This window comes from Polyodon spathula, chromosome 3, assembly GCF_017654505.1.
Source record: "Polyodon spathula isolate WHYD16114869_AA chromosome 3, ASM1765450v1, whole genome shotgun sequence".
Taxonomy (NCBI): Eukaryota; Metazoa; Chordata; class Actinopteri; order Acipenseriformes; family Polyodontidae; genus Polyodon; species Polyodon spathula.
In genome coordinates, this window is record NC_054536.1 from 37,463,044 (window position 1) to 37,586,969 (window position 123,926).

General features: G+C 37.6%; 2 protein-coding genes across 3 annotated transcripts; one reads left to right on the forward strand and one right to left on the reverse strand.

Annotated features, from left to right (window-relative positions):
• Window positions 1-26,480: 26,480 nt before the first annotated feature.
• Window positions 26,481-42,455, forward strand: txndc5 (thioredoxin domain containing 5). The gene is made up of 10 exons (XM_041245193.1): window positions 26,481-26,809; window positions 30,671-30,820; window positions 32,354-32,459; window positions 33,528-33,624; window positions 35,585-35,700; window positions 36,939-37,025; window positions 37,533-37,688; window positions 38,380-38,462; window positions 39,300-39,429; window positions 40,628-42,455. Exons 1-10 carry the CDS (start codon window positions 26,622-26,624, stop codon window positions 40,748-40,750), a joined length of 1,236 nt encoding a protein of 411 aa, XP_041101127.1. The 5' UTR covers window positions 26,481-26,621; the 3' UTR covers window positions 40,751-42,455.
• Window positions 42,456-42,544: 89 nt separating this feature from the next.
• On the reverse strand, window positions 42,545-119,454 carry bmp6 (bone morphogenetic protein 6). Of its 2 annotated transcripts, XM_041245191.1 has the most exons (7): window positions 118,514-119,454; window positions 66,117-66,309; window positions 59,627-59,775; window positions 58,241-58,438; window positions 47,313-47,389; window positions 44,787-44,897; window positions 42,545-44,162 (listed from the first exon to the last, which is right to left on the reverse strand). In XM_041245191.1, the coding sequence occupies exons 1-7, from the start codon at window positions 118,917-118,919 to the stop codon at window positions 44,013-44,015; spliced, it is 1,284 nt and encodes a 427-aa protein (XP_041101125.1). In that variant the 5' UTR covers window positions 118,920-119,454; the 3' UTR covers window positions 42,545-44,012. The 2 variants fall into 2 exon arrangements, with proteins under 2 accessions (XP_041101125.1, XP_041101126.1); XM_041245192.1 differs by lacking the exon at window positions 47,313-47,389.
• Window positions 119,455-123,926: the final 4,472 nt, after the last annotated feature.

Consider the following 123,926-nt stretch of genomic DNA (forward strand, 5'->3'; position numbering starts at 1 on the left):
CAGACAGAGAGGGACCTGCAGATGACAGTTCATAGAGCTGCGTTACCAACCAGCAAGAGGCTCCCACAGCCAGCCATCGCTACCAGAGAAGCAGTGGACCACGAGACTGGAACCTATCACGGAGTTCGCCCCAACTGCTATGGAAGATCAACATGGAATGTTTCAACATCTGCTGCTAATTGCACCTGCTGCAGTGAGCACACCATTGGCTCCAACAGAGAGAGAGAGAACACTGCAAGACAGAGAGTAAGAAAATGAAATGCCACTGTCTGCTGCAGTGAGCATACCACTGGTGCCGAACAGAGAGTGAGGCACCACAACCTGCAACCCCCGGACAGCTTATCCTGCCCCACGGACCAGCACCGAATCTGCTCCGGTTCAACGGCACCTCTTAACTGGAAGCCTTCTTGGCCCACTTTGAGCTGTTCGCCACTGGAATATGCCTGGACAGAATGTAAGAAAGCTGCCTGCTTATCCCAATCCCTAGAGGAGTTAGCCTCGACTACTTTGCCCCTGTGCCGGGGCCCCACTAGATCCCTCATCCGTGCCAAGGAACCACACAACGGCCCCCGATGGGGCCTCTTCTGTGTCTGGCTGCCGCTGCTTCGCTCTCAATTATCTACCTGCATGCCTCCACTGTAACCTACCAAAGCACCCCTGCCACACTGCCATCTCCACCAACCCAGCCTGGGACCTGATCGGCAGTAGAAACAGTCTGGCTAAATAGCTGTGGTTTTGCTCAGAGCAGTGGGCCCAGCTGCTGGCCAAGTTCCAGGACATCTTCACTGCACGAAGAACCCGGTCTCATGCACTTAGTCCAGCACACCATAGACACCGGTGAAGCACTCCCCAACAGAAAGCAGCCGTGACGACTGCCCCTCACCCAGCAGGAAGTAGCGGATAGGATCCTTCTTGAGATAAAGAAAGTGAACATCGCTGAGCCCTCGGACAGCTCCTGGGCCTCTGCCATGGTGCTCGTACCCAAGTAGAATGGAGAGTGGTGCTTTTGCATTGATTATTGCCGCCTCAACGATGCCACGAAGAAGGATTACAATCCCCTGCCACGTATAGATGAGTCACTGGACCTGGTGGCTGGCTTGGCTGGTTCAGCTCCTTGGATCTCTGCAGTGGCTACTGGCAGGTCGAATTATCCCCTGAAGCCCGCGCCAAGACGCCCTTCTCTAAGGACGAGGACTGTGGCCGTTCAAACTCCTCCCATTTGGACTGTGCAATGTGCCAGCTACTTTTGAGAGGCTGATGGAATGTGTGCTGATGGGCAACCGCCCCGGCGGTGTCTCGTCTGCTTGGACGGCCTGTTGGATCATGCCGACACCTTTGATGAAGCCCTGACCAACCTGCGGGAGGAGCCACCGGACTCAAGCTGCATCCGGACAAGTGCAGACTGATGCAGAGGGAAGTTGCATTCTTGGGGCACCATGTGGGGAAGTACGGAATCAGAATGGATCTTGAAAAGATTGAGGCAGTCCAGAGATGGTGGATCCCGACCAACCAATGGCAGCTGTGGGGCTTCATAGGACTCACCTCCTACTACAGGCATTTTATCCAGCATCATCGCTCCCCTTCATCAGCTGCTTCATAAACACCATCCGTTCCTGTGGACTGAACACTGTAAGGATGCCTTTGGCTCACTGAATGAAGAGCTGGCCCGAGCACCCACCCTGATGCTACCTGCACCGGAGCTACCCTTCATCCAGCGAACAGGGGCTAGGAGCCGTGTTGTCCTAGCAAATGGCCATAGTGGAGAGGGTCATTGCGCACTTCAGCCGCACCTTCAGGAAACCTGTGCGCAGGCACTGTGTCACTCACTACTTGCTGATGTAGTTGCCCTGAAACAGTTCTGGCTGTACTTGTGTAGGAGATGCTTCATGCTGTGGATGGAGCACAACTCCCTTGTGTAGGAGGCACTTCATGCTGTGGATGGAGCACAACTCCCTTGTGTAGGAGGCGCTTCATGCTGTGGATGGAGCACAAATCCCTCCAGCTTCAAGGAATCCGAAGACCGCCTCACCCGCTGGCTGCAGGAGTCCGACTTCCAACACAGAGCTGGCGCCTGCCACTGGAATGTGGGTGCTCTGCACCACTGCCCTTGCCTGCTGGAAGAATGCAGCCACTGTAAGAGGAAGGAGCAACATGAACGGGAGGCCAAAAGGAGGAGGCACTCGGAAGAAGAAGCAGTGAAGAATCAGAATGAGACAGAAGCCTGAGACCGGAGCGAGAGGTGTAGGGAGATTTCCACTGTATCCTGCTGCAAAAGCCCAACAGAACAGAACCTGGAACTTTTGGCTGCCATCTTGTGTTGCACAGGGACCGACTTGCTCCCTACAAGGGTAAAAACACATTTGATGAGCTACAGTCTGCTGGCCATCGTATGGTTATGTAAGATCAACAGAACTATTCCCAGTGGGAAAACTGCCAACAACAAAAATAATGTTGCAAGCCTTAGAGATCAACAAGCTGATCTCCGTTTGAAAGGAACTATTTGTTATTGCGAGCCTATGCAATACAATGCGTACGGTAAAGTACCGTGTACATTGGAACTGCGGATCCGGAGAGCTGCTGTATTCATCGACACAGATTGACGTCTGTATATGGAAATCGCTAAGTATTCAACATGTCTAATATTAAATACTTTATGACTCGAGAAAGTAACTGAAGCAAATGCTATCAAGTTAAGTGGAAACTGTTCTAGGAGTAGAATATAACTTCCTGTTTAGAGTGTGTAAGAAATGTATTATGTTTGTTTGAAATGTGCAACTCAAAAGGAGTTGCTTCATAAATGCAGAGAATTTCATCATTGCCCCATTTGAGTTAATTTGAATATATAATCAACTGAGGTTGATAACATGTTATTAGTTTGGTACATCACATCTAAACTAAATTAACACGGTAAAACAATTTGCTAAATTAGGTACTGGAATGTTGGATTCCTTGCTGAATGGGAAGTTAAATTAATTCTCGTGCATATTGACATGATCGATTACAACAAGAAACTGGTATTGAAAATATGAATGCAAAGTAGACAATTTGTGTGATAAGACATATTCAATATTAGTATATTAAACATGTATGCTAATGATGTTATGGTATCGTTCAACTATGGAATCAATGAACTGCATATTACTGTTCACACATATCTCTAACCAATAGCCTTTCCTTTCTGTAATATTAGATTAGTTGTGCACCCCTTTTTTCCCTTAAATAAATGATTGTTTTATATTTCTGACACGTTATGTGGATGTCAATTGTTGTCAAGGGAATCTGAGCTCTACATTGTATCACCGAACTATTATAGTATGTCTCAGTTATTAACATTTGGACGTTCTTAAACAGGGCGACTAGAGACTATTTTATATATATATAAATAAATTGTTTACCAAAGTCACTACAGGGTCTACTTAAATCTACGTATTTTGCAAGGGTAAGTTGCAGAATAAAATTAAGATTTCGCGGACCTGTTTAAACATTAAATAAACCTAAGTAGACAGTATTTGAGAACTATAAAGTCTAAAAATAGTGGTACTGGCTTCCTTACTAAAACAGAGTGCTGTCATCTGTTAAAGGCAAGCATGCAGCATCCCCCCTGCAGCTGACTTGCCCATACACTGAAACTGCACGTCTGCATCCACTGAATTGGTATGACGTGTAAGGCAAAGCTTTGCCAAGTTACACAGATGTGGAAATAGATTAGAAACAGCCCCTAAACTTGGTTACCCAAGGGCATATGGCATGCTTTAATAAAGGCAACGTATGCAGCACGTTCGTTGCCATGTTATTTGTCACATCCAATAATTAATTTTATTAGTACTGAGTCAAAACAAAGAAAACTTGCCTATTCAGGTCTAAAATTCCAACTGCGAAAATATAAGCAGCAGGTTGAAGGGAGGTGGCTGTGCTATTTAAACTTGCAAACAGGAATACTTTTTGGGCTGACTTTCCAGTTTGGTTTCTGAAAGCTGTTTATTTTATGTTCTGTTCAACAGCCTCTGTAGTAACCTTTTGTTTAATGTGTGATTCTGAAGCAAAATAGCGATCAATCGTATTTTCTCCAGACACATTAAGATATGCAAAACAATTTACCTCAATCTGCATGTACAGTTTCTTTGGGAAATATCTTGAAACTATCATTAGCTGAAATATACTTTGCTTTTTTTGTCGTCCATTTATACTATTTCACATACAATGCTGAGAACTAGACTGAAAACAATGTAGCACCAATTTGTCCCACCCCTGCTGTAAAGTAAATGTTATTTGTGGACGTTTTCTGTTTGTTTGTTTTTTGCTGATCACCAAACTCCTGCAGTTGGGTTGAGACCGCGTCATCAGATCTGGCTGCCCCTTCGCTTCAGGACTCAGGTCAGTACTTCCCAAGCTGGAAAGTGTTTGAGAGGGGGGCAGCAATGGAGGACCCATGTGAAATGGACTGTATTATCGACTTGGAAAGGGGATGGGACTTTGCTGTTCACAATTGTGCATAATGTGTATTTATTGTGCTCTGTGCCATGCGAGTGAGTGTGTGTGTGTTGTTTCACTGGCTTGGGCCAGTTCTGTCTTTCTCTCTCTCCCGCCAGGCTGCTTATTGTGTGTGATGATTTTGAGTGTGAGATTGTGAGAGAGTCACATACATTAGATGCATGGATGGCCAATGGTGCTGTGTACTACGAATAGGCCAATGGGTGAAGAGTGGGCGGAGTTGTGCGTTATAAAGGACCAGTGACTGAGTTGAGAGCGAGGAGACTGAAAGAGCAATCCAATAGAAAACATGTCTGCTACTATATATATCTATATATCTATATATAGTAACAAAGCTTGTTACTCTCACACATTTGTTGCCCCTGGAAGTTTTTAATGCGCTGACACAATATTTTTAAGAAACACAAAAACAGAAAACGGAAATAAACAAAAACAAAATAAACCCCTAGCTCCTTCAGAGTACTACCTAAACATAAACAGAAACCTAAACTGAACAACAGGACAGCTAAGCTGTTTACCTGCAACACCACAATACGCAACACACAAAAAGGCTCTTACAAACTAACTTTCTTTTCACTTGAGTAAACCTTCAAGTGGGCTTTTCTCACACAGCAGCCCTGAACATACTAGCTGCTCTCTTTAAATACCCTGCACCTGTCTCTAATTTACAATACACACCAGGTGCAGGGGATAACTAATAATTAAACAATTAACACATACATTCTCACATGTTTTTTAGGCAGGAAAATTTAACCCCTTCCCTGCCGTATTACAATATATATATATACACCACCCACTTGATATATCGTGGGTGCCGGGGTCCAATACAAATCCTCTGTATAACGAGGGCTGCGATATAGCGAGAGACTCATAGAAAAGCAAATAGGCTAACAAATACTGTACAACCACTCCCTTGTTTTATCTTGGGCATCAGGCTCCAATATAAATCCTCTATGCAACACACTTTTTCTCATTTTTCTCACTTTGTTTTAATTCATACTGCAGAAGGTAATTGCTTCTCATACACTTAACTCTCCCATTAATTTCATGAATTGGCCTCTTGTTTCTCAAATGCTCAAAACCGCTGCATTGAAAGAATCCATTCACAACACAGAAGGCTTGTTGCTAGGGAGCGGACATCACTGCCCTGTGACTTTTGCTAGTGCATTACTTAAAAAAAAAATGCTTCAGCAAGTACATATTTAATTTGTTTTGTGTTATTGTGCAATGTGTATGATAACAGTACAATATTAATGCTTTGTTTTTAATTGTTCTGTATATTTTAGTTTGTGATGTGCAGTACAAAATAAAGCAAACAGTAATTCTAAGTGAAATTGTCTATGATTAGCTCAGCTAAGGTATGTGCAGTTAGACTGTAAAAATGGGGAGCCAACTCCAGCACCGCGACATAGCCGAATCCGCAGTATGGCAAGGGGCAATATAACGAAGGGTTGGTATATAGGCAGTGGGCAAAGAAATTAAAACACCTGGGTCATGTATAAAAATGCTGGACAGACCTGGTTGCCTATAATTTTGGCTAGCATGGCTGCAAGAGGAGACCTCGGTGACTTTTAAACAGGGGTGATTGTTGGGGCGCGCTTGGCAGGAGCTTCAGTGACTAAGATAGCTCAACTTGTTGATGTTTCACGAGCAACGGTGTCTAAGGTGATGTCGACATGGAACTCCAAGGGAAAGATATCATCAAAGGGCAACAGTGAGCGGAAGCGCATACTCCTGGATCGTGATATCAGTGCATTAATTTGAAGTGCATGGCAAAACAGGTGAGCAATTGCAGATAATTCACTGCAAATTTCAACCTGGGGTGCGAGCAGCCAGTTTCATCAAAAACGGTCCGCAGAGAACTCCACAGAGTGGGATACCATAGTCGGGTTGCAGTGCACAAACCGCTCATCACACCTGGCAATGTACATTTGCAAGTCCAGTGGTGCAAAGAGCACAGGCAATGGACTACCGAGCAGTGGAGAAATGTGATATGGTCAGATGAATCTTCCTTCACCATGTTCTTGAAAATCGACGAGTGCACGTGTGGTGCCAACCTAAAGACCTCTACAGCCCTGAGTGCTTGGTTCCAACAGTGAAGGGTTCTGGTGGTTCTGTAATGTTGTGGGGCGCATTTTCTTGGCATGGGTTGGGTGCACTCATTCCCTTAGAAGACAAGGTCAATACTAATCGCTACTTAATGGTACTGAGTGATCATCTTCACCCCATGTTGCAGCATTTTTCTCCTGCCTTGGGGTGGGGGGGGGGAGGGTGTCTTCCAGGATGACAATGCCCCCATCCACAGAGCACATGTGGTCACCCAATGGTTTGATGAGCATGACACTGATGTTATCCATATATCATGGCCTTCTCAGTCACCAGATCTGAACCCAATCTAGCATTTATGGGATATTATGGAACGACGTCTGAGACAGCGTTTTCCTCCTCCATCAACCAGGCATGAGTTGATTGACTTTCTCTTGGAAGAAGGGTGCTGCATCCCTCCTGCAGAATTCCAGAGGCTGGTAGACTCTATGCGACCGCGCATACAGGCCATACTGGCTGCACGTGGCCCAACACCCTATTCAGTGACTTTACATTGGTGTTTCTATTTTTTTTTGTGTGTGTGTGTGTGTGTGTGTATATATATATATATATATATATATATATATATATATATATATATATATATACAGTGGCTTGCGAAAGTATTGACCCCCCCTTGGCATTTTTCCTATTTTGTTGCCTTACAACCTGGAATTAAAATTGATTTTTATTTGGATTTCATGTAATGGACATACACAAAATAGTCCAAATTGGTGAAGTGAAATGAAAAAAATAACTTGTTTCAAAAAATTCTAAAAAATAAATAACGGAAAAGTGGTGCGTGCATATGTATTCACCCCCTTTGCTATTAAGCCTCTAAATAAGATCTGGTGCAACCAATTACCTTCAGAAGTCACATAATTAGTTAAATAAAGTCCACCTGTGTGCAATCTAAGTGTCACATGATCTCAGTATATATACACCTGTTCTGAAAGGCCCCAGAGTCTGCAACACCACTAAGCAAGGGGCACCACCAAGCAAGCGGCACCATGAAGACCAAGGAGCTCTCCAAACAGGTCAGGGACAAAGTTGTGGAGAAGTACAGATCAGGGTTGGGTTATAAAAAAATATCCGAAACTTTGAACATCCCACGGAGCACCATTAAAGCCATTATTAAAAAATGGAAAGAATATGGCACCACAACAAACCTGGCAAGAGAGGGCCGTCCACCAAAACTCACGGACCAGGCAAGGAGGGCATTAATCAGAGAGGCAACAAAGAGACCAAAGATAACCCTAAAGGAGCTGCAAAGCTCCACAGCGCAGATTGGAGTATCTGTCCATAGGACCACTTTAAGCCGTACACTCCACAGAGCTGGGCTTTACGGAAGAGTGGCCAGAAAAAAGCCATTGCTTAAAGAAAAAAATAAGCAAACACGTTTGGTGTTCGCCAAAAGGCATGTGGGAGACTCCCCAAACATATGGAAGAAGGTACTCTGGTCAGATGAGACTAAAACTGAGCTTTTTGGCCATCAAGGAAAACGCTATGTCTGGCACAAACCCAACACCTCTCATCACCTCGAGAACACCATCCCCACAGTGAAGCATGTTGGTGACAGCATCATGCTTTGGGGATTGTTTTTATCGGCAGGGACTGGGAAACTGGTCAGAATTGAAGGAATGATAGATGGCGCTAAATACAGGGAAATTCTTGAGGGAAACCTGTTTCAGTCTTCCAGAGATTTGAGACTGGGACGGAGGTTCACCTTCCAGCAGGACAATGACCCTAAGCATACTGCTAAAGCAACACTCGACTGGTTTAAGGGGAAACATTTAAATGTCTTGGAATGGCCTAGTCAAAGCCTAGACCTCAATCCAATTGAGAATCTGTGGTATGACTTAAAGATTGCTGTACACCAATGGAATCCATCCAACTTGAAGGAGCTGGAGCAGTTTTGCCTTGAAGAATGGGCAAAAATCCTAGTGGCTAGATGTGCCAAGCTTATAGATACATACCCCAAGAGACTTGCAGCTGTAATTGCTGCAAAAGGTGGCTCTACAAAGTATTGACTTTGGGGGGGTGAATACTTATGCACGCTCAAGTTTTCTGTTTTTTTGTCTTATTTCTTGTTTGTTTCACAATAAAAAATATTTTGCATCTTCAAAGTGGTAGGCATGTTGTGTAAATCAAATGATAAACCCCCAAAAACAATTTTAATTCCAGGTTGTAAGGCAACAAAATAGGAAAAATGCCAAGGGGGGGTCAATACTTTTGCAAAAATTGCTGAAATAAATAATTGTAGTCATCTATTTCTTGTAACTTTTTTCCTCATCCACAAAAGCAAAACTTTTAGTACAAAAACATTTTCCTATAATTATTTGTTTTCGGGAAATGTCCAGAAATTAAAAATTTCCACTGGGGTCTGTAAACTTTTGACTACAACTGTATATGTGGCTTGCATATAGAAAACTTTTTGTGAGCGAGTGAGCCGAGACAAAGGTAGTGCACCGATTCTGTGACGCTAAATTAGGGCTGTTCAATAAGCTCTCTTTTTGTAGTGCTCTCACCCTTGGTTCTTATAATCTTCTGAGATGGTGTGCTGAATCTAGTGTTTGTTTAAACAATCTTTTTATAATATATAGACTGGGGCTTTGGGAGCCAGGTGTCACGTGAGAGTAAATACGGGGAATATACGTCCTGCCCGTGTGTTTAAATGATTAAGGATTTCACTCTATATTTTCTTTTGTTCTGTTTGTGTTTTTAGTACTACTATATTATTACAAATAATTAAGTATTTAGTTTTTTAATTGCTTTTTGTTTTAGATTAGGGTGGGACATGCATTGTGGTTAAGATATATGGTAAAATAGTTGTTTATGAAACTTAAGACGACAAATAAACTTTGGTCAAAAAACCTTATTTTGGTTACAAATTTAAATATAAGGCTATTAATTTAACTTAATACTGTAGATTAGAATTTAACAAGAATTAAAAGTTGTGGAACTGGGTTTTATTTTATAATTAAATAGAATTTAATCATAACTTGGCAGACTAATAATATAGAAAGAAAATCCTGGTACTGTTGACTGAATAAATTAATAATAAATAAATGCATTTAAGCAATTAACAGGAACAATACAGTACTTTTGTGGACACAAAAAAATGAAAAGACACAGATTTTGCAACAGTCAAATAAAATAATTATTTCATGGGCAATGTACAATGTTACTATAAATACGATAAAAGGTACATTAATAATTATTTCTTAGACGGTATCTTAAGGATTTGAATTCACAAAAGTATAAAATAAAATGCTTCTCCACATTGCTTTATTTATCTGGAAAACATTAAAATTAAACATTCATATTTATTTAATATTTACTAAATGTGTTTGAATCAGTTAAACCTGTTTGAATTTCATGTTCTATGTTCTAAAAAATTTCAGTTCAGATTGTTCTCCTACAGTAATTGTAGAATTTAAGTTAATTTATTTTTTACTGTTCTATTTACCACCATTATGATTATGTTGAGTTACACAATATATTTGTTTATCCACAACGTCCAACACTCACAGCTAGGATTCTGGACCGTGACTAACACTGATCTTATGTTATATTTTAGATAGGGTATTCCTAAGCTAGTGCTAATCAGTGTCTGTGAAAACCAAATATTATCACAGCACCTTTGGTAAAACTATAAGAAACTTAAAGAAAGTAAAACTAAGTTTTAACTGTGACCATCTGCTACATTGCTAATTTTACAAATAATTTTCTAAACCACCTCTGAATGTTGTCAGTAGTACATTATTGGTGGTGTTTAATCTTCAACAAAGTACTTTGGTGGTATGCATGCATAAACACAAGGAAACTGTGGTAAATCTACACATTTTCCTTTGAACTCTGAAACATCAGCAGCTTTTTTTTTTCTTCCCTGCAGTTCTCTTTTTAAACTGGTAATGTGCTCCATTTTTAAATATGCATTTTGGTTAGCTCCAACTAATGCATTATGTGTTTTGTCGTACACTTTGACTAATGCATGACATTTTAAGTTTCCTGCCTCTTCCAGTTGTATATAAAAGTAAACATTTGCAATGCTGTCCTCCTGTAACATAATATTGTAGCTGTGTAGCACATACATTCTGCATATCTGTTTGCTTTTTAAGTTGCAGCTGTGTATGATTAATATATCAGAATTAGAACTTATCAATGAACCATCACTTTCAAGTGTTTTGGGATTTTCTGAAGCTTGGTTCTCTTTGATCTTTGATTTTCCTTTCCGAAAAATTTGTCATGGAACAATTAGTTAGTACTTAAACAAAACACGCTTATGTGATTACACAGATGCATAGGCCCAAGTAGCTAATTGTCACACTGGCAGTAACAAAAATCTTTTTTCAGCTTTGAAGTGTTTCACTTGGAGGTCTATGGCATACAGTATGCTATATAGTGTATGTTTTCTGTTGCTTTTCAAATGCAAATATTTTTACCTGACATGTCCAGTTTGGCCACTATGGTGTCCCAGTTGTCTTGCTTCTTTAGCGTTTACTTATAATCTGGACGGGACATATCATACAGTTGACGGCATTTTTGCACCTCGAAAATTAGTCTTTCATTCGCCATCTTTCACTGTACGTAGTGCAGATAACGTCACACAACAACACTGCAGTTGATTAGTCGAGATAAAGATTTGCCGCGCGGTATTTAAAAAAAAAAATCGGTCTGGTTTCTATCCCGTGCGGTTTTCTGCCATGTCGTTTTTCCATTCCGCACTCAGTGTAATTGCACCCATTTAAAACAATAGATTATATTTTTTTTGGCCGCACGGTTTACTGCTTTCCGCTACCGCGCCCATTGTAATCAGGCCTTAAGAAAACCAAAACGGCTCATTTCCGAAGAGTCTGAAAATGGACTCGTTAATATTTTGTTAAATTATTTTGGCACGTTTAGTATTGTATCACACCAACCTTATTAAACTTTAATCATAACATTTAGTGTAATTATTTGAAATATTAATATATAATATATATATATATATATATATTATATATATATATATATATATATATGCTACGAGGGAGGACACAACTGCTTTTTCATTCAACAAACGCGGTCGTTGTGCTGCAAAAGAACAAATACAAAATCTATCAGTGGCGATATATTTTAAAGAAAAGTTTAAAAAAATAAGTAGGTGCTAGAGTTACATTTGATTACCAAGCTGTAACATATGGGATATATGGTGTTCCCTTACTTTCACAAGATGCATTTTGTTAATTTAGCAGACTAACACAGCACCTGCAGCTATATTAATCTGAAAGAATTGTATCTATAAAAGTATACTTTCAGTTCACCAGATTTTGAACTACCACTTGGTGAAATGTGTGTTTATCATACTTATAAGAGATATCATAAACATGTAAGTATAGATTAGCAAACAATATTTGTAACACTTAAGACAATAACAAAGTAAATAACAAAGTGTAACCCAAAATTCTCTATTTTTCGATAGCAATACTGCTCTTTCACACTTTTGGCAGCACAATGGTAAAATTAAATACTAATGAAAAATTAAAAAGTGGTTTAAAGACTGAATTGTAATTTTTTTACCTTTGATTTCACCATAATACTCTGACGCAAAAGAAACGGGTGCCACTCTCGTTCATTCATTCAAATTAAAATCTGTATCTTTATTCTGATCTAGTTTTTTTTTAAATCTGTTTCAGATATATAAAACAGAGTTTTCAACCATTAAGATTGAGTTGATGTCATTTTTTCAGACCTGCCAGCTGTTATAAAAGACATGAGAGAGGTACTCAAAAGACAGACTGCACCTGCGTTCACCTGAAGAGCATTTACAGAATGTTGACTCTGAACAAGAGTCAGAGGTCAGTATTCTTAAATTATTTCAAATTATACCATCTTTTGGTATTTTTACCTTTCCCAATTTTGTATATCCCCCACTATTGCGCTGCCTTACAAGGTTTTCCCTGGACTGCCTGCAAGGTGTCCAGAAACAACACAATCCCTCTGTTCCTGCAGTCTCTCAGCAGTTGATCTTCATGTTGAACAGTCTAATTTAGTTATTGGTGAGAGGCACCCTCCTGCTCTGGCAATACTGGCCAATGTATTGTAGCCACACAATACTAGAGGCAGACATTTACTATTATTGCCACAGAGACCCCAGAAGTTAATATTTTTAGTCTAGAATTATACATTTAGATTGTAAAGAGTACCCACATTTGTTTAAAATTCTAGAAAGTTGTTAATTACTCAAGAAGTGGTTGCTTTCAACTGTGATAATTGGAAAAGTGAATGGTATATAATTTCATGTATATTACTTTTTCAGATTGTGATTTTTGGAAACTCTGGTGTGAAAGTTTCTGCACACTGCTGGGTGACTGCAAAGGACCAAAAGACAGCTAGTGCCATGGTTGGCCAACCTTTTGGTTGACCTCTTTACAACAGAGGTGCTCATTCAATCAAACCTTACTGGAGGAAAGAAAAAAACCAATCAAGGAGCAAAATGCCAAAAGCCCCTGGATAAGACAAATATTGATGCTCTAATTGGTAATGCTAGATACATTTTTTGAATCCATAAACATTTTTAATTTGCATTTTTTGATTAAGAAAGTATTTGTATTTTCCCCTGTCCCAATTCAGATATGTCAAAAAAGAGCACTGTTTTACGGATTTCCCATTGACTACTTGAGTAGGGCTGGAACTTTCTTTTCCTGCAGTTTACAAGTAGCCTGTCTGACCTCTTATAGAGATGACTGCTGTCCAGAAAAACAGTTCAGTGTTTGGCAGATGGGGTAACTGCATTGTGTGGTGGTCCTTTACTGAACAAAATGAACATACCAGCCCCAGTGATGCTAGGTAATTTGCTCACTATCTGAGTCTAAGATTTGGTTTCATAGATTTTTTTATAATGGTTATTATTAAACTTTGCTGTTTCTCAACGGTAAGACAAAATTTGGGGGTGTCTCATGTCTAACAATACATAAGAGAAACCCTGATGGACATTAATTACTACTTCTCATGCCTCTAAATTTGCAGGGTTTTTTCTGTAGTAGTTTAAGATAAACCCTTTAGACTAGTTTTAATTAATCAAGGAACTTTTTTAGCAAATGAGAAGGGTTGTGTAGTGATGCTTTACCTGTCGAGAGGCTATGCTCAATATTTTTTTTTCATTGATAAACATATTTCTTTCCAGGTACAATTTTGAGCTGCCATCCAACAGCAAGTCAGTGAAATATGAAAGACTGTAAACATTGGCATCTGTGAACTCCAGCATCACATAAAAATGAAGCCTAAGGATGAATAATAGCACATAATAGCAGTTCACTTTCTGGTGATTAATACTGTCTTGCTGCAAGTTTTGTTTTCCTCATTTGTTCCTTTGTTATGTTTTGTGTGTTTGTTTGAATAAATGCTTTTTGGTAATGCTTTTGTGCTGTACTTTTGTCAAGTAACAATGCATACACTTTTTAAAGCTATAGTTTCCCATAACTTATTATAGTTTGACTGCTACTAAATCTATTGTTCTGTGAATATCACTTTTTTTTTTTACTGTTAAACTTGAGTGGGTCCATATATTGTTTGTATCAGTATTACTATTTTATAATAATGAACCTTATATATCATAAAAGTAAATTGTGCACTGCTTCACTGTTACATTATAATAATATGTTCACATTTTACTATGCATGTCATGTGGTAGTAATATATTGAAATACAGATGTATCATATTTTATAATATAGTGGTTTATTTGTCAACCACACGTGTGTGTGTGTGTGTGTGTGTGTGTGTGTGTGTGTGTGTGTGTGTGTGTACCATGCCGTGAAAAAGTATTTGCCCCCTGTCTGATTTTCTGCATTTTTGCATCAAATTTGGTCAGATCTTTTTGTGGGTTATAGTAATATATAGAGGGAGTCTGAGAGAAAAAAATACACCAAAGTTTGGCGCTTCTTTCATTTGTTTGGTGTGCAAGGTAATCAAACATGCAATCTTCACGTGTGAAAAAGTTATTGCCCCCCCTAGTTAACTCAACACAATTAAAGGGATAATTAGGGTCAGCTGTTTGAATACTTTGGTTAACAATCAGGCCTGATTTGGGCCAGCCCTGACCAATATAAAGTGAAGTTGTCAGTACACAGGTTCTAGAGGCACATCATGCCACGATCAAAAGAAATTCCTGAAAACCTCCAGAAAAAATTGTTGATGCCTACCTGTCTGGAAAGGGTTACAAAGCCATTTCTAAGGATGTGGGGCTACACCAAACCATTGTCCAAATGGAGAAAGTTTGGAACAGTAGTGAATCTTCCCAGGAGTGGCTGTCCTGCCAAAATCTCTCCAAGAGCAAGGCGTAAAATCGTTCAGGAAGTCACAAAGAACCCTAGAACAACATCCAGGGATCTGCAGGCCTCTCTCGTCTTGGCTAAGGTCAGTGTTCATGACTCCACCATCAGAAACACACTGGGCAAAAATGGGATTCATGGCAGAGTAGCAAGGCGGATATCACTGCTCACTAAGAAGAACATGAATGCATGTCTCAAGTTTGCCAAAAAGCACCTGGATGATCCTCAAGAGTTCTGGAACAATGTTCTATGGACAGATGAGTCAAAAATGGATATGTTTGGCGAAAACCAAACACTGCATTCCACAGTAAGAACCTCATACCAACGGTCAAGCATGGTGGTGGTAGTGTCATGATTTGGGGATGCTTTGCTGCATCAGGACCTGGACGACTTGCCATCATTGAAGGAACCATGAATTCTGCTCTGTATCAAAGAATTCTATAGGAGAATTTCAGGCCATTCGTCCGTGAACCGAAGCTGAAGTGCAGCTGGGTCATGCAGCAAGACAATGATCCGAAACACACAAGCAAGTCTACATCAAAATGGTTGAAGAACAAGAAATTTAAAGTTTTGGAATGGCCTAGTCAAAGTCCAGACCTAAACCCCATTGAGATGTTGTGGCAGGACCTGAAATGAGCAGTTTATGCTCAAAAACCCATAAATGTCACTGAGCTGAAGCAGTTCTGCATGAAGGTGTGGGCCAAAATTCCTCCACGGTGCTGTGAGAGACTGATCAATAACTACAGGAAGCATTTGGTTGCAGTTATTGTTGATAAATGTGGCGTAACCAGTTATTGAGTCTAAGGGGGCAATTACTTTTTCACATGGGGCATTGGGTGTTGCATAACTTTCTTTAATAAATACATGAAATATGCATCAACATTTTGTGTTATGTGTTATCACTCAGAGCCCTGTTTATCTAATATTAGATTTTGGTTGAAGATCTGATAACATTCAGTGTCGAAAATATGCAAAAATGCAGAAAAGCAGACAGGGGGCAAATACTTTTTCATATATATATGGCTGTGCTTCATAATATTTGTTTAACCATTCATTCCCCTTACAAATAAATAAGTAAATAAATGTACATATCTACTAACAATAAATTAGCAATTAATTCAGCAGTATTGGTTTTTCTTTTTATAAAATAAACAATTTTATAAGCACAATAACCCACACCAGTGTGTGCAGTAAGACATCTTACTGCACTTCTGGATGGCTGAAGGCACCCAGCCTAGGGCCTCATACCTCACAATGGACCAGGACCTACAGTAAGTACTGTCTTACTATACACACCTTGCTGTGGGTTACAGTTTACATAACAAATACTAGTATTATTTCCGTGTACAAAAGTCAAGAAATCCCTTACAAAAAAAACGTTATTAAAAATAATTGTGGTTTAAGCTTGGAGCCACAAAAGTCAGGAAATTCCTTACAAAAAATTACAATTAAATTAACTTCAGTGGTGGAGCTTAAAGTCACCACAAGTAATGAAATGCCATACTACCCATAACTCAGATTACTGTTGGCATAGATACTGAGATGTAGTAGTAGGGTAGCATTCAATAATAAGGGGAGGTAAGAAAATGAACCTCAGCAACAACACATTTTGCTGTGCAAACCTTTTTAAAATCGTTAGCAACACAATGACAAGTTCAACTAACTGATAATGACCGGGTATCCCTATCAAGGATGTAAATAACTGGTAACACTTTATATTAAGGTGCTGCTTATTAATGTTATATAAATATATCATAGATGCTTAATAATAGTGTTAATACAGCTTTATATATGGTTTATAACCATTCAATACTACTGGCTATGTGTTCCAGTGATTAACGAAATGGGCTTGTAAACAGGAGGTCCCTGGTTCAAATCCCAGCTCAGCCACTGACTCATTGTGTGACCCAGAACAAATCATTCCCTCTGACCCTGAAGCAAGTCACTAGTAGGGCCTGCAGTCCTTGCGAGGCCTATTAGTAAGTACGTCTTATCGAGTTACACAGCCTGTGACTCCATCTAGTTGACAAGACAATGTCCATACTCAGAGAACCAGACGGAACCTAAATTGCTAACGGGACTTGCAACCAATACTTGTGGTCGAGTCGGTGACGTGAGTAACACAGTCATGGGACTAGTGTATGGGAATCATTAGGATTACATCGCTGAGCGTAGAAATGTCAGTCACAAGATACGAAACAAACATTACCGACGGTGATAGGTTTTCCTCTCCCATGATTATTGGACTTTAAAAGGCTTTAGTATCCCATGAAAATACCTCACCTAGGTGGCTGATTTTACTACAAACTGTCCATCGCGGGCTAACACAATCGTACAGTTTTACCTAAAACCGTTCCTTCTATCTATGATGTTTTGCATTGGTTTAATAAAGTCAGAATACTGAATCAACGGACCCTTAGACTTTAATAGTTATTAGCAGCGAGATAATGTGTATCACCCATAATTATGCCAATATAACGATGTTGTAGTAATGCAGGATATGACTATTGCCAGCTAGATCATTATCGTGACATGAGCATAAATTTTTCATCCAGATCTTTTCTGTGTGCTCTGAAGAAAGGAAAGAGAAAAAAAAAAAAAAAAAAAAAAAAAAAAAAAAAAAAAAAAAAAAAAAAAAAAAACTGTTGTGGTTGGGTTCGTTGTAAGAATGGGGGAGTAATGATATGAGCAAATGCTATTTGAAAAGCTTAAAGTTAATTTGGTGGATATTGATAAAACTTATATGTTTAAAAAAAGAGACACATAGACTTATCTCGATATAGACAGGATGTCCCTAGCATTAGCAGATGATATAGATTCTAATGCTATATCGCATGTATAAATTAGATATAGTTGAATATTAATCATTATGATAAGTTTATATATTATTATACGATATTTATCACTATAAAAAGATTCAGGGAGTGTGGAGAAGATGCGACATGGAAGACCACAGGGTATCTATCCTCGTGTAAAAAAATATAGATCCAACCACACCTAGTAGATATAAACCTGGTTTTTACTTGGCCGTATATAATCTAACTATATATAAACACAAATAAGGTGAACGATAGTACTAGTTCTTCCAAAAGAACAGAAAACGAGAAGGAGCACATTTTTTATATCTATTTATATCTATTTTCAAAAACATCTAATTATATATGTGTGTTTGTGTTTTTCCATTGAGTTAGCAGAGAAGGTACTTGGCATCTTTAGCTGTCCCATTAGCTTGCTACAGCTTGTAAGCTATATGACGTAATCCTTGCTAGGGTGGGAAGAGGGTGTCTGTGTGTAGCAGGCATGTGAAATATTTTCCTTCAGGCTGAAGAATTGCCAGTTTGGACCATCATTTTGGGACTGAGAAGAGACTAAGGCCCTGTCCCCAATAAGTCTACACTACACAGAGTTTAATACCGTACTCGAGAACCAGGCTCGAGACCACCTCAAGGTAGTCTCGAGCCCGGTTCTAAATTAGATCACATCAGGTAGTGCGGTTCGTCAGGAGTGTAGATGCTGTAAAAACGAACTACATTTTTTGTGTGTCCTCCAATATCCCAAAATGCTTTCTGATGTGTTTTGGCGTGTGGACATTACAAATACAGTACTCAGAACAGGCGCCTGAAGGAGTTGAGAACGACTATCAATACTGCTGTACCATATATAATTTATGAGGTCAAGGCACATTGATATCGGGGGCGATCAAATCAGTTAAGAACTTCAGCGTTCAAAACTAATCACACACATTATGATAAAATTGTTTTTAAGAAACAAAGCCATAACATTCACACACTGTGTCTTCCGTGGGCACGGGCTTCATATTTGCTGGGTTGTAAACATAAAATACAATGCATGGTGGGATAATGTTATATTAAGTCCCACAGTCCATTGTGCAGCTAGGAACTATAACCAAACTATTTTAATAGTGTCTACGCGTTAAGCCCGACTAAACATGAAACAGTACTTTAGTGTAGACACTTTGAGCTGGATTAATTAAACGTTTTTGAGTACGGTTCTCAAGATTGGTTATGTAGTGTGGACAGGGCCTAATTTATGAGACATTTTGAAATAACAGGCACTCAACACTCATGCTGTTGCTGATTTTTGTTATGTTGGCAGGGTCTTTAGCATTTCCCTCAGAGATGTGTGTTTGGAAGGTTGGTGGCACATGAAATTGTTGTGAAGCAGAAGGAATTACCTAAAACAAGCTGTATGTGACTGGTGGTTTAAAATATGTCAGTTTGTGCTTGCTTGTAGAATTGAGGGCAGGCTAATGACAATACTAAGAGGTTTGGGTTAGGTTGGGGGAATTGCCAAGGAGATTGCCATGGATGAGATAGACTGGATGAGATAGACTGGTTAGGTCCACTTGTTGTCATCTCATTGATTGATTCAGTTCTAGCAATGACTGTGACCAAAGGATTTTTGCTTACTTTTAAACACAATCAAAAAGAAAGTTCTGTGCTTTCTAACTAAATAAGAAGGGGTTCCCTAATGGCTAAAAACCACTGCAATTTGCAGATTTTGACTAGGGACAGGGAACATTGCATTTACTTTTGCACCCCCGCTGGGTTAGGGAGGAAAGTTGGCTGGGGTTATATTGTCTCATTAATCTTTGGCGACTACTGGTCAATAACTGGTGCTCAATGAGACCTGGAGGTCCAGGGTTCAGTATCTTGGTAATGTCCATCAATACCCTTTGCTGTGGGACTGGTAGAAGGATTACATGGGTGATGCAACATTTCAATTAGGTATTTCAACTTTGCTTGAAAAACGGGTAAAACTGTGAAAAAAAAATCAAATTGTAAGTAAAAAAAAGCCAGACGGAAGCATAAAGGAAAAGGAAATAAAAATAGAAAAAGGAAGGAGACAGGTTTTTTTAGAATCATTTTCTGTTAATATTTTTTATATATTTTTGAGTTCAACGGTGTAATATTTATTTGGCAATATATATATATATATATATATATATATATATATATATATATATATATATATATATATTCGCCTCCAGATCAAAAACTGTGTTTTATATTTTAGGAAATTGATATTATTCTCCAGCTAAAAAAAATACAGTTGTATTCTTAAAATACAATAACAAATATCTTCCCATGTCATTCTGGGGCTCCATTGCCTTTTTTCCCCTAAAGAATACAGATTGCATGTTTAAAAAATATAAATAACAGGAGGGTTCATTAGTGGAGCAGACAGTCTCAATATGTTGGCTTGTAAATCATTTTTTACTGGGCCAATATGCCGAGTTTTATTTTCAGTGACTTTTTAAATTTTTCTATAGCTAAATTCGAAGCATTTTTTTCAAGATAAGACTCCTCTATAAGCTCTCCTATTGTAAAGGCCAGCTTTAAAGGATTACCTCTTACTAGGAAAGCTGTTAATCAGTTGGCCATCAGGACATAATCACTGGCAGTAGACATTGGAATGATGTGCCCAAAATCCCCAAACAAAATAGCTTTTATAATACACAACTTTACAACCAAATTAATGTGAAGTGAACTTTCCAGTACCCAATAAACTTCATCTTGACATTCCAAAGAACGCTGTCCAATCAGGATGCTATGTCCAAGCTTTGGTCCTGCCTCCTGGCTTCCTTGTGTGCGGTCACTGGTAAAAGAGGAATCTTTGATGGCAATACTTATTTTAGATCTTTATATTTCCAAATAGTTAGCAAAGTTTCAATGCTAATGAAACTTTGTTGAAACAGTGTTAACGTTATAAGCTATAGATCAGTGTGCCCTTAGTATAGGAACTCACAATTATTTTTTATTTTTTTAAAATCAGCCCACATTTAAATTTGTGTTTTTTTATGTTTAATTTGGTTCAGGGCGTCTGCAAAGAAAGAAAGAAATAATAATAATAATAATAATATAATAATAATAATAATAATAATAATAATAATAATAATAATAATGCAGTCTCAGATAGAACCAGATTTTGAAATGAATGCTGGTAAAAATCTTGAATTTGAATGATAAAACATTAACTTCTTCCCTCATTGGTTTAATTTCAAAGGATAATAATAACAAAAATATGTATTTATTTATTTCTAATTTTTATCAAGTAGAAAGTTTAGTTTAAGTCTCACGGCATCTGTGTTCAGTATTGCAAAACTATACACATAATCCAGTCTAACTACTGTAGTGCTATATTTTTTCAAATATAAAGGGACCAAATGACAGACGTCTTAATGGTGAGCTCATCTTTATGTTAAGTTGGTGTACAGGAAACACCCTCTCATACAGGTATTTTGTAGTTAAAAGCAGCAGAAATCGTACTTAATACTGGTAATACACTCATTTTCTTTGTCTTGTTCCATTAGCACCTGCCCTATATTATGTTTCTTTTATACATTCTGGTCATATTATCTCCTCTAATAGCCCTTTTGCTTCTCCTTTTACGGTTAATCTATCCACCATGTCTCCCCACTTCAATGACTTATCTCCAGGTTGCCCGGAGTGAAAATTCGGTTGCCTGAAAAAAAACAAACAAAAAAAAAAACATTTCTATTTTGTTAAAATGTATTATTGATCATCCAGACCAACAAACAATGAACATTTTGTTGTGATATACAGCATCATTTTCAGCCACAGATATACATCAGTTCAGACTTTCATATAGTCTGGATGAGCCCTTTCCTCTGCTTTCCACCATCTGTTCCACTTAACCTGGAATTTGCAATTGCCGTTTCTCCTTATATGAAATTGTCACATCCCCTTTACCGGCAGCCTGTGCCACAGCAGAGACTGATGATGTCGAGGGGACACAGTCCTCTTGTTGATCGCCGCTTTCCTTCGTTCTTTGGAAGGGGTCAATCCAAATTGAAAAAGCCTCTTCTGACTAATTTTTTTCACATATTCAGTTATATTGGGGCGAACCGGACAGTTTATACAGATAACGGTGAGAATGTTGCATTTCCATCAACGTCATGCACGTCTAATCGAATCAGATTATCAGATCGTCCACTGGGGAGCAAGAGAGGAGCAGTAGAAGTCAGTTTAAGTTCTGTTTGTATATTTTGACAGGTTCTGATCCGATAATTAACAAAATTGTGGTTGTCTGGCTCGGGCAACTAATTCTCTTTGGTTCCATTTTCAAGTTGCCCGAGGCTGAATTTTGGTTGCCCCAGGCAACCGGGCAACTGTTAGTGTTGAGCCCTGTCTACAGTCTCATCTTTTTTAGATGTAACCCATTTTAGTTGGCAAAATGCTCTGCTTTTCTTTTAGAAAAATGCCTTAGGTATTTTTTTGTCCCATCATATGGTGTGTTAACAGCCAATTATGGCATTTCTTTCATGGTAATCAGTAACACCCTATTGGTTTTGTTTTACTTTTACAGCTATACTGCCTGTTTTGTATGGACATACCACACAATAACTTACATCAACTTATTTTTAAATATCGCATTTCAAACAATTACACAATGCGTTTGGGGACACTGATGAAAAAAAGAAGAACATTGGGAGATAGTTTGAAATGTGATGTTTAAATTAGAAGTCATGGTAGTAATGTCATGATTTAACTGTCTCCGCAGATTCTGGTACAGGAACAATACTTAGTAAAAATGTGAAAATGTTACGCAAGATACAAAATACAGTGACTTCAGTCCTAGTAAGAGCAAAATGTTGTTCTTGAAATATCTGCAGAACATCTCTTGAAGGGCCAAACACACTTGCAGTTACCCACATTCGCAGCTTCTTCAGTGCTACAAAACGTTTATTGCAAAACCATTCTTAACTAAATCATTCAGCTTCATTGTATTCAACACAAACTTACAAAGCAGTTTTCAAATTATGATAGATTACAAGTAGGGTGACCCCCACCCCGCCGCCCATCCACCTTTCGAATGTATGGTCATGAAATTGGGGGTCAGTGTCCCTAACACTGCTGAACAGAGCAAACAGTAATCATAGTTTATACAGGCTTATTCACTTCTTTAGATGCACTACCGTTTATATCAGTTAAATAGATCCCACTGTGTTGTCACATTCTCAGAAACTGCTTGTGTTACAGTGCTCCCCCTAAACCAGCTTTAATTCAGCATAGTCATGACTAACACTTGCTCCATAATGCCATTCCACTAGGTCTTTCATTCTTTTTATAGATAAATAGCAGTCTTGTAGATGTCTTATAGTCTGTGGACTGAGACCACACCAAAACAATAACTCCCCTTGCATATATAATGTATCTCTATAGACTGTCAGTAGCTGGTCCTCTATTCTCGTTCCTACAACACTCACTCTCACAGCCACTACCCAGCTCTCATTTTGGCTAACCCATGTTTGTATTCCTATACTTGTGGGGACTTCTCATTGACTCTCACTATATTTTTATTTACTATTTCTAACTCCAGTCAGGCAAAACTCTACACAGGGTAAAAGTTGACAACAAACTAAATATTTTGGCACTTTTAGTTTTTTTTTAAAGGCATATTTAGTTCTTAAAAAAGTGTTTTAAAATTTTGTCCCCACATTGATAGTAACACCTGCCCACACACACATACTCACACACCCTCCCTTCTCCCTTCACTAACCCTCACCTAGCTACTTCCTCTCACCCCTTATTTTAGTCTGTGATCTTTAGTTGTTGTGCATTTTTATTTGCAAGTGAACTGTGACATTAGGGGCTTATCGAGCACTATATTCTGCAATTTTGAATACTGACTTTGGATACTGTTTTAATTGTGAAATCTTTTTTTTGTTTAGTTTTTTTTTATTTTTACCCTTGCTAAATTGCATTACCTTTTACGTTGTATGCAGTTCTGTGCATGGGTAACATTTTGATTTCATTTTGCTGTTGGGTTGTTAATGGGGAATTTTACATACTGCTACAATACGTACCAGAGTTTGTACTGTATTACAGTCCACGTGTCGTCTCTTTTGGCAAGTGATATTTTCGTAATCACATCATTCTGATTTAAATTACTTCTTCTATTGAACATATAGTACTGTACCAACAAAACCAATACAGTACATCTGAATTTAAAACACAATCCTTTCAGATATGTATTTTTGATATTGTATCTTTTTAGTGTGTCCTGAAAAATGGACAAGGGTTGGAACAGGCCAAAATGAAATAATCAGATGTGTCACACACGTTTAATCGTCACTGAAGTCAACATTCTATAGGGTCGAATATGTGAGTGTTGAATGTAGCAATTTTACTGCACAGTTTGTCTGCCTACCATCCCTCCTCCCTTAAAACGTCCACTAACAACTACATCTAACAGAATACAATGGCTGCAGTTAGTAGGAAACTGTACACAAGAAAAAACGACCCAACAAACATTATCCAATCTCTGGCTAGTGCTGTTGTCTTTGCAGCCAATCAGAGTAAAAATAAGAAAAATTCAAAGCTGCACAGGTTGAAGTGTAAACACCCCAGTCCAGCTACAAATCTAACTGGAACCATCATCAGAGGCAACCGTTAAAAAAAGATGCCTTTAATATTAACTAACTGTTTTATAACTTACTAATGCATTTCCTTATTTTATTTATCTGTATGGCTTTATATTAACATTTTAATATGTCTGAGTTTAGGAATTTAATGTTAAAATATAAGTAATTAATTTGCAGAGTCAGTATGATACCTCCAAAAAAGCGATAATGATCCTTGTAGAACACATGCGTGGTTGTACAGTAGTTCAAAGTAACATTGCAGTTAAAATGGAAGGCTCTTTTTTAATGCCTACTTGTGGCAGAAATGCAATGAATCTTGGTTGTAAATCTCCCTCCTGACTTATGAGGGCACTAAGCGAGGACAGAGTTCTTTGGACGGGCTGGCCTTACAGTTCTTTCCCCGGGTCGGGAAGTCGGTCAGTCTGGAAGAAGGCGAGACTCTGTCGCAAAAATGTATTCACCCTGCCCTGATGGGAATCAATGCTGCAGATTGTAATGGCAGCTGCATTCTTTTACCAAGGGGTCATATTAAAGATTGTACTGTATTTTTTAGAGATTGCACAACTTCAAGGTAATGTTGCATTTTACCCCCTGAAAATACTGTAGCGATCCGTGTAATTGTTTGTGTACTGTATTCTTACTGTTTTTACTGTGGTTGTGTACTGTAATTCCTGCTGCATTGTGTTCCCTTCCCGCTCTGTATTTCCCTCTGTTTGCTTGTATAACCCTGTCTCTGTGTCTATGTGTAAATGTAACCTGCGCCTGTGGCAAGTCCGTCTGAAACGTAACTGAAATAAATAAATAAATAACCTTAGTCTGTGTATACCCCCCTCGCTTTTCTGGCAATGGTTAGGCAATGACGTATATGCCTTCGTTGCCAAGTTCGTTACTTAGCAAGCACAGAAAATGCAAATAAAATACACGGAAATATCCAAGGAAACAGACAGAAAAAAAAAACAGTAGTCTTAAACAAGATATAGTGCAAACCTTTTCTAAGCAATTTTTTACAATACTTTTTCCAGGCCTGGAAATCGTTGTTTTTAAATGCCATGTATTTTCCATGATTTCCATGACCATACGAACCTGACATTATTATTAACCCCTCTCCCCCACAGGGGTTATAGCCTGCTCAGAACCCCCCGCCCCCCTCGGTGTGCCAAACGGCCTGTAGAGCAATATGCGCTGCTATATGACTCTGCCCTCGAAATGTGCAGATTAGAAGACGTCAGATACAGTGAGAAAAGGGGACCCACAAAGGGGGTTGTACAGGAGAGTGTTACTGGTACAAACTTGGAAAAAATATAACCTTAGATATTATAGTTTGTTTTTTTTGTGTTTAACTTTACTTTTTTTAATGATTTATCAATTTTTTTCTTTATCTCAATGTGGGATGTGAACTGGATGAGGGGCACTGTCCCTATGCCCTTCCCCCCCTTGGCGCCTGCCACGGTCATGTAACTTTGGCTCCCTGCTACAGCGCTATAAAGGGGGAACACTGTTTTTTAGGCAGCATACCATAGGCTATATTAAAGATTATGAGATTCTAACAGTTAAATAACATGACATAGTTTCTCAAAGTATTGTGGACATATACTGCAACCCTGCTTTTTACACATTTCTCATTTTGCACTGTAAATACAGATTGTATCAAAATAATTTGTCACATTACATTTTACATATGGTCGGCATATGAGTCATTTGTGTTGTTATATAAGACTACTGTATTTACAATTTTAAGCAACATTTTGTTTACAATATAATATTGGCACAGATGTTTTGTTCCCTCAGGATATTCTAGCACACAAATGGGTCCTAAATGCTCATGTAATTCTTACCATTCTGTAAAAACGGATAATTTATTTTACTATAAAATTTGGTACATGTCTATGAAGAACATTCTCGTATTGAGTCATATTCCACGTCTAAAATTGTGTAAAGGTAGACGTTTCGGTTTCTGTTTGATAAGATCATCTGTTATAATGACATTGCGCACTGCAGTTCTGCATTGTTCAGAACCAGCCAAAAACGACCGCACTGATGATAGACCTGCTGAATCCTTTGTTTTGTTGAATAATTTGGTTATAACAGGTAACGTCTGCAATCATACCGTTGCTGAACCTGCTCTCCTTTGCCTTGCAGTACTGGTGGCTGCCAGCAAGATCAGCTTTACGACAGCGGTAAAGAGCACAGTACTTTAAAACCAGACAGGCACAAACACAAGCCAATAGTACTGAATGAGAGCGACCGAGGCTTATATTGAGAAGCAGCATCAGTAGGCAGAAATAAGTTACACTTGATTCCAGTATCTCTTTCTGGTAGGAACATGGCCTTACAAACAAAGCACAACTCAGTTCTGCTGCTTAGCCTCATGTGTTCTGTTCTGTTGTTCAGCCGGGTGTTCTGCGAAAACGAAGCCGAAGAAGATGAGCACTCGAAACATTTGTACACGGCTGAGATGTTCACAAATGCCATTGAGACCAGCCCGCACTTCGTCATGTTCTTCGCTCCTTGGTAATGCTTTTAAAGTGTTAATCCATATGGTAGCCTTTTGATTTTGGATTTCATAGTTGTCTGTGCATTACAGCATAGCGAATAAGATGCATAGTATTGCCTATAGGCCTTAATTTGACTAGTTTATGTGTTCCATTGTGTTATTATCCCTTGGGCATTTCATGTTTTGTCAGACTATCATGTCACACCTTATATAATGTTAGTTAGATAATGTAATAGTTAAGGTTCAGGACTTAGTTTGATTAGCATTTATGTCGATCTGTGGAATGGGACATCAACTGGTGTGTAGTTCTAACTCGGTCTGACTGAGCCCAGTCAGTGTTTGCAGGCAATATCTTTTTTTGGGTGCGAGGGTCAAAATCATTAATAACCGGGGGGTTACATTTAAAGGGAATTTTTAAATATAGCTTAAAACCGTGCAGTTTATTTATTATGTATGTATAAGAAATGCAACACCAAATTAAAATAACGCTTGTGTAGCATAACTTCTCAGTGTATGTGGTTTGAGGCCCCGTGGTTGCGCTGCCGCTTACGTGGCAAGCGCATTGACGCAGTACGACTGAATAACATATTTTAATTTTTTTTTTTACGTTAATATTGCATACAATATTAGTTATTGAAAGCAATTTAACGTATTTTTGTGGACTTTGTTACATTCTGGAAGCGCAATTACACACCAGAGAACTAGTAAATGTTTAAACTGTCTCAACTCATGCTGAAATTTATGTCCAAGGATATCTGTAATATATATGCCAGAGTTGCCAGTTGCATTGCTTGCGTGTCAGAAAGATATTGCATTAGGTTATGTTTTGGCAATTAATAGTTTCGTTTCACGTTTAGAAAAAAAGCAGTGCGACTGCCGTCGTTGGTATTACATTGACGTGACAACGTTAAAGTTTAACCCTTTCTAGGCTGGGTTTAGACTGCTACTCTGGAATTCTGAGCCGGTTTTTTTTTTTTTTTTAATTCTGAAAGGAAATGCACTACTTGTTTTTAGAGTAATAATCCATTAGCATTTTTTAAATTACATTACCATAAAACCATATATCGTTTAAAAGCTTAAAACATGAGGTATATTATTTTCAAACTACTTTCAGAATTCAGAACATGGTAAAAAAAAGGGTACAGAGAAAAAAGGTTCAAAACGTGTTTTTTTTGTTTTCTTTTTTTAAGTTTCCCCAATAGCAATATATCCCCCTACACCAGCAGTTTTGTTAATGCGAGGGTTCTGAGTGATTGGCATTTGCCCTTTAAGATTACAGATGCAATTTGAATGTACTGTATTAAAATTATTTAATTATTCTAAATGTTTTAGGAGTAATTAACACATTTTAAATACTAATAAATAAGCGGTTATCGTACACTATATTAATCTCAAGTTAAAACAAATCTAAATGTATCCAGTGGCAAATAACAAGACATGACAGTAAAGTTTAGCAAAAGTCTTGTTGTGTTGATTTTGCGTTTCAATGCCAGGGCTACAAATAGACGGGGAAAATACATCTTTACACAAGTCATTTCAACATTCACACTGGCATCCTTGTCATCGAGGAATCCCTAATACAGTCCAGCTACTGTATATAGCCAGGGATCCCTGCTAATAATATCAAACATAATGTTTTTTTTTTTTTTTCTGTAGCTCAGCATGAGCATGTTTAGCAATCTGTCTGTCCTCCCACTTCATGCTTAATCATGAAACAGGAACTGAAGCTCCTGCATCATTTTATTAATCAATACCATTGAAAAAGTACATGGATGAAATCTGAAGTCAATATGTTTTGCTCCATGCTACAATGAAAATATAGTATAGTATAGTCAAATTTTATACAAAAAACATTCTTTATTGTGTGCACACTTTTGAACCATAAACCATGTGCTGTTGATACAGTTGTTTGTTTACCTCCCATAAAGTTACAGTACTTTCTGAACACAAGCTGCATTCCTTGTTGTCAGCGTGTGTTAAACAGATCACCTGTCACAGTCGGCTCTCCTTCTGCCACGCAAAACAAAAACATAATGAAATACGAAACCAATGTTTAAATACGCTATGTTATTGCTTGTTGACTTCATTAACAGTATTACTGATCCCTCTTTTATTGTGCAGAGAATTTCAAATATAACATGGTTGTAAACTGAGCATCCACCTGGTAGGTCTGATTGCAACTAGACCGCTGAAGTGAAGTTCAAGTACAATGCAACTTTACGTGTACACAGTAACTTTGTCTTTGTAATATCTGTATTTTCCAAATTAAAGTATAAAATACAAAGAACCAAGCAATCTGCTACAAGAGTAAAGGTGGGGGAGCAATGTATTGCTAGGGCTAATAAGTGGAAAGAGCAGAGCTGCATACAGAAAGTCAGTTGAATTATGCGCATATCTAAGTAATTTGAAAGTCATATCTCTTCCACTTTAGAAGAACATGCACTTAAAATTGGACAATTTTTTTAATTGTAAGGCTGCCAGCAACATAGAAATAATAAAGCAGTGGTACTTATTTTGCGTGAATTCTACAGAGGACCTACCTGCTATCTGTACAGAAGCATTCATAGAGCTACTCCCATTCTAAATATCATTTTTAGATCCTCAAAATGAAATGTTTCAAGGATGACTCCCCCTCCCCATTATAAAAGGGGGTGTATCTCAGCAAATCTTCATCATTGAGCTTAATATTTTGCCAGGTTTCATACTTGACCTGTATCTTCCTCTCACAAAATACATCACCCACTCGATATATCGCGGTTGTCGGGGTCAATGCAAATCCACTATATATTGAGGGCCACAATATAGTGAGAGACCCATAGAAAAACAAATAGACTAATGACATATACTGTACAACCACTCCCTCATTTTCCGGGGGTGTCAGGGTCCAGTATAAGTCTTTTACGCAACCCGTTTTTTCTAATTTTTCATATAAAAACAGCACACCATTTTATTCATACTGCTCAGGGTAGTTGCTTCTCATCAACTTCCGTTTCCAATTTCATGAGTCTTCCTCCTTTCTCAAATGCCCAAACCCGCTGCATTGAAAGAATCCATTCCCAATATAGGGGACTGGTTGCTAGGGAGCTGACATCACTGCCCTGTGATTTTTTGCTAGTGCGTTGCTGCTGCCACAAGTGAACACCAAGCTGGTTAAAATAAAAACAGCTATTTAATAGTAGCTATTTAATGTGCTTTGTGTTTATTGTGCAATGTGTATGAGAACAGTTAGTATTAATGATTAGTTTTTATTTGTTTTGTATAGTTTTGTTTGTGGTGTGCAGTACGAAATAAAACAAACAGTAATTCTAAGTGAAATTGTCTATGTATAGTGCAGCTAAGGCATGTGCAGTTGCATTGTAAAAATGGGGAGCCAACTCCAGCACCGCAACATAGCCGAATCTGCAGTATAGCGAGGGGTGGGTGTACAAGCAAAATCAAAATCTTGAGGTCGGAAGCTCTGGTTGAGTTGACACAGAATTACGCTATAATATTTAATACATTTAAAAATTACAGAAGGAAATTTATGCTTCCTCTGGCAAGTGTGTACATTGCTGCCTTGTTGTATGTCACATTGTAACTTGTGGACTAGAGCAGAAGTGTGTAATTGAAGTTGAAGGTCCAGAGGCCTCCTGGTGTGTTCTAGCCACAGTATACCCAAAATTTCTTAATTGAGCCAATTAAAGCTTTTCAGGTTTTAATTAGCTGTAAGTTACCCATTTCAGTTGCCTACCAGTACAGTAAGAAAAATACCCCCTGTCAGTTGGAGAACTGCAATACAAGTTGTGTGAAATGGCTCATGCCCATGAACCACATACCAGGAAAGTGAATCAATAGTTGACTGTCTGTACCAAAATGATCTAATGTTGTTTAATTTTCAGGTGTGGTCACTGTAAGAGGCTACAGGGAACATGGAATGAGATGGGGGACAAATACAATAATATGGAAAACCCCCCAGCCTATGTAGTCAAGGTGGACTGCACTCAACAAACCTCACTCTGCTCTGAGCAGGGAGTCCGTGGATACCCCACGTAAGTACAATCAGATCAAGACAGTGACCAAAACAGACTTGTTAAAGATCTTTTAACAGGTTTCCATTTTTTGGGGTTTTTTTTTTTTTAGTTTTATGGTTGTTGTTGGTTTTTAAACTTAAGGAACAGGTGATATTAAATATGTACATATTTAATATGTATTGTCATATGGGGCTATATGCAGGTGCCCTATCTGTCTCCCTGTCCATCCGCATGTCACGTTCAGAGAACCTCTTGCTCAGCTAAAGTTATTTAAGGCTGTAAATTTGTAAAATTACCGCAATGGAAGGCGATGGATTTAGCACTTGTTGGGAGCAGATGTGTCTAATGTTTGATTTGCATCTCTTTGTCGAGAATGTAGAAATCTGTATAAATAACTGTCTGATGTTGTAATGTATTGTAGATTTTGATATTGATCTGATGCAGCCGTCTGAAATGTCTTTGTGTCAGATAGAATGATGTCACATTAAGATTAGCTATACTGTTTAATTATTGTAGTTTAAATATTATACAAACACGTTTTAAAGAACTGGTGCTCGGTAACTTGTAAGTTTGTTGTAATAAGAGGAGGAAAGCAGGACACATCGTTTAAAAAATTGGTTTTGCTTTGCATATGTAGTTGTAAAGCTTTGCATCCTTATCTAAAGTATGGTTCGATCAGGACTAAAAATCAGAGTAGGTCAAAAGCAGAGGGCGTCTAGTAACTTGCCAGATGAGGATTAGTTTTCATCAAGGAAAGCTGGAAAATTCCAAATTAAATGTGCTGTTGTGGCCAGAGAAGGGGGCTTTTGTGCAAAATTTGAAAACAATAAACCAGATGTAAATTAACTTGTGCAAGATGGAGGACGAAAAAAGCATAACAACAGAACACCTTTTTCATTTCGTTGTACCTTCTTTTCCAAAGGCTAGAATAACCATTTTGCCCCTTGAGTGATCTGTATTTCCATTCTTCAAATGCATCGTTCAAAGGATCAATTTAAGTCACCAATTATTTTTTGTATTTTCCCACATGGTAGCATTTTACTGAACTGTAGAATCTCAGGACAGATCTTACCAATTTTAGTATAAATAATATGGTTTATTGTAAAGGCAGGTATTGCTTTGCAGCGAATACCCCGGAAATGCTTATATGAATTCTAACATAACACTGACATGGTCAATTCGCACGACAGTTTGAAATTTTACAGAAGTTATCGACAGTTTTTTAAAGAAAGTTATTCTGAAAATTCTTAATTTTTTTTTATATATATCATATATATATATATATATATATATATATATATATATATATATATATATATATATATATATATATATATAGAGAGAGAGAGAGAGAGAGAGAAAATGGGGAAAAAAAATCGGAGGACCTCTGAGAATGACCTGGGATAAAAAGAAAGATGGGTTTGCACAGGACAAAATTTCAGTGATGTCGGTAAAACATTTTTTTAGTCCTGTCCAAATAGGGCTTAAGTCCATGCTTCCTGGTATGATTCATGTTCTGTAAAATGTGACATAATCTTGTTTTGTATGCAGGCTGAAGCTGTTCAAACCTGACCAGGAAGCCGTAAAGTACCAGGGTGCTCGTGACTTGCAGACACTCGAAAACTGGATGCTGAAGACTCTGGATGAGGAGCCTGCTGTAAGTCTGCAGCAGGGGTGGCCAAAGTTGGCTCCTGGTCTTTGTTCCAGCCCTGTTCTAAATTGTTTAATTGAACCAATTAAACCTGCATCCAGACACTAAAGTAGTTAATTATATAATTTTACCTTTTAGACCTGTATTGGAATGGCCTTTTCAGTCCTTATCCTAATAGCAGGGGCTTAATGATGTGCATAATTAGGTGATCCAGACAACTGTATTTCTTTCATCTTTCTCTTGGGAGAAAAAGGAATGAAAATTAGAAACTGACTGGCTCTTCATGCACCATTTGAGGAATGTTTTTGTTCCTTTATTTTCCAATGTCAAGCTTTTGCTATGAGTCACCCCTCCTGACGCTACCTTGGATGCAATTAAAGCAAAATAAGGCAACAAATATCCATTATGATATGTCTTTCCTGACAGAACACCTGTGTAATTTATACAGTAAAAATATATATTTTTAAATTGCCTTACCTATCTCAGCAGTGCTGAGACATCAACACACTGAAGTAGAATATGTTGTGTGGAGTAAAATAAAGGTAGTGCTCTTTACTTAGTTTCTTTGATTACATGATGTAAAGTAAAATATCCAAATTATGTACATATTTTTACATTGTCTCAATCATAAAATTCTAGGTGATGCTAAACTTTTGGCCATAGCTGTAGCTTCCCATGAACATCCATTGTAAATTGTATACCCTCTTTAGCCATTTTCTTCTACGACTTTTAAAAATCTGTCACTGTCCTCAAGGGATGGATATCTGTTAATTGCTTTGATTTTTAGGGTTTACTGTAAGATTCATACTTGAGCTTGAAGTTTGTTCAGTTAATAAGATGTTGACGGACTGCCATGAAATGCAAGTCTAAGTAAAGCATGATTGTCACACAAGATTTGTCTTTTGTAGCTAAAAAGCATACTGCTGATCTTGTCTTATTAAAACACCAACTGTTATTATTATTAATGATGATAGTCTGCCAGCATTTTAGAAATAACAGGGTTCCTCATGACTGTTTTTCACTGTCCGCCTCCCTGACGTCGATCGCGGGCTGTTCTGTCTTTGTCACCTACAGCAGCCAGAGTCTGAACTTGAGCCACCCAAAGCCCCTGAACCAAAGCAGGGCATGTATGATCTCACAGCTTCTAACTTCAAGGCACATGTTGATCAAGGTACATTACTAAGGGCTTTATGAATGTGGACGATAGCTTTAAAGAAAATGCATTGTGCCCAGGGTCAGAGATGTTGCTGACAATGGGCTAGAGGCTCTGGGCTCTATCTCAAGTTCAGCTGTTCTTGAATTGATTACTATAATTATGCATTGTTATTGATAATGTTTTTGTATTGCATGTTTGTTTTATATACTGTTTTATATACAGTATAGTAGCAGAGACGTGTGGCCTAGGTGTGTGCGCCTTTTATTTTACAGCAAGACGTTCCACTATGTAACACGTTAAAGTAAAAAAAAAAAAAAAACATATCCCAGTTGTAAAGAATGTTGTGTAGGCCTTACTTTACCCCAGTGAATTAACTACAAAACAAAGGATGACAAATAGCAGTGCAAGTTAAACCTTGTTTTGTTTATTCCCGAAATAGTACATAAAGTTAAAACCACATTCTATATAAAAATCACTTCACAACAGTTCCAGCAAGTTGGGCACTGTTTAAGCGAGGCATTTCAGAATGACGTGCTTGCCTTTTTTTCTGTCCTATACGATTTTAAAAATGCTTTTTTGTACACTCATTGTATAGAGAAGATTGTGGTTATGGAGGACTGTATTTATGGAACGTTCATTTTGGAGTGCTTATGTGGAAGGGTATGTTTTAAAAAAAAAAAAGGAAGAAAAAGCTAAATTAATTCTGTTAATCAATAAAAATGATAGCTCATTGTCCTGTAACATTGAAGTATATAAGCAATAAGACTCTTCACATCGACTTCGTCTCGGGCCCCATGCCCTCTGTGTCTGGTCTTATTGCTATCTATCTCTCTCTCTCTCTCTCTCTCTCTCTCTCTCTCTCTCTCTCTCTCTCTCTCTCTCTCTCTCTCTCTCTCTCTATCTCTATATATATATATATATATATATATATATATATATATATATATATATATATATATATATATATATATATATATATATATATATATATATATAAAAAATGCATAATATTATTGGGAGATTTATATTAAAATATTTTAAATAAATACTTGCTATCGTAGTTGTCAAGGCTCAGCTGTTACCATAGACACAGTCTGAAGGGAAACCGAAGTTCTGACTACCACTTGCGCAGATGTATAATTGAGAATGAGTTGTTTGGGAATTCAAATTGTGATGGAAGAGCAGAGACGTTTATTTCTAAAATGCCTAAACAGTGCATAACAATTAGACACAGCTGCAAAGAGGGGATGTGTGCAGCTGACAGTGACAAAATAATGATGTGCAGATTTTGCAACTGTCAGCTGGAACTGGAGTTGAAAGATACCGTCATTAAGCATTAGCTCTTTACTCCTTTTGGCGGAAAATGTGGCTTGCTTATGTGCTTATATTCTGTATTAGTATGTTGATTTGTTTTATTTCAAGTGGTGCAAACTTTGCACTGGAGCAAATTATGTTTGGTTTTTAATTTGAGTAAATGAATCTGCTTTGCTTAGTGTTTAAATAGTGAGAAACACCAAGCTTGTTTTGTGTACTGGAGACCTGCTTCGGTGCAATGGGATTGAAATACAATTCCTATCTGTTTTTTTTTTTTATAATGGGTAAACTGCTATATGTGCAATTATGACAGCCCCACAATAGTAGAGCAGTGTAAATATGTATTTTTTTAAATTGGTCTTATTGTATTTGTATAGTGGGCATGGGCAGCATTTAATGTAAATAGGCAGTTAATTAAAGAGTGGGGGACTATATATATATATATATATATATATATATATATATATATATATATATATATATATATATATATATAACATATCAGTTTTTTTTTTTCCCATTACAACTGATATTAAATAGAAAAATTGACACAGTTTAAACTTTAATGATCCAGAACAACTCATGTCCATGGAAAATCAGTCAAAGGTGGACTTGTATAAATCTTTGCTTTGAACATATATATATATTTTCTTCTCCCCAGGATATCACTTAATTAAATTCTTTGCTCCTTGGTGTGGACACTGCAAAGCCCTTGCCCCAACCTGGGAGCAGCTGGCTTCTGTCTTTGAGCACTCTGAAACAGTCAAAATAGGCAAGGTAGGTCACAAATATTCATAGAACACGGTTTACATTTTGCTTTTCCAGTAAATACATTGGACTAGTAAAATAATGCTGTTTGTCTTAAAAAAACAGAAAACAAAAACAAAACAGTATCAAACTATTCTGAAGGTTCTTCAGTGGGCTAATAAGCTTAAAACGAAACAAAAAAAAAATGTAAATTTTGATGTAAAGCTCTTGTTGTATTCCTGAACCCTTACTGCAATAGGATACCTGAACACAACCGGCAATATATTATATAATATATTATTCATTTCCCCTCCTTAGGTTTTGGTGATTAAATGGTTGATAGACATTTGTATAGTGCATCCCAGGGTAACTGTTAAAAGCACCTCCAGATTAACTGCAAGCTTAAATAGAAGTTGCAGGTCAAGTGTATGAATTAAAAGGTTGTTGCAAAACTAATTTGTGATGGTCATACTCATTAATATGAATCACAACAGAGAGCTACCCAGAGTTTTTGGCATGGCTTTAAACTATGGTAAGGCATACACACTTGACCAGACAAGAGAATGCAAACTATTAAAAACATTTGCCTCGCAAAAATGCATTCTTTAAATGTAGCTGTCCTTAAAAATTGTTTAACCCTTTTGAAGTCCATTTATTCAGCGCCTGTCAAGCGCGTCAGGTCCAATTTATTTTCATACATGCTGTTTATTTTACATGCACTGTTTAAATATTATATATAGTGTTTTTTTCACAGTAAAACAGGTTTAAAAGGCACTGCATATCAACAGGACACCCAGTACTGCATCTCCACCCCCACCCCTTGTTCGCTGTATTTATCACATACCTCTTCATAGTCATGCATACTGATAAATCATCTCCTGATCACTCGTTTTATCACCAAACTAATCAGTAATGCAATCCAAGTCATTATTTTATTACTATAACATCTCAAAAAGCTCTGCAAATGTCTGTGATATTCTTTGAGCGCTGGATACGAAAGCAACTATCTTTGTTTATGTCCGTGTTATCTCTGTGGTGCAGGAGCTGTGTGTTGCTGACGTCCCCGTCCCCCCCCCTTTTTTTCCGGCTCCTATCGGTCTCGCTTGGCCATTGAAAGCTTTTCTGTCCCTTTTCCAGAGAAAAAACACCTAGACCCGTGCTGACGTCTTTTTGATGTCGGACCGGAAAGGGTTAAGCTGGTACTCCAATCTCTAGTTTTAATTACATTATGTAGGTGTGTTGTGTGTTTTTTTTTTTTTTTTTTTTAGGTTGACTGTACTCAACATTATGAGATTTGCTCTCAGAATCAAGTGCGTGGATATCCCACTCTCATATGGTTTAAGAATGGAGAAAAGGTAGTGTACATAGATTACTAGAATTGTATACATTTTAGATCTAACCCTAATGGACCTTTGCAAGAAAGCGTCAAGACTTTAACTCTGCATGCTATGATCTGCTAGTTGTGGACCTCATCAGTCACTTTTTATGTGTTAGTAATCTAAGGTTTTACTTATTTGTGACAAGCTTTTCAGGACACCCAAGGGTCACTTCAGCAGCGCACTCAGATATAAATATAATTAATTATGCTGATTTGCATTCACCCAGCTATTGCCATAAAAGTGACACCCAATTGAGTCTTTGGCTCAAATTGATCTAGCAGTATAGCAATTTGAATGTGAGTGGGTCTGTTGAAAACCAAGAACAGCAAGTTTGAGTCGTCTGTATTAAATACTTCATTTTTGCAGCAGAGTAATCAAAACTGCACATAGCTTATCACTTGTTTACATTACAAACACTGACAGCTTTTGTTGCTCCTTCTGTAGTACAGAACTTATTCTGACACTTGCATTTTTCTTCCACAGGTTGATCAGTACAGAGGGAAGAGGGACCTGGATTCCCTGAAGGAGTTTGTGGACTCCCAGCTAAAGGTTGCCTCTGAGGCTGCTGAGGACACTTTAGACAATGAGGTACAACAGCCTGCTGAAGAAGCTGCAAAGGAGGAGCACGAGGAGCAGGAGGTAAACATTGGAGAGCATAAAACAATAGATGGCCAGTTCATTCTAAAGTATATAAATATTTAGGACAAATGTACAGAATAACCAGTTATTTTCAGTAGCTTTCATTAATATAAAAATTAATTATATGAACCAGTGGAAAGTGAGGTGCAGTATACTGAAATTATGGGTTATAGCTGTTGGTGGACATCAATGACACACAAGAATTGTGGAAGGCTTTTTTGACCTCCAAGTTAAACTCCAGTCCACTCCTTTTGTTTGTGAATAGGATAGAACAGTTACTATATATTGCAGACACACACACACACACACACACTTTTTGTTCAGTTATGTAGTTGGGTACAATTTGGTTCTTGCTGCGTTTTGATGTAAATCCTTGAAACAGAAATAGACCATAACGACCATGTCTCCTTTCTCAGAGTAATGGTAGAATCGATGATCCCAGCTAAGGGAAGTATGAACTTTGTTAATTTGATTCGCAAGAAAAGCTTTCAAACCAAAGTAGTTGATGCTTGCAGCCTTGCACACACTATGATGTCTAGTTGATTCTTGGAATCGAATAAAATATGCTGAGGGAGATTTGAGTTGGCACAGAACAGATTTTATTGTTGACAGCTTAAAGCTTTTCAAATTGAATAGTTTAAATTTTTGAACGTCTATTTTAACCCGACAATATGTTTTCTTGTCTCCTCAGTCCACTGTCCTTACCTTGGGTGAAAGTAACTTTGATGAGACGGTTGCCAAAGGGCTTTCTTTTATCAAGTTTTATGCCCCATGGTAAGGAAACAACTTTCCGTAAAGAAGTACAGTTTGATCTTTTATTGTTTTACTCATTTCAGTATGCATACAGTGATCTCCCATTTTACAATTCTGTATTTCACAAATTTAGTACACTAACAAATATTGTTCATCCGGATGCTTGCTTTCAATTTTTGATAGTGTAATAAGGAGGATCACTGTATTTCTGTTTGGATGTGAGTTGAAAATGGTTTCATTAGATTGATTTGCAATGCAAGTGTGCAGAGGGCTGTAAGTGTATGTGTCTAATATATATATATATATATATATATATATATATATATATATATATATATACATACATACATACATACATACATACATACATACATACATACATACACAAACAACTAAAAGCTTTTGATTCCTAATGGCAATAACCCAAACAGCTATGTAAAGGTAGATGCTTTAAAAATGCTTCTTCTCTAGAACAGGTGTTACTGTACATCATGGTTGTTTTGCTATAAACAGCTTTTTATGTGTCTTATTTTGTGTTTTATTGAAAATAGTCTTCTCATAGTTGTCAGTTGCCTAATGCTGTGTATGGTTATCGTGTTTGGGCCCTTTGTTTTTTAAGTTTATTCATGTCAAATTAAGGGACTGATATTTTGCTTTAAGATTCATAGCAGGCTAGACAAACAGGAAGAATTCATTTGGTTGTCTACTATTTCGATCGACCAAAACATTTCCTAAGTAGCTAATTATGCTTCTTGTCTGCTTGAGGACACAAGGGCAATAATTACATATGGCTTGGATCTTGTTGCGTGCAGCAAAGGAATATAAACTAATGTTTTTTTGTTTGTTTGTTTTTTAAAGGTGCGGTCACTGTAAAAATCTTGCTCCTATTTGGGAAGATCTCTCTAAGAAGGAGTTCCCTGGCCTGACAGATGTGAAGATTGCCAAAGTAGACTGTACTGTCGAGCGGACACTCTGCAATCGCTTCTCTGTAAGGTTCTTTCAGTTTTGGAATAAGAATGTTGCTCTTGGCCCAACCATAAATAATGTATATTTATAATTCCTCTTATGTGTTCTGGTAGTTTTTTGATTAATTGTCTCCCTGGGCATTTAACTTTGTAACCATAATTGTAAATTGGGATACAAAATATTGTCATCCAGTCTGCTTTGCCATCATGATGTAATGATTTAATTGTTTTAGCCTAATCAGTACAGCAACAACTGCGACCTAAAATGGGCGCCAGTGCAACTAGAAAAACATTTTTGCAACAGTGTTTGGAGTAACACCAAAAATACTGCCTCTCCCTTTTAAAAACCTGTCAATATGTACGAATGCGCTATGACGTCGGTCTGTAAGCGGGGAAAAAAAAACCCAGCATATCACGTGTTTTAAACTGAAGTGCAAGAGGGACGATAAAAATCAGATTGACACAGACGCAGCACTATATATATATATATATATATATATATATATATATATATATATATATATATATATATATATATATATATATATTTTTTTTTTTAATATCTGTTAATGTGATACTTACCAATTCTAAATTTAATTTACCAGTTGCCTCGTAAATCCTACGGTGTTTTTTGTTCTTTTTTTTTTTTTTTTTTTTGGCAGAAATGATTAACTGCTACCAGAATTTGTTGTTTTTTCCCCCAGAGAAATCTGTATAGGTTAAATGGCCATGATGTAGTATAATTATACATTTTTAACATTTAGTTTGAGTTTTAAACAAATTACTGTTCTGTGGTCAACCCCAAGTCTGAGCTGACGTGTCTAGTGCTTTGGCTCCTGGGGCTTTTAACCGTCGAAACAGTTCAATCAAAATGTATTTATATGGTTGGTGTCCCCAAGTTTGGCAGTTTATCTCTTATTTATTGGGAACTACTAAACTTTTTATTACATGAATTCTGTATTCGGCTATCTCTTTATTCCTTGTCACACATTTTTCTGTGGTCTTATTTTCTTTGCTTTGTCTTTTATTAGTTTACAAGAGCTAACTGTTCATAGAGTGAAGCCCCACAACTAGTTCTAATGCACAGAACTAACTTGCAATTTAGTCGAACTTTTGTGAATAGTGCTGTATTTGTTTTTGTGCTTGTTATATAAAATGTGTCGGTCATGGAACAAAATACAACCTAGATGAAACCTCACAAACACGTGTTTTTCTTTGTAGGTCAGAGGCTACCCAACTCTACTGATGTTCCGGGCTGGTCAACAAGGTGATGAACATAATGGAGGCAGAGATCTTGAAAGTTTGCATAGCTTTGTGATGCGCCAGGCCAGAGATGAACTGTAACACACAGTTGCCCCTTCTAGCTTTCTTTTACTATTATTTGCTTTCAGACCTTGATTCTGTTACTGTTTTGTTACATTGCTGATAATGTGTAGGGGAGATGTGCTTATCTGGACCGATCTTACAGTCATTTAAGTGGGTGAGAGAGGGGACTAATTAACGAGTAAAAGTTGTGAAGTTTGTGTGTTTTTTTTTTTTTTTTTTTTTTTTTTTTTTTTGTTTGATTTGTTTTTATTAAGCATTCATCAGCAGGTCCACAACTGCCAATTCTTCTCATGCACCAGTGTTTGTGTGTGTGTGTGTGTGTGTGTCTCATATATATATATATATATATATATATATATATATATATATATATATATATATATATATATATATATATAGGGAATACTACATTTCTGCGCAAACCACTTTACCAGCAGGTTCAATGAACCAATGTAGTTTTATTTACTGGGTTATTTTATTGTCATTCAGTTTGCTTGACTGAGGCTTAAAAGTGAAGGCAGATAGCACAGGACAGTGAAGTAGGGTTTCCTGCATATGAGAATTTTGGGTTGTCTTTCCAGGACTGTTGATTGATTTGCTACATTGTAATGGCAATGTCTTTCTTACTGTAACTAGTAAACCATCAAAATGGAGATTCTGAACTCAGTATATGCTAATAAGTTTTGACACACAATGCTGTATTTCATTTCTCTGGTATGGTTAGAACAGACTTCTGGCCTAGAAAAGTTAGTTGTTGATTTGATGATCTGGTTTAATGTATGTAGCTTCCAATTATTTTGCATCTGGTGAGGCTTGGCTGTAAAGTAGTACCTGTTTAGAAAATGTGCTGTTCATGAATGTATTTTCACTGTTGTTGGCCATCTGTGCTTGGAAAAACTGACTGTTTTAAAAGCTGAAGAGTGCTTATTGTGACAAGGGGTTTGGTGTGTGTAAACTTGAATTACTTTTTAAACTGTCACTATTTTACTGCCAGAACTATGAGAGTTGACACATGTCTATAGTATCAGCTTTCTTAGAATGACCTTAACAAAGGGGTAGGTAATATGTGCATGTAATTTGATGCTTAGAAAAGAAATAGTGACAGGTGTTTGATTAATAAAGATAGTCTCCATAAAAGTATCCTTCTCGTACAGGCCTTACTCCTTCAACGTTGGTAAATAAAACAAAACACAATTCTCTATCAATTATCTAACATTCCATTGTGTCCACGTATTTTGCTCAGTGTTCCTATTGCAGTATATTGCTATGTGAATTCTTTCCCTATATGCCAAGGATTATCCCATGCATTTATTTCTTGTCTTTTTTTTTTTTTTTTCCCTACCCTTGTCTGAGTTTGGTACATGTGGTACTAAAGTCAAAAGCTCTGAAGGCCACTTGTTAACGGGAGGTGCAAAATGCTTTCTGTTCTTTGCCATTGACCAACACAACTGTAAATCTGTCTGGCTTAAATGTCTTTATAAAAATACAGTGCTTCATACAAACGTCTCGTTTTGTGTGTGGCAGCATTTTTTAAAGTTAAATGTATGCCCGTTCAACCAAGGAAACAAATGACTGGACAGGAAAACCACTTAATGTCAGTAAAATCTTTATGGATAACACAAGTTCTAAAAGACGTACACAAGTCTCCAGTGAAGGACAGCTGATTTGTACATTGCCCAAGAACATTCTTTTGTACAAAAATAAAATGAATTGTAAAATTGTTTACATGACTTTCTGACAATTTCATAATAAATTTTTTTCAAAAAAAGTGTTGTCTTGTTTGAGGACTGGTGTTTCATGTGGCTGTATAAATGTGTCAGTGAAATAAATAAGTAGAACATGTACAACTATTTACATATAAATGAATTGAAATGTAAACATCACTTCACTGAGATTTCTGTTTCATCATGGTCTGTATCGGTGGTACTCCACTCTGGCCCTAGAGATCCAATCCAGTCCAGGTTTTTACGCCAATCAGGTTAATTGAAGCTGCAAAGAGGCAATTAACTAATTTAGGAACTTGTTGGAATAAAGCCCAGGACTGGAATAGATCTTCAGGCCAGAGTTGAGTACCACTGGCTTATATAGTCTGTGAAACAATACACAAATTACATTGAAATTGTCACTGGATTGTTGGCTGTTGCCCGAAGTTCTCAATGAACAATTGCATTCAGACCCAATGATGTCATTGTTGCTTGTGATGCACTTATAGAGTAATCACAAAGTGGTAAAAAAATGTATTCAAAGTTAAAAATATATATATGATTATGGTAAATGTATAGGAGTAGAATACTGTTAAAGTAATCAATATGTGGTGTACCTCATATATAATGTATAACTATAATGTTCAAGAGATTTTGGACTATATTAGTTTCTGAAAACAATATATGGTATTTGCTAATATAAACCCACTGCTTTTAAGACAGCACTGTTGTGCATAACTAAAATCTTGTCTAAAAGCAAAGTGAATGTGGATGTTTAAAAGCTTCAAATAAGTAAGTCGGGAGGTTCATTTAAGGGCTCCTACACACACACCTTAGTTGCGCCTAAGAATGGTGCAAGCTTAGCATAGTATTACGTTCTTTGTGAATATGGCCTGTAAATGAGAAGATATAAAATAGATTCCTGCTGACTAAGTGACAGTGGTTTAGTGTGTGTTTGTATCTCAGTAAATACTTTTTTTAAAAATGCTTTTATTCTTGTACTGGAATATTTGTACCAAACCCAGAGACCCTCTTTTAAAATAACAGCCAGTTGTAGAACAGTACGTGCATGTTAGAAGCCATTCTTTGCAAGAGGTGAAAATTCCAAAATGTTAGCCGAGTAGAATATCAATAGTATTTTTCTTATTGTCTGAGGATGAATATAACAAGTAAATTATAATAAATCCAAACATTAGACAGCTTGGCTGAAAACATTAAAATTACAACTTTGGCAAAAAGTAACATAGTAATATTTATTTCACCACTTAGTTGTAAATTTAGGTGATAACCATTGTTGCAGTTGATGATCATTCTATCTGGACCATTCCAGTACTGTAACTTATTTGGAATTATGCAGTCTTTTAGAATATCAGGATCTGTATGTGGGCTTTCATTTTTCTGTCAAGAAGAAATATATGAAAAACTGTCAGTCATCCCAGTTAGTGGCCCATACTACCCCTGTATAATTAAAGGGTAACGTAGATAAAGCATGTTTTCCCCAAAGCAGCGCTGCAGTAGGTTACATTGGTTAAACAACATTTGGTACAATTCCAATGAGCTCCTAACTGGCTTCTTTGTCAATGACACCCACAAGCTCTGACTACCATGTTCTTGTATTTCTTCAGAATCACATTTGAATTATCGTCAAAATAGAGGACAGAAATGGCATTTAGTTTGGTGGGTGCGCAGCAAGGCTTTGGGACATTCTCTGGATTCATGAGGTGGACCTGTTTTGGAGGCAAAATGAAGCAGAAAGTTACAGATCACAATATGTAGTATTTTATACACCTGTAAACATTCACTGTATAAGCTGTGTACACAATCTTCAGTTAACAATTTCTTTAAGCCTCAAAAACTTCCTAACCTTACACCAAAGAATGTTTAATAAAATATTTTTAGGTCTACAAGTTAAAATATAAAGTTTTTCAAATGGTTACAAACATTCGTCTTTACGAATGAGGGTCTGTTTTATACAGTGGATGCTATATTCCAACTTCATGCAATGGGGTCCTTTTTGCATCCCCATTAAGTAAGTGTTGCTCTCCACCTTCCTGAAAATGGCTCTCATTTAAGTACATTTGAGAGGATTAATACTGTAAACTGACAGGCGGCACAGCAAGCACTTACTTTAGGGATGATGCTCTGACAACTGATAATTGCACATCTGGATTCATACTGTATTTAATTAAAGTTACGTTTCTGAAGTTTGAAAGCAAATGGTGCAACGTTAATTGGCAATATATTTTATCGACTCAAATACTGAATCAGTGTTAAAAAAAATCCGTCCTTGGTGCCCCCAGAATTAACTCTTTGACAAACTGGAAACTGCTGCTATTTTCTATTGTGCTTACCAGTGTCTGCACAATTGCATGGTTTGTGGCATTCATATGTGCATTGAGGGGAAATGAGCATTCTCCAGCACAGTAGTTTGCTGCATATCCTTCTGGTGCAATGATCCAATCCTGTAACACAGAGGAAATTAGAATCTTATATATATATATATTAGTGTCGGTATTATATATATTATATATATATGGTTATACCAATATCAAAGTTATAACTACTATTAAAGTTTCATAACGCTATAGCACCTGTAAATTTTGTTTAAAAGCATCTCGTACTCATATCAAATGTCTCGCTGAGACATACTTTTTATTGCTAACACTGCTAAAATACAAACACTGTATAATCAAGTTTATTTTATATTAATATACAATAAACCCTATACATACCAATCATTGTCAGTCTTGTAGGCAAATCAACGCCACACACTAAAGTATTATTTAATCAGTTTAATCCATTGATTGGCGTTTAGGTACAAAACGCTATTTGCATGCTGCCCGTAAAGTGTTAAAGTGTAAAGTGGTGAAATCTGGGCCCATTCTGTCTTGCGTATTTCCTTCAGCTCAGACAGATTGGACACACAATGCTTGGCTATGGCTTTTTTCAGATCAGTCCAAAGCATTTCTATTGGATCTGGTGATTGTGAAGGCCAGTCCAGAACTTCTTATCTTTGTTTCTTTCAGGAATTCCAGAAATGACTTAACCGCGTGCTTTGGATCCTATACATGCATACAACTCTTCTGTGTTCAGATGTCTTTGTACAGTTCTTTCGTGCACTTATACCTGCTGCTTCTAAATCTTTCTTTAAGTCTTTGGTAATCTTGGATTGCATTTCTCGAACATGTTCCACACCCCAAAGTACCGTGGTCGTGGAGGAATGCGGATTGCGTAAGGATGGCTATTTACAGAACGCACGTGTGTGCTATTTACTTTTTCACGGTACTGACACCTGATTGGCTGAGCTGTGAATGCTATACTGTACCCTGGATGCCACTTTGAATTTGACTATGAAAGTGTGTTTTGAGACGACAACTGCAGTGGATTAATTTTTTTTAAATTGTAAGTTAATTGCTGCTTCCGCTATCAGCCTGCATTCAACTAAACCTGTTAATCTGTTAAACATTCAGGTTGTTCTGGAGATCAATAGGAACCTTTGTGACATTTCTTTATCAAAACTGCACCATGTGGAAGAGAAAGGCAGAGCGATTTCACTCTTCGCATAAATACCAGTCCACAAATATCAGTCTGGGCACTATGTGTGTAAAGTTATTTGTCTTATTAAAGAGGCCACCTTTTGTTTTGGCTAAAACAGTTTGTTCACCTGTTGTCTCCCTGTCTAAAATCTAAAGAATCAGCCTGGGCAGGAGTGCTTGGGTAACCTTAACAAACCAGCCATGAACACAACAAAGCCAACAAACTTTTACATGCAAAAAGATGCATTTACTGTACTTGTCAGTTATGGAATTCTATGAAAACCAAATCCTTTTCAGGTCTAAACCAGCAGAACATAATATGTTCATGCTAATAAAGCATGCTTACCATATTTGGTCAATAAAGTACATATTTTAATTAGTATTTTGACCATAACCCGTTTTTTGCAAAGATGATTCTGTGCTTCAGCCATACTTTCAATAAATACTGTGCATACTTTAAATTTAACTTATGAGGTATGCATTAACTACAACCTTATATTTTAACTGTAATTTTACTTTGAGCTACTATACAAAAACTTTACAATAAGACACCTATCTTATTGAATCAAACTGGGTCAACAACACAGTGGTTCAGTACAGTAGAGTCAAATGAGAAAAACCCTTTTACTGTCAATGTGTTAGAAGCAATGGCTGCACATATACTTGGAACCTCCTTCTAATCTGACTGACTCTTTCAATTGTTTTCACAGACCCCAATAAACACAAATCCTGGATTACCTGTACCTAAATTAGGTTGTCCAAGATTAGTGCTTACCAGTCCTTTGAGTTTATAGAACCTCAAAGCTTAGAGTAAATGAAGCAAATCAAATGAAAGTAAATTGTTTGCAATCCTTTAAAAAAACAAATGTGGTTTTACAATAAACTGCATATTGCCTTAGGGGTGGAATACGCTGTAGTGGCTGAGCCTATAGTAGACACATGCTTCATTCTAATCATTGCAACTACTCTTTCTGGTTCTCCTGTGAGAATTCAAATAAGAAACAATATACTGTCAAATTACAGTAAAAATGTGTATTCAAATGAGCCCATAATTGGGTGGAACTAAAAAGGAACTTGAATGCCTTGAAAATGTTATTCTGTAGTTTCAGTATGTTAACTCCTCAATTTGAGCACTTTAAAGAAATGTGAAATTATATAGCAGTCAATATCTACAGACACCTGTTCAAATAATCAGTAAAAAGGCAATCACTATTGTTACACAAGTTCTACAAACACCACTTTTCAACATGTTTTGAAAGACTGTTTAAAGTTATATTTTTTCTTAGTGTGTCTTTAATGACATTAAGTCCAAACCCAAACTCAGTGCAATCATATCCTTACCTGCCACCCAAGTTCTCGGAAACTGACATACAACTCATGCTTTTTACAAGCTGTCTTCTGCTCACTGCTATTGTAATCTGTCAGAAAAAAAAAAAAAAAACAGACATTGTGCCACTTCAATATAAATTGACAACATATTTTCACAGGTTCTTTCCCACTTTAAAAACACAAATATGTTGAATGTATAAAACAAACTAGTCAATATCAATCAGTACTGATATCCTGTAAAGCATTATGACTTGAATGCAAGATTAGCATCCATCAATGGATTTAGGTTATCTCTTAGAAATCTCTTAATCTGCATGCCTTACTTTCAGGTAGCCTGTTACACTTGTATTTCACCTGGAGAGTCAAATTCCTGTCATCAAACAATCAGCTGGTTTGCCTAATGACTGACAAGATTTGAGCCCTAAGACATTGCTGAACTAAATGACCTAGGAAGTGCATATGTGACCACCTGAAAGTACACAAAATGAGAGCTTAATTTAACCTAGTATGGTACCAGATAATACGTTTTAAAATAAAAAAAATGCATGTTTGCTATAATAGGATTCTTTCAAAACTACAACCGGATTTCCATTAGCTATAACCCCTTTCAATCATGATCATTATCTAAAATACTAAAATGATGTTTTCTGTCCGTCCGTCTGTTTCACGCTCCTTAACTCACAAACTAAGTATTTTTATTATGATATTGTCACACGGGCAGATTAAGGTATATCCAAGGATTGTGGGAAACCTCTGACATTTGACCTTCTGCTCAAGGTCACAGAATAGCAAGCCAATTCTCTGTTTCTGATTTACTCACGATAGTAATAATGATGATCTGATTTGGTTAAAGAGAGTTAGGTACGATCTTGGTTCCTGTTTTGTTTGAAGTAAATCTATAAATCTCAAGTAGGTCAATATAGCCTTGGTCTTCACCTTTCTTAAAAGTACCATTGACCAAGAACCAAAACCACTGATCCAATAATAACCTGCTACGAATTCACATATTGGATATGTGTTCACTGTGAAAACACTTAGTATTTATAGCTGATGTAGCTGATGAGAGGGTGTCGATTTGATATGTTTACCAAATCATAACCACTTTGTGAATATGGTTACTGTTGGTTTGTGTGATAAACCATTGTAATTACTGTTTGCAACCACCAGAGGCCCTCATATAATATGGTAGCCTACTTAATAAAATGAAACAAAGACTAAAGAACTGCAAGAAAACGCAATGGCCACCTTGAAGAGTTTTGTTGTAAGTAAATTAATTATTTTCTGATAGAACTTTTCTGTACATCATTTGCAATATTTGGGACTTATATGCAAAAGCCATTATTTAAATATTTGTTTTTCATTGTTTATGTATTTGTCTACCTAATATGACTAATAATTCAAGGGGGGTGCTAACATTTTGAGACCTGTAGTCTTTATTATTATAACACACGGTGAACAACAATTTTCCTATAAATCAATAAAAAACAATCAATAAAACCTCTGCTTTTCAATAGCACGCTTCACACCAAAGGTTACACGACAAGCGACGTCGCCACAAATTCCAATGAGAGCAATGAAAAAAAATAGAAACTGGTCCTATTTTTGCAAATTCGACAAATACACAAATGAGCAATCAAAGAACAGCTTCATGTCATGTGGTTTGAAATCAAGCCCTGTTTCACTTTGTGATGGGGTGCCCACCCCATGTGTGTATTTTATTTTTTATGAAGGTATTCATTTCTTCTTCTTCTTCTACTAATATAAATATACTGAGTTTATGTGCAGCTGGACGAAGGCCGTCCAACATGATTATTTATTATTTAAGATGACAGCGAAAAGCTGTGCGTTTGTGTTTTGTTTATTTATTTAAAAAGCTTGTGCAGAAGGTGACCAGTGACCAGAGATGGTCACCTGTATAAAAACCTGCAGCTTTCTGCTCTCCAGGAGAAGAGTGTCAGAGGCGAGACGCGAGTCTACATTAATAGGGAAACAATTGCTATATCTAAAATATACTTGTTTAGAATTGTTAGTGTTTGTTTCACTTTGGCCAGTGTGCCCTTTTATACAGGTGAACATCTCCTAATTAGCAACAATTAATCAATGAATTAACTCGGGAGATGGTCACCTTCTGCACAAGGTTTTTAAATAAATAAACAAAACTCAAAAGCACTGCTTTTTGCCGCCATCTTAAATAATAAATAATCTTGTCAGGCGGCTTTCATCCGTCCGCACATAAACACAATATATTTATATACTACTACGACTACTAAAAATAATAATAATAATAATAATAATATAATAATAATAATAATATAGCTTCTTATTATGGTAACTTTTCTCAGTTATGGTGTAATAATAACAATTTTTTAAAGTTAACTACAGTAAAATACATTTGAACGACGAAAAAAGATATTTAATAATTAGAAAATAACAGTAGAATGCATCTAAATTAAACGTGTTACATGGCTAGATTAAATGTTCTATAAAAACAGCATCTAGCGTGACATGTTAAGTATTACTATAATTTACATTATACATTTCATTTAACTATATAACTGTCACATCCAATATTGTGAACACGATAACTGCATTGATTTTGAACCAATATTCACCAAACTTTTATTTTATTATTCAATCCTAGCCATATATGTTTTGGATTGCATTTGACTATAACTTTTCACGTACTGTGTTCTTATTACACAATTATGAGGACCCTCTGTATGTGCCAGCACTTGTTTTTTATATACGTGAATGGCTGCAGATACCAGAGTACATGATTCTAGTTATGACTTTTTGCAGAGTGTTATTATTATATGTGCTTCATAACAATGGAATCATACTTGTAGGGCATATTTAACAAAGCACTACAAGCAAAAGGGTAGGAAATACACAGCAAGTGGTATATCATCATGATTTTGTAGTTCAAATTCATTAATATCATGTGATCTGATTTATATAATTTTTAAATATTAGTTAATCCTTCAATAACATATCTGGTATTATATCAATAAACAACAGTATAGTTGTCCAAAGTATAAAGTATATTCAATCATACCTGCATGCAGTCTTAAAAGTAATACAATATAAAAGTTGAGTTCTCAGTCCTAACACATGCAGTTCAGAATAATCTCAATAATCTAAGATCAAAGAGCACATTAAGTTTGCATTTTGAAAATACTTAGTTATCTGAGGCATTTTTATTTTTGGAACAATATACCCCAAAGGGTCAGTCTTTGGGTTGTCTGAGCAAATCAGACAATTATCCCACACTGGATCAAATGTTATAATGTTCACATATCTGGTTGGCAATGCTCTTTGTGTTATTGGTTTAATATGATAATCATGAGCCAAAATAAAAAAAGAAAAAAGGCGGGAAAGGTTTTTTTTTGCCATTCTTTTTTTTTTTTTTTTAATGGTTCATGATGTAGAATGGAAATCTCAACGTCATTACAGAGATCACAGTGGTTATACTACCTTCACAAATCCACAGCTTAGACCTCAGCTAAAAATACAAACCAATGGAAAGCTATCGGTTTACATGATTTACTAGCGTTAGAGCTGTGGTTTAGAGGCATTTCTGAGTAATTTGTTTCGCTCTGCTCCTCACAGCAGTCAGTATGAAAGCTGTGACACACGACAGACTGGTGTTCTGGCATTCTGGGACACGAGGGACAGGGTCAGGGCTGGCGTGCTAAATACAAAGACATATTGGTTTCAGGTGTTTCCTTGTTCCCTTTCGCTTTTTCCTGTTAGAATATAAGCGGGATATGCGGATCATTTTGCAAGGAAAGTGCAGCTGTGCAGTAAACCCGGGAGCTCCTGCTGCTGACCCTGCAGGGGCTCCGTTTCAGCTGAAGCCGTAAAGACCCATCTTATGTTTCCTCCCTCTCTTCTAAAGCAGCCCTCTGGCTTTAGACGGATAAACATTTACAGAGATAAATCCTTTAGCAAAGTGTTGGAGTGGTCCCAAGTCGCCAATTCAGCGAGTTCCTTCAGCATCATTAAATAAAGCTGCAACTGAAGTGACCTGGAGGTTTTCTCCAAAACTCTCTCTGAAATGGCCTGTTCTCTCCCACTTCAATTTCGCAGGCCCGACCCTCTCACCCAGGTGTAAATTCGAGGGCAGTGTACAGTTTCGCAGGTCATAGTGGGCTGCCTAAGTCAGGAAGGGTGAGCGAGAAATGCTTCAGCGCCCCTTTTCCGAGCAGCTCTGTGGCCAACCACTCCATTTGATAAATGGAGAACTAAATCAGTCCCTCTCTGACAAAGATAACAAGGTTTGAACATATATCAAACAGAGACAGAGGTTTTGTGTTTACCAAGGTCAACATATTTTATGAGCACTCATGCATAGCACCCACAGTTTGCATACCAGCCTGATACAGACATTCACTGCTGCCCATTGGGGCCCTTATTGAAAGTGCTATAGCTGTTGGTGGGGTTTTATATAATGAACCACTGTGATCAATGACTGTCCTCAAAAAACGCTATATTTGTATATTGAATGCATATTCAATATTTTATGATGCTTTCTATGATTCTTTGTGTCTCTTGGTTTAGTTGCTCCAATAATGAGTTGTTATCATTTACCTTAATTGGTTCCAGGATTCCACCAGATATGAACAAATATAGTATCTCAGAGGGAGTCATTGTGCTACACTGTAGTTGCTTTATAACGTCAGGAACAATAAACAAATGAACAATGACAATGTCAGGTACATCAGTGCGTCTAAAACATCAAAGTACGGAACTGCAAGTATACCACAGAAAGAGAACCAGTGAAAACAATTGCAAAACAAAGCGCTGTGATAGTATTTGGCAATTTTTCAAAACAGCATTCCAAAAATAGTTCTTACCACGCTTTCTCAGTCTATGCTAAAGTAAACAGACTGTATATTTTTTTTTTTTTTTTTTTTGCACAATGTGTGTTGACCCATGACAGAAATCAACAACAAAAAAAGAAAAAACGTGAACATAAACACCAACTGGCTTTGAAGGTGGCCGTAAAAGTACAGTAATTATATCAATTCTTTGTTTTCTTGTTTTGTTTTTTGAACATTGGCAGTTTTACATGAAGCGACGGCATGTGAAAAGTGATACAAAATTCCCAAATGCACCATCTTTTTCTTTTTTCAGCAACTGAATCCATTCTATCCTGCTGTATTTAATGATTTAGACCTATAATAAAATGCGCATTAATCAGCTCCCATGTGTACCCTTCAGTTGGTAGCAGCATGTGTAAATGACACATGCCACAGGTCCACTGGTTAATGAAGGGTATTGTATCTTACAGGATCAGATCTACCGTAAACATTTAGAATATATTTTAAAAAAAAAATAGAAAGGAAGAGTCATTTAAAAAAAAAAAAAAGAAACGTTCTAAATTCTTTTTGCTACAACAATCAAACAAGCAACTTGCTTGTGTCGGCTATGTTCTTTCAACAGGAAGGGAAGCAAAAGAGTGCGAAAGGAATTTGACAATTTATTATTAAAATATTACTGCAAATCAAAAACATTAAATTAAAACTCTTAAAACAAATTTGCATACATAGTTTTGAAAGTGCTCTCTATTTTTAGTTTTTGTCAATTTGCTGGAAAATTACAATCATATGCCAAAACAATTAAAATAAGAGCTTTAAATGTGGCTAACTTCAAACTGGTTCAGCTTTGGATTGTGACCGTGCTGTTGGCTTCATAGCCAATGTTGGTTACAATGTAATTAGGATTACCAGCAAGTAAGGACCCTAGACTTCCTAATCAGCTGGGCTTTACAAGAGTCTTTCATTTATTTCAGCACTTGCTACTGGGAGCCCTATTAAAGTAAATGAAATGCTTTATTGTGTGATTTCACTGAGTGGAAATGCCAGATAAGGGGTACCTATAAACATTTTCCCTGCTGTACTTCCTGCTTGTAAAATGTTATGCCATGCATTAACTTTCTTGGTTCATAGTGGAGTCACAGTGTTGGTTACTCAGCACTGTGAGACCTACGCACAAACTCCTTCGAGAACTGGTAGCTAACTGCAGCTAATGACTCATTTGTACCGGACATGTATCAAGATTCCCCCTTTTCTTATGGAAACTCTTCCTGCAAAAGAGGTGTTTCCCGTTACTAATTAAAGTCTTGCGAAAATGCCTTAGATGGGTGCTTTCTGGAAGGGTTAGATCGTGCACTGAAGACTGCGTTTTGATCTTTAAGTCATTTTAAAGTTAGAATAATGAAAGTTTAATTTAGCGTTGTGCTACGGCAAAACTACAAATGCCACTTAGTTAAAAAATGTAACCAGTTATGAAAGGAGAGTTGCAATAGCACTGGATACAGCCTGAAACGGTGCTGGCAGCAACATGAGAGCTTCACGCAGATATTCAGTCCAGGTCCTCTTTCAAGCAAAGACTGGTGATTTTGTTGTGGTTTTTTATGTGGACTTATATCCAGTGGGGACTAGGACACCACCAAACTTACAGTGCCGTGAAAAAGTAGTTGCCCCCTGTTTTTGGCCCACCCCTTCATGGCGAACCGCTTCAACTCAGTGAGATTTGTGGGTTTTTGAGCATAAACTGCTCGTTTCAGGTCCTGCCACAACATCTCAATGGGGTTTAGGTCTGGACTTTGACTAGGCCATTCGAAAACTTTAAATTTCCTGTTCTTCAACTATTCTGATCTTGACTTGCTTGTGTGTTTCAGATCATTGTCTTGCTGCATGACCCAGCTGCGCTTCAGCTTCAGCTCATGGACGGATGGCCTGACATTCTCCTGTAGAAATCTCTGATACAGAGCAGAATTCATGGTTCCTTCAATGACGGAAAGTCGTTCAGGTCCTGATGCAGCAAAGCATTCCCAAATCATGACACTACCACCACCATGCTTAACTGTTGGTATGCGGTTCTTACTGTAGAAAGCAGTGTTTGGTTTTCACCAGACATAACGGGGCCCATGTTGGCCAAAAAGTTCCACTTTTGACTTATCTGTCCATAGAACATTGTTCCAGAACTCTTGATGGTCAATGACGAGCATTCATGTTCTTCTTAGTGAGCAGTGGTTTCTGCCTTGCTACTCTGCCATGAATCCCGTTTTTGCCCAGTGTCTTTCTGATGGTGGAGTCATGAACACTGACCTTAGCCGAGGCGAGAGAGGCCTGCAGATCCCTGGATGTTGTTCTAGGGTTCTTTGTGACTTCCTGGATGATTTTACGCTTTGCTCTTGGAAAGATTTTAGCAGGACGTTCACTCCTGGGAAGATTCACTACTGTCCCAAACTTTCTCCATTTGGACAATATGGCTCTGACTGTGGTTTGGTGAAGCCCCAGACTGGTAGGTATCAACAACTTTTTTCTGGAGGTCTTCAGGAATTTCTTTTGATCGTGGCATGAGGTGCCTCTAGAACCTGTGTGCTGACAACTTCACTCTGATGGTAAGGGCCAAAGTTAGTCAGATTTATATTGGGCAGGGCTGGCCCAAATCAGGCCTGATTGTTAACCAAAGTATTCAAACAGCTGACCCTAACTATCCCTTTAATTGGGTTAACTAGGGGGGCAATAACTTTTTCAAACCTGAAGATTGCATGTTTGATTATCCTGAACACCAAACAAATGAAAGAATCACCAAACTTTGGTGTCATTTTTTCTCTCAGACTCCCTCTACATACTACTACAACCCACAAAAAGATCTGACCAAATGCAATGTGAAAAATGTGCAAAAATGCAGAAAATCAGACAGGACAAATACTTTTTCATGGCACTGTATGTCTTTGGAAGGAACGGAATGCATCCTACAGATATCAAAGGCATGGGCAGCACAGAAATACAGACATGGGCAGGCTGTTGTCATATTCTCCCTCACTAAAGGGGAAATTAAAAATGACAGCCCTTGCACAAGGTGGAAGCTATTCTGTCAAAGACCATTGAAATCCATGATGCAGCCACGGTGTACTCCAATACAGTTTGAACTTCAAATGCACTGCCAGCAATGGCTTGACGCAGGTATACAAAAAGCAACACACTCAACCTAGAGCTCTTAGAGATGTATTCAGCTTTAAAGAACTTACAGAGTGTAGGAACCTGTGGTATAGCTAGCTGGTCGTCACTAGTTAAAAGCCAGGAACTCTTGTTAATTTACATATGTGAGCTGCTGGGGATAGCTCCGTCTTTTATCACAGAGGTTATTAAACTCCTTCTTGAAAGTTGCAATGTCTAATTATACTAACAGTAAACAAAAGAGCATTTAAAAAAGGATGAAAAAACACAGCTGTACAATTCTGTGTTGTTATTCTCTAAGCAATAATGTTAAGTGGGTCATTCCTTTACCAGACGGTTAATGACTGGCTACAGTAATAACAGGGTCTGGGGTTGGGGGGCAAAAATGTTCTATAGTACTGCTTGTATAAACCAAACCTGGAATTATGTTGAAAGCTTTTTTAAGCTACAAAACTTTTTTTTTTACATCAGTATTCTTACAAGTCCACAAAGTACACTGTGAGACAGTTTGCTTTTTTTTTTTTTTTTTAATAGAAACTGAATTCAATTGTGAATAAAGGACAATGAGAAAATATGCTCATACAGTCATGGGAGATCTATGCACTTTACAATCAATCCCTGTGCTGCTCTCGTCATGCTAGGTTTGGATGAAGTTTGGTCAGGGAGATTAGAGTTATTCCTTGTTACAAAGTATTGCTGTTGTCTTGTAATAAATTCATTGGATTACAATCAATTGAAATAAAACTGGGGAAGCATTAAGGTGTTTTTAACAGAGACCAGGTTAAGTAAATGTGGTTTAATGTGAGGCAGCAACATATGAGCCCCTTGTAAATCCAGTGCATCACAGATCAGAAACCATTTGAGATACAGACTTTATACATGCATGTAAACATGCTGGTAACATCTGCCTGTACCCCTGATACCCAACAAGACTGCCATTATAGACTTTATCTGCTACAATAAATTACATTGGAACAAACTTTAAAAAAATAAATTAAATAATAATAATAATAATAATAATAATAATAATAATAATAAATAATAATAATAATAATAATAATAAGTTTGCAGGTTAATAAGTTTTAACCTGTGGTTAATATTTTGGCTTGAAGCTTAGTCAAGTTGAACTGTTTTTGATGTAATTATTGTATATAATGTATTATTTTCACTTAAGGAATAAGAATCCTTCTAAGAAGGTCCAATATGAAGGAATAATTTGCTGGCACTTTGCCTACTTCTATATAGAAGACCACAGCAACCTTTTCATAAACAACCATTCATGAATCAGACCCAGGTGTTTAAAAAAAAAAAAAATCTACTAAAGTATGAAAAATTAACACAGTGGTCTTTATCAGAGCCAAAAAGCAAACGAGAACCATATTCCAAACAACAGTGTATTGTGCATTGTGTTATATGAAACTACAAGGCTGCAATTCTAGTGTCGGTTTCAAACCCAGTTCCGTTAACTGTTATAAAATTTGGAAATCATGTGGCATATTACCAGAAATATCTGTCCTACAATAAGTTCAACCCTTATACAGTTCTAATGGCTATGAAGGGACCACTGTCACAAAATATTGGAACTTCCTCAGCTATGTCTAAATATTTAGAACTCAGATGTCTCGGTCAGGAAGGTTGAGAGAATAAATGTTTGAGATATGCACGTCCACTGCAGAGAAAAGTAAAAACAATGTGTTACTCTCAACGTGCCAAATGCACAATGGCCTTATTTGGAAAAAATTGAGACATTGAGAAACACGTGACAATCCAGTTCCATAACCACGGCTGTAGTATTATAGGAAGGTTAATGTAAAAAAATCAAAGAAAAGTTCCAGCCTAGAAGAACAATTATAAAGCATTAAGCTACAGCACTGTTAATGAAAAAAAACACAAGCCTCGGGGGCTGGGACACTGATCCACCATTTCCACAGGATTTGTTAAGCAAGATACTGGAACTGACAGGCAGAAGGAAAAGTGAACTATCAAAAAATATATAGGAAACTGTAGGGAGATAAATGACCTCAGACAACATTTGCCCCGCCTATTCGCAGTATATTTATTTTCTTCTACATTTATGGTGAATTTCCATTAAATAATAACAAACACAATATGCATAATATTATACTAAATCCATATTGTTTTATATAAATATAATTGGGGACTGAGATGTTTTGGTTTAACACTGGAAGCTCACCTTGCGGCCTCTTCACCACAACAACTAAAGTTCCATAGCAACAAGGTCTCGGAACCCTGCTGCTGGTATCGTTCCTGGTTTAAATAACTGTGGTTGTCTAACACCCCACCTGCACTATCAGTTGAGTTTTAGAACAAGGCAGCAGGGAGGTGCTGAAATCAGGTGCTGAAATAACTATTTTAATATCCTACAGTTCTTTACCCAATTTTAATGTTCCAAGCTGTCAACAAGTATGATATGGAGCTCATACAGTCTCTGTACACACAGACCAATCCTCTGTCTTTCAAATATGATGCAGAGCAGCAAGAGTACAGTTTACTCAGGCCAGTAAAACTGCAAGGCACATTTTAAAGTAATCAGTACAGATGTCCCTGTAACCCTCAGAAATGTCACAAATCTTTACCTTGCCAGATGCATGTGGCACCCCCACTTTAACTGGTTTTGACATGTCCAGTCCTGTGAGCCATTAAAGTGCAAACTAACTTGTTAATTGCCAGAGGGTAGTGTGGCTCACCTAACTTGGACCCAAGTCCAAGTCCATTTTAGTGGGGAAAGTTCCATACATACTGCTGGGCAGAAGGTCTCTGGTCCAGTTGTACAATGAGCTTAACTTAGTAAATTTGGATATTATTAGAAACGTCTGTCCTACAGTGCATTTAACCTTTACTACACACTGTAACATACTGAGAAGCCCTCACAAATATGTATCTCAATTCTTGAAAGCAGAACATTGTAAGATGTTAAAGGTCTACCAGTTCAGTGATTTTAGTTACCTGACATGTTTGGGGTCCTGGGCATGTCCTGTGGCTGAGCGGATCTGTTTCGGCTCTGTTGCCTGCGCTTGTTAGGTGCTGAGCGGGTTGTCCGGATGTGAACCTCGCTCACCTTGAAGAATGCCACCATGAAAGGTTGTTTGTCATGAGGGCCATCTCGCCCAATCAAACCTGCCTCCTTAGGGTTAATGCTGTTGCCTTTTCATACAAAGGAAAACAACAAGTGGCAAACAATGAGGATCTGATTCTCATAGTGATGCACAAGCACTCGATTCTAATGGTTTGTGTGTACACATCTGATAACACCACAAATGTGTTCTTCCAACACATTAATCAACACTGGATGACTGCTTCTGAAGACACAACAAACATAAACTACAGACAACTTTGAGTAAGAGGACTTTGAAAGAAACTTCTCTACCTGTATAAATTAAGGAAAGCTATTATCCTATTGTACCTAGTTTAAAACATAAATAAGGGCAAAAAGGCATATCCTTGGTCTATGAGCTTTGAAGACAGGATGGAAGAACATAATCTTACCAGTAGTGGTATAGCTGAGGTCACCTCAAGGTTCTCTTTCAGAATAGCGTAGGACAAGACAGCATAAGGCTGTTCGGAACAGAAGCTACATAATGCCTTTTTCATCTTGACAACTATACAAGGTGGTGTTTGAGCAGCTATATAACAGGTTTATAACTTGTAATAACAAGAAACAATGGATCCTGCCCTGGGGTTTATGGTTTACTAAGAAGGGGTAGATATCAATGGGATGAATGGCCTCCACTTGTTTCCACTGTTTCTTACACTTCTATTGCTATCATGCCTCTGTACACATTGATTAGGCATCTGTTGTAGCAGTTCCAAGTGGAAGTGCTTTAATAATTATATGAGGTCACTGCTAACTGCAGTCAAACTCTTTTACTATCAGTTCAAAGGGTAAGAGCTAAAATAGCGTGAGAATCGGCTTTCACAAATATCCTAACAAAACAGCTCACAAGACGTGCTGATACTACAACTATGTCTATTTTACATGTATGGTATTAATTACATTCATGTTCATTTCTACAATGTATGTTTGGTCAGTGCAGCCTACTACTCATGTACATGTACAACACATTATAACAATTCAATACTAAAGAAGGATGTAAACATGCACATAAGCAGTCTTCTGTGTGCTATAGTGTCCTACTTCATATGTCAAAAAAATTCAATATTTTACAACAATTTTCAACTCTTATGCCGTTATTTCCCAAAGTGACATTAAGTGTGCCGTAAATAAGTTTTATGATAAATCTGATTAAAATGTATTATTTTCTGTCTGGAACATTTCAATGTAATAATAATTAACTTGACACTAACTGGTGATATTAAGCATCTTAAACTTACCATTGCTGGTCTCCACACTGAGTTGAAGGCCTAAATTGTGCCTGGGGTTCATCACCCAAAGGTTACTGGTGGCAGTGATATCGAACTCCAGCCAACCCTCATCTGTAGCCCACAGCGTCCGTGTGTCCAGCAGAAACAGATCTGCCTCTCTGTAAAAGTGAGATATCTATTTAAAAAACCCTTTTCTGAGAACTCCACATCAAATGTTTTAGCAATGACAAATTTGAAGACACCAAAAACATCTGAGGTATTGATGCTGTGACTAAATAGTTAAATAACCAGCACGGACACATACTGACTGGCCGCATAATCCATTCATGAGTGCAAGGTTAGGGTGAAACCCCTGTAGGAGGGTGCAGTGTAAAATAACATAAGAGTTTGTTGAAGATTGGTGCAAAATCAATACTGCTATGGTTTTTACCAGGCAGAGTGTGACAGACAGACAGAGGCAGACAGTTAAATAGTTGTATTTGCATTACATTGATAGGTGTGGACTACAGGGGTATTTTAATATAAAGTAAATGGGGGAATAATACATTAAAAAAAATGTTGTATAATAGTCAAAATAAATGTTTTTTTTTTTTTTTAATACGCATGCAGACCCCAGCGTAAGTTGAATAGCTTCTGACCACTCGATAGCCTCTACAGTATGTTTAAGAAAGAGAATGAGTGCATGTACAGGTACAGGTTAAAAATATTCATATAAAATTGAAGGTTTATCAGATTATAGCCACATAGGAGACTGAGTGCAAATTAAGGTTGTTATTTTGTTCACCCGTTATAGTGTAGCAGACATGAACAGTGTATAAGGGACCCTACACAATTTCCCATGAGAATTTGTTCCAAATATGTGAATTCACAAACACATGATCTTTTATCTGTTTTTTTTTTTTTAAAGCTCATGATTCTATAACACTGAGAAGATTTTCACAAAGCAGTATGTTATTTTGTGCTGTGCCAATATTGTACCATATGCAGCCATGAGAAGTTGTTAATCAAAATTGTTGGCCCTTTTTAAAATTTGATGCAGAATAAAATGGCTTTTGGCCCTAGAAACTCAAAAATAAAGACTGTAAAGCATACTAAAATAATTTCTTCTGAAAAATATCCCTGAATAAGTATCTGAGGAGTACTGTGTTGGTCATTGGGTTTAACTCTTATAATTCTGGAATGACCCTTGACTTACACAATATAGTACCCCTGGGACAGCGGGACTTAATGACTCATTTTCATTATTCACAGTCCTCTCATTGCTGGGACAGCTAATATAGCTGGAAAGTCCTTTCCCTTATTTTACTGTATGGACTTTTATTACCTTTTGGAATGTAGGCCTGTCAGATTAGCCATACTGCACACAAACATATTAATGTTTAACACTGCACCCACACCAAAATAGTACAGTAGAATTGCATTTTTTACAAGCTTTCAATAACACTGATAATTTGAATGCCTCCTCTACAATTATAAAGTGCTGTTTTTTTGAGTACAGAGATTTTAAAAGGGGCAAAGTGAATTAATCACATCCAACACGACTGTGAATCTCCAATCTGCTGCACTTCAAAGTCTGCAATTAACTAGGTGCTCTAGGAATTTCATCTTGTTACGCAACAGCAGCCCTTTGCGTAAGGCATTAATTAAGTCATTAATTTGCATTAGGCATTAATTAAGTCATTTTTAAAGCTTCCATATGACTCTTTTTTCTAAGTCAGCCTACCCTCTGGTAATTAACACATCAGTCTGCACTTTAAGTGGCTCATAGGGCTGGACATGTCAAGACGAATTTAAGTAGGAGTGCCACATGAGCTTGGGCTGGTAGTGTAATTGTGAAATGAAAGATAAAGGGTTATAAATTATGATGACCACACTTGGTGTTAAAGTTTCAGCTGGTGACATGAAAAAATTAAAACCTGCAGGTGAGGCAGGCAACTATTAGAGAAATGGAGCAGAGATTTTACAAGAAACCTAACTTTGCATTCATCGTAGTTATCATTCAGTAGTAGCTTGGTAAATGTAAACCCTCCACCCCATGTTGCCTGTGCATTTACCACCTCCTGCCCAACCTCCTCCTCACCTTTGGCCTCACAAGAGGGAAGCTGGCAGTCTTAAAGTCAGCCAAGAAATTCAATGTGCAAGCAATATGCAAAAGGTGAAACTGAATGCCAAACAAGCAAGCAAATGACGAACGTTGAAAAATTAAAATGTTTAATCATCCGTTAATAAAAATGTGTAATACTGCAAGAATTGTCTGTCTGAAACATTAATCAGACTGCTGTAATTATATGTTGTGTGCCCTTAACTGACCATACGACTCTGGCAGTACAGTATGCTGATTGGAACTCCAGTAGGAAAACACGACAAAAGTATTTGCAAAGCACATAAATGTCAAAAGCACAGTCTTTTACCCCAGCATTACATTAATATTTCCCTTCTAGGATTTGGTTATTTAAAAATATTAAGAATGAGAGAGAATACTTATGGAAAATATAATTCTCCTGGTCAGCTGAATTAAATTAACCAGTTTAGCTTCAATAACTGCTTAGTATATTAGCATCTTTTGTGTAAGATCCACTAACGATGAGCTAAAGTGGCCTTTTCTTACCCAATGTGCTTATTATTAATTCTGAGTTATAATCAACCAATTATATTTAGAGGAATTCAGAGCGTATACAATTAATTCCTGCATCAACAGCTATGGTTCGCGTAAGTGGTGTGTGTGTGTATTTTTGCCAACTGTGGCAGGGCTGGGGGCCTGCCCTTATAGGTAATGTATATTTGGTGGGGTTTGTAAAGTGTGCTTTATTTAATGTGCTTTATTTAATTTTTGGAAACAAAACGTGTGCTAGATATGACAGTGCTGAGCAGTTAGAATTCCCTCTGCCTAATTGAAAATTGATGTGCAGTATGTGGCCAGGAGTTAACTGACTAATTGAAAGGGTCTGGAAAGCCAGTCCTTTCTTCTTCTTTTGTTTGTTCTTTCTTCTGCAAGCCTGGAGGTGAATGGGAAGAATACTCACGACTGTGTGTGCATGTAACCAATGTGAACTACAAATTATCACTGTGTGTAGACCAGGATAACTGATAGTTCGAGTATAGGGATTCATTTAGGGATTTTAATCCCACAAAAGTTTAATTTAGTTAGGGAGTAGGTTTCTGGTGGGGGACCTCCCTGTGTAACGGATGTAGTGTATAGCCTGGGCTTGGCAAGCTGTTGTTTATTGTTTTTGAACTGTTTTGTTTTGTATTTTTGTAATTCCATGTACATGTTTGTACACATCCTTCCCCAATAGGACTACCCCAGTACCCCTAGTGGTGGCCACCTACCACTGCAACTGCCAGTGTGTTAATTGTTAATAAAACCTAGATGCCTGAGCGGCGGTTTCAACATGAAACCCCCTCTGCCTCTCTTTTCTCAGTGGATACCGGACAGCACACCCCTGTTACGCCTAAATATTTTCTCATCCTTGTTAAAGATATGGTGCAGCTGTCTTATCAAGAGGTATTACGCTAGAACAATTTTACTTGGCTTAGAGCAAATTACGGACTGAAGTAAAGACATTTTTTTGTGCAACCAGTCCCACGATTCTATCAACTGTGTCTGAGGTGACAGCAATGGCAGCGACAACAGAAATTCAAAAATATGAAAGGAATGGTCACACTCCATTAGTGATGTAAAGTTGTATACATGCTCAACAAACATATAACACCAATCGCTGTTTGTGCAACCCAACGTAACAACAGACCTATTAACTAGGTTGTCAGAGGATTGTGGAACTGTCAGTAACCAATGCAAAATAAAAAAAAAATGTTTGCTTAACTGGAATTGTTACTCCCAATCCAACATTACATGGCATATGAGTTGCCAGAGCCATCCGTTAGCGTTACTATAGTTAGAGGAAGAATGCTGTATACATGTCCTCAAGGTGTAGAATATAGAAAAGAAACAACTTGCTTTTAAACACTAAAGCAACACTATTAATAACTGTAATCTTCCTTTTTTCAGGAATTCCATTGTAGACTTTGCAGAAAGTTTAGGGTCATTATCCTGCTGGAATACAAACTTCTGTCCAATAAGCCTTCTAGCACTGAGTAACAAATGAGAATGTAACATCTCTTGATATTTTGCAGCATTCATTGATCCTTCTACAATACAAAGGGAAAAAAACAAGCCCATACCATTACACAACCTCCACCATGTAACACTGGGCATGATTAACCTTTCTTTAAATTCTTCTCCTTTCTTCCTCCAAACATATTGTTGCTTTTTTGATAGAAAAAAGCTGTATTTTGGATTCGTCTGACCATAAAATTTGGTTGAAGAAATCATCAGGCTTCAAGTATTCAATGTAAAACTCCAATAACTTTTTTGTGTATTGTTTTTAACAAAGGTTTCCATCTTGGTTTTCACCCATGGTCATTCATCTTCTTAAGATACTGTTCACTTGTGAATTTCTTGACCATCTTCTCTTAATTCTTGTGTCAAATCTTTTGCAGTAATCCAAGGATTTTGCCGGGCTGCTTGAAGGATTCTTCTACCAGATTTGGCAGAAATCTTTCTTGGTCTTCCACAGCTGGAGCTAGTTGCAGTCGTTCCTGTTCTCCTGTGTTTGTCAATAATAGCCACACAGTGCTATTCAGTAAACATTGTCTTTTTGCTATTACATGGTAGTTTCTCCTTTTTCTGTTTAGTTGTGTCACTGACATTTTGAGACCATTGCAGTACTCTTTAGTTTCAACCACTGTTTAAATGCTTTTTTGAATCACAAATTTCCAATTTATTTTTCAGCACTTCAGAGTATGTATTTATTTATAATATTATTATCATCAGGTGGTTTTCAATCATGATAATCGTCAATAATTAGCAGCGAATGGGTTTCATACAAAATATGTTGATTGTCCAAATACTTTTGTCAAAGTATGAAATTCATTTTTGCATGTTACTTTTCATTTTATGCATATTATGCAATAATTTGTTGTTTTATTATAAAGCTGAATCCCTACTCTAAATTCTATCTTTCAACAGAACAATTAGAAATTATAGAAATCACTTTCTTTGTGGTATTTCTCTTTTTTTTTAACTGCCCAAATACGTTTGTCTACCACTATATATTACAGAATTGCAAATTGTGGTGAAATATAAAAGACACCCAAAAACCCCAGAAGAATGTGCCCGTGACCATAAGGATTTTGTTGTGGAAGACAGCAAAGGAAAGAAGGTACAACTGAAGTGTGCAAGTACTGTCAAGTTACTATACATATTGTGACAGAAAAAAATGGCCAAGTATTTTGGAAAGTAGCTGAGAACAACAAAGGCATCCCCCCCCCCCCCCCCCCCCAAAAAAAAAAAAAAACAAACAAACAACAATTTACATAAAACTCAAAAATAGCTCAAAAGAAGCACAGAGAAGCCATAACTACAATTCTTTTGAACATATTTTTATGTAACTTGAACTAAGGCAGAAAGTGATTATTTTCTTAGTAAGAACCACAAATTAGAGAGCATAATGTAGTAAAAATATATTTTAATATGTTTTTAGAGCAGTATACTACACACATATAGGCAGAGTATATGTAATACTCTACGTACTGTAACTAAAAAAAGCATTAGCAAGAAACCTTTAAATAGTAACCTTTAAAATATCATATTCCCATATATATCCCATTCAGAACAGTACCATCCTGCTCCTCAGGGGTCATTTACAAGACAAGGAAAGAGAGAAAAAGAGCATAAGAGTGAATACGAAGAGATATATTGTTGGTCAAGAACAGCAGTAGAACCCAGAGCTCACGTTCCAGATATTTTTTTCAAGCCTTCTCCATTGCTATTTTTAACCAGACTAACAGAGCAAACTTCAACTTGTGTTTTACAGCATGCAGTAAATTGTAATGGTGTATTCTAAAAAATTAATCTCCAATCACTATATAAAATAAATAAATAAAACAGCTACCACCAGAATACACAATAATGTTCCTCACAGTCAAGCCGTAGCTAATCTTAAGAACTGCATGGCTGGAAAACCTGACAGGAGTTCAGCTTTGTTGACCAGAAAAGGTGATCATGTCTAAATAGTATTGTCTAAGTAGGTATAGCTAGATGCATACAAAATATGCATACATGCTAATTAGGAACCTACAGTGAATTCTGGTGGTTTCTGCCCAAAATGAGACGTACACCCGAGGTCCTATTACTGTAAGTGACTCTGCAGCTCCAACTGTTGATGCACAGTTCACCCCCTAGTCTCTGTAAGTCGCTAAATGACGAATTAACTAATGTTACATAAAAGAAGATACTACTGGTAAGGGATTCGTGTTTGGGGAATCTGGCATTGAGGATTCCCATGCCATAACTTCTATGTAGATTTTGGTATCTAATCTTCACATGCTTTCTACCACATGCTTAACACTAGGTAAAGTCCATTTCAATAAAAAGATTAGCCCTAGCTATTTCTCAAGGTTGTTGTACTGCACTCTATGTGTTCAAAAGACACCCTACCTGCCCTTGTGTTCCTGTACCACTTGATAGATGTTGATGAGGAAGGTTTCATTTTTGAAGGCATTGCTAACACAGTCCTTGTAGATGCGAAACTCAGAGGCTGTGACAGCCTCCCCATCTGGAATCTGAGACAGGTTGAATTTAAACTCCTTGTGATGCCTCCGGCGAGGTGAGAACTCTCTGTCGTACTCCACTGGTAAAAAACAAACAAACAAACAAACAAAAAAAAACAGTAACAGTCAATCAGAGTGCAAGGCTCCTCTATCCTGTTGACATAGAAAATACTCTAGTTATCCATCTACCACTGGTATTTACAGTATGTTGTAATACTCTATGTTTGTATTGTTCTTAATGTAAAGGAGTTGTAACTAATAGAAATCATTTTACAGTAATTATCCATCAATTTCACAAATACCTCCTGTTCCCAATTAATTTAGACAATATAGGTTTTACTAGACTACTAAAAAAGAAGATGTTGAAAAAGACTTTTCTTCGAAATGTTTTGTCATTGAATGTATTAAGTTTCTTTTAGTGTTTCACATTTAATATCAATCCTGTTTGTTCCAGCAGATGAATATCAAACCGATTTCAATTCTCACCACGTACTAGGATTGTGGGATGGCAGAACTCAATCTTTCCAAATCGCACTGATGGAGGATGTTTCCAAATGAACATCTGACACGAAGGACAAGAGAAGCTGGTTTTAAACCTTGGACTGCAGAAAAAAAATGTCTGGGAACTACTTCTATTATCAGGGACATATTGGAGGTATGTGGATTTATTTGTAAATGGCAGCTACTGTATACAAAGAACGCAAAGCGTCACGTTGCACATTGGAATGCAGATTGAACAGACCTCAGCTCCAGTTTGATATTAGAATAAGACTAATGGTGCAGCTGGAAATGTGGCATATGTGAATTTGGTAAAGCCTTCTGTATATCAAATGATGTACTAGTAAGGTCTCCTCTGAAAAGAGGTATAACTAAGATATTCTGAGTAATCAGTTTGAATGTTTTTTATTCCTGTTTTTGCTTTCTTTAATTATGCACCAAGTTATATTCACTAGTAAAACATGTAAATTAAAGGTTTTCTAACAAAATAACTATTGGTGGCACTGGAGGAAATATAAAATTGCACATTCTTTTTGGCTTTGTGAATACTACTGTAAGCAAAAATGTATTGATGACAAATTCAAATGGGTGACTGTGAACAGGCTGGCTGTAGGGTGACGTCAGGCCAGAAAGGGGTACACAGACAGGCAGTACTGGGCTTGAAACTGAGACGCTGCGGCGCTCAGTACGTTTAATTGAGTGAAACAAATAAAAGATTTAAACAAAAAAACAGCACACGGCACTTTGGGCCAAAATAAATAGACAAACAAAACGAACAGACAGTAACAAACAGGGTGGACAAACGCTAAACACAAAACAAGTACGGTGCTGGTGCTTCCAGCACTCATGCCACTTGTTATGTTTACTTTCTATTTCCTTTCGTTTTTTATTTTTCTCCTCTCCACAACCATTCTCCACTCACCGAACACACAGCCCCAAGTGAGTGAAACGTGCATCTATATATACTGTTGTGCCGGGATTCAATTACCAATTAATTATTCACTTGAATCCCAGCACGTGAACTAATTTGTGCAACGCTGCGCTCACATACTATTAAATACTTTAAATGCATGTGAAGTGCAATCCCCTTGCCTAAACACAACTGCATATTTTAAATCACTCGTGCTACAAAGACCCATTTATATCCCATGCACCAACACCAATACACCAACATATAACACAGGGACGGAGCACTCTGCCACAGTGACCCATGGCATAACCAAGGAGCATGTCAGGCTACAATTTACAATGCAAGGTATACTTTATCTGCCATGGTTTGTCAGTGTTTGCCCAAGTATATTATTATCATTACTGAGTAGCCTCTTGAAGGTGGAGTAAACTTGGCAAAGCGTTACAGTATAACACACATTATAATTTGATAATGCAGTTTTATTTCCACGTATCCAGTTGTTCTTATATTTTTACTCATAAATCAGCTAAGGACTAAAACAAAGATCAGTTCTCAGCTTGCCAGAAAGAGGATTTGTCTGAACTTCTTAGGTGTAACCTGATCATGCTGATGCTCTGACTGAAGTGAACAGCTATTTTGGGCACAGAAAATGAAGGAGCATGAACTGATGCATTATAATTAGAGCCCCATGTTTTCCAAAAATACAAAATAACACGAAATAAAACGAAATGCAACATATAAAACAAAATAAAACTAAATTAATATATAAAACGAAATATGATGATATGAAACTACTTATCACATAAATAGTGTATTTTATATATATATATATATATATATATATATATATATATATATATATATATATATAACAATCGATACATATATGATGATAATAATAATTATATTTAAATGAATAATTAGTTGTTTTATTAATGTGTATCTGTAATAAAACAAAATTTTAAAAATAAAACTAATTTGTGAAAAATAAAACGAAAAATTATAAAAAACTAAAAAGAGTTTCACAGGGCTCTAATTAAAATGTTCATAAGACCATTACAATTTCTTCTGAGCAATACAACTAAATTCCCAGGTCATGAACAGGGACTTGAATCAGTCACCTATTGGCTCTAATGATCCATCAACCTCCAGTTGTGAAAACAGTGATAAGTATCTATTATTATTATTTGTCTGACCCAACAAAATAACCTTAAATTCCTTTTAGTAAACCTGCAAATCAATTTCAAAATGAAGGTAATCATAGTCCAACACTATTGTATTGTATAGGAAACAGTTTCATATGGGCAGCACTTAAACCTAATTGAGAAGCTATAAAAAACAAAAAAAAGGCTTGCAGAAAAATAAAAACACTTTTCAAGCAGCGAGATATTCCTTGCCTGGCTCATCTATTCAGAATTCATGAATCAAATGTTTGGAGGTGGGCGGCTGTGATCAGTGGTCAGCTGCAGCACTTACATTAAATGTTTTCCAAAGTATTCCCGAGAGGAGATCAGCGGCCGTCTGAATTTAATTCCTAAACCACATTTCGTCTTTTCCGCCCACCCGCAACCACAAAGAAAAACAACTCTGAAGAAATGCATTTTTCTCCACTGATCCCTGTGAGTGTAAGCATTGAAGAAAGTGGGAAGAGAAAGCACTGCACAACAGCACAAGGCGATCCCTTCAAGCCATACAAATCAGATCTTGAAGACTAGTGTACAGGTACTCAGGACTGAGAACGTTTGCAGCAGCTAACAGTAGTACTTGGGAGATTGTTGAATATGTTACTGTCAGCTGTCTCTGCTTGTGTACTTAATTATTTGCTCTACACAGATAGTTTCCCTTTTTTTACTGTTTTATTTTTGACAGATGATTGCTATTATACTGCACGAATATTCAATTGGCTTAGCATATTCTGGTGTTTTATGTTTAGTGAGGTTTAAAAGGAAATGTATTTCCTGACATAAAATAAAGAATGTGGATCAATTGTGGCATTAACACACAGAGCATAACAACGTCCAGCCAGATAATTATCATGCACAACACAGAGCTTGCATCTATACTGGTTTCTTATTTTTTGCTTTTTGACTTGACACTCAATTGTGTAATCTACTATTTCAAGAGTAATAAACATATCATCCCAAATTAACAGCAGAAATATCAACTGAATGCTTTATTTCCTGTATATACTTTTGAGGTATAACGCTCTTTTCATACAATAATAAATAAATACTTAAAATCAAGTATCTGTTACCCGCAGCCATTATCTTATACTACACCATCATCTGCACTCTGACTATATTGGGTCAATATCATGTTGTAGACACATCTAGCCTGCCTTAAAAGGTTTTAAATAATGTGAAGCTAGCATCTCAAATAATTTGGTTTAAACCCAGCCTTTGACTGATATCACTTATCCAGCAGCCTACAGCGCTTAGCCCTAAACCAGCTCCATGTGTGCACCACCAGTAAGGGACAAAGAAGGTAACACTATAATGAAGTAAACCACGGGGATTCAATTTATCAAGTGCCTCACCTGAATGCAGTACAACAAACATCCCAGCCAGCGGGGTATAGCTCCATGAACTGCCAGAAGCTAGTGCTGAAGTTATGGGGAAAGGTGCAGGATATCACCTCTGAGATTAAGCACCACTTCAATATATACAAAACGTATCTGTGCTGTACCACATTTTTCAGTTCCGCAGTTCCCTATATACTACGATATCAATGTGAAGTAAAAGTGTTTCATGAAGAGGTAGAAAAAATGACGATGTAGAGACACAGAAAAGTGGAAGTCATATTAGTGTTTACTGATTTCAGTTTGGACTAAAGAGACTTTTTTTCTTAATTTAAGCAAGTACCTCAAAAAAGCATGAACATGTCTTTTTGCAGATTTGGGTGTGACGATTTGGCGCACTTATGATTAATAACTGAAATTAATAATGTATGACTGGCAACGTAAACATATTGAATTGGAGTATATTCAAAGTTTAGCAACAGCCTGCTCACAGTATCATTTAAGGTGGACTGACAGTGAACAAAGGGATTGGGGCTTCAGTCTGAAGTGGAAAGGTGAAAAGCAGCTTTATACCCCCCCCCCCCCCCCCCCCCCCCCCAAATGTTCTTACTCCTTTAGTAACTTACATTTATACTGGCATCAACCTCCTAGAACCAAAGCTGTTAAAATGCTTATAAAGCTGTTACTATGTTTATAAAGAAATGAAGCCAGTGCTTTTACAGCCAGTTAAATTAAATGAGATATCACAGCACCTCATGCAACAGTTGGACGGGCAGATTTGAAAGCAGTCTCCAATGGTTAACCCAATAAAAGCCATGGGTGCCTGAGGCATTTTAAGAATTCAGATGTGTTTATGTAATTATACTTCAATGCCCTTTGCAAATGTTTTATAGCTCCGAAGGGAACCAAATAGCACATGCTAACGACTCCCCTCGGTCACTAATTGCACAAGGACTTATAATTAAAGGATATGCTTCACTTTTATTTCCAGGGATGTAATTAAGGTCCACGGGTCAGGGACTTAATACAAATTAAGACAGAACTTCAGCTACTAAACTTAAGCTGCTTGAGATTCAGTGTATTCCTGCACATTCAATTGATTGCACACTCAAAATATAATTTTTCAATGAGTACATTCAGACTTAAAACCACACAGTATACAATGTATTACATTCCACTGTGTTGCCATTGTAAACTCAGTGCATTTTGATAGCCCTTTGTCTTCGTAGTGTTATGTGCTTCAAGCTTCCTAGTGCTAAAAGTTGAGACCTGGCTGGAGACCAATTCCTAGTTTCCACCAATATCAAAAACAGAAATGTGACCTGACCCAACCTGGTCCTGCATACAAAGTAGGTAACTTCCAATGCGGTGGTCTGTGTCACAACATGCTTCAACTCTTTTTACACTGCATGCAGGTCCACTTTCTATTGTTTTATAACCCTTTGCAAAAAGTTTGCAGTATAGCCAAAATGGTATTTTGTTACTTCAATTTGATGTTACAGTACCACAAAGGAAACATCAATATAATTGAATCCTCTCTGATTACTGTAAGTGCCACCTACTTTTTACTGTAAGTCCTTTTCAAAACTTACAACGCCTGTTTTTGGAAATATTTGAACAGAATTAAAGTAGCCGGTAGTAAAGTACTACCTGGTCTGCCAGAGCCTTGCTCAATGCTCCCACACAGTACTTACACCCTTTATATGTCTTTTGCAGCGCATATAACTTTGCTCTTTAACATATAAATAAATGGTTGGCTTTAGAATGTACTCCTTTTACTGAAAATATTTTAGAATTAATGTCCAACATATTGGCAATTATCCACTAGATCAGGAGTTCTCAGTGGGACATCATAAGAAACTAAACAGGAACGCTAATTGAAGCAGGGACATGTAATCATGATGCCTGCCGTCAAAGACGCCAGAGTCTTTCTAAAAATGGGGGGGGGGGGTGGGGGGGGGGGGGGGGGGGGCAAGATCATGGGTGAGGGGGGGTAGTTTTCAGGAATTAATGAAAAATATAAAATGCACTCAACTGTATAATAACCACATTACAAAATGAAGCCATGGCATATTATTAGACCCACAGAGGCAAAAGTGTTTACAACAGCTTCAAGATGGTCGTTCTCTGTGAATTAAGATTTAATTTTGTCATCAGAAATGTAGCAAAACATCAAAAACGTGCATACAGTATTGGTACAGTCTACTTGTACACTCCTCTGTTTGTTTAAGTTCCACTTTCAAATTCTCTTCTTCAGGGTTATGTAGACATTTAAGAAACATGTGTTACTGTGTGAAAAATGTGCTTTTTAACTTTCGCGGACAACAGGATGCAGTTCTGGGAGCTGGAGGTACTTGCAAACCAACAGAGTTCACCAGTGATTGTGGCAATAATCATAACATTGTCCAAGGACTGTGGCAAATAGAGAAACAAGAAAAAAAAAAAAACCTGAACATACACAACTATATACACATACAAACAAGCACATACAGTATACTCCCATTAATCCATGCAGATTGGAACCATCTTGAGCCCAAATTAGTGAAAAAAACAGATTAGCTGAAATTTAGTTTACTATTTGGAAAATCCCTGCCCTATTAACTGAAAATTTGAAAAATACAATAATAAAAATAAAATATAATGTCCCAACAACAGTCAAAATATATACTTTACAAAAACAGCTTTTTTTCAGCCCGAGGCATATCACATCGCTGACCACTGCGCACAGTAAAAGATGCACTGCTTGTTTGTTTTTTGCCACATTCTGTGTTTTATTCCTAAGCAGATGATAGGTGCTTGCATTTTAGATGAATGAACATTTGATTTAGGATATGAAGTGCTGCAGAGATTACATTACACAGTGTTCTCACTGAACTTTTTTCAAAATACTTCCACGCATTGCCTTTTCTTTTTTTAAGATTCAGTTTTCACTGCCTGTACTCCCTTAGCCAATAGCAGTGCTAGGTAATGAAGTGTGCCCGCCTCCTTGTCAATTGTCAGTAAGGTGACATTTGTAGTGGCTGATTTATTTATTATTTTTTCAAGTTTAATTTATAGATTTTCAAGTTACAAAAGTTACCAAAGACAACGACCCCCCCCCCCCCCCCCCCCCCCCCCCCCCTCCCCCCCAACTAATCATATCCCTACCATAAACAATAATTTGGGTCCTAAACAAAGGGGCAGGAAAGGGAATTGAGACAGAACAGACAGACAGCATACAAAATGGACAAAAGAGAAGAGAGGGAAACAGAAAAAGAAAGGTGCACCTGAACAGGCAAGTGCAGGCAGATTGGTACCCAAATGAGAAGCTAATTTAAACTAGGATTCTAGCTGCTCCACAGAAGACAGGAAGGGCTGCCAAACTGATGGGTGAATTTGATCAAATCCAATTAACAAAAGAAGGCGGGGCAGCTTCCTTTTATCTCAACAAGATCAACCATCTAGCCAAAAGAGGAGCAAAAGCCAGATAGGACTGTGACGTGTTTAGGGAGAGGTCATCAGAAACCATCCCAAACATTACTATCAGAGGTGACCACTCCAAGGGACACTGCAAGATTTGGGATAACGCCTGAAAGAGTGCCAGTAGGAGGCCAGCTCAGGGCAGGACCAAAACATATGAGAGAAAGTGGCTGGAGCCTGCTTACACCGACCACAGGCTGGGTCCAAGTCTAGCTTAATTTTGGACAATCTAACTTTAGACCGATGGAGGCAATTCAGAATTTTAAATTGAACTAGAGTTACTAGCAACTATAAAAGCTTCCAAAGAAAACATGGTTCAATCATCAGAAATAATCGCTGATCAGTTCGCTACGTTTCCTATAATTAGTTAATAGGCTACTTAAGTTGTACCGTGTACACAGCATAATCTTACGCTGAAGTTTAAGTGCACTGATCCGAGGAGCTATAGGCCAATTTGAGGTCAAAGGTTATGGGTGATGACATTTTTTTTATATCGTACGTATGACTTCAGTGCACGTCAAATTATTCTTATTTTTTTTATATAAATATATCACACACAATACACAGTAATGAAAATAGACAAAACTATCTGCAGTGATCATGTAGAAAAGACTGAAAAGCGTTCAAGTATCAAAGGGATTACGAAGATGTTATGATGCAATTTTTAAGATCATCGTTATCAGAAAAGCTGATTCATCCAGCAATTATCATGCCGCTAAAAAAATCGTGTCACCTAAAACACAGGCGGGGACAAAACAGCTGCTATTGACGCCCACTCAGGAAATCGTTTTGTGCACTGTGGGTTGTCTGTTTCTTAATTTCCTTGCTTATCTAACGAGTAAGTAAGTTACAGTATTTCAGTTACATTACTATTTTTGACAGAAACCTACAGTTATAATACCAGCACTCACTTTTAAAATGATATAGAGACTTTAATTATTGTGTGTGCATCATCAGAATACAAAACATGTTGTTATGGCATTACCATACTGGAATATAAACCTGTATTTCTGGATTACAAAAAACTATCCAAACTTTACTGCATCAGAAAATTTGTACTGCTAACGTAATGGTGAGTAAAGAAACGTTTATTTTTCCATTCATTGCTGAAGTTGTCTTATCTGCTTTATGCCATCTTATCAATCACTATGTCTACTATACATTATTGCAATGTTTGTAATTTATATCTATATTTCACAGTCTCACTGTCAGTGGTCTGCTGTTCTGTGACAACTTGTGGCCTGGGATCACAAACAAAATGACAAAAATGGGTATTATAGGCCACAACAGACCATCGCTAAACTAATATAAACTAATTATCCAGTATAGATACTGTTGAAAATTAGGTAGGGCTATACCTCCTAGCGTTTGCATAAGTATTCAACCCCCACACATTAATATTTGGTAGAGCCACCTTTCGCTGCAATAACAGCTTTAAGTCTTTTGGGATAAGTATGTACCAGCTTTGCACACAGCTTTGTGTTGGAGTGATTTTGGCCCATTCTTCTTGGCAGATTTGCTCCAGGTTGTTCAGGTTGGTTGGACGACGCTTGTGGACCGCAATTTTCAAATAGTGCCACGGATTCTCAATCGGATTGAGATCAGGACTTTGACTGGGCCACTGTAGGACATTCACCTTTTTGTTCTTGAGCCACTCCAATGTTGCTTTGGCCTTGTGCTTGGGATCATTGTGCTACTGAAAGGTGAATTTCATCCCAAGCTTCAGTTTTATAGCTGACTGAAGCAGATTCTCTTGCAGTATTTTCCTGTATTTTGCTCCATCCATTCTTCCTTCAATTGTAACAAGATGCTAAGTCCCTGCTGATTGGAAGCATCCCCACAGCATGATGCTGCCACCGCTATACTTCACTGTAGAGATGGCAAACTCCACACATGCTTTCAGATGGTACTTTTTGAGTAACGGCTTCTTTCTTGCCACCCTCCCATACAGGCCAGTCTTATGCAGAGCTCTTGATATGGTTGACTGGTGCACCATTACTCCACTCCCAGCCACTGAACTCTGTAGCTCCTTCAAAGTGATTGTTGGCCTCTCAGTGGCTTCTCTCACAAGTTTCCTTCTTGTTTGAGCGTTAAGTTTTGAGGGATGGCCTTGGGAAACACTGGATGTGTTTTATCATTGTATTGATATGATGGTCAGCGGTACTGTGTTTACATATACAGTTATATGTGTTCTTCACTGCTCCACAGGCATATCGGCATCCAATGTGTACCATCAGAAGGATGAGAGAAGGATGAAGAGGGGAGGGGGGTCCTGCCTGTTATCTTTGCTGTGTGTTGCCACACATCTGTAAATTAATTGTATAAATACATCATACAGCCATCTTGTGGCCCATTGCTTTATTTGGCTATTCCATAGGTTACTGTGCATTACAGGTGAGGGATGGGCAGCTGTGGTTAACGTTTTCCTAAAATCAGACTGGTGATACAATCAACCAATCAAAGACCTGTATTTTCTCTACGGCAGTCCAATCGTAAGTTAGCTGAGGTAGGACAAACAGTTCTGTTAACTGTAATTTCTGGCCGTTTTTATGCAGCTGTCCAGTTTGTTGAATGTCGGTGTTGTTAATTGTACATAGACTGTTCATTTATTGAGAAATCATAGTACATTTTAGGAGTGTATTTAGAATTAATTATGATTCTTACAAAAAAATGGCATAACGAAAAAAATCCATTCCGGCGACACTCAAAACCTTACAAACTGGGCTTAATCATGATGTTCAACTGGGTGAGTAGAATGAATAACAACGCATTTCTGTGTATTGTGTATATAAAAATGCTTGATTGATGTTTACTTTGCAGGTGAATGACCTCGTTACATTTACAAATCAGAGAGTGTGCTACCACAATTAGACTTTGTCACGGCACGACTTATATAAAAAAATCATTCAGAAAAAAAAGACAGTATCCAAAGCCTTTTTTTAAAATTTTACTTCAAAAACATACAGCTATGTTGGATCAGCTGGACTTTAAAAAAGCCTATATAGTATTTCCTCATGATACAATACTGACCGTATTCATTAAAACAGTGGTGTTATCAGTACATTCATTTGAAAACTTGGCGCCTAGCTATGGCGCCAATTGTGTATTTGAATGGTCCATATGTATGTGTGTACGATATATTGTGTGGTCTCGTCTGCTGTCATATCGGTACATGCTGTGGCGACACCAATGACAGCAGCTTGTCGGGGTAATGCCATTACTAATGGTGACTGTCCACCACTGGCTATTGTGTGCAGTTGCTATATTGGTAGTGAATGCGCAGACTGTTTTGCGAGGCACAAACAGATTTGCGAATTGCTAAAAAAACTGCTATATTCCAATGTCTCGCAACTGCTTTGTGCCGTTTTGGACTATCTCTCATTTTATGCCAAAGCACTATTTTTTTGCGAGGCACAAATTTAGCGAGGGGATTGCACGAAGATCGAAGATCCGGCCTGAGGTCTCTGAAGCAGTGCCTTAAGGAAACGGGGAAGCTGTTTGTTCCAGATAAAAGTGGAAATAATTTTATCCAGGGAGGTAAAAAATTATTTACTGATATACGACAGGGATACATTGGAAGAGGTATAAAAATGTAGGCAGTGCATTCACTTTGATAGCACAATGTAAACCAGCATACAAGGTCTTGCTTTGTATGCTCCAACAGAGGAGTAAAATTAAGTTTAACCCTTTGCGGTCCTATGTTGGCCCAGGTCCAACATTACAGTTTTCTCAATTTCCAGTCCGATGTCAGACCCTGTCTGACTTCATCAAAAAGACATCAAGGAGAGGATTTATCAGTATCCACTGCTATGAAGAGGTATATGACAAGCACAGCGAACAAGGGGTGGGGCTTGGCTGGAGAAGCACTACTGTGTCCTGTTGATATGCAGTGCCTTTTAAACTTGTTTTACTGTGAAAAAAAAAAACTTTTAAGCAGCGCGTGTACAACAAACAGCGCTTGTGAAAATAAATTGGACCTGACGCGCCTGTCAGGCGCTGTATAAATGGACCGCTATGGGTTAAAAAGATCTTTAACCCTTTGCGGCCCAATGTCGGACCAGGTGATGATTATGATTTTCCCTTTCCGACATCATCGAAAATACGTCAAGCACAGGTCTCTAGTCGTTTTTTCTCTGGAAAAAGCTGAGAAAACCATTCAATGGCCGAGTGAGACCGGTGTCGCTTAGCATTGCAGTGCTCTTTAAACCGGTTTTACATGGGAAAAAAAAAAAAAATTTAAACAGCGCGTGTAAAATAAACAGCGCATGTGAAAATAAATTGGACCTGACGTGCCTGATAGGCGCTGAATAAATGGAACACAAAGGGTTAAAATTGCGTGCGACTGAAATCCCTACATAACAAAGCTATTTTGGGGCAGTTCTAATGGTAGGTCTTCGAAGGAGCACTGTGCTGCCGTAGGATTAATAGGGAGAAGTTAGCTCTTATGAAGATTTAACGTGCAACCAGAAAATTTGCCAAAAAAGGTAAGCAAGAGGCTCGGTTAGAAACGTACAAGAGCAGATCATCCACACAGAGAGACTTTATGTTCCTGACCCCCACTAATGACTCCCTGAATGCCCTGCCTACTAAGCACAGCAATAGCCAGGGGCTCAATAGCAATAGCAAACAAAAGGGAAGAGAGGGTGCAACCTTGTCTAGTACCACAGTGGAAGCATTTTGAGATTGTACTGTTAGTGCGGACAGCAGCGAGGGGTGAAGAGTACAGAACTTTAATCCATGAGTTAGAGTTTGGGCCAAAGCCAAATTTCTGGAGGCTATAAAAAAGGTAATCCCACTCTACACAGTCAAACACCAATCAAAACCAAAATTTCTGAGTGAGGGGACGAGGATGGGATGTAAAGGATATTAAACACGTGCTTAAAGAAGGAGTGTCTACTTTTTACAAAACCTGTTTGATCAGGGGGGGTAATTGAGAGAAGGACAGTTACTAGACGTCGTGCAAGTATTTTTATGTCAGAGTTAAGAAGAGTGATTGGGCATTCAGAGCCACAGTCAAGGGGATCCTTGTCCTTTTTCAGTAAAAGAGAAATGGAAGCCTGATGTAAGGTAGGGGGAAGGGACAGAGAGGAGGAGTCTGCAAACATAGAGCTCAAAAGACGGGATAGGAGGTCAGAAATGTTTTAAATAACTCAATGGGAAACCCATCTGTGGCTGATCACTTTTAATTTCCTCCTCTCTCAAAAATACTGTGCCAAGTTTTTTGGGGTGTTTTTTTGGGTTGCATTTTTCCATTTGTTCGAAACACAGTATTCGAAACTTGATCAAAGTATTCAAGTAGTAAATTTATTTAGAATACTTGATTCCTCAAATATTCAAACTGTCCCTCCATATATATTCATATATATATATATATATATATATACAATTTCCTATATATATATATATTATATATGCGCGCACAGTGCCTATAGAAAGTCTACACCCCTTGAACTTTTTTCACATTTTGTTGTGTCAGTGCCTCAGAGTTTCATGCATTTAAATGAGGATTTTTTTTCTACTTATCTACACACCATACTCATCACTGTTAAAGGGAAAAAAGTTTTTATTGAGAAAAAGAATTATATATTAAAAATACAAAACTGAAAGATCATGATTGGATAAGTCTCCACCCCATTGAGTTAATACTTGGTGGAAGCACCTTTGGCAGCAATTACAGCTGTGAGTCTGTTGGGATAGGTCTCTACCAACTTTGCACACCTAGATTAGGCAATATTTGACCATTCTTCTTTACAAAACTGTTCAAGCTCTGCCATGTTCCTAGGGGAGCAAAATTTTCTATGACAGCGGGCCTTCTACATGAGTTAACTAGCTGGCCAGTAAAACACAGAGGGAAGTCTGGCTTTATATTACATCCTTTACTGTTAAGGATTAAGTGTATATGCGCTGTACTGTAATGCTAAAGATCTTAAGGTTATGTCAGTATTTTCAGTGATCATTCGACCCCTCTGCAATAGCCTGCCCTAGATAACTGACAGCACTGATGAAAGACAAGGTCGTGTATCAATATATATAATGATCTTTTTTATCACTCCATAATTACAATTACAGTCTACTGATCCCACTCAAATACATCTTATTTGTCTGAGCCACAGCTACAGTTCCAGTATGAGGAGACAATTATTATTACAGGTGCAGTTGTGGTCAAGGGGACTGTGAAAATACTGGCTTATAAATCATGTAAGAGTTTGAGAATACATATCCCAAAAGGCATGCACATGAAGCTCATTACTAGGGTAGCAACACAACAAAAAAAGAAAGGAAACATTGTTTAAACTGAACAGAAATGAAAGTAACAAAAAGGAATATCTATGAAGTTTATTAGCCCACAATAAATGATGTGTCCCTCAGCTTCTCCTGTCTGGCGATCAGCAACACTTGATTACTACTGTATCAGGAACAGAATCAGCTGGGGGTGGAATTGCTCATACCTGTATGTCAGTAGGAGATTTAATTTTCATTCCTTTACAGAACACAAGCATGTTGGGCATGAAAAGTATGTCTTTGAAAATAACTCTTTTGAGCTACCAAGATTCACAGATGCAGAACAAGGCAAGTATTAAGATTTTGAACATAGGTAGATAACATATAACGTAACTTGTAAGTAACATTATTTGTCCTATTATAATACACACTGACCCAGTTTTTCTGAACAGCAAGTATATATAAAAAATGAAACCACAAACTACACTATAGATTACAGCCTCGTTATCTATAGTGTAGAGTAGGATTGTACATTTTTGTTGCACAGTATGTGTTGCTTTGGTGTGCAGAAGATGACCACTCTGCACTGAACTAATGGTCAACTGCAACGCACTTCAGAATGTAGTCGTTAGTTCTGTACTAAGTTGAGTACTAGCTAGTGCGGTATTATCTGCAGGCCATTCCCAGCTATGTACTATCTTAGTACCAATTGCAATGTAAAAACTCAGGGAACAAAGTTTGGGATCAGCCGGTCCCCAAATTTAGTACAGACCTCATGGTTAAACTGACCCTTTCTACTTTGTGTATGGATTATGGCAATGAGGGGTGAGGACAGGAGAGTAAGAGTGATGCACTCTTGTACTGCATATCCTAAGGCTCTACTATTTTAGGTGCTGTCTTACATTTTTCTTCTATATTTCATGTGGAAATGGATAGATGCATTTTAGAAATTAAACATATTTTAAAATATGATAAAGTTACCTAGAACACTCGGATAGGTGTACTAAGATGGGCCAGTCACAACGCAAACATACTGCAATTTGCATTTTCTTACAACTCACAGAGTACACATTTTCTCGTATGTACTAAGAGAAAATATGTTAATGAAAAGAGCCGCAATATACTAATTTAAATATCTGCTGTGCCTTCTTAGTGAGATTGCTGGCATTCCGAGACATTGTTCAAATAAACAGTGGGAGCTGAGTTGTGGTTTACAGCAGCAGAGGGTGTCCGAAGGATATGCAAGGGTGCAAGAATCAAAATACCATTGTTTTTGTTAAATGCAATCTGTTCCATCTTGATTTTACCTATTTTAATACTGTTATGTAAACAAAAATGAAAGGCAGTTTAACCCCATCAGATTCTATAGTGGGACCCCCATCTTCACCCCCAAAAAGCTTTTCACAATCATACAGTAGCCCCTCTGTAAACTGGACATGTTTGTCCGACATAAGATGTCTCGGTTTTAAAAACAATACAATAAAATCGAACACATATACTTTTATAGTGCTTGTGGAAGGGTGGTGGGTAATTCACTTGGCACACGAGAGACAGAAAGGTGTATCTGAAAACACTGCACAGGTGTCCGGTTTTATTTTCCTTTTACAATGATTTATTTTAGCCCGCAGAGGGCGCTGCTGTCTGTGGCCTGAATACTGTCAACAATAAACAGGACCACGGGTTTACCAATTCAGGTCCAGTGCACATGCAAGTGCTCAAAAATTATAACAGAACAAAAGGCAAAAGAAAAAGGGAAAATAAAACACAGTAATAAAACTACAAAATAAAGGTGCTGCACTCGGCAGCGTTACACCGACCGTCGCTAACGGCACGGCCCGGGTCTCCGAACTATACTGCTGTGTTCCCTCCACCTATACACACTAATCGGGGTCTGCCCAAGTTTTTCCCCGCTGCAAAAATAATATTTCCTTTCTGTTTTTCTTTAATCAATTTTTTAATTATTTCGATCGCTCTTCTCCGGCCGTGCTCGGTCCGGCAGCAGAGCTTCCACCAGCTGGCTGGCTCGTTTCGTCTCAGAGGGGGCAGACCCGCGGGAACCCCAGAGCATCATTTTATTAGTGCAGCAACCCCCCAAAGCCCACCCCTCAGCCACTGAGAGAGAGGGAAAACCCACGCACCCTCTTTCCCACCACTCCGTGTCAATGCCGTGACTGACAGGCGGATATTGCAGGGCTGCTGCCCTCTTCCCACAGCACTACGAAAGGGTTCAGAGACTCAACGCAGGTCTACCCTGTTACAGAGCCTAATGCATTTTAAATGTAAATCATTGTGCTGAAATAACACTAATGTGTTTTGGGTAGGCTACACATTACATTATGTAAAAATAATCTGTAATCTGTAAATCTGTAGAGTAGGTCATTACAGTATACAGCACAGTAGTAAAACCTAATGATACCTAGCACACTTTTTGTTGTGCTTTAGCCTACTGGTAACAAAAAATAAATCATGCTGCTGCTGCATTGTACACATTGGTCTACAATCAGAATAAAAGATTATTTTAAATTGAAACTAAATTATTATTATTTTTTATTATTATTATTTTTTAACTTGGCCTACTTAGTAGCCTAGACAATTAACAAAAAAAATGGAATGATCTGGAGGGCTTTGTGTCACATGTGCGCAGTCTATTACTCTGAACACGCTGGTGAAACCAGGAAAGTCATAGAAATTTCTTTACACCCTGCTTTTAGGGAAAACCAGGCATTTGGGTGTTCGCCTCAAAAATGCATTGAGCACAACTGGCAATGCACGAGAAAAAGAGGACTGGGAAATGCCAGCAACAGTTGCCACAGTCCCCTGAAAGTACTTGAGAACCGGACTCGAGATCACCTCAGGGGTAGTCTCGAGTACGGTTCTAAATTAGATCGCATCAGGTAGTGCGGTTCGTCAGGAGTGTGGATGCTGTAATACCGAACTACATTTTTTGTGTGTCCTCCAATATCCCAAAATGCTTTCTAATATGTTTTGGTGCGTGGACATTACAAATACAGTACTCAGAACAGGAGCCTGAACGATATTGTTGTAAAATGGTGGATCATGGAGCGGCATGATCAGATGTTGAAATCAAGACACATTGACACCTGGAGTGATGAAATCGGTCAAGAACTTCAGAGTTAAAAACAAAACACACACATTATAATATGTACCTTGTGTTTTTAAGAAACAAAGCCATAATGTTCATGTTAAGAAGCGTTATGTCCTCTGTGGGCACGGGCTCCATATTTGCTGGGTTGTAAACATAAAATACAGTGCATGGTGGGATAATGTCATATAAGTCCCACAGTCTACTACGCTGCTAGGAAATGTAACCATGCTATTTGAATAGTGTTTGTACGCACTAAGCCTGAGTAAACATGAAACAGTACTCTAGTGTGGACTCTCTGAGCTGGATTCATTCAAATATTTTGAGTACATTTCTCGAGATCGGTTATGTAGTGTGGACAGGGCCTTAGTCTAAGCAATCACTGGACTAACGTGAAGGGAATATTTATAGTTTTCCCTTACTCAGATTCATACAGTTTTACATTCAAACAGAAATTCATCACCCTGCTCTTGCAAAGTAAACACAATCAGCCTCACAACCTTGGAAGACTAGGGGAGGGGGCTGACAACAGAAACTCTCAGGTATCACCTCCACCGTAGAGTTAAAAAAAAAAAAAAAAACTTCTTGTAAGGTAATTTCAGCGTTACTTCTAGCAATTGTTGCTAAGGGATTCAAAACAAGAAATCACTGCAGACAAAAATTACACTGATTATATTCTCGTTCAATCCTGTAATTTAAAAAAAGTTGCAGTTTTAATTTTGCCATGTTGTTTAAAATGAACACCAATCTTGTAGTGTCTGTCCATCCATCAGTCTCTGCCTGTCACATTTTACACGACGAATGCGATAACTGGCTTCATTTCGCACAAATCTTCACCAAACATTTATTATACACTTCTAGCTTCATACAGACATTTTAAATGTATCTGGTTATAATCCAATACAGTTATATAAATATTTTAAACAGTACATGCACTCTTTTACATTCTTACTTTTGTGATTATGAGGACCCGCTGGTTACAAGAAAGTGACCACAAATAACTTTACTCATTGAAGTCAGCAGCTGGACATATTAATTTACAAGAGGGAGTGGGTTGAAGTCGGACCAAAACAAAACTAAAACAATGCAAAAAGTCTTACAAGCTATACCACATAATTACTCAGTTTTACTGTTAATGTTTTGTGTGTGCATATGATTTTGTAAACCACAAATTGTAATTTGCAAAATGCCTCATGTGCCGCGCCGCGCCTGTCTGTCCCGGGCTTTAGTTTGTTGCAATTCACCAGACATGTCTGATCCCCCCTAAATACAGTGGTTTGCAGAAGTAGTCACCCTCCTGCAAAGTTTTCACATTTTGTTGGCACCTGAGCTTTCAAATTAGACTTTACATGTAGAAACTACTCCACATTGATAAAGTTAGAAATGCATATAGAATATAAATAAGGAAGGTTTACAGAGAAAAACAGATTAATCTCAGTTGCATAAGTATTCATCCCCTTTGCTACTGCAGCCCTAAATCAACTCAGGTGCAAATGAGTTGTTTGAAAGGTCACAACATTAACGAAATTGTTTCAGCCTGTGTGTACTTAAAGTGGTTTAACTTGTAGATAATTTCCCTCAGGTATATAAAGACTTTCAAACTGCAACTCGCATAGTGATCCAACAAAGCAACCATGAAGACCATGGAGCTTTTGAAACAATTCAGGGGTAAAGTGGTAGAGGCACAGAGCAGGAGAAAGGGTACAAGAAAATTTCAAAGGCTCTGAATAGCCCTCTCAGCACAGTGAAGTCCTTCACTAAGAAGTGGAAGATGCATCATACCACCCAGACACTACCCAGATCAGGTCGCCCTCTCAAACTGAGCAGCTGGGCAAGCAGAAAACTGGTTCGGAATGTCACTCTGAAGCCAACAATGACCTTGAGAGATCTGCAAAGTTCTGTGTCTGAGATGGGAGTCAGTATTGACACATCAACAATAAGCCAGTCCTTACACAAAGCTGGCCTGTACAAACGAGAACAAAATGGCAAAAAAGAAGCCATTACTCAAAAAGCCTCATCTTAAAGTACGTATGGAGTTTGCGAAAAAGCATGTAACTGCAGACATTTGGAAAAAGGTTTTGTGGTCAGATGAGACACAAATTGAACTTTTCGGTCTAAATTCCAAGCGTTACGTCTAGTGCAAGCCCAACACTGCACACCACCCAGTCAACACCATCCCAACTGTCAAGCATGGTGGTGGCAGCATCATGTTATGGGGATGCTTCTCTTCAGCAGGGACTGGGAAGCTTGTCAGGATAGAGGGGAGAATAGATGGTGCAAAGTACAGACAAATCCTTGAAGAAAACCTTTTCTGAGTCAGCCAAGACTCTGAAACTGGGATGGGAATTCACATTTCAGCAGGACAAAGACTCAAAGCACAAAGACAAAGCCACACTGGAGTGGTTGAACATGAATAGAATTAATGTTCTTGAGTGGCCCAGTCACAGACCTCACTTATCAGAACTGGAGCAATTTTCCCGTGAAGAATGGGCAGACATTTCACCAGCCTACTGTGCAAAGCTAGCAGTGACATATCCAAAAAGACTCATAGCAGTAATTGTAATATATATATAAAAAATACACACACACACACACACACACACACACACACACACACACACACAGTGCCTACAGAAATAGCTTGGTTGGATAAGTGTCCACCCCCCTTGTAATAGCAATCCTAAATTAGCTCAGGTGTAACCAATCGCCTTCAAAATCACACACCAAGTAAAGCAGCCTTCACCTGTGTTAAATTGTAGTGATTCACATGATATCAGGATAAATTCAGTAGTTCCTGTAGGTTCTCTCTGCTGGGTAGTGCATTTCAAAGCAAAGACTCAACAATGAGTCCCAAGGCGCTTTCAAAAGAACTCCGGGTCAAAGTTGTTGAAAGGCCCAGATTAGGGGATGGGTATAAAAAAATATCAGAGGCCTTGAATATCTCTTGGAGCACGGTCAAGACGATTATTAAGAAGTGGAAGGTGTATGGTACCATCAAGACCCTGCCTAGATAAGACTATCCCTCCAAACTGGATGACCTAGCAAGGAGACTGATCAGAGAGGCTGCCAAGAGGCCAATGGCAACTTTGCAAGAGCTACAGGCTTTTACGGCCAAGACTGATCAAACTGTGCATGTGAGAACAATATCCCAAGCACTTCACAAATCTGACCTGTATGGTAGGGTGGCATGAAGGAAGCCATTACTCAAGAAAGCCCACCTTGAATCCTGTTTGAAGTATGCAAATAAACACTCGGGAGATTCTTTAGCCATGTGACAAAAAGTTTTGTGGTCTGACGAAACTAAAATGGAACTTTTTGGCCTAAATGCAAAGCGTTATGTTTGGCGTAAAACCCAACACAGCGCATCACCCAAAGAACACCATCCCTACTGTGAAGCATGGTGGTGGCAGCATCATGTTATGGGGATGTCTCCCATCGGCAGGGACTGGGGCACTTGTCAGGATAGAAGGGAAAATAAATAGTGCAAAGTACAGAGAAGTCCTTGAGAAAAACCTGCTGCCGTCTGCAAGAAAGCTGAAACTGGGACGGAAGTTCAACTTTCAGCTTGACAACGACCCAAAGCACACAGCCAGCGCTACACTGGAGTGGCTAAGGAACAAAAAGGTAAATGTCCCTGAGTGCCCAGTCAGAGCCCCGACCTAAATCCAATCAAAATTTTGTGGCAAGATTGCTGTCCACCAACGCTCCCGAAGGAACATGACAGAGCTTGAACAGTTTTGTAAAGAAGAATGGTCAAATATTGCCAAATCTAGGTGTGGCAATTTGGTAGAGACCTATTCCACCAGACTCACAAACATAATAGCTGCCAAAGGTGCTTCCACCAAGTATTAACTCAGGGGGGTGGAGACTTATCCAATTATGATCTTTCAGTTTAGTATTTTAAATATAGAATTTTTTTCTCAATAAAAACTTTTTTCCCCTTAACAGTGTGGAGTATGGTGTGTAGATAAGTGGAAAAAAAATCCTCATTTAAATGAATGAATCTCTGAGGCACCGACACAACAAAATGTGAAAAAAGTTCAAGGGGGTGTAGACTTTCTATATATATATATATATATATATATATATATATATATATATATATATATATATATATATATATGAGAGAGAGAGGGGCAGGATTTGAACCCTAAGTAGTCATACTTTCACTCCAACTACATAACCGCTACACTACACATATTTATATCTTAACCCTTTCAACAATCTAGGCTACTATTTACATTTACCCTATCCAAACGCCAACACATTGCCTCAATATAGATTGGACAATTTTGCTATTCCTGTAATGTGGGTGTGTGTGTTATTATCCATTAAGTGAAAAAAGAAGTGATATCTGAGACAAAAACATCCTGAAAATGTGACAAGCTTGGTGGGGAGGCTAACACTAACGCCATTGAGTTCTTGGAAAAATGTAAGGAGTTCATCACATCCTTTCCACCATCCTTAAGGGGTCAGCAAAGAGCTGGTAGGTTACCAAGCATCATAGGATCCAAACCTTGGAACAGTTCAAGTGCGTGTTCCTTCAAGCCTTTCTTCCTTCAAATTTCCAGATTGAGGTGAAAGATCAGCTCCTCTCCGCAATTGAGCGATTACGGGATTTTGCTGATGACTACACTATGTAACACAATTTTTGTTCCTGGGTAGTAAGTGTTATTTCCTAACTGCTTATGCCTCAAAAGTATAGAAAATGGCAATTATTCCCCACAAACTTTGCTTTTGTGACCAGGACAGTGATATTTCAAAATATCACTATTTCCAATGGGAAAACGGGCAAATGTGTGTCTTTTCGTTCACATAAAATCAGAAAAAAACAACATATGAATCCAAATTAACATGTATTTATACTAAAGTAATACAAAAATGACTACAAAAGATTTAGAAGTGAGTTGTTTTTCGAGATTTACGATTATACTGTATTTACTGGATCAAGGCTAACTCCAACAGCCACCCAGGACAAGAAAGGTATTTGTGGAGCCACCAAGAAGCCAGTGGAGGTCAGTGTGACGAAGCGTGAGAAGAAGAACAGTCCATCCTGATTCAAACCTGTCTCTGCTGGTGGTCAAGATTGGCATTCGAAGACTGCAAGGGTCAGCGATCCTAGACATGGAAAGTACCTTCACACATGTGACAGCCTATGGAGAAAGATCGCTCAACTGGACGAAGAGCTAGGCTCGGCTCATGACCAGAAGTTCTCATTGGCAGATGGGCAGTTCCACAGAGCCAAGGTGCGATACAACCTGGTTTCTAAATATAACCTCGCAGACTCACCTGTTTTTTTCACTTGTCCTAGGATTTAAACTTCAACCTTTACTTCCATATTTCTCATCAGCTGCCTTTCATCTTCAAACCAGAGCCAAACGGTGACAATGACCATATCATCAAGTGAGCTTGGGAAGTGTCAGTCACAACTGGACAAGCTCCAGGAGAAGTGGTCGCCGGTTTGCACTGACCAATTGTGAATGACAACGATCATTCGGCACTCGTTCACTACTGAAGACGAGATTCCCATTGGAGGACATGCTCACTGAGTGTCCCGTCTGAAAGAAGCACTGATAAAGGAACACCTACAGGACATTCTTTGGGGTGGAGTGATCAAGCAATCAATGTGCCCTTGGTCTTCCCCAGTGGTGCTCATCGAGAAGAAAGGTGACTGGTAACGAATCTGTGTTAACTACAGGAAACTGAACGCAAAGACCATCTTTGACACATACCCTATGCCACTCATCCATGTCACTTTGAATTCCTTTGCTGTGCGTTGATATTCAGCTCACTGGACTTGCGCTCTGGATACTGGATGGAACAAAAAAGTAAAATAAAGACAGCTTTTGCAACACCCTTTACCAGTTTAAGGTAATGCCATTTGGACAGAAAAATGCTGCCACTACTTTTCAACAGCTAATGGAACAAGTTTTGTATACATTGATGACATCATTGCATACAGTCAGCGCTGCTTTATTGGGACGCTTCGGGAGAAGGAAAAATATCTGGAATAAGCGCCTGTACCAATTAAATGAGAGGCAATTGAGACGACCTTGGTCACTTTTTTTGTTTCTTAATGAAAAAAACAATGAAATCCCATCACATTATGATTAAATGTTAAACACATAATTTACAAAACAAGTCAATTTTTTTTACACCTAAACAAAATTAATCGCTGTTTTTTATTTCAACATGAAATGAAAAAGAATGAAATCACATCTTATCACAAGGTGAGGCACCTGCGATGCTGACACGCCAACTTTCTTTGCAACAGTAGCCTGAGAAACCACAGGAGACCCCTCCTTCTTCAAGAGTTTGTCATGAGCACATTGTACTATTTTTGGGCACTGTACCTTCAAGCAATAGCAATGTAATAGCTAACTCTCGCGAGAGTTTGGAGGTGGGGGGTGGGGGGGTGGGGGTGGTAATATATAGACCCCTGATCCTTCGGGGGAAGTGTGGTTCAGCTGATTCCTTGTAGGGGAATAGTGGCATTAACACGGCTGAAGCTGGGTGTCATAACTCAGAATAAGACACCAAGTCATGTCTGACTTACTGAGGAATAATAAAGTATCATACTGGATTCCCAATAACCTGGTGTGTCTGTGTTCTGTGACCCGACTTGTACCTGCTGCCGGACCTCCAGCTGATGAGCCCTGCTCTGGTAAGAATTCATTACAAGTTCAACGTGGTCTACACAATTTACACAAGTCACAGCATAATCACGTACTCAATGCACTGTGCTACGTGACCTATCTTGCTCTGAAAAGCAATCTATGCTCATCAATGAAAATAATGTATCCCAATTAAACAAAGTGACATCCCAATTAAACAACATAAATAGCTTTGGGAAGAACTGTCTCCCAGAGTTGTATTCCATTTAAGCAGAAATCTCGACTACCAGTATCCCGATTAGGCGGCGCCAACTGTATTCACAAAATCAAGAACAACATCTTGAAGCTGCCTTCCATTATTATTATTTAGTTATTTAGCAGACGCCTTTATCCAAGGCGACTTACACAGACTATGGTGTGTGAACTATGCATCAGCTGCAGAGTCACTTATGACAACGTCTCACCAGAAAGACGGAGCACAAGGAGGTTAAGTGACTTGCTCAAGGTCACACAGCAAGTCAGTGAGTGAGCCAGTTACAAGCCCTTTTTTTTAACAAATGGACCACACAGCCTTCTCTGGACCATAGACTCCATCTAGCCCAACTTACACACAATCTGAAAAACTTTTAAACAAACTCAGTTTCCTAGGACATATGGTGTCTGGTGAGTGTATAGCTGCTGATCCCAAGCTAAAAGCCATCCAAGATAACCTTAAAATGAAGAATGTCCCATGGGAGTGGAATAAAGAGTGTCAGCAGAGCTTAGAACTTCTTATAGAAGCTTTGGTCAGCCAGATGTTAACTCGCTCACCCAGATGTTAACCAGACATTCAAAGTCTATACCGACGCCAGTGATGTAGGCCTGGGAGCAGTTCTGACAGCCTGACAACAAAGGGGAGAAGGTAATGGCATATGCTTCCAAACTACTCAACAGCTGAGAGAAACTACTCCACGTGTGAAAAGGAGTGTCTCACTGTCATATGGGCAGTTGAGAAATGGTGGCATTATCCGGAGGGGGGGGAGTTTTAGTGGTTACTGATCACGTTGCTCTTTGGAAGAGCAGCATGGTCAGTAAGGAGAATTTCTCTGTCTAAAAGAAAACTACATGGAAACCCACACTACCCAAAAGGTACTGCCAATATAGCGTGAGACAATGACAAGACTTATTTTTCTTTTCCATGGAAACCCAGGCAATGGCAGCTTAGCGAAATCTTTCCAGAAAATCCCACAGAGTTCAGTAGGATTCATGTTTGGTGAATGTGACAAGTTTTTGTCCAGTTATTTGTCTATCTGACACTAGCAAGACAGTCACACGATACCCCTGCAATCAGCAACTAATACCACGTCACAGAAATCAAACACATACAAACTGGAACTAAACCCATATCTTAACCAGGCAACCAGAAATGAACCACAGAAAAGGAACTTTGACTGAATTCAAACCCAGTCTACTAGATGTATTCTGAAGCTACTGGATGCAATCTCAAGAAACTATTGAACCCCAAAATATTGGACTCATCCCCAGGCTACCTGGATTTAAAAATAGCAAATGTCTTTATGTACAGTACTTTCACTGAAATTCTTCTGTTTCTTTTTTTCTTGTTATTCTAAGCTCTACCAAACGTATTTTTGTTATTTTAAAAAGTCCTTTTATATCCCTTTCATTTCTTGGAACTGCACTTGAGAGCTAGACCCAGGGGCGTCCCAGTTATACAACCTGCTATATCTATCGAGTGTCTGCCGAAGCAGGTGTGTGTCTGACATGGCTCCGAGCAGTATTAGCAGGCTGGTTTAGAAAAGGAAGTTGGTGTCAGACTAGGGAGATGAATTCCTCCTGAGGGATACGATAAATAAGGAAAGAAAATCTTTGAAAAAGGAAATGCAGCTGTTTCCAAAAGAGAAGTTAAAATACTGGCTGTAAACCTTCCTGAGCCTAATAGAAGAAGACAGTTCCTATCTGTGTTAAAACTTAATAGAACTCAAGATCATTGCAGAGCTTTGTTAAAACAATCCTAACACCTGTTTTTCAATCGTGTCTTTCATTGTGCAGTGAACTTTTCTAGTTACTACTTGTGCTATCCTCAATGTCTCTACCAAAATATGCGTTTTCTTCTGATTCTTCAGAAGACATTAACACTACCTGTATAAGGTATGTCTGAGCGCTATACATGTTTGCCATAACATATGCTTCTTACAAAAAATTGGTGCCATAACTACATGGCTAATGGAATTGGAGAGCAGTTAAATTCAAATTATTAGCAAAGCTAAAACCCCTTTGACAAAATAAGTCTTAAATATAATTTTTGTAACTGAGAACTACAACAGCATTAACAGTGACTCAAAGGAATTCAAGACAATATAAGGAAAGGGTAAAATCTACATCTGGTAGGGCTGTAACGAAGGGTACATTTTGAAGGTTCGGAACACATTACTGAAGGAAGGTTCAAACCTTCGATGGTACCAATTTGCATACTTTACTGGTGACGTCACCATAGCTACTAGCTTATATTTGACTGAATAAAACATCAAGGTGTAGTTTACGGAAAATCATGTTTTTATAATTAAAAGAACTGCAGCAGACTTAAGCAAAACAAAGCTTTATTTAACAGTCACGTTTTACTATTTTAATTCTACTATTAATAAAAATAATAATAATAACTAGAATTGAACTTTCTGGAGAAACTTCGTCTGTGTTGTAAAACGCAAGAGGTCAAAAGTCAATGTCCAGGACATTTTTAATAGGGCATATTTGCAGTGGTGCCACACAGAGGTGCTACGTATAACGATTTGGTAGCGGATTTTAATACAACAACTTTTGTTTTAGTAATATGCATTATACAAATCAAAAAATCTAATTTGGCATGTGAGTGACATTTAAGGTGTGATTTATTGTATTTACACATTGTCAAACGGTTTCTCTTGATAGGATGAAAAAAAGAAAAAGAAAACATAGTGTGTGAACGTCGCCTGACAGATCTTCGAAGGATTAAAACGACCTTCGAATTCCTGGCTAGCGAACAAACCTTCAAATCTTTGAACACAGCCCTAACACCTGCTGATGTTTCTTCTCAAGCAGTAGTCACCAGTAACACATGTATTTGTCAAAGTATGTATTTGTTTTAGTCTTTCTGGCCTATCATCCATATTTAAAAATGGAATGGTAAGCATTGCATGCTCTACTTTTCAGCATGAGCCTTACTCATTTACTGAATGGCTGGACATTAAAGAAAGCTACATGGCAACAATGAGACTCCTCACACAGCCACTGAATCACCTGGCATCACTGGTCCTCAAAGAGATGTGTGTGCGTACATACAAGCCATACAGAACTGCACGCCTTGCTTGCTGCCATCTGTAAGACTGCAGAGACAGTACTCTACTGTAAACAATAATTTGTATTTGGATAAACAAATGGTATAAACCCATTTGTTTCACTTTAAAAGACATCAAAACTAAGGACAAATCCTAGAATAGTATGAGAATAATCTTTTGCCAGTCAATATGATGAAACATTTAGTCCTATGTCAGGGCTGTCCAAGAGTTCGTGGAGCTCCACAATACAGCTCTTTTGATTTAGAGGCTTCCCATTTAAGGATGATAATGGGTTTAAAAAGACTACAAGCACAAATGTTCAGCTTTGCTATTTTGTACTCACATATTTTATATAAAACATAACCATTAATTTGCAAAAGACTGATCCTAGCCGCTGTCGTCTTTCTGGACACACACATTTCACTTTTAAAAACCCTCGTTTACCTTCATTTTTAAGCAGTGACAGATAGATACCCAAGAATATTGAAAAACTAAGCTCTTTGTATACTGTAAGGTGCAAATATAACAGACATTTGCTTGTGGAGCTTGGTTGCCACTGGAACATACCATGAGCTTAGAAAATGGATTGTATTATGGATTACTGTTAAAGCCTGGATGCCTGCTGTTTTTGTGGTAGCAACTGGCTTTCACTGCGTTCCCCTGAACAGTACATATTGAGCCTGCTAAGAGTGGCATGGATCTCAGGACAGTGACAGCTCCTCTCCCTCTTCATCCAATGCTAGGGTGTCTGGCACTGCAAGCCTGTGGCAGTGGATTGACTCCCACTGCTATTGTATTCAACATCATGGTGGCTGCTAACTGGCTGGTGTGAGATGGCTGGTGTGAACTGCATGTCTTTTAAGTAGTGAGGATCCTCCAATTACTGCTGCAACAGATACAGGGTTAATGAATACCGCTGAATAAACTGTTACTGGTACTGGGGTTAGTTAGTGGAGAATCAACCACCTCCTTCTCATCCCAGTCCTGGTCTTGGCTCCAACAGGGTTCCAGGATGCACTTCCTTGCCCAGGACAGTCAATGCCTGCCATCTCTTTTCAACAAGGTCCTGATGACAATGGAGGCTGCCCACTGTTTTCTGTTAATCAATTTTTTAAAAATTAGGCATAGTTCCCCCTTAGTAGTTAGGGGGTGCTATCCCACCACTAACAACATACACGGTAGAGTAGTATCGCCGTAAAAGCTGGCTAGCGGTAGGAATACCAGACAGAGGCGGATGACAAACAAATCAAAACACAAATCAAAAATGCATCTAAGCTATGCTATCACAATCCTGAGACAGGGAGTACAACCTGATACTCCCAGTCATTTCCCTAAACTAACCAACAACCTAAAACAAAAGAGCTAGCTCTTGTATACCATGTGGCCAGGGCTGATTACAATCAATCAATCAACACCTTGCCACATTCGGCACAAGGATTTGACAGGGATGGGATTTTAACTGCCAAATGTACATTAAAAATAAACACACTTTATTTACAACAAACAAACAAAACACACACACTCTTTACAAGTACAGCCCTAACACAATTATACAAATCGCTGTTTCAGGGACTGTAAGAAGCAAAAAACGGTTAAGTACCTTAAGTATGTTAACAACATGTTTATTATTATAGACATAATATTTTTTTGCTATGATTAGAAAGATTATAAATAACTGTCAATGTGATGACAACCCAGACTACATGAGAACATTAGATTTTTCATTATTATAATTTTTTTGTTTTCATTTTCATCATATTCACATAAAAAGTATTGTCATGGCAAAGGAGACCAAAAGGTGAGTGCATGAATACCAGAATGCATGAATGCCAGTTAAGGCAATGAGGCTTTGCCTTTTCTTGCTTTAGATTTAAAAGAAACACAAAGGCAGGGTTTTCAAAATAACTTGTATTTGTATTAAAAAAATATGTATCCATAGTTGCTTGTCAGAAAGGCAAGACGGGATATCAGCTGATGACATTAGACGAATGGGAGAGGGATATCCGAGTAGGGGACGTAGACAGAGACAGCCACGCCAAACCTTAAAGATAAAGCCGTATGTGACAGGCTGGCTAGAGTAGTGACGTCCCAGACCAGGAAGTTGACACAGATGCAGACAGGTACTTGTGGGCTGAAAAGCGCTAGTGCGCGTATTTATTGAAATAACTATAATAAATCAAAAAGGATGTATAAAAACCACAACACACAGAGCCAAAAATAGAAAGGTTAAAAAAAACTAATCTTGCACACAAATCATTTTTCCCAAAATGAGCACCGTGCTGGGCCTCCCAGCACGAGTAGGAATTGTGTTCGTTCTTATTTTTAAAATTTTCTCTCCCGGCTCTCTCTTGGTCTTTGTCTTTCCAAACACATGACACCAAACAACGCATTTCTGTCCCCTTATATCTCACTGGCTGGAGCCTAATTAATTATCAATTATTCAATAAAGGCTCCAGCCACATTCTCACATGTTTTTGGCAGGAAATTAACCCCATCCCTGCCAACTACCAGCAACACACAAACCAAACATATGCATTTAAATAAAACAAATCAATTAAACACCCAACATAATTAATTCAACAGCAGGGCTTTTCTGCCCTGCCACACTACCTAAAAAAAAAACTAAGACATAAAGTGTGAGGAATCAGCATGTTGTTTCAGTCGTTGGGCAAGTCCAAGAAGAATCAGTTGAGAGAGAGAGAGAAAGAGAAAGCGAGATAGATAGATAGAGATAGATAGATAGATAGATAGATATACATACATATAGACAGACAGACAGACAGACAGACAGGTATATGATTTGGAGGATACAGGAAGAAATCTACACAACCTGGCCAGCCAGTGGGATGTTACAGAAACCCAGGACCTGCTAGCTGCAATGACTGAATGGGATAAATTAATTTTTGTTTATTTTAAGTTTGATGTGTGTGCAAAGTTAAATAAATTGGTCAATATGGGTTTTATTACCACTTTTGGGTCTTGCCCCTATACTTTTCCATAGCTCGTTATTGCTGTACTGCACTGTTTTCTGGTCTTACAAATTAAAACTAAAACAAAGAAAAGGGCACATATCACTCCTGTGTTGGCGTCACTGCACTGGCTTCCAGTTCGTTATAGGAATGATTTTAAAATTCTATTACTAACACTTAAAGCAATTAATGGCCAGGATGGCCACGGCTAGAATGCAGATGGGGCCACTGTTACAATGGAACACATATAGGAACCCATATGTGTTCCAAGGCTCGAAAAATCGTTAGCCCGACGTTCCGGGACAACCAAAAAAATCTGTCGGACAACGTGTTTTTTTTGGATACTTGCCCGATGGGCAATCCGATTTTTTTACTTGATAACGTTCTGAGCTTTAATAAAACAGCAGTTTCTCAATCGAGATTCCGCTCACAGATCATCCAGGTAAAACTCGTGCACATTGCTTGTGACCAAATCCCGCGAGGATTGCCCCGTGTAAAATGACAACTCAAGCAAACCTATCTAGTCAGCGAGCTGGTGGTATATATCACGACTGTGTCTGCTCCACTAAAACGAAGGGTAAAATGGGCAATACGACAGCCAAAGTATATACTTTTATATTGAAGGCTATGATTTTTTAAACAAAGTTACATATTGGAATTACAAGCTACTGTACTCTGCTCAACAAGATTCACATGTTGTTACCTTTATTAAATCGTTAACGTTATTTCCCAACCTAGGAAAAACAAAAACAAAATCGAACATGACAGTTATTATCATGGACACAGATTTAGCACGTAGCATGTTGACATCACTTTTTTTCATTTCTTTAATGTGGTTAATGAAATGTACCTGTAATTTTATTTTAAATGTATGGTGCTTGCTTGTAACTTACAGTACTGAGTGCAGCTACAGTCTTGGGTCCAAACCGTCAGCCGAGTGTAGATATACTATTTATATCCGCGCTATAGGCCTTCATTATACGATTAAATACTAGTGTTGTACTGTGTTCTTCAATGAGTAGGATATAGCCAGAATACTGGATGCAGCATGCCACAAATAGGTACTGTACTTGTAATTCTACTTTTAGTCACAGTCTCATTATTATTATTATTATTATTATTATTATTAGTAGTAGTAGTAGTAGTAGTAGTCGTAGTAGTAGTATTACACTATGTAACACAATTTGTGTTCCTGGGTAGTAAGTGTTATTTCTTAATTGCTTATGCCTCAAAAGTAAAGAAAATGGCTATTATTCCCCACAAACTTTGCTTTTGTGACCAGGACAGTGATATTTTGAAATTGACCTATTTCCAATGAGAAAACGGGCAAATTTGTGTCTTTTCGTTCACATAAAGTCAGAAAAAACAACATATGAATCCAAATTAACATGTATTTATACTAAAGTAATACAAAAATGACTACAAAAGATTTAGAAGTGAGTAGTTTTTCGAGATTTACGATTATACTGTAAATTTACAGTATAATCGTAAATCTCGAAAAACGCCTTGGAAATTTGTTACACGGTGTTATTAGTGGTAGTACTGACAAATACTGTGATAATACAGAAAATCAAAGATTAAAACAGTACTAATATTATTAATAACTCAGCTAATGCCATTATCCAAGGTGATTTCCTTAATATACTGCAAGCATATTTGTGCCAGAATTGTCCGGTTTTAGTACACTGTTGGTACCATTATTCTATCTTATATATTCTACTTGCAGTATACAACTTTGTATATTCTTTTTGTAAATAATGCAAGATCGTTCTCAAATATTGGACATCTTACTTTTCTTTTGCATACCTGCATTGTCTCTTGCTAGATATGTACCTCCAGATTCGGAAAAATACTTTTAGAAAACCAAGAGCAACTTCTGCTCTGGATCAAAAAGTTGTAAAGCTCTGCTGCTGCCCACCAATGTGGATAACGATTGAAAAACTAGTAGAAACTAATTAAAAAGGTCTGGGGAAAACAAATGGAAATCTGGAAGTCTGATGTTGAAAAAGTGTTTGAACCTTGAGATACTGTACCTATATTGAGTAGTGTACTTTGTACAAATCACAGTCCATAGGTAAATTATGGACAACTTGACATTTTTTCGGACAACCAAATGTCTACAATGGACTGCCCAAAGGGCAAGTACCATTACCAAAATTTTGCGAGCCCTGTGTTCTATCAAAAACAGTCATTGCCTGTGACCTTTGACCTCTCTTATGATCACTGTTGTTATTTCTTATCATCTGCCAAGGACTTTAATAGCCCAGAAAATAAAAACCATTGCACGAAATCACTTGCAGTTTGGTATGGTGGTACATGGCTATGGCTAGTTGACCCTGAAAATGGAGCGAATAGGTCACGTGGTTTGGCAGCCATATTGGATTTTGTATTTTTAGTAACTTTGAAGACACTAAAACAACAAAAAATATTGCTGCTATTGCCCTCAAACTTCTGACATATGTTGAGGAGGGGTGTGCAATTACACATATCATGTGACGTGTCACATAGCCGCCATTTTTGGATTCTACATTTCATGGTTAATATGTAAGACATACAGTAAGCCACTTATCCAACCTGATCAATTAACCGCCTCGCTAAATAAACAAATATTAAAAGTAGGCTGTAGAGGAATGACATTGGCAACAATTGCAGCATCTGCAATGGAAACAGAAAGCAAGCGTTGTGCCAATCAGCCTTTTAGTTCGTTCCCCTTTAAGAGAGGTGAGCTGTGTGGGCTTGTCAGTGAGCTGTGCAGCAGTAACGATTTAATACACCAGTTAAAGGGTTTTACTCCTTTTTGTCCAATGTGTTTAAATGATAGTGTACATGTTTGCCAACACTGGCAATGTGTTTTTGTAGCTTTTAAATGCATCTGAATCAAACAAAGCAAGCTTCATAAATGCAATGCTCATTTGTTTAAAATAGCCTTAGCAATACTCAAACCAAGCTTCTTATTGGTTGTGTTGGCAATATGAAGAAAGAGCGCAGAGCACTGTAGCAGAACCAGGGAGGCACGGACTTCAAAAGTTAAGAAAGAAGGCATCAGTTGCAGGTTATTGTACATTTGCCTTTTGTTTTGATTTTTTTTTTTTTAAAGATTTGCGTGGAGATGGCTTATAGTAAACACAGCAACACTGTATTAGTAGTCTAATCAATCTTTGTTATGTTTGTTTAGTTTTGAAGCAAATAATGTCCCCATGCTCAAAGCAGCTTGCATGTTTTTATTCACTAACATTTTTATTCACTAGGCATTTATTCTATTTATGCAGCATGTGTAAATGACATTTTCTAAATGGAGGAAGAACAGAAATATTATAATAGCTTGTCTATCTTCTGACTGATTAAGAGTTTCTCTAAGAACCATGAGCATTAAGCTTAGACTCTGAGAAAAACACCTTAAACATAAGACATTAAACACTCTCCAACATAACAGCTTAAAAGCTATTAATCAGCCAGAGAGAATGATACATCTCAATAGTAGTAACTTTATCTTCCATCACTAGAACTTGTGATTCCAGATTGTACCATGACTTAATGTTTGCCAGAGTTAGGGGGGGCCTATATCTAAGTGTAGAGATAAAATGTTTATGCCAAAATTGATGCTTAAGAAACCAAAACTACGTAAACTGTTAACCACAATAATTTGCAAGAAAGGAAATACAATGGAAATTAAGATAAAAGGACAGGAATATGATATAAATAAGGAAGAGATGTTACAGATATACACAGCTGGATCAAAAGACTGTACATCTGGGAAAACAGGATACGCTTATTATATAAAAAATATTAAAACATGTAAAAAGGGAAGATGATCAAATCATGTATCAGTATACAGCTGAGTTGATGGCAATTCTTATGTCCATAGACACAATAGAGGAATTTAAAGAAAAGAATACTGTGGCCACTCAACTTTTGAAAATCTTCCACAATTCTCCCAAGAAACTTGCAGCATACCTCAAAATACAGCTAGAGGTAACAGCAGTCATTCTAGGTCAAAAGGCAAGTAACAGAATTGCAGAGAGATTAAAGAACTGTAAAACGTGATGGCTATCCTTCGACAATGCCATAGCAGCAGTTTGCACTGACGTCCCTGCTATCCTGCAAATATTATGCCACTTAAAGACTGACCCATCATGGGCACCATCTACATTCTGAATGCTGACCTGCCCATACTCAGTGATCTCAACAGAGTTTCCCAACAGGGCACAATCAACTTTGCACAAACTGAGCCATCCATTCAAATCTGTAAAGACAAGCTCCAAATGTTTGTTGAAAAGAAAGCACCAGTGGTGAAGTTTTAAGAAGATTAAAAGAAAAGCTCTGGCCCTGACGGAAATGAAGTGCACCAGCAGTGACATCAAATACCTGGTGAAACTGCTCAGTGACTACGCAAAAGCCCTCATTGACAACATCTCTAAGTGATTTCAAGATGCAACACCAGTCCTATCTACTATGCAAGTGTTTGACCATACAGCCATCTAAGACAAGCCCTTAGTTACCATAACATGGTAATGAACATATACATTTTTTCGCTGGTCATTTTTTCCCTGGTGATGAATCTGTTCATGCCCAACTCCTTGCTGAATGGAATGAAATATCACTTGGTGACATGAAAACTGCCTCAGCAGTGAAGGGTGGCAAATTCTCTCCTGCAGAATTGTGAACTGGTTGCTTTTCTGCAAGGCGAATCTGCACCTAACCAATACGTCATCAGCAAGCGCATAAAAGCTCTGTGTGTTATTATTTCATGTCGCTTCTTTTTGTTTCGACTGCTCAGTGAAGCGCTGGGAAGCCAAAATAGGAGTTTACCACTTAGAGTCTGGAAGAAGGGCTGCCCTCAGCCACGGACTTCCTGAGGTTTCCCCCTAAAAATATGTGAGGAGGGGTTTTTCCTTACCTGAGTGCTGAGAGGTTCGTTTTTAGTTCTGTGGGGTGAGTGGTCGGGTTGGAGAGGCTGGGCTCTCTCCCCCGCCACAGTCATACTCTGGGGGAGGGGCCATGTCTCAGCTGCTGATTTTCATTAAATTCAATATTTGGGGGATAGGTGGCAGGGCGCTCTGTGGAGCATGTTATATTATTATTCATTCATGGTTTGGTGGCCTCGTCTTTTTGCGGGGAGGTGGCCTCTGGCCAAACTTATCTCGCCATTGTGGGCTACGTTAATTATTTATTATTATTCTCCACTCATGGTTTGGCGGCCTCGTCTTTTTAAGGGGAGGTGGCCAATAGCCACTTCCTATCTGTGGCACTGGTGTGTATGTAACTGTTCATGTATTTCCAGCCGGTCTTGCGCAGGTAGCCGTCGGGCACGCACAGACGAGACCTTCAGCCAAATTTATCTTTCACTCGGGCCCTGACTGTCCTTCACAGTTCATAAATCATGTGCAGTTGCAATCATCATCACTCATTCATTGCCATTCATTCATAGCAGATTCTCCATGCTGAATGGGTCATTCTGCAGCTATGCAAGCAGAAATACTGCTACAGAGGGCCATTACCCTTTTTAATTCCTGTATCCAATGCATGGCCAGAAAGGGGGGCTTCAATAGTCAAATTGATCAAGAACACTTAGAAGTCTGATTGTTGGCGATGTACTCAATTCATTGATGCAAATAAGCATGAATGGTCGGCCAACCGATGATTGCAAAGCATTCATCAAAAAATGTGTACAAATACAGCTGGAGGTAAAAGCAAGGAAAAAACTTCTCAGATTTCTCAGCCGGACTGCTTCTGTAGCCGCATCAGTGGAGCAGCCAGCTCATGTTGAGCAGTGAACTTACAGCACAGACTCCCACTGAAAACCAAGAAGAAGTGAAAGTAGAAGTTGGTGTTGCTGCACAGAAGCTTGGCCTCCCTTCGGATGAGAAGTCGGACACATGATATGAATATTCTATGGCTGTGTTTGAAGGTTTGATCACTAGCCAGGAATCCAAAGTTAGTTTTAAACCTCTGAAGGTTTGTCAGGTGGCATTCACGCACTGTATGTATTTATTTATTTTCTCTGTTAACAGAAACCGTTTGACAATGTGTGAATACTATAAATCACACATTAAATGTCACTCACATGCAAAATTCTATCTTTTGATTTGAATAATGCATATTACACAAACATAAGTTGTATTAAAATCCACTACCAAATCATTATACGTAACAACCCTATATGGCACCGCTGCCGTGTACTATGGGTGTACTATGCCAAAGCCCTGGGGGGGGGGGGGGGGGGGGGGACCTATAGTGGTTGTAGTGCCTCAGTAAAATATCTATTGAATACCTAGTGTACAAGACTGAGTAAGGCAAGTGCTAATGTAGAATATGTTTGAGACATACAAAATATACAATAACACTAATTTATCCAGAGACAGACCTTTAATTTCTTCATTTGCCATCTCGACAGCAAAGCGTTGTCTGTTGTAAGCTGTATTGACTGAAATGTCTCGAAACCCCTCTGCTGTTTGGGATTTTTTTGTTAAATGCCCAGACGACCCAAAAAAAAAAGCTGAATGCAAACTATGCAAGTGACTATTGATGTATCATGGGGGCACAATCAAACTCCGGGGTCACTTGACAAGCGCAAGTTCATTTATTATCAGTAGTATTATTTATATTTTTTGTAGTAGTAAAATGGGACTGTGACTGATAGCCTGCTTGGAACGGTGACTGTTAAAGTTTAGCTTAAATCCGCTGCAGTTGGTGCTGCTGCAATGCAAGCTTACTGTATCTATCGCAAGCAGCATCAATTACATGTAAATAAACAATGTTGTTTTGTTTTTTCTTTAATTAAAATTATAAAAACAGGATTACTGTTCTATATAACATATTTTTTAAACTTTGAATGTAAAATAGGATTTTCAATCAAATATAAACAAGAAGCTATGGTGATGAGACCAGTAAATTAAGCAAATTGGTACCATCGAAGGTGCAAACCTTCCTTCGGTAATGTGGTTTGAACCTTCAAAGGTCAAAATGTACCCTTCGATGCAGACGTAGAATATTCCAGACTTTGTATAGTATATAACTATTAAACTGTTTTGATTAAAAACAAATACTAGTTTTTTTTTTTAGTCTTGATGCTCAGTCATTTTTTCTTCCTGTTGATCTTGCCTTGCTGTGAGCAGTCCTGAAACAAAGCTCCTTCACTACACTAATGGAATACTTTGTCAGACACTACAAGCAGACCACTGCTAGTTGAGCACATGCTTCAACCAAAAATGCACCAGAATGCCCATTTGAATCCCTTTTTTTAAAATCCTCCCACACTCTCCCCCTCCTTTGGCCCTACCCGCCTTGATGAGATGGGTGCCCCATACTGCCTCATACTTTAAAACGAATTGAGACCCTGCACAGGTAACCATTAAAAATAGTTCATTAGTTCATCCATTGATAAGAATGCTTTTGCGTGTTTCCGGAGATTAAACAGAACATTGCCCTAACAAAAAAAACTAGAACAAAAAAACACAGCAAAGTTGTTGTCTAGTTAAACTCTACTATTACTATACTGAACAAAATGAGCAAATACAATATGGTTTTACTGAACTAAACTATTATTATAAAGTCGTGGTTCATTTTATCAGTATTTTTTGACGCTAATTGATTCTACATTCTTATCTTCAACAGTAACTACTGTACTAAAGAATGTAGGCCCTTGAGATAAAATTTCACACAATGTGAGAAAAGACAGATAATTCAATAATGAACCAATTACTAACTCCAAGTTTCTCCTCATTTTAATGCTCACCTTAAAATGAAATTGGTACATGTTTAAAATGTTTTTAATTTACTTAACTGTTTTGAACTTGCATTTGCTACTGTTTCTGCTGTGAACGAGAGGCTGAGTGCAGTACTGTCCCTGTAGGTTGTAATTCATTTTAATATAAATATAATCAATAAGTGAAGGCCTACTGGTGCCCACAAAAACAGTTATATTGGTAACACACTACCTCAAAGGCGTCTCTCCCAAATTCTGGCCAAAGCAGAAACTATTTTAGCTTCTTTGCAAAGCTCCACCAATACACCTCAATCCTGACCTAAATGACATACTGTACATGGCTTAAAACAGTTGTGTCTGTATCAAACTGTGTGGTGGTTCTGTGAGTGTCTCTGAGATCACCAAACTAAATTCTTTTGTTGATATCTCAGAGTATGCTTTTGGACAGAACAATCTCAATCAGTTCACAGCCTCTTCAACTTGACTAACAGTAGTTTTTCGAATGGTTACAAAAATAACCTGTGAAATACGGGGTGTAAGAACGGAACTGTGGAATGACGAGCTCAATTGTTTTACACCACAGCATGTTTAGAAATCCACCCGTATGCATTTGAGGGCTCGTAAACTTGTCAGCTGTAAAGCCTTTAAAACCTAATAGCTCTATTATACCATTCTTAAAAGACTGTCTGCGTGTTAAGAAAGACCCAGCTCACAGCAGTTGTTTTTTCAGGCATGTCCTCCTCCACTTCATCCCCATAAACTGGCACAGGGAAGATGGAAAGGGAGGCACAGCAAACCACATTCTGTTCCCTCCATCTTCCTTTAAGGGCTGTAGGACTATGATTTATGTTTTACCCTCATCGTCCTGTATCCAAAACATTGTTATTAGTCACTTAGTTAGACTATTCCTTAAAAGTTGACCATTTATTAACTTTTTTGTTTTTTGTAAGGCCGACAGTGGATATTCAAGAAGATTATTTTTGCAGTGCACTAGTATATTTTGGAAGAAGTGAATAATTTATTTCCACAGCATTCAGAATTTCTCAGTTGAAAAGGGGGAAACATATTAGACACATGAACATTATAATCATTGCTAGAACGTACTGTTATGCTAATATAGTATTTGTTTCACAAAAACAACAACAATTATTTCTATTCCAGACCATCAGTTACCAGAGATATGTAGACATGCTATCAGAATCTGTTCCCCCATCTTATATAAAACAAATCCAGTATATAACCACAAAAGTCATGGCATCATGGCTTGCTGATTGCAAGTTTCAGAATCCATAATGTCTCAAAGCTACTACTCTATAAGCCATTCTGGAAAAAACATTTCAACACCCTTCTTTCCTCAAGATGTTAGTGGTGGTTATCATTAAAAAACTGTCACATTTCCCTTTACCTTGCAAACTTGTCGCATTGATTCAGGATCATCGTTTATAATGTTAAGTGAGGTATTTCTTTTTTATTTCCCCAGATAGCCTATATTGTGTACTTAAGGCAGCACAAATTACAAATGACCTTTCCAGGACCAGGCACGTTCTATGATGCTGTCACAGCTGCTCTGGAAGAGCACAGCACAATGCTTCTCTCTGAACTGAATAAAAAAGTGGGACAGTCAACTGGCTGTCTAATAAAAACAGTCTTATCTGGAGTTTCAGTAAATGCAGGAACCTTCTGTCCTGCAGCAGCTGCATTAATTACACACAACCGCGGTCCTTGGTCTCCTTGCTCTTCAGCAGCGGTACATCTGAGTTATCATTGACTTGCGGGTAGAAGTGTTTAATGGGTGATGAACTGATGGGAACATCTCAGAATGCACAACACAATTGGTTCTGTGACTGAATTTCAGAAAGGTTGCAAACATTTCAAACTGATCGTGAATTTATATAGTCTAATCCCAACCATTTCAGTTAGTCCCTATCATTACTTATGCTAACATACACCATATATGATATATCTATGCAAACAAGTGCACATGTCGGTACAAGATTTGATATATGGAATGAGTCATAATCACTCTGTACACTATCTATTAAGCAATTATATGTACAAAAATTTATACCTGAACCAGAAATCAATTCAGATGATAGATGACAGATAATAGTACATTACATAATATCACTGTTTCATTATTTAGCACATTCCCACTCCTAGTCCTATAAGCACTGGGGCAGTGTACATGTTAAAAACATCAAAACTGTAATGAATATGCAAGTGTGCTTTCACAATATACAAAGGTCTTCAGTGTAGAGGGATACGGAAATGACTATACACCTTGAATATGGTATTCAAAGCTTCTGAGTCAAGTCTTTTTTATCCATTATTAAGTAGTGGTTATCAAGCATCTAAACAGAACAAAAATGTGAAACAGTAGGATTCGGACAGGAGGAAACTATTCATATTAATACAGTTTTCTCAAGTAAGCTTTCCTGCTGAAAATACCTGTAACTAGAATGAAATTGCATTCTTGAATCGCCAGTCAACATACAAGCTGGTAAACTCCTCAAAACCTTTTTAGATTCGTGAGACAACCAAGTGGCCTGCCGACAGTCAGCAAAAATTATAAAAATAAACTCAAATAAATACAGAAAAAAAACAAACAAAACAAACAACAAAAACAGTAACACCATCAACTTGTGATTAAGATGTGTGTGTCTTATTTTTGTATCCGGCAAAGTGCGCATCACATCACCCCTTTCCAGTCACTCAGCCAATCGGCAAGACTCACGCAAGCCTTTCCACTGAGCTCCGCTTTGGTTACTCTGTGGGTGATTTTAGATTTTTACTTGTGTTGCTCTTATTTTGAAAGTGATGTAAACATGGCTATTTCTACTCTAGCTAGCAAGAAGAGAAAACTTAATGGTAGAATCAGCAATGACTGCACCAATAAATATATATTGACTTTACCAACCTTACCGAACACAAAGCCAGTGTCAGTAGTTGAGGAATACAATGTGACAAGGCATTCTGAAAGCAAACACAGAGCTTTTGGAAATACATATCCAGCAGTTAGAAGCTCAAAAGTAGAGGCGCTGATCTCTTCCTCCCAGAACATGCTTGTGAAACTCTTGTGTGATCTTGCACTCACTGATTGCTTTTTTGAGATTCACTCAAAAGCATACCATACAGAGGAGATTAACAGTTTGGTCAGAAACATCAAATGTCATTATTTGGGAAATTAACCAAAATGTAGAAACAGGATCATTTCCCACATGCTACTGTTATCCCTTTCCATGGGACTAAGATGTTTCAAGTTTTCATTTTTGTGTCAGAGATGGAATAGAAACAAAGAGACATGTTTATTTGTTTTAAGTGGCACACTCACATAATGTGTGATGAAAGATTTTTTGTTTGCATTTTTACTTTTTTTTCAGTCACTTCATTACCTTACTGGGGGTCAAGAAGAGCTACTTCCTTGTAGTGACCCCTCGGCAACATCTCTGACGGCAAAAAGCTCTTCAAATCGAACTTACCATGCAATGCATAAGCAAAGCAATGTTGGGCTTGGTTAATACTTGGATGGGAGACCATCTGGGAATACTGAGTGCTGTAGGCTGCATGTTAAGCTCATATATATATATATATATATATATATATATATATATATATATATATATATATATATATATATATATATATATATATACCTTACTTACAACCACATTGTCACACAGTTCTCACTCTCAGACTGTATAGTATAACAGCTATACTATTAATATGTCACATACATTTTAAATGTTTGCAATGATACTCTGTTAAATTCTCACACTATTCTATTATTAAAGTACTATTCATCCAGTAACATTTGTAAGTTTTATTCCAAATTATGTTATACAATATGTATTATATTGCTTAAAAATGTGCAGAGTAAAATACTTCTGGCCTGCCTACTCCTAACTTTTTTCCAATCTGGCCCCCTTAAAAAACTAGTTGAACAGCCCTGGTGCACACAGTAGACTGTTTAAACAACAAATCTATGATCACGTTCGCTATGAGTAATTGCTTACATCATTTACAACTCTGAGTTAACGTAACCAAGACAAGTTCTGATGAAAATAAGCTTATGTCTGAGTCCATGCCTAACCATTAAAAAAGCACTTCTATTTTAATTCTCAATTTATTTAGACTGGACCAATCTCATGAAATATAGGTCTTCAGTCACCGCTAAAGTATTATAACAATGCTGGTTGATACCAGTATGTGGGTGGCGTTGCCTCATTTAAGAAGACATAAGACAGACCATTCATTTAGTTCCACAGAGGTTTTAAAAATATATAAAAAAAACATGAAACCACTAGAAGTAACTGGGGATTGGTATCCTGTTCACAGCTGTATATATTAATCATAGTTACAAAGGTGAAGGAAGCCACAGGCTTTTAGCTGCTTGTATTTGCTGGAAAGGAAACCCGTTTAAGCTTCTTGGAGAGTAATGACGCCTTCGTATACATATTTTATTTACTGGATGTTTTGAGAATATCTTCTATCCTCTTATTTATAAAGCATCTGTGTCATTCCATGTTTTTTTTGTTTTTTTTATCAGTTTGACACATCTGTCTGTACTGCTTCTTTAACTAACATTTTTATAAAATAACTCTTAGTTTAGTATTCAAACTATGTGACAGGTTCCTTTTTCTGTCACAAACAAACCAATCCCGTCGAATGAACCTTCTACAACCACAACTCAATAGCACATGCATTCACTAATTCAAACCATTCAGAAAAACCGGTTTTCAGTTTCAGTATCTTGTGTGCGAGGTGTCATTTTTAATTTTTACTTTAAGTTTCCCATGGTCCATACAAACAAAAATAATAATTGAAATATAAAAAGTAAACAGTAGTTAACATGTTCAGGTACTTACTTAACTGCCAAGTCACACAAGAGAATAAAGGAAGATTTCTTTAGAAGGAAGTACATTTTTCATAACAGAAAGTAAGGAGTCTTTTTTATTGCTAGGATTTTAGTTTTTTTGCCCCAGTTCCTGCATGACAGATATAGTGTTATCTGAAATTCAGAACTTTGACAGGGACGTCAGGTTATTTATAAATTTATAATGTTCAATGGGGGACAAAAACATTTGGGGTGGGGTGTTAATTGTTATTAATAATGTATGCATTTATTCAAATTACAATCATACTGTATTATATTATTTAAAACTTAACTTTTTGAACTTCCTTATAAATTACTTATTCATACATAACACACTCACTTTCTGTTGGCCCACAAGGAGACAGGCGCCAGCAGCAGTGTAAATCTGACACACCACAAGTGGAATATTTCTTTGTGGAATAGACAGGTAGACGGCTGGTTACCATATGGAGTTTTCCCACTTTTTTGATGTCAGCATTTGGCACATTTGTTAAATGATGGTATGTGAAAAACTTGAATAACTCAGTTAAATGGTCTCATTTCAAAATTATATCCCTTGTGTTTGTTTTGCGTTGGTGTTTACTCAGTGGCTGTGCATCGTCTAGGCTTGAGTTAGCAAAGTCTGAACTTTTATTGCACCACACAGATTAAATATTCAATAATAGGACATGTTCTAACAGGTACCATGTCAGAGAGTGGTGGTTATATATTACACTTGCTTGCCACCCCGATGCCAGATTATGATATTTCAGACAGTGAGAAAACAGCACATAATTATCAGATGGGTACAGAGGGGTATAGGGTTTCAGCTGTCAAATTAGCTGGTCTTGCTACAAATAGGTGTCAGAAGTGAGTTCAAGTAAACATTATGCTAATAAGTAAGCTGACTCATAACCTCCAGCACAGAAAATAACATGTCTCAGAAAACATCTGTGCCAGGAAAGCAGATTGAATCTGCAGTCACCTTCCTAGAGCACTGAATACTATAAAAACACAGGTTACCTCAGGGAAAGAAGAACGGCAGCAAAACAGGCTTACATAACTAAGTCTTTGTTCACAGACACCTGAATTACGACCCTATTTTATGTCAGGTAAATAAGGCATATGTCACCTGGCTGTATCTTTTCTTTGTGGAAGTTATACAATGGGCTTTCTTGTAGACTCTGCTTTCATTGCCTGTTGTTTACAAAGGATCTTAAATGAGCTGAAGCAATAGAGCGTTAATAATGGTGGGGTGAGGTCTTCTGAGTGGATTAACACAACCTTTTTTAAATTATTTTTTTATATTGAATCTAGCATTTTATTTTATTTATGAAAAGTCAAGACTGTTAAAAAAAGGATATCAGAAATGTTAAAGATTTCTTAAATGAATACAAATACAGAAATAGGCAGTAGCATTGCAGATGTAAAAATAAAATGCCCACTTAATGGAATTTCATTTAAGAAAATCAATGTTTACAAAGTAATGCATGTTGTATCATTTCAGTACAGTAGTCTCCACGTATAGAAACACCTCCTAAGAGAAAACTTTGTCTAAGAGAACAACCTTTTGGTGAAATTGATTTTTCCCATTGGAAATGCTCCACCTAAAGGAACAGGAACTTCGCCTTTTTGCCTAGCAAGTTGTTCACAACTGATACAGTACTGTTTTGCAACCTGATAACTTATCATCATCAAACTTAAATTAAAATGGTTTATTCAATCTTGCCATAATGTATTCTGATTTCCATTCCCCCTCGTCACTATCACTAGAAAATGGCATGTAAACAAACACTGCAACGGGTCCCTGTTTCTTTTGCTACAAGTACAAAGTTAGAAATTGTCTGAGCGCTTGAAAAAAACCTGAATCAGACACAAATTTGTTGTTTTCCATTCTGGTGAAATCCTTCACCATTCTGTTAAATCATTTTAGGCATGTCTTGAAAATGGCTCCTGTACAACTTATTCATAATTAATGCTGCTGCTGCTTTTTTGACATGTATAGGGGTGCTGTGGTAATTTAGTTTGACAGTTTATTTACGTTACTTTGTCTGTTACTTTATTATTATAGTATAAAAAAACATGTCTTCTTAAAAGCTCATGCAAAGCAGGGAATAGCTTGTGTGTGCAAAGTAAATTAAAAGCAGTTATTTGTACAAAATTAAATCGTACACCGGATCTCAAATAAAATAAGGAAAATTAAGAAAAAAAAGGCGGCCAGTTACTCCTATCTGTTATTAATCACTAGCGTTAACAGATAACATGATCGGAGCACTGGTTTTAATTGAAGGAGCAGAGAGATTTCTTTTGCACTTGGAAAAGGAAGGTGTGAACAGGAGGGCTTTGCAGGGGTGACATCAGACCAGAAATAGACTCCAAACACTGATGAATGGCGGTGAATCTGTGATGTTGCGGCGTCCAGAGTTTTATTGTAAATAATAATAATAATCACAAAAAAAAGATTTAAATAAAACACACAAACAAACATTGGCCAAACAAACAAACACACACAAGACAGATGTGGACGAACCAAACAAGTATCTTGCAAGTCCGCTCGTACGAGTAGCATTTGTTTATATTTTTATTTCACTCTTCTCTCTCTCACCCGTTCTCCACTCACGAACACACAACCCCGAGTGAGTGAAAACATGCAGCTTTTATGCAGCTGTACCGAGACTCGATTGCTAATCAATCATTCAACTGGAGTCTCGGTACAACTGCACATGAATTAATAAAAGTGCAATTCCCTGCACATGAATTAATAAAAGTGCAATTCCCTTAATAAAAGTGCAATTCCCTGCGCTCACATATTTTACCTGCACGTGAAGTGCTGTGCAATCCTCGTGCCTAAATACAAATTACACTTTAAACACTTGTGTTCTAAACCCATATTTATATTCTGTATATTTTATACATAAACACCAACATTAACACACTACAGTCAACATAAAACACTTAATAAACACAAAGGGGCGTGACACTCCGCCACAGAGGGTTTTAATTAATGAAAGAGTATCCTTGAAACATAAATTTGACACACCGATAATACAGAGAGTTTATAGGATCAGGTTTCATTTCTTAAAGGCTACCTAGACAATTCAAGATTTGTAGTTATGAAAATATTTAAGACTTTTCTATACTTGTGCTTATGAATAAGATTTTATCACTTGTTTTAATCATTTGTAAACATACAGAATGTTTGTTGTATTGCTAAAATGGCATACCGTTATTTGCACCCAGTGTATTGTTACAGAAATGATCAATGCAACTGTAGCCTATCTTAACTCTGGATACATACATTATATGACAACTGACCTCTACTGTAGATTTCATTTGAATTATACAAATAAAAACCTAAGACTAAATAACAAAATCTTGGTATAGAAAATGGTGTATTAGATATTACCATAAAGTTCCCTTATCAGATCATTGACATGGATTTTGCCTAACTGTAGGCCCATTTGTAATGTTGTCAAGACTCCCCCGACACTTTAAGTACAATATACACTTTCAGCTTCACACGTTTGCATGCATATAACATTTTCTTATAATACTGTAAGTGTTCAGTGGCTACTTCTAATAATGTTTATTTATTTATTTATCGTGGAGTCGAGCAAAGAGTAGCCTACCAGAGAAAATACAACATGATTAGAGGAATTCACCAGACAGTTATAAACAAGTTGTTTATTGGGTTAGGGTTTTATTGTAATTTTAAAAGCTTAATAAATATATAATGAAGTGTTACATAGGTGATAACAACTAACAACTAACAACTACAAACACCAATGGCACTTGAAACATATTTATTTATAGCCTACAATCGTGCATACTAAAATACATACAAAAGTAGATGTCAACATAAGAAAATTATTATATATATATTTTTTTTAATCGAAAAAAGATTGTGGCAAAATTCCCCCCGATATTAGGGTAATGACTAGTGGGGTTTAAATTATTTTATTTATTTATTTCTATTTTTATTCCATGCCGTCAAATTTTTACCCACACGCCAGATAATCGTAAATCAGCCTTTTATATGTGAAGTGTTCTAAATAAATGTACACTCTGAATGACAAAATGTACAATTTTAATGCAGTTTACAAATTATACACAACAAAGATATTCCCATTCTTTTTTATTTCCATTTGGCTGCTGCTCGATGGTGGGAGAGCCTCCCTGTATACTAGTAGTTTCCATAACAGTGTATTATGCTTCCATCCATTTTTCTTGATCTCGTTAACATGCATTTTGATTAACAAATTCCTCTTATTTAGTCATTGAGACTTTTTAATGAGAAATGCGTTCAATAACAACCTCATCAACTCAATATCAAAGCATTAACGGATTGATTTTATTAACAAAAATCACTTGCTACTAAAGCTTTTGTTACTATGCCACGAGTTTGATACAATAACACTGGCTTTTGACCCCCCCATAGTATTTAAACACAGCTGTTTTATCGTCTTATTGGCCCTCAGGGCTTGTCTTGTGAAGGCATTTTAAAAGGTAGAATGAAGGATACCATTGATGAAGACTTTGTTTCCCATGCTAGATTACATGGAAACCCTGTATAAAATCTGAAGGGAGGTCACTACCAGTTATGGAAAATTCTAACTCATTTTCAGCGTGGTTGGTATGAGAGTGGATTGGATGACCAGGGGTGCAGCTAATAACCATCTTGCTGGCCCTGTTTACTTTTCAGTAAATGTGCTAGTTCACTCACATGGGACAAAATATTGCTTTACTGATTTTAAAAATCTGGATAAAGCTCTATAAAACATCACAGCATATGTAGCTCGGACAGCATAAAAAAAAAAGGGGGTAGGGGGGTGACTTTCACCACTGCTTAGAAATCACCACCCGCCATTGGTACAGAAAGGTATTGTAAATGGTAATGTTAATGGTGTGGTCTTGAAATCTAAATGCTCTATTAATGTTGCATGCATTGCATTTTAAACATATGCTTGCAGTGTGTAACTGCTGTGATGGGCTACTGTTTTCTCAAGCCAGTAACTTTTCCTTTGGACCTGACTGAGTTGGAAAGTGCAACTGCACAAGCCATTAAAGGGGATATTTTAAAATGCTTGTTGTGTTGTGGATTCACTATGGAACTGCTGTCTGAAGTGTTTGTCGGTTTTTGTAGTGACGGTGCTAACGTCATGTTCGGAGTCAAAACTGGTGTGAGAACACTGCTGCAGAAGGACTTCCCTTACCTGATCTTATGGCACTGTCTCAATCATAGACTTGAACTTGCCACTGATGAAGCTCTGGAAGTCACCGGAGGTACAAATGATTTAAAGGTTTTTTTTAGACAGTTTACATTCGTTGTACAGTCAATCACCAAAAAACTCCTGTGGGCTGAGTGCACATGCCAATGAATCACACATTGCAGTTTGAAAAATGGGCAGTCTTTAATGTGCATTGGGTGGCTTCAACATGGAGAGCTGTTAATGCAGTCTAGCAAGCCTATCCTGCTTTGGCAAAACACTTTGAGGAAGCCTCACAAGACCGGTCAAGAGAAGGAAGGCAGGTTAGATTTCAAGGACTGCATTCAAAGCTTTGTTCTGTAAATGTTGTCAGTAATCTTTCTTTAATGCTCAATCTGCTGACTAAACTCAAGGTCTTGTCTGCGTTGTTACAAGAACGAAAAATGACCATCCCAAAGGAAGACATCATAATGAAAATATACACAGAGAGCAAAAGAAAAACTGGAACAGGCTCAGAAAGCTGAACAAACTACGATGTTCCAAAACAGAAAGCTAAAAGGCACTGGAAAAAGTCCCAGAATCAACTCTTCTCAATTCATTCAAGCAGTTGTTGACAACACGCGGACAAAGCTATTCACAACCGCCTCAAACAAAGCCGACCAAAGCACACGTGAAGAACGGGCATCTGATCATAACAACTTCATTCAAAATGTGTCTGTTTTGAATCCTGAAAAATGGCTAGAGGAACCAGAGAATCCTCTCTTTGGAGAAAATGAAATAAGAGCACTGTGATCCCCTGAGAATCAACCTCCAGGAAACACACCTCGCATTTGTTGAATTCAAAGCTTCTACAGGAAGAACCGTTCCTGATAAATTTTTTAAAAATCGTCCTCGCGGTAGATACTCTTGCAGCAAGCAACACTGACTGCGAAAGGGGATTCAGTGTCATGAATAACATCATTACTGACAAACGGACTGCACTTAGCACTCGTCATGTAGCGGACTTCTTTATACAGAGTGGAATCCTATGCTTTACGTAAAATCATGGCTTGGCAAGGGATGGCGTGCTGTATATTCTTCACAAGGGACGATGCGCTGCACATTCTTCACAAGGGATGACATGCTGCACATTCTTCACAAGAGACGACGTGCTGCACATTCTCACAAGGGAAGACCTGCTGCACATTCTCACAAGAGACGACATGCAGCACATTCTCACAAGGGACGACGAGCTGCACATTCTTCACAAGGGATAGCGTGCTGCACATTCTTATCAAGGGACAAGCTGCACATTCTTCTCAAGGGACGTGCTGCACATTCTTCACAAGGGTCGTGCTGCACATTCTTCACAAGCAACGACGCGCTGCACATTCTTCACAAGGCATGAGAACATGGAAAGCTGCAAGATCAATTCTGCGGGCCATTGTGGGAGTTTCTTTAAATTAAAAGGTTAGTTACTGTTTTTGGTTCCATTCCAACCTAACAAAATGTTTTTAAATCAAACTCAAATGGACTGATTTTATTTTCTATTGTAGCTTTTGTATTAATCCTTTGCGGTCCTATGTCGGACCAGGTCCGACATTATAACGTTCCCTTTCCGGTCCGACATCATCAAAAAGACTAAGCTCAGGTCTCTACTCATTTTTGTCTGGAAAAGGCTGAGAAAACCTTTCATATTACCAAGTGAGACCAATAGGAGCTGAGAGAAGATGAAAAAAAAGGGTGGACCTGAGCAATACAGCCCCTGCACCACAGAGATAACACGGACACAAACAAAGAAGATAGCTGCTTCTGCATCCAGCACTCAAAGAATATCATAGACATTTGCAGAGATTTTTGAGATGTTATAGTAATACAATTAAGACTTGGATCGCATTATTGAGAAGTTTGGTGATAAAACGAGTGATCGGGAGATGATTTATCAGTATGTACGACTATGAAGAGGTATGTGATAAATACAGCGAACAAGGGGTGGGGCTTGGCTGGAGATGCAGTACTGACTGTCCTGTTGATAAGCAGTGCCTTTTAAAACTGTTTTACTGTGAAAAAAAAAAAAAAAAAAATTTAAACAGCGCTAGTAACCAACTTGCTGGCATGTTTACTTTTCAGTAAATGTTGTAATTCACTCACATGGGACAAAATCTGGATACAAATCTATAAAACATCACAGCATAGCTAGCTCGGACAGCATAAAAAAGGGGGGGTGGGGGGGGTGAAAAGTCAACAGTTCCGGTAAGAAATTAAAGTTACTTTCACCACTGCTTATAAATCACCAGCCGTCACTGGCACAGAACGGTATACAATTATTTTGTTGGTCATCTATTTAAGTTTTGCTAATTAAGTAGATAGAATGTGCTTGACTTTTGTCTGCCTTTCTCCTGCCTTAACAATGTTTAGATAATGGTATTGTATGTGGCATGGTCTTGAAATCTAAATGCTATATTAATGTTGCATGCATTGCATTTAAACATACGCTGGCAGTGTGTAACAATTAAGCTGGGCTACTGTTTTCTTTTCTCTGTTGGAGTGGAGAAAATGCATTTAACAGCCAAATTGGGGCAAAACATTAAGAATAGATGAAAAGTGTTGACAGTCAGAATACAACAATAAGATACTACTGCTGCTAGGGGCTTAAGGGGACCCCAAGCCCTGTGCCTTTTTTCTGCCTCACCATTTTTTTTTTGGCCATTAGCCTCACTGCTGTAGTTCCTGCTGCAATAAAATGGGTATGGGGTGTCAATTTGGCCCAATTATGTATATAATGACCACTTTTGAAGATATCACATCCTTACATGGCTGACACTTTAATTCTACCTTTTTGTAATGTAGCCTACATGTGAAATGCTTTTGGTTAGATAAACCTATTAATTTCACTATGTGGAGAAATATGTTTCCAAGACACTTTTCTACTGTCAACAGCAGACAATATCTTCGAAGATAATGTAACCACTTAATAGTACTCCTAAACTTTCCAAACTTAATTGAATAATGTGTTATGTTTTTTAATATCTACTGTCAAACAAGTCTAAAAAAAATATATACAGTACTTCAAGCTATAATATCCCAGCTCACACCAGTTAGACCTGCAAAATGTGGTCTCTTTCAAATGCAACATGTTACAAGCCTAAATCTTTCTAAATGTCCTCTGCTGAGTGATGTGTTTTGCAGCAATGGGTAGTATGGATATCAGTTAAAGCTGAGTAATTTAGACTGTGTCTGCCATGTAATGTTGTGTTTATCTTCTTATGATCTGTTTAAATATTGCTTCTGTAAACACTTGCACAGCAAATCATGGAAGGACTACTTGCGCCCTTTCATGTTGAACTTTTCCTGATTAAAGTGCACCATCAACAAGTAAGGTCTAATTTCAGAAGTAAACCAAAACAATGCAGCAGAGCTTAATGCAAATCCTGGAACTGCATAATAGAAAACAAACAGAAGCTGTTGTTTCCTGATAAGACACATCACTGGGATCACTTAGTATAGACTACCACCTGCCATCTGTAGCACACACTTATTTGCAGATGTTCATCCCCTCACATGACTGATTCATTTATTTATCTAAATGCCATGTATTCTGTACTGCACAAATATTCATCTCCCTGTTTCAGTCAAGATGGGCAAGATCACATTTCTGACCAAAAAAAAAAATTTCTGACCTAAAAAAGTTTAACTGAAGGTCCAAAAACAAAGATTGTGATAAATGAGTACTATTACAGGTTAGTTAATGTTTGAAATACTAACAATGCAGATAAACAAACATTTGTTCTTCATTTTACCTGCAGAAACTGGTTTCTGCAATGGTGACTGTCTTCAAAGACTGATACAAGCTGCAATTCTGTGGCAAATTATGTAAGGGTTTTATTTATTTTTTTGCCTTTCAGATTTTCAGTTAAGTCAAACGTTTACCCACATTTTCCACGATTACAGAATACATTACGTTAGCATTCTCTGAAAAGTGACAAATCACTTCTCTTAGTAGTAACAGGCTGAGCTGGTGGAACTGGCAAAGCTGCTGGCTATCTGCGTTGGTCAGTATCCATGATCTGTATTCACTCACTAGTGTCACACCATCCCTGCTTGGTAGCAAATCCTGTCACGTTAAAATTCTCTTAGGACACAAACAACCGTTCACAAAAAAGCGGCCTGGTTTTCTTTTGAAATTCTTTGGAAACTCAACAAGAATTGACAAATGACGAACGTGGTACTGTAATAAGCACTGTTTTTTTTTTTTTTTTTTTTTTTTTTTAAATACCATATGCTGTAGAATAACAATTTCAGTATTTCTTTTCAACCGAAGACGAGTACAACTACAACCAAAATGGTGTGTTATAAACGTTATCGATTAACAAAATGGCAATACAGTTGTAATTACCATTTAGAACATGATATACTAATTTAAGTTAAAAAAAGGCGTGTTATGACGTAGCATTAACAACATATCCACTCATTAGTAGTGTCAGCGTCCATGTCCACACAAAAGTAGGCTATAATCTATATTCGATTTTTTAAAATTATTATCCAAAAGTCCAGTAAACTTTAAGTATAACCGACTTTTAACGCACTCTTAATTTCTCAAAATATTTTTTTCACTGTCACTTCACACTATTGTGAGACATGGTAATAATTGTATTTTTACAATATATGATCGCAGCACAGATATAATGAAACAGTGCAGCCTAAAAATCGAACTAAACAAAATAAAAACAATGGTTAGTAAGAGTATTGCTAAGAGATGGTGTCAGTGAATTATTCTGTAATAATAACCAGGAGGGTACAGCATTTTGGAGACATCCCCAACGTGAATGCAGTAAATATTACCCTTTATGTTTAAAGAGCGCAATCTAAAAATAGCAACAGTGATTGTATATTGTATTTCACCTGTACAATAAATACTCACAACAGCGCTGACTTACCCAAGTTAACGAAGCTCATCACCAAATCAGCATCGTTTAAGAAGGCACTATCTTGTAAACTGGCAAGAGGTGGACTTTGTGTCGTGAAGATGGATTTGTACTGATCCAAAAAACCCTCTACTTCGTTCTTCTCTTCGTTTGAAATGGTATTGTATAGATCCAACATAAACAGCGGGGCGGAATTGTACTTGCCAGAAGACAGATGCGGTTTGGGTCTATGTGGCAGCCCCAGGATTGAGAGGATCTCTTTCTGCATCTCTCGCTTTTCGTGAGTCCTCAACCTCCTATGAATAAAACTTGAAGGGATGTCGTTATTGCTATCAAATAAAGCACTGCTTCCAACAGCATAGAAAACACAGCACGAACTCCACCACAGTCTCCAAAAAGCTGACCAGTAGCTTATCATGGTTGTATATCCTTTTCCTTCTCTTTTTCTGAATGTGTAGCTCGACTGTAATCTGTTAAAATTAAAAAAAAAAAAATGCGTTTTTTTCTTGATGTCTTTCTTTATGCAAGTGTGTTGCGTTCTGAGCAGGATGTTGTACGTCTAGTAAGCATCTGCATTTAAAAATCTTTCTACTGTAAATTCAAGGCATGTGAAATATTCAAAATGTAACGTGTATAAAAGGGGTCCTACTTTTTCTTTCAGCATTTTGCTTCATTAAGGTGTCCAATACTTGTGTTCGATATTTGTCCACCTAAAAAAAAAAATTGCCCTGAAATTTAAAAAAAAAAAAAAAAAAAAAAAAAAAAAAACTTCGATACATATATGTTTGTAATATCAACAGTTATCTTTTTAATCCTCTCGTAGAATAAATCCCATGGTATCTCTCAGTATTCCGTTTTATAAGCTAAGTACATTTTCATGTCAGGTATATCCTTTCAGATAAATGTTTCCATACCTTCTAGAGCACCAGTCCTCCTCTTGAGTAATGTTCCACATGCAGGTACCACAGCATTTCTAACCCGGGTGATCCCGCCCAGTCACCGAGGGACTCTCCAATGAGATACCAGGAACTTCAAAAGAAACTTCAGTCACCTCTTATATCCAATGGTGGCACAGCGAGATGGCAGCCAAAAAAGAAACAGGTTGCTTGAATTTAACAGTAAAAAATGATCACATAATTTTGATGGCTGAAGTAGCAGTTGCGCTTTTTTAGAGGTATTGCTACAGGTATGGTATAGGTATTTGTACAGTTCCTTAGGAAGAGACTGCAGCAGCAGTTCATGCCCAAGTCTCTGTAAGTCGCTTTAGATAAAACCGTCTGTTTAATGACTGAATAATAATAATAATAATAATAATAAATAATAATAATAATAATAATAATAATACAACATCAATATTTGTTTGACAAATGTTTTAATACGTCTTTCCTATATCTGCGCTGTACGTGGGAGTAAAGGTTTAACTTAATTGTAATTTATTCGAAATATTTGCATTATGAAGTATCTCTAAATGTTCGGTCATTCAACTGTAATTCAGGACTAAATTTCTCGCAGTCTTGAGAATTGGGGCTGGTCGGTGCGGGTTCTAGCTTTGTTCCTAATAAAGTTATTCTGCCTTTGGAGACCCCTGGAGGTTAAGTAAGGAAGAGCATTAATATATTTCTTGAAGAAGGGGATGCTTGTTTACTGTACAGCAACTATGTTTATTTCCTTATGAAAATTACATAAGAATCATGTTAATAGATCATTTAAATTTCTAAGCATAGTCATGAGTGCGTGTAATATATATATATATATATATCTATATATATATCTATATATAATAGATATATATATATATATATATATAAATCATAATTAGTGTCGTCAGTATAAATAACGGACGATTTACTTTATCAAAGTTTCGAAATTTACTCCGTCAGTACGTATGCTAAGTAAATAAACCTGGTAAGGTCGAAAAAAAATTCACCCACCTGAGTTCTGGGAGTCATTCTGTCTCTGTGGGTAGACAGGGATGATAACGTCCACACGATAAGGGCTCAGGACCTAGCTTTCCAAAAAATCAACAATAAAAATGGTTAAAATAGAGAATGTTCAGCACCACTTTCTTGTGTGACTGTCTTGACAGCAGCTGTTTAATGATAAACGGTTTTGAAACATGAGACAAGGAGTTGTACCCTACTATAATTTTCACTCTACTAAATGGTACCACAGTTGCAATAAAAGACAGAATAATCTGATGAACAAATATATAATTTATGTCACAGGAGTTAATGACTGTCAATCTGCTGGTTTAGGACAGAATACCAGAGAATAATTCTTAACGTTTTTAATTACAAGCACATAATCAAAAGACAGTATTTAGGAATTTCTTTCTATTTGGCAAAGTCATTATATTTAATCCAAAATAGTTTGCACTGTAAATGTTTATCGCGTTACCATTTACTTCCCATCTCACCATCACTATCAAAAACATTAACCTCTGGATAAAACACAAGATAATGTGGATGCACTCTATCAAACATCGAAAACAATGCAACCAGCCGCTACTCTTAATAAAAGGCAGCCGCACCTGAGTAATATCGGAGTGCAAACACGCTCAATCGAAATCACACATGCTTACACGTGGATGATAATATTGAAACTATAGCCAGACTGTAAACTTTGAGCTGCTAAACAAAAATAAAATATTTATGCACAGTGGTTTAGAGATAATATATAATACCACTAAAAAATCCACTGAAGAACCAAATTTTGTTTTACTTTCATTGTTACTTTGCATTTCTGAGTTGTCCTTTGCACCTCCTATAACTCTTTTAGAGTACCCCCAGGGGTGGTACACATATCCTCGGTTGAAAAACCCTGCCCTAATGAAAATATTGAATGGTATACGCTTTTATAATTATTATACTTTTTTTAAATTTAAAGATATTTTAATGACCGTGACCGACCGGGCTCTCTGCTGCCGCTTGCTGGGGGCACTTTAGCTGCTGTGGTCCAGTCGGTTCAGGGATGCTGTGTCACGCTGACCTACTGAACACAAGGTCCACTGGCAGCGGAGCCCCCTCCCAAACATGAGAACCACTGGCATAGTCTGGTAGGCCATCAGGACCAGTGGCAGGTGCTGGTCCCGGGAAGTCCACATGGCGAGCTGGGTGGTAGGGTCCAGGGTCCAGTTGAACCGCTCCGCCAGGCCATCACTTTGTGTGGAGCGTTGTCATCCGGATCTTCCGAACCCCGGCGCCTCTAAATTTCGTCCTTGGTTACTGTGTAGTTCCTCTGGGACTCTAAACCAGCTGAACATTCCATCCATTTTATTTTCCTTTTTAATGGAGATCTGGCTCATACAGTAGTTTTTTATATACCAACATAGCAGATTTTAATAACTATTTTGTGGGTATAATGGAATAAAAACATACCCCTAATTCAGGTTTCATAATCCTTTCTCATGGTTAAAGGGTCACAATTTGTTTTGAAAATAAACCATATGTTATTATAATTTTTATTAGTTATATTTGGATCCGTCTAAATGTCCTACTGATTTGTTCTGGTTGGCCACAATGGTGGCAAGAATTCAGATGTCTTGGTGCCAGGACCCAGATTCAATGCATGTTTAGTTACTGGTTTGTTTCTTATGCATTTATTATACCTAATTGTGGTTAAGAGGTGAGTTTTAATAAGGAGAAGGCTAAATTACTGAGGAGAAACAACAAGATTTGAGAGTTACCCAAACAAATCGAGAATATGTAGGTGTTTGTAAAATGTCTTTTTTTTTTAATCATAATGAAAACTATTAGAGTAAATTCTTAAACTCACATTTCCAATAATGAAACTTCTGGAAATAATTTCAATAGAGTCCTATGTAAATAAATTCAATAAGTGTTGCGACATAGGGTAGATGTGTTCCAGCATCACGCCTTTAGGGCTAAAAGGAGCCCATCAGAGGCCTGCCAAGGTCGGTGATGGGATAAGATGAAGGGGCTGTCACCTCTACAATAGCGGTAACCCTTTAAAAATAGAGATAAGGGCTACTGTTATAAAAGTTAACCATAAAACATGGTAAAAGCAAATGAAGTCTGGTAAAAAATAGTAAAAACATGGTGAAGTACTTTAAACATGCTTGGACTGTTTTACAACTAGAATCAACTATTATCAATTGTGTAAAACATGTATTTCTTGCATTCACGTATACTGTAGTTTTGAATACCTTCACCATAAAATATTTAACATAATAGAATGACAGAGGTAAAGATACAAATTTATTCTGGCAGCTGCATTATAAAATTAATTTGAACTGAAGCATACCTTTTCTCAATTTTCATAGCTGAAAATTGTTACAGTAAGGTGGTGCATCTGGAAACAATTTACCGAATCCACCAAACCATATGTAGAGAGCTTAAAAATAGCACAGATGGTTCTGAAGAAGCTGCCATATTCATTTTGTCATCATTATTTAGAGGTTATTCATATTTTGCTCCCAAGACTGGTACACTAATAGACATTGTATTGAAGTGTTATATGAATGAAATAAACTAGGTGTCCATTTAAAAGCACACTTCAAAAAAACAGTAATGACGCCACGCACACAGTCTCCCAGTCCATATATATATACACACACAGTGCCTACAGAAAGTCTACGCTCCCTTAAATAAATAAATAAAATTATAAATATGTAGCTACAGTAAGCATTTCTAGGAAATTAATTGTGAATTGTGAAGAGAACATAAAAAAAAAAAACATGCAAACTGCAAACTAACAACAAAGTGGTAGGCTTTACCTGCTACGCGTAAAATAAAAATGCAGCCTACTCCAGTGGCGTAACTAGGCTTGGAAATGTGCGTGGGCCCCAATTTAAGTTGGACGGGCAATGATCAAAGGTCTGACATCACAGGAAATAGTTTCAAAAATGATTTAAATCAATTACAAAAATATTTTCCCTGTAAATCCATTTAAAATGTTTGAAGTAAACAACAACTAAATGTACATATACAGTGCCTATAGAAAGTCTACAACCCCTTGAACTTTTTTTCACATTTTGTTGTCAGTGCCTCAGAGTTTCATGCATTTAAATGAGGATTTTTTTTCCCACTTATCTACATACCATACTCCACACTGCTAAGGGGAAAAATGTTATATATTAAAAATACAAAACTGAAAGATCATAATTGGATAAGTCTCCACCCCCCTGTGTTAATACTTGGTGGAAGCACCGTTGGCAGCAATTACAGCTGTGAGTGTGTTGAGATAGGTCTCTACCAACTTTGCACACCTGGATTTGACAATATTTGACCATTCTTCTTTACAAAACGGTTCAAGCTCTGTCAAGTTCCTTCAGGAGCGTTGATGGACAGTAATCTTCAAGTCATACCACAAATTTTCGATTGGATTTAGGTCAGGGCTCTGACTGGGCCACTCAAGGACATTTACCTTTTTGTTCCTTAGCCACTCCAGTGTAGCTTTGCCTGTG

Coding starts and splice junctions, on each gene's coding strand:
- txndc5 (XM_041245193.1), top strand. CDS start 26,622: ATGGCCTTACAAACAAAGCACAACTCAGTTCTGCTGCTTAGCCTCATG. Junction 30,821..32,353: donor GGAGTCCGTGGATACCCCAC/GTAAGTACAATC, acceptor TTTTGTATGCAG/GCTGAAGCTGTTCAAACCTG. Junction 32,460..33,527: donor CTCTGGATGAGGAGCCTGCT/GTAAGTCTGCAG, acceptor TGTCACCTACAG/CAGCCAGAGTCTGAACTTGA.
- bmp6 (XM_041245191.1), bottom strand. CDS start 118,919: ATGATAAGCTACTGGTCAGCTTTTTGGAGACTGTGGTGGAGTTCGTGC. Junction 44,898..47,312: donor TCCGAGAACTTGGGTGGCAG/GTAAGGATATGA, acceptor TCTGTGTTACAG/GATTGGATCATTGCACCAGA. Junction 44,163..44,786: donor ATGCAATTGTGCAGACACTG/GTAAGCACAATA, acceptor CCTCCAAAACAG/GTCCACCTCATGAATCCAGA.